This window comes from Crinia signifera, chromosome 4 (genome assembly GCF_055691185.1).
Source record: "Crinia signifera chromosome 4, ASM5569118v1, whole genome shotgun sequence".
Lineage (NCBI taxonomy): Eukaryota > Metazoa > Chordata > Amphibia > Anura > Myobatrachidae > Crinia > Crinia signifera.
This window is the reverse complement of record NC_139220.1, coordinates 10,272,899-10,417,077: the sequence shown is the minus strand read 5'-3', so window position 1 is coordinate 10,417,077 and position 144,179 is coordinate 10,272,899. Positions and strand designations below refer to the sequence as shown.

At 47.2% G+C, this 144,179-nt stretch overlaps 6 protein-coding genes and 1 long non-coding RNA gene across 13 annotated transcripts in view; 5 read left to right on the top strand and 2 right to left on the bottom strand.

The window, feature by feature from the left end:
• The window catches only part of LOC146073674 (E3 ubiquitin-protein ligase TRIM39-like), a 19,167-nt gene extending 11,008 nt beyond the window's left edge, over nucleotides 1-8,159 (top strand). For both annotated transcript variants that reach the window (XM_083181043.1, XM_083181044.1), the window contains one exon: nucleotides 6,326-8,159. In XM_083181043.1, coding sequence (XP_083037169.1) covers nucleotides 6,328-7,980 — 1,653 coding nt within the window. In that variant the 5' untranslated portion in view covers nucleotides 6,326-6,327 and the 3' untranslated portion in view covers nucleotides 7,981-8,159. The remainder of the gene's footprint in view (nucleotides 1-6,325) is intronic.
• A 23,997-nt stretch (nucleotides 8,160-32,156) lies between these two features.
• On the top strand, nucleotides 32,157-53,064 carry LOC146073672 (E3 ubiquitin/ISG15 ligase TRIM25-like). 2 transcript variants are annotated; one of them, XM_083181040.1, is made up of 2 exons: nucleotides 32,157-32,339; nucleotides 49,361-53,063. In XM_083181040.1, exon 2 carries the CDS (start codon nucleotides 49,363-49,365, stop codon nucleotides 51,241-51,243), a length of 1,881 nt encoding a protein of 626 aa, XP_083037166.1. In that variant the 5' UTR covers nucleotides 32,157-32,339; nucleotides 49,361-49,362; the 3' UTR covers nucleotides 51,244-53,063. The 2 variants fall into 2 exon arrangements, with proteins under 2 accessions (XP_083037166.1, XP_083037168.1); XM_083181042.1 differs by lacking the exon at nucleotides 32,157-32,339 and adding an exon at nucleotides 38,016-38,119 and having other exon boundaries at nucleotides 49,361-53,064.
• Nucleotides 52,620-87,999, bottom strand: LOC146073673 (uncharacterized). Of its 2 annotated transcripts, none has more exons than XR_014473296.1 (3): nucleotides 87,654-87,999; nucleotides 85,573-86,022; nucleotides 52,620-52,868 (listed from the first exon to the last, which is right to left on the bottom strand). It is a non-coding gene; the product is annotated as an uncharacterized LOC146073673 (long non-coding RNA). The 2 variants fall into 2 exon arrangements; XR_014473295.1 differs by lacking the exon at nucleotides 52,620-52,868 and adding an exon at nucleotides 57,458-57,644.
• On the top strand, nucleotides 62,588-74,475 carry LOC146072224 (tripartite motif-containing protein 14-like). Of its 2 annotated transcripts, none has more exons than XM_083179556.1 (2): nucleotides 62,588-62,724; nucleotides 72,758-74,475. In XM_083179556.1, the coding sequence occupies exon 2, from the start codon at nucleotides 72,760-72,762 to the stop codon at nucleotides 73,729-73,731; it is 972 nt and encodes a 323-aa protein (XP_083035682.1). In that variant the 5' UTR covers nucleotides 62,588-62,724; nucleotides 72,758-72,759; the 3' UTR covers nucleotides 73,732-74,475. The 2 variants fall into 2 exon arrangements, with proteins under 2 accessions (XP_083035682.1, XP_083035683.1); XM_083179557.1 differs by lacking the exon at nucleotides 62,588-62,724 and adding an exon at nucleotides 64,034-64,143.
• A 5,609-nt stretch (nucleotides 88,000-93,608) lies between the features above and the next one.
• LOC146073669 (tubby-related protein 3-like) lies at nucleotides 93,609-108,215 on the top strand. 3 transcript variants are annotated; one of them, XM_083181037.1, is made up of 11 exons: nucleotides 93,609-93,718; nucleotides 95,756-95,807; nucleotides 96,728-96,896; nucleotides 99,910-100,290; nucleotides 101,198-101,295; nucleotides 101,369-101,566; nucleotides 101,644-101,756; nucleotides 101,992-102,106; nucleotides 102,213-102,311; nucleotides 105,158-105,329; nucleotides 105,451-108,215. In XM_083181037.1, the coding sequence occupies exons 1-11, from the start codon at nucleotides 93,699-93,701 to the stop codon at nucleotides 105,582-105,584; spliced, it is 1,551 nt and encodes a 516-aa protein (XP_083037163.1). In that variant the 5' UTR covers nucleotides 93,609-93,698; the 3' UTR covers nucleotides 105,585-108,215. The 3 variants fall into 3 exon arrangements, with proteins under 3 accessions (XP_083037163.1, XP_083037162.1, XP_083037164.1); XM_083181036.1 differs by lacking the exon at nucleotides 93,609-93,718 and adding an exon at nucleotides 94,149-94,226; XM_083181038.1 differs by lacking the exon at nucleotides 93,609-93,718 and having other exon boundaries at nucleotides 96,694-96,896.
• A 2,943-nt stretch (nucleotides 108,216-111,158) lies between these two features.
• Nucleotides 111,159-116,202, top strand: CDKN1B (cyclin dependent kinase inhibitor 1B). The gene is made up of 3 exons (XM_083181039.1): nucleotides 111,159-111,624; nucleotides 113,590-113,716; nucleotides 114,172-116,202. The coding sequence occupies exons 1-2, from the start codon at nucleotides 111,258-111,260 to the stop codon at nucleotides 113,706-113,708; spliced, it is 486 nt and encodes a 161-aa protein (XP_083037165.1). The 5' UTR covers nucleotides 111,159-111,257; the 3' UTR covers nucleotides 113,709-113,716; nucleotides 114,172-116,202.
• A 9,726-nt stretch (nucleotides 116,203-125,928) lies between these two features.
• LOC146073668 (potassium voltage-gated channel subfamily KQT member 1-like) overlaps nucleotides 125,929-144,179 on the bottom strand; it is a 59,030-nt gene continuing 40,779 nt past the window's right edge. Inside the window, exons 16-18 of the mRNA XM_083181035.1 lie at nucleotides 135,982-136,022; nucleotides 131,239-131,300; nucleotides 125,929-127,235 (exon numbers count right to left, since the gene is read on the bottom strand). Coding sequence (XP_083037161.1) covers nucleotides 127,077-127,235; nucleotides 131,239-131,300; nucleotides 135,982-136,022 — 262 coding nt within the window. The 3' untranslated portion in view covers nucleotides 125,929-127,076. The remainder of the gene's footprint in view (nucleotides 127,236-131,238; nucleotides 131,301-135,981; nucleotides 136,023-144,179) is intronic.

Genomic DNA, 144,179 nt, shown 5'->3' with positions numbered 1-144,179 from the left:
GTCACTGGCCAGTGAATATTTAGTTAATAATAAATGTATCTTTATTATTGTTTCCAGCACGTGAAGATCTGGGTTTATCAGAACAATGTCTAAAAGATTAAACATCGCTGATGCTCTACTCCGTTATAAGACATGTTTCAATAATCCTTATTCTGCAGCGATGGCACGTCTCAGAGATCCATTGTCAGAAACCAAGTGTTTTGTAATTCAGATGACACATGGAGTAGATTATTGGAAATGTCTTCTAACTGCATTTGATGCTGCCTTAACTAAAATGACTATGAAAATGGAAGTCAAATGTGGATTGCTGATATCAGTCCTCTTCGGAGCCCTTAATGACCCTGCCCGTGCTATGGCCACTATGGCAAAGAAGCTTGGTATTACTCTGAAGGTAGTTACAATTCCCACACAGAAAGGGAGTCTTCAATATACAGAAGCTCTTCAAGAATATCTCATAGAGGTTATAGGGTCAGATGCAGCAGGAACTTCCGTCAACACTTTCAACCATAGACAATCGGTGCACAACATGATGGGAGCCCCAGAAAAAGCATACATGACTATTATAATGCATATTATAATGATTGCATCTAAAGCGGTTACAGCTCGTCCTGCCTGTGTGGCATCCGCTTGGCATCGCATGAACGCTGCTAAAACTAAATTTCCAGTTGACGAGAAATGGTTTCTAACCAACGAGGCTGCAAATGAAATCATGCTCGCTATACAAGAAAGTATCCCTCTTAGGGGAGCAATTGTTGCCTTGATACAAGCTAGGGAGACAGCTATGACTACACCCCCTAATCTTGCATCAGTCATCGCACATGCAGGACAATATCTGCAAATGGCAGGAATAACAGGTTTCCGGTTAGTACGCCAGTATGTTATAGAAGCAAGAGCACCCATCCTGGCCGAGAGAGCAAACAGGTATGAAGTGATCTACTTTCAAAGACTGATGGAGAAGTACAAAGCGCTAGCTGGTGACGCTCCATATGTTAAATTCTTGGAAAATCCTGCAGGTTTTAGGTTCAACCCAGCTAATTTTGAATCTCTTTATTCTTTTGCTGCTGGTTACGCATCTATCGCTGAGCCATCTATGAACAAATATGTTGTTGCCGATGTTTATCGGTATAACATTAACTTCAGGTTGGGTAAAATGTACGCCCAGAGAGCATCTGGTTCAACAGGCCCGGATCGGTTATGAGCTCAGACTGGACCCAACGATTGTCTCAGATTTCAGTTATCTCCTCCTTTTTTTTTTTTTTTTTACTTTTCTTGGAAGATTTTTTCAGAATTACAATATGGACGACAAAGTAATGATTAGAAAGGAAACATTGTCTGTGGTTATTGCTGAACAAGGCATAACATGGTACTGAACATCTTAATGGGAGAGAATTCAGTTGAGATAGTCTTACAGCATATTGTGGATGAGCTATCTATTTAGCAGCAACGTATATTCAAGTAGCATTATTAATGGTCCTGCAATTCTCAATACAGCAGATTCATAAGCATTGTCAAGTAGAGCATAGACCACAATCTCAACACGCATATGTTAGGGCAATAATATATAGATTATTAATGATATAACAAAAACATACAAATATATCCAGTGAGAGAGAATTATTTAGGAGGGAGGGAGGGGAGACAAGACATTGACAGCTAGTCCAGGGGGGTTCAAATAACTGAAGTAATCGGACACCAATCACAGAGCCAAATCAAATTGTTATGTTTAGGTCAGTGGGGCAGATAGAAATTAATATTCAGGCCTATGTGAGGCGTGGCGCAAACCAGGGTGGATTGGGAGGGAGAGCAATTTGGCGCAGTAAGTACCAAGTTGTGTTTTCGAATATCTTCTGTATAGCGGCTTGTACCGTGGTGTTCTAGGGTCTGAATGTTAATGTCCCATTTGGCATAAAAGTGTGCCACCCCCTTTTCAATGTCTCATAGGGCTGCCTGGCATTCAAAGAACAGTATATTAAGAACAGAGCTTTTCAATTCCGTCTAGGGGGGGGGGGGGGGGGGGGGCGTCTTGAGGATCCAGTGGGTTAGGATCAGTTTCTTAGCTAGTACTAAAATCAACATAAGTAATGGAATAATCTGTATTTTATTATTGCCCAAATCCCAATCATTAAAATAGAGAAATAGGAAAGGGAGAGGGTTATAGGTCAATCGTAGGGAAAATAAGGTGTTCAGGAAACCCAGCAACTTTCTCCAAAAATTATGGTAGAAGGTGTCCCCTCTAATCTTGCATTTTGGGCAGAGGCTTAGATCACCAGGGATAAAGTGGCTTATCTGTTGTTGGGACACATAGGCCCTATTGAGAATTTTGAGGCGGGTCTCCTGAAGTGAGGCAGATTGCAAATGTTAAGAGAGTTTCCTCGGAACGGTGTGGATCAGGGGAGGGGGGGGGAATATCTGCTCCCCATGTTCGCCTAAGGCGCTGTAGCAATTTATCCCTAGGGAGCACTACGAGTTGCTGGAAGAGATTCTGGTACTTGTTTCCTAGCAGGGTGCCCAATTTCAGTACGTACGGGTCCGTACTGAAATCGCATAGCATGACGTTATAGTGGCGTGCAATGCGATTTCAGTACCGCTCCCGCTCGCTGTCATTCCCGCCCAATGTTAGATCCTCTCAGAAATCATTCTGAGGTGATTTTCTGACAGGACTGGAAGCATCCCTCAGAGCTGCTGGTTAACTAATGCAGAACTATAGTAAGTTTCGCAAATGGCTGCATCGATGAACATCTTCAGCTTGCCTCAGACGGAGGAGGAGGCTATACACTTTTTCCAACAGCATGAACTCCTGCTGAAGCAGAATTGTGCGAATGGGCACGCAATACACCTCTCTGTGAAGGAGTCTGTGTGGTGGTGCCATGTGAAAGTGTGCCGGCTGAAGGTGAGCCTCAGAGCGGCCCATTGGTTTCCAGGGTCCCGCTTATAGTTTTTCACCTTGGTGCACTTAATTTACTCCTGGGCCCAGGAGCTCACCTTCATTGAATATTGTGGGCAACAGCTTGACATCTAAGAAAACTGCCGTCCTGTACAACCACTGGATGCGGGAGGCTTGCGCCCTGGACATTATGGCGCAGCCACAGCGGCGGATCGGTGAACCTGGCCACATTGTAAAGGTAGACGAAACGTTTGTCAAGCGCAAAAGTAATGTTGGCCGGACTTTACCACAGCAGTGGATTTTTGGTGTAATATGTAGAGAAACCGGACATGGATTCCTTAAAATGTTGCCCAGACGTGATGCCACCACTTTGATGGACTGTATAATTGTCAATATAGAGCCGAGCACCGCTGTCTATATGGACTGCTGGAGGGCATACAGCACTCAACAGCTGGAACTGGCAGGATACCAACATTTTCTAGTGAACCATAGGTTCAATTTCATTGACCCGGCAACAAGGGTTCATACCCAGAATGTGGAGAGACTGTGGGGCGCATGTAAATGGCGCAATAAGCACCAAAGAGGCACAGCACGACACGAGCTGCAATCCTATCTGCAGGAATTCGTGTGGAGACATTAGGAGCTGATGACCCATTCCACCACATACTCCAAGCACTTAAGCTCCTCCCTAAAGATGATTGAGTGTGATTTGCTTTCTTGATTTTGAATCATTTGTCGTTTTTAAAGTTCATATATTGCTGTTATTATCATTATTTATTGTAATCAATATTAATTATGCTTTTTCAATAAAATTATTTAAGTAAATTACAGTTACTCGTTAACACATGTCGTCATTGTGTCAGCTGTATGATATTGCAGGTGTGAATGTGTTCCTAAAACACCACCACTATCCCTGCCACCCTGAGGCGTGGCGAGCAGCGGCGGAACGCATCCTCCGAGCTTTTCATACCCCCACTATTCACGTTGGCGTGGAGTTGATTTTATAAAGTGTGGTGAGCGCAGCGAGCCACCGAACCCGAAGTGTGGCTAGTGGACGCGGAATACATGCTTCGGGCTCAGAGGCTCGCTGCGCTCACCACACTTTATAAGATCATCTCCATGCCGACGTGGATAGTGGGGGTATTAAAAGGTCGGAGGACGTGTTCCGCCACCCCGAAGTGCGGCGAGCGGAGTTGATAGTGGGAGTGACGCAAAACAATGCCATAGGTGCTTTCAATAGCAAGCACCCATCACATCTCATCCAATCACATCTCATAGTAAGCACACATCTCATCGCATGGGTGCTTGTACAATGAAATATCGCATCGGATCGCACCCTGTCTATGGTGCCCTCTGATCCCATGCGATATTTCATTGTAAAGGCACTTCTGTGCACTTAATATGGACATCGCATTGCACGGCACTATATACGCTGTGCGATCAGATGCGATTTCACTACAGAGAATAGGCCAGTATGCTAAATGCGTACTGGGCACCCTGCTAGGGAACAAGTACCGAGATTCCTAATTCGATATCCTAGGATATTATGTTGCACCATTAAAGACAGAATCAGGTCAGGGGTGACTGGGGTGTCAAATGGGTTGGGATTGGGCATAGTGCCGCTAAAGGTACATGAAAAATTGGGATTTATGGAGGTGGTACTTAACTGCAAGGTCAGAGAAAAATGTGTCGCCAGGGTCGAAAATATTGCGTATGGCTGATAGGCCTTTTGTCACCATTCTAAGTAAAGGATGTTTTCTAAACCAGGGGGAAAACATGGGTTGCCCCAGAAAATGTGAAAAGGTGTGCTGGCATAGTTCCTACCAAACCTCCTTGTTAACAGTTATCCACATTTTATAGACATCACGGAAAAGTATCTTTTTTCGGGTCAGGGATTTTCCCATGTGGAGCGTGTAACATTTTATCAACTTTGGCATGAACTATGAACTATATATTTGAGATTACATTTAAAAAAATACTTTTAACTAATTTTTGTACCCGTATAAAAACAGACATCTTTTAAAACACAAATTGTACAATTTACTAAAACAATGATTCCACATGAAATGTAGGTGGGGTATAGCGTGCTGACAGTCATTGGTCCGACGTCAGAATCCTGACTGCTGGGACTTGGACAGTGGGGGGAGCGCAACAAAGCCCCCTTGCATGCTTGCTGCATTCGCCACCTATTCTTCCTCTATGGGAGTCATGGACCCCCATGAGGGAGAATAGCCTTTGTCAGTCGGGGGTCCCGACTGTCAGGGTATTAACAGTTGGGATTCTGATGACCGTGAAATGACTGTCATCTGGCAGAAGAGGTCCTCCACATCTGAGTAAAACACATTCACCCTTGAGTTAAGGACACGATATTCCTGCTATGAGTTCTCAGAGTGGGGCCTTAAATCTGCACCGTGTGCGTTTTTTCTCCACAAGACTTCTTCAGGTGTTTCTTAAATGCAACATACATAGAAATTACATTAATAGGTCGTCTCAAAAAGACACAATTCTATGCATATTGCAAGGCCATTTTTCACAATACATACTCACTGATAACATATCTTTGTATTTAATTTGATACCTCAAATGTATCTAGAATACAAAAAAAATACATTTAATATGCGTATAATAATATATTTTTGAAATACCCTTTTCATGTATTTTGCATTTAAGATAAACCCCTGAAGTTTTGTTGAGATGAAATGCGTCGGGTTAAGGTTGTATGACCTTCTCTGAGAACTCACAGCTGGAAATTGATGTCCGTAACGCAAGAGTGAAGTGTTTTACTCCGATGTGGAGGACCTCTTGTTAAACTGCAAATATGTGTTTTGAATGAACTATATTTTGGTACTATGCAGAATCTTTTATTTTTATTGAATTGTACATTTTTGTGTCATAATGTTTTTTTTTTTTTTTTATAAGGGTGTAAAATTGTCTCAAATTTTGTAGGGCATTTAGATCAGTTTAATAGAACAGTTATCAAGCATTATATTTAATGAGAAAGGTAACCTCTATAAAAAATATTCTCAAGCATCTTCTCATAGATGGTAGTAATAAAATCCTTGCCCTGGAGAAAACCTTTCCCCCCCCCCCTCCCCCCCTGTTATTTAGACCTTCAGCAATCTTCTTTTATTCACAAAAGTTTATTTAAAAAAAAAAACTAAATAAAAAAGCAAATCACTATTCTTCTTAAATGACCACTATTGTTTCTCAAATTCATCTGCATGAAATTCCTTGATATCATGCGTCCCTATGTGTAACTGGTCTCTCCTGGTAAGCTTATTTTGTATCTTGTGCTTTTTTTTTTTTTTTAAATGCAAATATAATTTGAGTCCTATACTATATAAATAACATTATTATATTCATGTCTAGCTCAGCCTAGCCCAGAATGCCTAACATGCATTGAATGCTGACTCTCTTTTTTTTTTTCCCTCCTGCTTCCAGCGATGGCATCTGCTGCTGATCTGAGACAGGAGCTGGACTGTTCCATCTGCCTGAGCATGTATACAGATCCTGTAACCCTGAGATGTGGCCACAACTTCTGCCGAGCCTGTATTGATCGTTTTTTGGATACACAGGAGGGGGCTGGAGTTTATATTTGTCCTGACTGCAGAGCAGAGTGTTATGAGAGACCTGTACTGCAGAGGAACATAACGCTGTGTAACATAGTGCAGAGTTTCCGATCTATTCGGCCAGATTATGAGATCTTCTGCACTTACTGTTTTCACTCTCCTGTACCCGCTGCTAAGTCCTGTCTGCATTGTGAAGCTTCTCTGTGTGATAATCACCTGAGAGTACACAGCAAGTCAGCAGAACACGTCTTATGTGATCCCATCGCTGCCCTGGGGAACAGGAAATGCTCCGTCCATAAGAAGGTCCTGGACTATTACTGCACTGAGGATGCTGCCTGTATCTGTGTGTCCTGCTGTCAGATCGGGGAGCACAGAGGACATCATGTGGAGTTGCTGGATAAAGCCTCAGAAAAGAAGAAGGAGAAGCTGAGGAATGTTCTGCAAAAACTGGCCTCAAAGAGAGCGGAGACTGAGAAAAGAGTCCAGAGACTGCATGTGTGCAGGAGAGATCAGGGAAAAGCAGCAGGTTTAGCAGAAAGAGTGACTGCTTTGTTTAGAGACATCAGGAGACAACTCGAAGACCTGGAGAATAGAGTCCAGAATGAAATCTTTAGGCAGGAACACCTCTTTTCACTCTCCGTCTCTGACCTGATCCAGCACCTGGAAATCAAGAAGGACGAGCTGTCCGGGAAGATTCGTCACATTGAGGAGCTGTGTAACATGTCTGATCCAGTGACAGTCTTACAGGAACCAGACCCAGGGGACTTGTGTGACACAGAGAGACATGATAACCAGGTCCGTGGTACAGGAGACCTGGATGTGGATCTCATCTCAGGGACATTACACACATTATCTAATATAATAACAGATATAAATACAGGGATCTATGTTCAGGAAGCTAGAAACTTTTTACAGGATATAGCCGCAGCTAGTAATACAGATTCTGATATGACAGGTATAAATACAGGGATCTATGTGCAGGAAGCTACAGACCTATTACTGGATGTAACCACAGCTGGTAATAATATACAGATATCAGGTGACAGGAAAACTGCGTTCAGGTCACCAAACATCAGACCTCCATTATCACCATGGAGATTTCGGTGTCGTCAAGTAATGAGCACCATGGGAATCTCCTCAGGGCAACATTACTGGGAGATGGATGTTAGTAAATCAGTAATATGGAGGGTGGGAATGTGTTATCCCAGCATAGACAGGAGAGGGCGTTTTTCACCAATTGGAAGTAATACAAAGTCCTGGGGTCTGTGTAGAAGGGGGTATAATCAGTACACAGTGAGATATGACAGGATAGACAGCCAGTTAGCTGGCAATGTTCTCTGTGACAGTGTGAGGATATACGTGGATTATGAGGCAGGACAGATGTCCTTCTATTCTCTCTCTGACCGGATCAGACACTTACACACCGTCACTGCTTTCTTCACTGAACCCCTTTATGCTATATTATGGGTTGCGGATGGTTTTATAACTATAACTGGGGGAATAAACCGTTGGGAGAAACTGCCATAGGGAAGTGACATCACAAGGAGGGGTATTTGATTGGTAGACCTTTAGCTAATAGAAACAAGAGGTGGAGTTTACAGCTGAGCCCCACCTCGTAAGAAACCAGGTGATCTGTGTGCATATCTAGTTCCCATGTTATTGGTGTGTATGAAACTCATTTTAAATAAAAATTTCTTTGGGATTTCTCTGCCTTTGTCTGAAAGCTCTGATTGGCTGCAATCCACTGTATACCCTAATCCAGGCATGTCCAAACTGTGGCCCTCCAGCTGTTCTGAAACTACACATCCCAGCATGCCTTGCCATAGTTTTAGCATTCTCTATTAGCAAAACTGGGGCATGGCATGATGGGATTTGTAGTTTCACAACAACTGGAGGGCAATAGTTTGGACATGCCTGCTCTAATCAGTCCTAACCTTATTCTTGTTGACTGATGTATGGCAGAACCAGGTATCTGAAATACTCCCAGCATTTCTTATGTTTATCCTTTCTCCATCGTCCATCCTGGTGACACAGCTAACCATGGGATGTAGTGGGTCTGGAGGCACCTATAAATAACTTTAAGAGGCAGGCTCCTCCCCTGCTGCATCCCAGAAGACCTCCGTTTCCTTTAGGCTCCCACAGGAGTGGGTGCATGTGCTATGGGGCTGCATTAAGCAGCCAGATTAGAGTTGGTTAGGATGTTTTATTTTATTAATTGCTTTTAGCTAGCTGCAGGCTCAGTGTGGGGTTTCTTGAGAAACCTCAATACACTGTTTTCTGCAGGGGCTGACAGAGGCACTTTCCTGTCAGTCTGGTGAGCTGGGGAGAAAGCATTCCTTTCCTCCAGCTCAGCACTAAGATTGCTCTGCTTTTTGCATGGAGAGGTTTCCTGGGCCCTGGGAGGAGACTTCACCAGCTCCCTGCTAGAAGGAGGTCTCAGGTGACAGACCCACCATTATGGTGCCGCCATTTCACAGGGCTTGCTGACTCACTCCACTGGAGGACATGTCCGTTACTGTTATGGGAGGACCAGTGGCCATGCTCCCTGACTCTGTTGTCCTGGCCTAGCGTCCACGGGTGCGTGCAGGGCTAGGCTTCGCCTGTACCCGTCCTGGCTGTAAGGGCGAATTAGGTCCGCCCAGACTCCGTTACAGGCAGGTCTTAAGTTGGGACAACGCACCCGTGGAGACGGACCAGGGGCAAGAGGACAGACTAACTAAGGTAACCTGCAGGCCACTGACCCTCCCAAAGGCTAAGGAGCCTGATGTGACCTCAGGGGCAATGCGGGAGTAACAATACTCAGGGATGGAAAAATACAAAACTAGTGTAACCTGACAGATGTAACAATACACAATAGATGGAGTAACATCAGCGGAATATAACAAGACACTGAATCCCTGACAGGTGTAACAATACACAAGAGATGGAATAATATCAATGAAATATAATGGAATGCTGAATCCCTGACAGGTGTAACAATACACAACAGATGGAATGATATCAACAAGGTATAACAGGATACTGAATCCCTGACAGGTGTAACGATACACAACAGATGGAATAATATCAATGAAATATAATGGAATACTGAATCCCTGACAGGTGTAACAATACACAACAGATGGAATGATATCAACAAAGGATAACAGGATACTGAATCCCTGACAGGTGTAACAATACACAACAGATGGAGTAATCAATATATAAGTACAAGAAAGAGTGGTGGGGAGACCCCCAACTTATCTGTGAGATGGGATGCAGCAGACAAGCGAAAACACCACAGCTACTCTGAGTAGAAACACCAGGATAATAGTACTGGAACACCGGGAATCCTGAGACTGCAAACCGAAAGACAGGAACAGGCACAGGAGCAACCAGGAACCAGGCACACTCTGGACAGAAGTCAGAACTATCACCGGCGTCTGACCTGCCCGCCCAGGAAGTTTAAATACAGCAGCCGTCCAATGAGGGCTGCTGCTGCTGCTTAATTGTGCGTCTGTGCCGCCGAGTGTTGAGCCTCCTCCTCCCCGCAGCTGCCTGGCGTCCTCCGTCGCCTAGGCATCCGCTGCGCAAGGGAGGAGGCGGCTGTACGTCACATCCCGGGCGCTGAGTGACGCCGGCCGGATGTCTGGGGGTGATGATGCGGCGGCGTCCCGGCTGCGTAGCAACCACCGGGACCCGCTGTTTAGAGGACGCCGCGTGAGTACCGGAATTACTCGTGCGGCGTCTAACAGTACCCCCCCCTTGAGGAGTGGTCACGAACCCTTGGAGCCAGGCTTCCATGGGAATCATTTAAAGAACTCTGCCTTTAATCTAGAGCATGTAAAGATTTTTCAGGGACTCAAGATCTCTCTTCATCCCCAAAGCCTTTCCAATGGACAAGGAATTTAAGCTGGCCCCGGACAAACTTGGAATCCAGAATACTCTCAACCAAGAACTCTTTATGGCCCTGAACAATGACTGGTTTAATGGGCTGACCGGGCAAAGACTGTGAAAAATTTGAGACTGGTTTGAAAAGAGAACAATGAAAGACATTATTGATCCTCAATGACCTGGGCAGCCGTAACCTGAACGCTACCGGGTTGACTTGTTCAATAATAAGAAATGGTCCAATGAATTTGGGACCCAGTTTAGGACATCTCTGGCGAAGCCTAATATGACGAGTAGACAACCAAACCTTTTGACCAACCCTAAAAAGACATGGGGTGAAATGTAATAGGATGAGAGATTCAGAAAGTGAGAGATTTGGTAAGAAATCTCCAGTTTTTTTAAAGTGGCAATCATTGACACAGCAAAACCAGTGTGATTTTGCTGTGTCAATGATTGCCACTTTAAAAAAACTGGAGATTTCTTACCAAATCTCTCACTTTCTGAATCTCTCATCCTATTACATTTCACCCATGGTCTTCTGTGTCTGTCAAAGAAAATTTTGGAACGTGCCGAGGCCTGTCTAAGAGCTTGATGACCCTTCTTCCATGACATCCTGAGACGTGACACGACTGAAGAAGAGGACCAGGTGGAATCCATGGGGACGTCAAAAGAATTACACTTGGGATGGAAACCAAAATTGCAAAGAAAAGGAGACTTCTTGGATGCCACATGATAGGAGTTATTATAAGAAAAGTGGTAGAGCTCTGCCCACTTACTTTGACATTTGGAAACAAAACAACGCAAATATTGTTCTAAGGCCTGATTGACCCTTTCGGTTTGTCCATTGGACTGTGGGTGGTACCAGAGGAAAGACTGACCTGTATACCGAAATTAGAGTAAAAGCGTCTCCAAAAATTGGCCACAAACTGAGATCCCCTGTCTGACACGATATCCACGGGGAGACCATGAAGCCTAAAGACGTGTGTAATGAACAATTGGGCTAATTCTCTGGCTGTAGGAAGCTTGCGCAATGGTATGAAATGCGCCATCTTGCTAAATCGATCAACCGTGACCCAAATGGTGGTAAAATGGGCAGACTGAGGAAGATCGACAATAAAGTCCATGGAAATATGGAACCACGGTCTCTCCGGAATGCACAAGGGAAGAAGCTGCCCCGCTGGCGATAGCCTGGAAGATTTATGTCAGGCACAAATGAGACAAGAAGAAACGAAGCGAGAAACGTCTTGCTTCATGGCAGGCCACCAGACCGCTCTGGATAAATGTTCAAAGGTCTTGGAAATTCCCGGGTGCCCAGCAGTTTTAGTGGAATGAAAGTCCTTAAGGACCAAATCTCGCAATTTCTTAGGGACAAACAGACGATCTTGCGGAGTCTCCTGAGGAGCTAAAGACTGAGAGGCAAGAATACGAGAGGCCAAGTCCTGGGTCCAACCTGCGAAGATAACAGAAGATGGCACTATGGGCACTTCGTCCATTCTGGCACTTTGAATGGGTTGAAAACTACGGGAGAGTGCGTCAGCCTTGGTATTTTTAGGACCTGGTCTGAAAGTAATGATAAAATGAAACCTGGTAAAGAACAAGGCCCACCGTGCTTGTCGAGGGTTTAGCCATCTAGCTGACTCAATGTAGGCCAAATTCTTATGATCGGTAATCACCGTGATGATATGCTTAGCTCCCTCCAGCCAATGACGCCACTCTTTAAAGGCCCATTTTATTGGCAACAACTCCCGATTGCCGACATCATAATTCCTCTCTGCCGAGGAAAATTTACGGGAGAAATAGGCACAAGGGTGGACCTTCAGATCATGACTATTCTTCTGAGAAAGGACTGCCCAGGCCCCGACATCTGAGGCGTCAACTTCGACAAGAAACGGAAGTCTAGGATCAGGATGATGTAAAATGGGAGCTGAACAAAAAGCTTTTTTCAGTCTATCAAAGAACTCGATGGCCTGTGGAGACCAAATCTGAGGATCTGCTCCTTTGCGAGTCAATTCAACAATGGGGGCAACAATATCCGAAAAGGACCGAATGAATTTGCGGTAGTAATTTGAAAATCCCAAGAATCTTTGAACTGCTTTAAGACTGGTGGGTCGAGCCCAAGATAGGATGGCCTGAACTTTGCACGGATCCATGGAAAAACCCTTGGGAGAGATGATATACCCAAGGAATGAGACTTGAGTAACTTCGAACTCACATTTTTCCAATTTAGCATACAGCTGGTTCTCACGCAGCTTCTAGAGTACCATACAGACGTGCTGTCGATGTTCAGAAAGACTCTTGGAAAAAATTTAAATATCGTCCAGGTATACTACTGCGAATATCCCCAGAAAAGGCCGGAGCACCTCGTTAATGAGATCCTGAAAGACAGCGGGAGCATTGGCCCAACCCAAACGGCATTACCAGATACTCGTAGTGGCCAGTGTGTGTATTAAATGCTGTCTTCCACTCATCACCTTGACGAATTCTAATGAGATTGTATGCCCCTCTTAAATCAATCTTGGAAAAAATGACAGCCTCCCGGATTTGATCAAACAAAACTGAAATGCATGGTAACGGATAAGAATTCTTAACAGTAATCTTGTTCAAAGCCCGATAGTCAATACAGGGGCGCAGCGTCCCGTCCTTCTTCTCCACGAAGAAAAACCCTGCGCCCACTGGAGACTTTGAGGGACGAATAAACCCCTTCGGGAGGTTTTCTTTGATATAAAGATAGGGCGTACAACCTCCCCTTGGGCAGCCTAGCGTTTGGGACTAGGTCAATGGCACAATCAAATGGGCGATGAGGGGGCAAAATATCTGCTTCTTTCTTGGAAAATACATCCAAGATTTCCCTGTAGGGAGGAGGTAATGCTGAGAAGACAGGGTGAGAGGCCCGGAGCGGCAATGAAAGACAGTGGTCGGAACAGGAGGACCCCCACCGTGTGATCTCCCCCGAAGCCCAATTGATGCAGGGTTATGTTTCCTTAACCAAGGCAATCCCAGGACCAATGGATCCAAAGGACATTGAAAAAGAAAGAAAGAAATTTCTTCAGAGGAAATACTGCCGTTGCAGAGCGGGAGGCCATCCAACCCATAGACCGACATGGTATTCCCAAGGGGTATTGCCGTCCGCGCCACAGTCCACAAAGGCAGTAACCTCAGAAACCTTATTCCCACAAGAGATGGTTACCTGAATTAAAACGGAGTCTAGGGGAGAAAAGCTTGATAGGCCCAAGTGGATTCCCCCGAAACCACTCAGGCCCTGTCTTTTCCCGACTTCAAAGGGCAGACCAAAGCACGATGGCCCTGACCTCCACAATAAAGACACAAGCCTTTCAGCTTTCTGCGATTCTTTTCGGAGGCATGTGGCCCCTAACTGCATGGGTTCCTCACCCGTATCCTCCGTGGTACCCCCAGAAGGATGACAAGGTAACACCCCAAAATCTCTTTGGCGTTCCCGAAACCGCCGATCCACCTTAATGGCTAATTGCATGAGGTCATCTAAGGATGTCGGGGTAGGGTACTGGATCAGGGTGTCCTTAAGGCGTTCAGACAACCCAATTCTAAACTGACTACGTAGTGCCGGGTCATTCCAACCCGAATCTATAGCCCATCTCCTAAATTCGGTACAGTAGATCTCTGCAGCACCTCGGCCTTGTCGCAAAGCCCGGAGATTAGACTCGGCAGAGGCGGCCCGATCCGGATCATCATACAACAAGCCCATGGCTGCAAAAAAATGATTTACTGAGGAGAGGGCCTCGGCCCCTGCTGAGAGCCCGAACGCCCAGGTCTGAGGATCCCCCTGAAGAAGGGAGATTATGATACCCACTCGTTGGGTCTCAGAGCCAGACGAAGCGGGCCGGAGTTTGAAAAATAGCTTACAGGCCTCCCGGAAGTTAAAAAAAACTGAGAACGATCTCCAGAAAACCGATCCGGGAGATTGATCTTAGGTTCCGGGATTCTAGATGAAGAAAAGGCCCCATGGACCCGTTCTTCCTGTGTATTGACCCGGAGAGTAAGCTCCTGGAGCTTTTGTTTCAAGGTGTGCATCTGCCCGACTAAAGCATGACCCGCGGCCTGCTGAGCAGTATCCATGCTGATTATCAAGGAGGCCCCTGGGTATGTCGGTTATGGCCGGTGATAATGTTATGGGAGGACCAGTGGCCACGCTCCCTAACTCTGTTGTCCTGGCCTAGCGTCCACGGGTGCGTGCAGGGCTAGGCTTCGTCTGTACCCGTCCCGGCTGTAAGGGCGAATTAGGTCCGCCCAGACTCCGTTACAGGCAGGTCTTAAGTTGGGACAACGCACCCATGGAGACAGACCAGGGACAAGAGGACAGACTAACTAAGGTAACCTGCGGGCCACTGACCCTACCAAAGGCTAAGGAGCCTGATGTGACTCCAGGGGCAATGCGGGAGTAACAATACTCAGGGATGGAAAAATACAAAACTAGTGTAACCTGACAGATGTAACAATACACAATAGATGGAGTAACTTCAGCGGAATATAACAAAACACTGAATCCCTGACAGGTGTAACAATACACAAGAGATGGAATAATATCAATGAAATATAATGGAATGCTGAATCCCTGACAAGTGTAACAATACACAACAGATGGAATGATATCAACAAGGTATAACAGGATACTGAATCCCTGACAGGTGTAACAATATACAACAGATGGAATGATATCAACAAAGGATAACAGGATACTGAATCCCTGACAGGTGTAACAATGCACAACAGATGGAGTAATCAATATATAAGTACAAGAAAGAGTGGTGGGGAGACCCCCAACTTATCTGCGAGATGGGATGCAGCAGACAAGCGAAAACACCACAGCTACTCTGAGTAGAAACACCAGGATAATAGTACTGGAACACCGGGAATCCTGAGACTGAAAACCGAAAGACAAGAACAGGCGCAGGAGCAACCAGGAACCAGGCACACTCTGGACAGAAGTCAGAACTATCACTGGCGTCTGACCTGCCCGCCCAGGAAGTTTAAATACAGCAGCCGTCCAATGAGAGCTGCCGCTGCTGCTGCTTAATTGTGCATCTGTGCCGCCGAGTGTTGAGCCTCCTCCTCCCCGCAGCCACCTGGCGTCCTCCATCGCCTAGGCAACCGCTGCGGCAAGGGAGGAGGCGGCTGTACGTCACATCCCGGGCGCTGAGTGATGCCGGCCGGATGTCTGGGGGTGATGATGCGGCGGCGGCGTAGCAACCACCGGAACCCGCTGTTTAGAGGACGCCGCGTGAGTACCGGAATTACTCGTGCGGCGTCTAACAGTTACAGGAGCCTTCACAGCGTGGCGCTCCAAAGTGATCCCTTTCCACGGGGAGTCACTAGGAGCAAGAAGAATCAGCTAATGGGAGCAGCTGAAGGGAGAGGGCGCCAAAATACAGAACCTCCCCGCTGAAGCAGGGACTTGGTCTCTTTCTCGCTGCAGTCTGCCGCTATTTTTCCCCTGCACAGTGGAGCTGAGAGAGAGTTCCACTTGTTGCAGTCTGCAGCCGGTGATTCTTCTGAGCAGTACCTTACCTGGGACCACTGCGGGTCAGCGACATCAGCAGCTAACAGATAAGTACACTGGTTCCTTACTCTGTATAGCGCCTGTCTATTGCACTATGTGTTAATTACAATGACAGAAATGTGTGATTCTGCTGTTGCTGAGGAGGCACCTGCCATGGTGATTTACTGCAAATTTTGTGGTGTTAAATTAACCAGTGAACAGTTGATCGGGAAGATTTGTGCCCTGCCTGCGAAGCTGTTCCCAGTGGGGCTCAAGTGCAGAGAGCGGAGCAGCCTGAGCCTGCGTGGGCAGCAGATCTGTGGCAGGTGCAGGTTCTGAACAGGCAGAACGATGACCTTCGTAGTTCCCCTAGGCTGTTTCCTTCATCTCAGCCTACCCTGAGCTCACCTCCACCTACTCAGTCGGACCCTGCAATACTGCAGGTAATGCAGCACACTGCTAAGGTGTGCATACAATGAGACTGTGGATTGCAGCAATCAATCACAGGAAAATAGCCCAAATTGCAGGTGACTGGCAGTGGGACCAATGCAATCTGTGCGCATCGCACTGGACCCTCCGAGTCGTCCCGGCTGGAGAAGAAATCTCCTGGATGGTTTTTGTGCCGGGCAGGCTCGGTTGGGATTGCATGCGATATAAAGGACTTTCCCGTGCGGCCCAAGGAGCATTGCATGTGACTTCTCCGAGGGGAGAATGACGTCAGCCGTCTGCCCCATATCCGCAAATAAAAGTCGGTTCAGAGTGACTTATTTGTGAAGGCTGGGAAAAATCAATCGATGTTCGGTGACCATCGATGCCAGTGGAAGTGTTCTCGTACACATTCCCTCGCATGTTACCGAATGGATTTGGTGGCGGGGGGATGGTCGGCATGTGGAGTTAAGCAGTGAGCGACCGCTGCTTGCCGAGGAGTGTTGAATTAGGCTCTATATGTGTAAGTTGATGAAACATCTATGGATTTAGAGGTAATGGATGCGTATTTGTAACAACATGTTTGTTCTGATCTCTATACAAGCTAACAAAAAAAAACAATTGTCCTCACATAAATACTCAATGGTAAAGGCCCCCCCCCCCCCCCCCCCCCGGCACACATGGGGCGACGGAGCCTTCGCACTGAGCGAGGTGCTAAAGCACAGATCTCTCAGCACACAAGCGGCGCACCCGGGATGTGTGCTGAGCAGGTTGTTGCAACTCCGTATAATGGCCTGGTAATCATGCGGAATTGGATGATAATAGGAAGAGTCAAGCAAGACCGTACAATTTTAACACCACTGAGAAACACTTCCTGGCGTCTCCCAATCCATAGTAGGGTAGCGTGTACGAAGTGGATGATCATGAATGAGGCCAATAGCATTGAAAGAATTGTCAACTGAAGATGAAGCTGATTTCAAACCAAACTTCCGTGTTTGTTGTTCATCATCAACAATGAGATGACAATATACACTCACGTTACTTCTGTGCCTAAAGAATTAATGTCAGAGACAAAAATACAGCCCACAGCTCTCCTTACACTTCCCAGCTGCTGTCTCCAGAATATGAATGTGGGAGATTTATCCTGAGCTCAGAATGACCACTATCAGTGTGTGACCGGTCAGAAGTAGCTTGTTCCTGAATGATAGTCAATGTATGAACGTCATTGGTTCGGTGATTTCACATTAAACCCAGATCGCCCATTATGCAGAGGGAGACATGGCACACCTCCTACCTGGGTCCATCTGTCACCACCACCTCAATAACCCGGGTCCGAGGTGCGGTGTGAAAGGGGTATGAGTAGTCCGGGATCAAGATCACAGACACATTTAATATGGTCACTAGGTCGACATGGGGGTTGGTCAACAGGATCATTATGTTGACATGGAGAAGGTCGACATGGAGTTTTTCACTCTTTTTTTTTTTTTGAGCCGACGTGTCGACAGGCGGTATTTCATGCCCTACCATCCAGTAGGGTGTTTTTTTCTGCCATCCGTGTAAAAAAAAAGTGACTGTCAACCTTTTGACTGTCGACCTTCCCCATGCCAACCCTTTCTCCTCCTCCACCGCTCCTTACCTCTCTTCACTGATCTCTATCCACACTCCCTCCCGTCCTCTTCGCTCCATCGCTGACCGCCGACTGACCTCTCACCTAATCACCTCCTCCCACTCCCGTGTCCAAGATTTCTCTCGCGCTGCCCCCCTGCACTGGAACAACCTCCCGCCACCCATCAGGCTTTCTGATTCCCTAACCTCCTTCAAGCGCTCCCTCAAAACCCACTTCCGACTAGCCTATCCCTCCTCCTCCTAACCTCTTTCGCTCCTCCTATCCTGCCTACCCTACCCCTCCATCCGTTCCCATCCCTTCCTACTTATCCTATTGTTTTTCGTTCGTCCACCCACCTCCTTCTAGTCTGTTAACTCTTATGAGTAGGGCCCTCCTGCCTCACGTACTCACCCTACCTCTTTACCTCACCAGCCCTCCTGCCCTGTTCTTCCCTTCCTCTACTTCATCTTCAGTCTCCTCCACAATTTTGACACCTACTTCAGAACTGATGCTGATTTTAGTTCTTTAGTTATACCCCAATTTATGCTGTATTTTATCACCACGCCCTGTACGTTACCTTGTCATTTGTTTTTTGTTTACTATGTACGGCGCTGCGGACACCTTGTGGCGCCTTATAAATAAACGTACTACTACTACTTCATGCATGTCAACCTAAAGCTTCTCAACCTAATCTTGTCTCTCCAATGATCCATGCCCATTTAATACTGTGAAAAGGTTTTAGGCAGGTGTTGGAAAGTGCCGCAAAGTAAGGGGAGTATTCAATTGTGTTTTTTCTCCATGTGCAGCGAATCATGTTTTGGATTCGCTGCACATTCGCAGGGTTCCAGAGGGCTGCAGCAATCGCTGACAGCCCTCCCTGTCACCCTATTCAATGCCCCCCGGGCTCGCTGGCCTTGACTGCGAATTTTATCCCCTGTGGCGAATGCCGTAGGGAGCCGGGGGACAGAGGCAGGCACGGAAATGTAAGCCTCCGTGCCTGCCCCGCCCCCCCTCCCACTCGTAATAAGTCGGGACCAGTGTGAAGTGAATATATGAATATCTAATGAGCTGCTCCCGGCCCCCTGCTGGCGAATGTGTAAAAAAAAGCTAATTAAATATATATATATATATATATTTTAATGTGCTTCAAGCACATGAATAAAAATAGCACGCCCCTTAACAGAAAAAAAATTCAGATTTTATATATCACTATTTTAAAAGATCACTTTCCAATTCACCTTAAAAAGATGCATTGAATACAATCTCGGCGAATCCCAGTGAAAACCCCATTGAAATACAACAGCGAATTGCAGCGAGCATGGAACGGAGAACTGGCCGGCATTCACTGCTAGCTTTTGGTGAACATTGAATAGGGTGAATCAGATTTTCAGTGAAAAAGATTCACTGCAAGGAGTGAAAACAGCCCGATTCGCCGAAAATAAAAAACCCCAGTGAATCGGGAGCATTGAATACTGGCCTTTGAATGCTTTCAAAAATAGATGCGTTCATAGTTTATTTTTTATCAATTAACCATATGCAAAGTGGACAAAAGAGAAATCTCCAATCAAATCAATACCGGGCTTGACCACTATGCTTTCAAACTAGTATCAATTATTCTAGATACACTGACACTAACTCAGGGATTTTGTAGGATTATAGTCGGGTTTAGGATTAACCCTTTGCAGTACAAATTTTTTGTTGCAATTCAGTCTTTTTTAAATGTTTAAATTCTTTTTTTTTTAAATTCAAAAATGGTCTACATTGAATGTTGAAAGATGTTAATGTTCTTATTTTAATGTGTCTCGCCATTGGATCTGCTACTAGCGCTTGGGCTGTTGAGCCTGACTAGACGTGGGACCTGAAAGGGTTAACCAACCATACCAAACAGGCTTATAATGATCATTATTTCCATATGTAGGTTGAAACACAGTCATTAACAGAAACAGCTCTTTAAGAGGCTTAAAACTGGTTGAGGAACAGCCAAACCCTGCTGCAAAGGTGAGGTTTATGAAGACCGTTTTATGTCAGAGATCACCAAGGGGGATGCCGTCGCTAAGTCTACAATCATTCGGTCGACCAATATAGGTTGACACAGGAAATCGGTCATACTTTACTATCCAAGTGGGCATAAAGTGAGAATATAAAAGTACTCACGCATGTATGCTGTGGTCTGTACGATTGCACAGTTGATAGATAATCTACAGGATTGTGAATTTGCATGACCGCAATCAACTCTGAATCGGGCCTTGTATGCACACAGATACTGATATACACTGGGGCTTGTTAGCTCACAATCAAAGTTCTGTATCTGTTTAGCAAATGTAAACGAGCTATTGTCCAGTTATACTGCAGGCCAGAGACAACAGAAGACCAATAGAACTACTAGAAACAGGTCACAATGGATGACACCAACACCCCAGACAAACAAGTATATTTACACTTCAAACAATCAAAGGAAAATATGCAATCAATGAATAAATACCAAATGTTATCACCACATCAGTACACTTCCTGCTGGTCACCCGGGGAAGGGTGTTTTATGACACAGTTATAATGGGAACAATGGGAGTGGACCAGTTGGGATAGGTTAGGTCTTTGATAAGAAGGCAGAGCTGGGGGAAGGTCAGTAGTCAGTACAGGGGGACAGAGAGACGGAAGGATCCTAAAGGCCCCCATACACTATGCGATTTGGTCCCGATTTCACCCGATTCAGATGGATCAGGCAGTGAAATCGGGCCAAATCGCAGGTATAGACACCCGGTCCAACCCAATGCGCGGTCCCGTGCGCATCGGGTCAGAGTCGGGAGGTCGGACCGGCTGCACATAATATTTGCTAAATCTTATGTGCAGCCGGATAGGGGACACAGGTGGCGGATGCTGGCGAGTGAGATGGGCAGGGGGAGCCGGAGCAGGGAGCTGTCAATGCTCCGTCCGGTGGAGGGAGCAGGGGGGGCGGGGGACGCTTCTAGTAGCGCAGAGGCAGTGGACGCTGTGGGGGACACAGGCGGCAGTAACGTAGAGGCAAGCAGGGGGAGCCGGGAGCTGTCAGCGCTGGAGAAAAAAAAAGCCCATACAATGAATGGTCAGAGAGAGCGCTCTCTCAGCCAGTCAGCAATTGGCTGAGAGAGCGCCCAGCCAATCACAGGCCGCCCATTCATTGTATGGGCTTTTTTTTTCTCCAGCGCTGAGAGCTCCCGGCTCCCCCTGCCTGCCTCTACGTTACTGCCGCCTGTGTCCCCCGCAGCGTCCGCTGCCTCTGGGCTACTAGCAGCGCCCCCCCAAGCCACCTCGCAGCGTCCTCCACCAGCCACCTGGATGTCCCTTGCCCCCCTGCTCCCTCCACCTTGGGAGTTGCAAATGATACATCGCATGCGATGTATCATTTGCAAAACTTGACACATCAGTGCCTAATCGTGTGTCCCTCTCCCGGGGAGCTGCAGGGGGAAATCAGGTCCGACTTGTCCTTAGGACAAGTCGGACTAATGTATGGGGGCCTTAAGACATCACAGGAAGGTAAGTAAAGGTGCCCACACACTAGAAAGATCTGCGATCGGAAGATGTGCGCATAAATTAGCCTTAAAATCTTTTTTCCGTCCTGGACAAAAGATTTCAGGCAAGCGCACATCTTTACCAAAGATTTTTCGGTACTTGTGAATTATCCGGGCGCCAGATATTTTGATCGGGTCCGAAAAATCGCGTCGCATCGCGTGTAAACCAAATGGGATGCGATGCGATGCGACGAGAGAAGGACCCGGTTTTAGCAGTGGACCCTATTTTAACATTGGAATCAATGTAAAATGGTCCCTGAGACCCGATTTTACATTTATTTCAATGTAAAAATTGCCCAAAACCCCCCAAAAAGTGAAATCCCACCCCCATTGTTAACGCCACCCCACTAATGACGCCAACCCGAAGCGTGGCGTGCGGCGGCGGTACGCGTCCTCTGACCTTTTCATACCCCCACTATCCATGTCGGTGTGGAGTTGAGAATATAAAGTGTGGCGAGCCACCGAGCCCGAAGCGTGGCGAGCGGACGCCGACACCTTCACAGCTATCCGCGTCCCCTTGCGGGCTTCACAGGTGTCCGCGTCCCCACGCGGGGCTCGCGGCGCTCGCCACGCTTCGGGCTCGCTGCGCTCGCCACACTTTATATTCTCGACTCCACGCCGACGTGGATAGTGGGGGTATGAAAAGGTCGGAGGACGCGTACCGCTGCGCTCGCCACGCTTCGGGTTCGCGTTGATAGTGGCCTGGTTGTGAACATCCAATATCATTCATCAATATCATTCATATCTGACACATTAAGGACAACAGAATTTAAGGAATAACTGTAATTAATGCAAACAACAAAATTAACATATATCAGCAATAAATTAGAACAACAAGAACACATATCATACAATCTTTAATAGGCATAATTACTTCACTAACAAACTTAGTGCATGTAGAATTCGTGTAAATGGGCTGTCACCCGCCAGGCACTTTCGCCACACAAATTCTTGCATGTAAGAGTCCAGGTGATGGCGGGCTGTGCCCCGCTGGCGTTTGTTCCGTCACTTTGCACACCCCCATAGTCTTTCAATGTTTTGTGTATGTGCTCCAGTGTCCGGGTCAACAAAGTTATATTCATGATTCACCCTCAAATGATTGTATCCAGCACGCTCAAGTTCTGCGGTATTGAAGGCATGCCAGCAATCACTTACAATTGTACTTCCAGCCTCGATATGCTCTGCAATTGCGGTCATCAGGGTTGTCGCATCTCTCTTTTCCACAGGCAACATGAAACATTCCCCTGTTTCGCGACACACTCCTCCAAAAACCCACTGCTGTGGGAGAACTCTGCCGACATTCGCTTGTCTCTTTGCAAACAGCGACTCATCTATCTCCACAATTTTGCCTGCTCCACCAATACGGCGTTGAGGCTGGGACATGAGGTCGCATTGACACGCCTCCCGCATCAAGGCGTTGTAGAAGATAGCCGTCTTATTGCAGATATTCAGATGTTTGTCACAGAACTCTATGGATGTCAGTTCGTCACTCCAGCAGAAAATAAACTCTGAGGATTGTCATGAATGGAAGTCTGCATCCAGTGTAAAACAGTGAGGCCCGCAGACTTTGCCTTTTGCCACAGCGTTTTATATAGCAGCGCCATTTCCGCATTGGGTGTCCATTTGGACAGGTAGCTGTCGCTGGAAGAAGCCCATTGTCCTGCATGAACTTCACAGTATCCTCTTCCGTCTTGGGGAGGCTGAAGATACTGGCCGGCAAAGCCATACCGTCAAATAGGATGAAAGGGGCAAAATGGGCCAATATCCAAAGAAATTGAATGAAAAATCCAGAAAAATCACCTCAGGAAAAGTCTCATACACAGCACCACAGCAAACCAGTTGTTATCTCATGACAAAACTCCCTCAGAGTGAAATTCTGCCAGATGTGGGCGGGATTACAATTGGGCGGGATGGGTTAAAATCGCGTTGCGGCGCATTGTATACCATACAATAGCATACAATGCAACGCGATTTTGTCTTCAAGAAAATTTCAAGGGAAATCGCGTCGCATCGTATTCTTAATGTACTGTAATACAATTTCAACATCGGGCGCCCGGATAATTCACAAGTACCGATTTTTCTTAAGATCCCGTGTGCGTTCCTATGGATCTTTTGTTAAATCTTATGATCTTTTGTGCAGCACGTAAGATCAGAAGATTCAGCTAAAGATCCACGGGAGCGCGCATTGGACCAAAATCGGCCGATTTTTGACCGATTATCAGTAAACATCGGACGATATATCGGCCCAAAAATCGTTCTAGTGTGTGGGCACCTTTAGCTATCCATTTTGCCCTCACATGTTCTTGCAAGTATGTGTAATATATGGTTGCGCTGTTATGTATGCACTAGGGATGTGCGCCGGCCTCTGTCATTGGTTTTGCTTTTGAAACTGTATCTCCTTTTGTGTTTTGGATCTGTATTTAGTTTTGCCAAAACCACCCTTGCAGGTTTTAGTTTTGGATCTGTATTTTTCTTTTTGCAAAAATCATAAATGATCATTTTTGGCCTGCTTTTGTTTCTACTGTATTGTTAACCTCAATAACATTCATTCCCACTAAATTTTGACCACCTCAAATCTCACACATTTTTAAAAATGTTTCACCAATATTGGTCATAGACCATGTAAGTTGGTGGGTGACACTAGGGCCCTTATTCTAGTTGAATCGGACTGATGCGCTTTTCGGACAGGAACCGAGCGTTCTTAGACCCGCCTACCGCTTGGATCGCTCACTCCGTCCGAATGCGGTAAGATGCCGACCGAACGGAGGTTTCATGAGAACACCTCCCCCATCTGTGGGATCCTCCCCCATCCTCCGATGGTCGAATGATGGACCGAGCGGTCAGGCAGCACCGAGTGCTCCAGACCACATGGACATTTTTCCGAATGAAAACAGGGATATGGGCGGGCAGCTGGCATCCGGATATGTCATATGTCTGCCCCCCACAAGTGCGTCACGGCCGCATTACCATACGTATGCCCAGTGTTTTCATGGGAACGTCCATGAAACGCGGGGCATACGCCTATGTTAATGAGCCTAAACAGCCCTTCACACCCCTCTCCACCCCCTGATCGGATGGTTCCGTACGATCATTTTCTGTACGGAACTCGCGCCGTGTTCGTACGTGTGAGGCGTTCGCACATGCGCAAACACCAACCATCGGCCGGCCGCATTCGGAGCCATCCGACTCAGTCAGAATAAGGGCCTAAGTGACAGAGCAGAGGCACAAATACATAGCACATTACTCTTTATGCTACGCAGTATTGTCTACTAGTCGCAGTACACCACACAGTAGTACCCTTATACATGATACACCACACAGTAGTATCCGTATATATGTTACACCACACAGTAGTATCCGTATATATGTTACACCACACAGTAGTACCCTTGTACATAGTACACCACACACTAGTACCCTTATACATGTAACACCACACAGTAGTACCCTTATACACGTTACACCACACAGTAATACCCTTATAAATGTTAGACCACATAGAGCCACTTATACATATTATACCATGGTGCTATTCCTCATGACCATTCCTCCTAACCTTCCCCCCAGCAGCACACAACAGGGTTACACTGCACTGCAGCAGCACACCAACAAGGTTACACCACACTGTGCCAGTACACATGCAGAGTTACATTACGCCTTGGATTCAGTGTGGGTTACAGTACAGGCTGAATGCAATGCAGGATATAGTGTGGGTTGGATATAGAGTAGGTTGCAGTGCATGTTATATATTTTGAGGGCTAGATACAGTGCAGATTAGATATAGTTCGGGTTACAGGTTGGGTTGGATACTGTGCGGGTCAAATACAATGCAGATTATATAGTGTGGAATACAGTGCAGGATATAGTGTGTCTTGGATACAATGCAGGAATACAATGTGGGGTTCTGTGCAGGTTGGTTACAGTATGGGTTGGGTACAGTGTGGGATATGCAACTCCCCCACACACACTCACACACCACAATGGGACACTTCTGAATGGGGTGAATGGAGCTGCAGCTATCATAATAGGCCCGCAGGATTCATGTGACAGGAAATTGTATGTTCGTGTCTGCAGCAGTGGCCGCCCGAATATAGGGATGGTAATCGGTACAGTCGCCATCGATGGTTGGCATCGATGGCGATTCTGCAACCAGCCATCAATAGTCATAAACTATGTGATGGATAACTGTTGAGTTTTAGCTATCGATGGTTATCCATTTGACTGAATGTCCCAAGCAGAATTTGGGCAGCGGGGGCTTCTGGTGTCAGAGGGCGGAGCTATGCTCCGTGTCCCATCAATGGCAAAAGTATTCAACGATCATTCAAATCATCAATGGCCATCCCTACCCAAGTACAGTATTATTAGACAATGCAGGGGGTCTGGCGGAGGCAGAGATGTGCCTGATGTGCACAGCTGAGAAGTCCTTTTCCTGACTGGAGCCAGCGCACAATATCAGGTTGGTAACTAATTTTTATTGGCGGAAATATAATTAATTCTGTTTTTGAGATATTAAGTTTGAGGTGGCGAGATGACATCCAGGATGAAACAGCAGAAAGGCATTCAGAGACACGGCTCAATACAGATGGGGACAGTTCCGGGGAGGATAGGTAGAGCTGAGTATCATCCGCATACAGATGGGTTTAGGTCCGGGGAGGATAGGTAGAGCTGAGTATCATCCGCATACACATGTTACTGAAATCCAAAGGATTTTAATCAAAGATATATAAATAACTGGTAATATTCTCTGTACAGTGCTGCGGAATATGTGTTCAATATATAAATAACTGGTAATAATAGTCTCTGTACAGCGCTGCGGAATATGTGTGCGCTATATAATAACTGGTAATAATATTCTCTGTACCGCACTGTGGAATATGTGTGCGCTATATAAATAACTGGTAATAATAGTCTCTGTACAGCGCTGCGGAATATGTATGCGCTATATAATAACTGGTAATAATGTTCTCTGTACAGCGCTGCGGAATATGTGTTCAATATATAAATAACTGGCAATAATATTCTCTGTACAGCGCTGCGGAATATGTGTTCAATATATAAATAACTGGTAATAATATTCTCTGTACAGCGCTGCGGAATATGTATGCGCTATATAAATAACTGGTAATAATAGTCTCTGTACAGCGCTGCGGAATATGTATGCGCTATATAATAACTGGTAATAATGTTCTCTGTACAGCGCTGCGGAATATGTGTGCGCTATATAATAACTGGTAATAATATTCTCTGTACAGCGCTGCGGAATATGTATGCGCTATATAAATAACTGGTAATAATAGTCTCTGTACAGCGCTGCGGAATATGTGTGCGCTATATAAATAACTGGTAATAATATTCTCTGTACAGCGCTGCGGAATATGTATGCGCTATATAAATAACTGGTAATAATAGTCTCTGTACAACGCTGCGGAATATGTGTGCACTATATAATAACTGGTAATAATAGTCTCTGTACAGCGCTGCGGAATATGTGTGCACTACATAATAACTGGTAATAATGTTCTCTGTACAGCGCTGTGGAATATGTGTGCGCTATATAAATAACTGGTAATAATATTCTCTGTACCGTGCTGTGGAATATGTATGCGCTATATAATAACTGGTAATAATAATCTCTGTACAGCGCTGCAGAATACGTGTGCGCTATATAAGGGCGGGACTGCACCTCCTATTGGTACCACTTAATGAGAAGCGCCTATTTAAACCCTCTGGTGACGTTGATACAGGTCGCCCTGAGGAAGAAACTGCGAAGCGTACGCCGGCCTCCACAAGCCGTGCGGTCGCTCCCTTAAACTCTTTTTTTATTTTCCTGCCTGACTGTTACCATTTCCAGTCCTTTTAAGGACTCTAATGCTTAGTTAAGAAATTGTCTTTACCTTATGTACATTACCGTCTGCAGCAGCACTAGGAGATCGTGAGCTGATAGTCATTTCCGCCTACCAGCCCTGGGTGATACTTACCTGTGACCCCACGACCTGGCAGGGACGGGACATAACAGCCAGACCCTATGTGATATTGTCTGTATTTTCGCGGATATCTATTGCACGTTGTAAAATCTGTCCAAATCTATTTTGGTCACAGACACTGGTGATTAATATGCGCCTGTAGGAGTAGTGATCTAGAGGGTGATTTGTGCAGTACACACCAGGCGATTGCGCCAACTGCTCATAACCCCACCTCGACACTGTGTTGATCCACCTGTAGGATCTCTACGTTACACAGTGCTTATACGTATCGAGGTAACCACTACTTAGTTATACAGTAGCGCATTCCAGTCAAACGATTGAAGATTGTACAACTGTCAGCACCTCACCATACAGCACTAGGAAGTCGTGAGCTAGCTGCTAGTCATTTTTCTGCCTGCCAGTCCTGGGGGATACTCACCTGTGACCCCACAACCTGACAGGGACGGGACACAGCAGCCAGACATATGTGATACTGTATATGACATCACCGTTATCCGCCGTACGCTGACAACTCTGTCCGAATATATTTTGGTAAAAATACTGGTTATTTTAATGCACCTATAAGAAGAGTGACCCAGAGGGTGTTTAGAGCAGTATACATCAGGCGTTTGCGCCAACTGCTCACAACCCCACCTCGACACTGTGTAGACTCACCTGTAGAATCTCACATTATACAGTATTCATCCGTATCGAGGTACTCACCACGACTGGAGTACAGATTAGGGCATTCCAGTTGAATTAATCAGAGATCGTCCAATTGTCAGCTGTTTATCACGCACATGATAGAAATTTTCTTCTATATATTTACGAGTAATGTACATATAAATAAAGACACAGGCAGACGACCGATTGTTTATTTATTTATTAAAAAGCTTTCCAAGTCCCCCTTAGTGCACTATAGGCAACATAGCCAGCACTGAGGGTGAGACCTACTGATATAAGCTACACTATCTAACAATATCAAGGGACGCTGCATGAGCCCAAGTTTTTAAATTCACATAAGCACTGTCCATGTTACATGTTGCATGTTGTTTCGTCATATTTCGCAGCCTATTTCTTTTTAATTGATCCAATAAAAATTATGTTTTAAGTCTCGCAATTTACTTAAGGTGCACCACTACCGCGACAAACCTTTCTTCTTCTTTCACTTGAATCCATAATTTTTTGTCCTGTGGTAGCACACCCCCAGGTAGTTCACTTCAATTGTTGACGACATATCCTGATGGGGGGTCACCTATCTATATGAATACAAAATTGTGTGTCCTGTGCGTATGACCACCCCAAATTGTACTTACTATATAATAACTGGTAATAATAGTCTCTGTACAGCGCTGCGGAATATGTGTTCGCTATATAATAACTGGTAATAATAGTCTCTGTACAGCGCTGCGGAATATGTGTACGCTATATAATAACTGGTAATAATAGCCTCTGTACAGCGCTGTGGAATATGTGTGCGCTATATAATAACTGGTAATAGTCTCTGTACAGCGCTGTGGAATATGTGTGCGCTATATAAATAACTGGTAATAATATTCTCTGTACAGTGCTGCGGAATATGTGTGCGCTATATAATAACTGGTAATAATATTCTCTGTACAGCGCTGTGGAATATGTGTGCGCTATATAATAACTGATAATAATAGTCTCTGTACAGCGCTGCGGAATATGTGTGCGCTATATAATAACTGGTAATAATAGTCTCTGTACAGCGCTGCGGAATATGTGTGCGCTATATAATAACTGGTAATAATAGTCTCTGTACAGCGCTGTGGAATATGTGTGCGCTATATAATAACTGGTAATAGTCTCTGTACAGCGCTGTGGAATATGTGTGCGCTATATAAATAACTGGTAATAATATTCTCTGTACAGTGCTGCGGAATATGTGTGCGCTATATAATAACTGGTAATAATATTCTCTGTACAGCGCTGTGGAATATGTGTACGCTATATAATAACTGGTAATAATAATCTCTGTACCGCGCTGCGGAATATGTATGCGCTATATAATAACTGGTAATAATAGTCTCTGTACAGCGCTGTGGAATATGTGTGCGCTATATAATAACTGGTAATAGTCTCTGTACAGAGCTGTGGAATATGAGTGCGCTATATAAATAACTGGTAATAATATTCTCTGTACAGTGCTGCGGAATATGTGTGCGCTATATAATAACTGGTAATAATATTCTCTGTACAGCGCTGTGGAATATGTGTGCGCTATATAATAACTGATAATAATAGTCTCTGTACAGCGCTGCGGAATATGTGTGCGCTATATAATAACTGGTAATAATAGTCTCTGTACAGCGCTGCGGAATATGTGTGCGCTATATAATAACTGGTAATAATAGTCTCTGTACAGCGCTGTGGAATATGTGTGCGCTATATAATAACTGGTAATAGTCTCTGTACAGCGCTGTGGAATATGTGTGCGCTATATAAATAACTGGTAATAATATTCTCTGTACAGTGCTGCGGAATATGTGTGCGCTATATAATAACTGGTAATAATATTCTCTGTACAGCGCTGTGGAATATGTGTGCGCTATATAATAACTGATAATAATAGTCTCTGTACAGCGCTGCGGAATATGTTTGCGCTATATAAATAACTGGTAATAATATTCTCTGTACAGCGCTGTGGAATATGTGTGCGCTATATAATAACTGGTAATTATAGTCTCTGTACAGCACTGTGGAATATGTGTGCGCTATATAATAACTGGTAATAATAGTCTCTGTACAGCGCTGCGGAATATGTGTGCGCTATATAATAACTGGTAATAATAGTCTCTGTACAGCGCTGCGGAATATGTGTGCGCTATATAATAACTGGTAATAATAGTCTCTGTACAGTGCTGTGGAATATGTGTGCGCTATATAATAACTGGTAATAGTCTCTGTACAGCGCTGTGGAATATGTGTGCGCTATATAAATAACTGGTAATAATATTCTCTGTACAGTGCTGCGGAATATGTGTGCGCTATATAATAACTGGTAATAATATTCTCTGTACAGCGCTGTGGAATATGTGTGCGCTATATAATAACTGATAATAATAGTCTCTGTACAGCGCTGCGGAATATGTTTGCGCTATATAAATAACTGGTAATAATATTCTCTGTACAGCGCTGTGGAATATGTGTGCGCTATATAATAACTGGTAATTATAGTCTCTGTACAGCACTGTGGAATATGTGTGCGCTATATAATAACTGGTAATAATAGTCTCTGTACAGCGCTGCGGAATATGTGTGCGCTATATAAATAACTGGTAATAATAGTCTCTGTACAGCGCTGTGGAATATGTGTGCGCTATATAATAACTGGTAATAATAGTCTCTGTACAGCGCTGCGGAATATGTTTGCGCTATATAAATAACTGGTAATAATATTCTCTGTACAGCGCTGTGGAATATGTGTGCACTATATAATAACTGGTAATAATAGTCTCTGTACAGTGCTGTGGAATATGTGTGCGCTATATAATAACTGGTAATAATAGTCTCTGTACAGCGCTGCGGAATATGTGCGCGTTATATAATAACTGGTAATAATATTCTCTGTACCGCGCTGCGGAATATGTATGCGCTATATAATAACTGGTAATAATAATCTCTGTACAGTGCTGCGGAATATGTGTGCGCTATATAATAACTGGTAATAATATTCTCTGTACAGCGCTGCGGAATATGTGTGCGCTATATAATAACTGGTAATAATAGTCTCTGTACAGCGCTGCGGAATATGTGTGCGCTATATAAATAACTGGTAATAATATTCTCTGTACAGAGCTGTGGAATATGTGTGCACTATATAAATAACTGGTAATAATATTCTCTGTACAGTGTTGCGGAATATGTGTGCGTTATATAATAACTGGTAATAATATTCTCTGTACCGTGCTGCGGAATATGTATGCGCTATATAATAACTGGTAATAATAATCTCTGTACCGCGCTGCGGAATATGTATGCGCTATATAATAACTGGTAATAATAGTCTCTGTACAGCGCTGCGGAATATGTATGCGTTATATAATAACTGGTAATAATATTCTCTGTACAGCGCTGTGGAATATGTGTACGCTATATAATAACTGGTAATAATAATCTCTGTACCGCGCTGCGGAATATGTATGCGCTATATAATAACTGGTAATAATAGTCTCTGTACAGCGCTGCGGAATATGTGCGCGCTATATAATAACTGGTAATAATATTCTCTGTACAGCGCTGTGGAATATGTGTGCGCTATATAATAACTGGTAATAATATTCTCTGTACAGCGCTGCGGAATATGTGTGCTATATAATAACTGGTAATAATAGTCTCTGTACAGCGCTGCGGAATATGTGTGCGCTATATAAATAACTGGTAAAAATATTCTCTGTACAGCGCTGTGGAATATGTGTGCGCTATATAAATAACTGGTAATAATATTCTCTGTACAGCGCTGCGGAATATGTGCGCGCTATATAATAACTGGTAATAATATTCTCTGTACAGCGCTGCGGAATATGTGCGCGCTATATAATAACTGGTAATAATATTCTCTGTACAGCGCTGTGGATTATGGGGGGGGGTGGGGGAGTACAAAACAAATGGTCTATCCCGCAAAATCAGGACAGTTGAGAGGTATGTAGTCAGGTGGTGGCAGGGGTGTATTTACTGAGGGTGCAGGGGATGCAGCTGCTATGGGGCCAGAGCTGTCTCCAGGGCCCCCAGCTCCCCCAGTCATGCTGCACTCTGCACTGCCTTGGACCGATTACATAACAAAGTAAGTGAGATATCTGCCGGGCACTAGGACCCAGCAACTTATCCGAGGCAGGATGGAGGGAGGGAGCCCCTACAGACAGTAACATATACACTTTGTATAGGAAGTGGAAGTTAACCAGAAAGTGACTTCTGCTGGTGCTGGCAACGGAACGGAGGTGAGAGATGCAGAGACAGTCTGGAGAGGCACACAGACAGAGAGAGACAGTCAGAGACAGCTGGGGAGTGATTGAGGGAGAGAGATGGGGAAATGATGGGACATAGAGACAGTCAGAGACAGCTGGGGAAGTGATTGAGAGAGAGATGGGGAAATGATGGGACAGAGAGACAGTCAGAGACAGCTGGGAAAGTGATTGAGAGAGAGATGGGGAAATGATGGGACAGAGAGACAGTCAGAGACAGCTGGGAAAGTGATTGAGAGAGAGATGGGGAAATGATGGGACAGAGAGACAGTCAGACAGCTGGGGAGTGATTAAAAGAGACAGTTGGGGGAGTGATTGAAGGAGAGAGATGGGGAAATGATGGGCTAGAGAGACAGTCAGAGATAGTTGAGGGAGTGATTCAGAGAAACAGTCAGACAACTGGGGAAGTGATTAAGAGACAGACAGTTGGGAAAGTAATTGAGAGAGATAGGAGAGTGATGGACCATAGACTGAAGTTAACTTCTTAATCTGGGTGTACACACGTATATGTATCTGTCCCATCTGTCTGGTGAGAACAAAAATCGAAATCTGTAAATGTATGGGATAAATGACAACCCATCAATTGCTCCCAAACACTGGAAAATGGATAAAAATGATTGTTAGGTTTAATTATATTTTTGCACCTGGGCCCACAACCCATAAATTAAGCCACTGGAGCCCCGATGATGTCACTGAACAACATCGTTTACCAATATCGTTCAGTCAGTACACTGCCGATATTGTTAATTATATCGGCTGCAGACCCTATCTGTAATGCTGGGTACACACGGTACAATTTGACATTCGATTTTGAGTATATAAATGAACAAAGGCCGAGGTTGTTGTGGATTAGATGTGCAATTAATTTAGACCAGCGGTCCTCACACTATTTTGCTCTGGGACCCCATCAGACAATAAAAATAATGACGGGACCCCAGCAAGTTACTGCAGAAGGTCATCACATCACATGTGTAGTCAGCAGACAGCACATACATGGCAGCATTGTGGGGGCACAGAGTGATGGGAGGAGTCTGATATACCATAACCATCACATCACACGTGTAGTCAGCAGACAGCACATACATGGCAGCATTGTGGGGGCACAGAGTGATGGGAGGAGTCTGATATACCATAACCCATCACATCACACGTGTGGTCACCAGACAGCACATACATGGCAGCATTGTGGAGGCACAGAGTGATGGGAGGAGTCTGATATACCATAACCCATCACATGTGTAGTCAGCAGACAGCACATACATGGCAGCATTGTAGGGGCACAGAGTGATGGGAGGAGTCTGATGTCTGATATACCATAACCCATCACATCACACGTGTAGTCAGCAGACAGCACATACATGGCAGCATTGTGGAGGCACAGAGTGATGAGAGGAGTCTGATATACCATAACCCATCACATGTGTAGTCAGCAGACAGCACATACATGGCAGCATTGTAGGGGCACAGAGTGATGGGAGGAGTCTGATATACCACATAACCCATCACATCACACGTGTAGTCAGCAGACAGCACATACATGGCGGCATTGTGGAGGCACAGAGTGATGGGAGGAGTCTGATATACCATAACCCATCACATGTGTAGTCAGCAGACAGCACATACATGGCAGCATTGTAGGGGCACAGAGTGATGGGAGGAGTCTGATATACCACATAACCCATCACACGTGTAGTCAGCAGACAGCACATACATGGCGGCATTGTGGAGGCACAGAGTGATGGGAGGAGTTTGATATACCATAACCCATCACATGTGTAGTCAGCAGACGGCACATACATGGCAGCATTGTGGAGGCACAGAGTGATGGGAGGAGTCTAATATACCATAACCCATCACATCACACGTGTAGTCAGCAGACGGCACATACATGGCAGCATTGTGGGGGCACAGAGTGATGGGAGGAGTCTGATATACCATAACCCATCACATCACACGTGTAGTCAGCAGACAGCACATACATGGCGGCATTGTGGAGGCACAGAGTGATGGGAGGAGTCTGATATACCATAACCCCTCACATGTGTAGTCAGCAGACGGTACATACATGGCAGCATTGTGGAGGGTGATGGGAGGAGTCTAGTATACCATAACCCCTCACATGTGTAGTCAGCAGACGGTACATACATGGCAGCATTGTGGAGGCACAGAGTGATGGGAGGAGTCTGATATACCATAACCCATCACATCACACGTGTAGTCAGCAGGCAGCACATACATGGCAGCATTGTGGAGGCTCAGAGTGATGGGAGGAGTCTGATATACCATAACCCATCACATCACACCACACCACACGTGTAGTCAGCAGGCAGCACATACATGGCAGCATTGTGGAGGCACAGAGTGATGGGAGGAGTCTGATATACCATAACCCATCACATCACACGTGTAGTCAGCAGGCAGCACATACATGGCAGCATTGTGGAGGCACAGAGTGATGGGAGGAGTCTAATATACCATAACCCATCACATCACATGTGTAGTCAGCAGACAGCACATACATGGCAGAATTGTGGAGTCACAGAGTGATGGGAGGAGTCTAATATACCATAACCCATCACATCACATGTGTAGTCAGCAGACAGCACATACATGGCAGCATTGTGGGGGCACAGAGTGATGGGAGGAGTCTAAAATAACAGACAATTAAAAAAGATTATTCAGACTCTATGGGCGAAATGTAATAGGGTGCGATTTTTAGACATGTGCGATTTTTGGTCAAAAACGGCCGAAATCGCACATTTTCCGAAAATCGCACATTTAATAGGTTGAAAATCGCGGTAAAAAATCACACTTTTTACCGCGAAATTGCACTTTTGAAAGTGGCGATTTTTAGTCACATTTCAAATCGCATCCAGATGTTTTCCCATTATAAAGTATACAACTCGCAAATGTAATAGGGTGCGATTTTTGGTAAATGTTACCAAAAATCGCAAAAAAAATAGACCAGGTTCTGACAGGCGAATTTGGCAGAACCATGCACAGATCACTGAGATCTGTGCATGGTCCTGTTAATAAAAATGTGTAAAAGTGTTTTTATAAAAAAAAAACGGCGTGGGGTCCCCCCTCCTAAGCATAACCAGCCCCGGGCTCATTGAGCCGGACCTGGTTCCAAAAATACGGGGGGACAAAAAGCATAGGGGTCCCCCGTATTTCTGAAACCAGCCCCGGACTTTTGGACCGGTCCTGGTTCCAAAAATACGGGGGACAAAAAGCATGGGGGTCCCCCGTATTTCTGAAACCAGCCCCGGACTCTTGGACCTGTCCTGGTTCCAAAAATACGGGGGACAAAAAATCTGGGGTCCCCCGTATTTTGAAACCAGCATCGGGCTCCAACAGCCCGCAGTGTCATGCCACAGCCGGGGGACACTTTTTATACAAGGTCCCCCGGCCAAAACATGAGCACCGTGGCTGGTCAGCCTTGGACGGGGTACCTGGAGGAGTGGGGACCCCCCCAATAAAGGGGCCCCCCCCCCCAGGCTTCACCCGTCCAGGGCTGAAGCCCGGGGCTGTCACCGGCGTCCGTGGCCAGTGGACGCCGGCCTGATAGGGTTAAATTGATCATAGTTACATTGCTTTATACCGGAGAACTACAAGTGCCAGCAGACCTCCCCCGCAAGCTGGGACTTGGAGAACCACAAGTCCCAGCATGCGGGGCATTAATGGGCCCGCTGGGACTTGTAGTCCACCTGTAAAAAGAATGTTTATAAAAAACACACACACAGAGAAGTAAAAGTTTATTACACACACACACCTCCCTTTTACACCAGCGTTACTTACCATTCCTGGATCCAGCGCTGGTCTGGCTGCTTCACAGCCGGCTCCCCCCGCACTGACAGGCAGCGGGGAGAACCGGCTTTCTCCGTTGCCTCTAACAGCTTCAGAGGCTGAGAGCGCGATTGGCCGATACGTCTCCATGGAGACGCATAGCTCAGTCCTGATTGGCTGAGCTATGCGTCTCCATGGAGACGCATAGCTCAGCCCATCGCGCTCTCAGCCTCTGTAGCACTGAGTCCCCCAGACCGGGACTTAGCCCCGCCTACCAGCCAATGATGGTCCAGCATGGGGATTTTCCCGGACCATCATTGGCTGGTAGGCGGGGCTAAGTCCCGGTCTGGGGGCGGAGCCCCAGATGTAAACAGAACACTGGAGGACGGTGATCGTGGGAAGAATGCTGCTGGGCACCTGGGGAAGCACTGAAGACATCTGTGGTGAGTATGATTTCTCTCCACAGCCTCCCCTCTGGATTCTACTGGACAAGGGGACCGAAGCTTCGTGTCAACATAGGTGAGTATGGATGAATGGGCTTGGTGTGTATTAAAGTTGTACTGTCTGTGTGTGTGTGTTTTTATTTAACTATTTTTAGTACTGTGGGACTACTAGTCCCAGCGGGCCCTTTATTGCCCCACATGCTGGGACTTGTGGTTCTCCAAGTCCCTGCATGTGGTGCAGGCTTGCTGGGACTCATAGTTCCACAGCAATACACAATAGGATTTTATCTATTTTTTTACACCATTAATCAGCTCGATGCCCACAGCCCAGGGGCATAGAGGACAGCCCCGGGCTTCAGCATGGGCTGGTGAGTTCTGGAGGGGGGGGACCCCTTCTTTGGGGGGGTCCCCACTCCCCCAGGGCCCCTGCCCATGCTGACCAGTCAGAGGGCTGAATGCTTTGGCCGGGGGGACTTGTATAAAAAGTCTCCCCCCGGCTGTGGCATTACCCTGCTGGCTGGTTGGTCCCGGTGCTGGTTCTTGAAATACGGGGGACCCCCAGTCATTTTGTCCCCCATATTTTGGGAACCAGGACCGGCCCTTGAGCCTGGTGCTGGTTTTATAAAATCCAGGGAACCCCAACTTGATTGTTCCTTTGATTTTATGAAACCAGGACCGGCTCTTTGAGCCCGGGGCTGGTTATGCTCAGGAGGGGGGACCCCACACGTTTTTTTTTATTTAATTTTTTACCCAAAATCGCATATATGAAAATGCGCACATTTTCATGACTGAAAATCGCTCCCGAAATCGCGGCAAATCGCATTTTTTGCCGCTAATTCGCATCTCATTACATATGCGAATTCGCGGCAAAAAACGCGATTTTTAAAGGTGCGATTTCTGGCGAGTTTGGGACTCGTCCAAAAATCGCACCCTATTACATTTCGCCCTTTGTATCACTGACTGAGCTTAGAAAAATCATCAGCCTGATGGTCAGCAACATGGACTCGCGACCCCATACTGAGAAGGTAGGGACCCACAGTTTGAGAACCGCTGATTTAGACGGTTCCGATACTAACGAATAAAGGGGGTACACCATCTCCTATGCAGAAAACATATACAACAAAAATGTTTAGTTGGGCGCAACCTTCTTAAATGATGTTCAAGGCAATGATAAAAAAATACATGAATTTATTTAAAACATTCAAGAAAACATTAAAAAAATGTATACATGTTTTTCTATATGAGAACATATAAATAACTCATCCAGTCCTCTGTGTTTCATCTGTTTTTCATCTGTTCTTCCAGTTTCTACCCCTCCCCTTCTCTCCCCCTTTCTTTCCCTCCCCATCCCCCCCTCCTTTTCTCCTCCCCCCCCCCCCCCTCCTTCCCATGATGCACAATTTTTCCTTCCCTTAACGTTGGTTGTTTACATTACAAAGTTTTGTTTAAAAAGCTCCTCTGACCCTCTACTTTCTACCACATCTCCCTATCCTTCTTGGAAGGCACCGGTGTTGTTTAACCCATTGGGTGAGTGCCAGACCGCAAATCGAAACTTTATTTTTATATATATATATATATATATATATATATATATATATATATATATATATAGGACAAAGGTGTACCGGCACTCTTCCTTAAGGATGCAGATACTTGAGGTGCCTTTCCGTTTCTCAAGGAAAAATGTAACCACAAATAGGTAGATGGCACTCACAAGATTTGTATAATTTCTGCGCGGCGGCAGCAATGAAGAAATAAATGAATCAACACAGGCCTGTGTTGATTCATTTATTTCTTCATTGCTGCCGCCGCGCAGAAATTATACAAATCTTGTGAGTGCCATCTACCTATTTGTGGATATATATATATATATATATATATATATATATATATATTGTAACACTGTAGGGGAATTTGGATGCATTTTCCTGGGGTAGAAGGCAGCCAACAGCAGCTGAGTAATCACACCAGTCCAGTCTTTGTGGTACAACTGGCCGCAACCAGTTTTATTTCAGCAGAAAACAAAATAAACATAAAAAGAAAATACCTTGCCTGTCCGGCACTAACAGGATGCTCCTAACTGTCACTAAAGAAAAATACAAAGTTTCACAGTCAACACTGGGGACTCACTTGTAAAAGACAGGTTTGCTTCTCACACAGAGACTCTGCAATCTCCCAGGCAATCCTCTCACACTGTTCACTCTAGCAGCCTTTTTACAGCTTGCTTGCTGATTAGCCCTCTGTGAGGCAAAACACCTGTTTCTAAAAGGTGTAAGTCAAGAACCTGGGACAAATATACCTGCCCTCAAACACTACTATAGTGTTCTTGTCACATATCCCCCTCTCCTGTTTCGACCTAGGGGCCGGAACACTTGTAGCCCCCAAACAGAAGGTGCGGGACAATGCATCTGCATTGGCCAACTGTGAACCTGGTCTATGTTCAACCTTAAACTTGAAATCCTGTTATGCTAGAAACCATCTGGTTACCCGAGCATTCTGCCCTCTGTTTACATGCATCCATTTTAAAGGGGCGTGATCTGTCACTAGCCTGAACTGTCTTCCCAAGAGGTAATCCCTCAAGGTATCTAATGCCCATTTAATGGCCAAAGCCTCCTTTTCCACAATGGCATACCTTTTTTCATGCTCATTGAGTTTCCTACTCAAAAAGATGATAGGGTGTTCATCCCCATCTCTGGTTTGGGACAACACAGCCCCTATCCCTACCTCTGAGGCAAAATTCTTTTGAAAAATCTGGCGTTATCAGTACAGGTTGTGAACACAAAGCCACTTTTAACGCTTGGAACGCTTTTTCTGCATCAGGGTTCCATTTCACCGTATTTGACTGCTTCCCCTTGGTAAGGTCTGACAACGGCACTGCTGTGGCTGCAAAATTAGGAATAAATCGTCTGTAATACCCAGTTATTCCCAAAAAAAGCCCTTACTTGTTTTTTATTCACTGGCCTAGGCCAGTTTTGAATAACATCAATTTTATTTAATTGGGGCTTAATCAGACCTCTACCAATGGTGAAGCCCAAGTACTTAACCTCCTCCATTGCAAGGCAGCACTTCTTTGGGTTAGCAGTAAACCCTGCTTCTCTGATTGAGTCCAGTACTGCTTGTACTTTAACCAAATGGAACCCCCAGTCCATACTGTGAATTACCACATCATCCAAATATGCAGCTGCATATTTTCTATGGGGCCTCAAAATTTTATCCATCGTCCGTTGAAAGGTTGCTGGAGCCCCATGCAACCCAAAAGGTAACATCTTATACTGAAACAGCCCCTCTGGAACCGAAAAGGCCGTTTTTTCTTTTGCGCTATCCGTTAGGGGTATCTGCCAGTAACCTTTAGTCAGGTCCAATGTGGTAAGAAACCTGGCTGTTCCCAGCCTTTCTATAAGCTCATCCACACGGGGCATGGGGTATGCGTCAAATTTTGACACCTCATTTAATTTACGAAAATCATTACAAAAGTGTATGCTACCATCTGGCTTCGGGATGAAAACTATAGGACTGGATCACTCACTGTTGGATTCCTCTATGACTCCTAGTTCTAACATGTTTTTCACTTCTTTAGAGACAGCTTCTCTCTGAGCTTCAGGAATCCTATATGGCTTTAAATGAACCCTGACCCCTGGTTCAGTGACAATGTCATGTTTTATTATGGTCGTTTGGCCAGGCAGCTCTGAAAATATCTCCCTATTTCGGTTGAGAAATTCTTTAACCTGATTGTTCTGATCAGCTGACAATGTCTCTGACACCTTCACCGCGGGAAGCAACTGAAGTGAAGACGCCAAAGAGCAAGGCTCCGCTGACAGAGACAACCTATCTTTCCAGGTTTTGATTAAGTTAACATGGTAGATTTGTTCAGGTTTTCTCTTACCTGGTTGGTATACTTTATAATTGACCTCACTCACTTTTTCCCAAATCTCAAATGGTCCCTGCCATTTAGCTAGGAACTTGCTTTCCACAGTGGGCACCAACACAAGAACTCTATCCCCCGGAGCAAATTCCCGTATCTTGGCACTCCGGTTATATACCCTCTGTTGAGCACTTTGGGCTTGTTCCATGTGCTCTCTGACAATAGGTACCACGGTTGCAATCCTATCCTGCATTTGTGATACATGTTCAACAACGCTTTTGCATTAAAAGCGTTTTTTTAATAATGGTGTATAAAACAACCCAGGTACATCACAATAAAGCCTTGTACCGAGTGTATTACCGCTGTGGGCTGGATACCACAAGATTTGTATAAACAAGCCAACAGGCAAAGCTGCTCACAGTACTTGGTCAGGACCTGCCCGTTCTCCCTCTGACTCTCCACCAAGCTGGATCGCCGTGCAGGTTGCTGAGGGGCCCGGGACACACAGACTGCTAGAAGGTGAGCAAGCTACAGGACACACCGGTGGAGGACGTAGGCCACGCGCTGACGCGTTTCATCACTGGGCCCTCTGACGAAGTCCCAGTGATGAAACGCGTCAGGGCGTGGCCTATGTCCTCCACCAGTGTGTTTATACAAATCTTGTGGTATCCAGCCCACAGCGGTAATACACTTGGTACGAGGCTTTATTGTGATGTACCTGGGCTGTTTTATACACCATTATTAAAAAACGTGGTACTTGTTTCCTAGAACGGCGCCCACTAAGCAATTTGCTTAGTGGGCTATTCTGCATAGGGAAATCTCATTGCATCGGCCATTTTAGTGCCATGCGATTTATTCACTGCTATGTGTGCCCCAGGGCATTTTATAGGGTGTGTGATGCCATTACATTAGGTATACAATAATATGATGGTATGTGTGACTTTTTCATACCGCCACTATCCACGTCGGCGTGGAGTTGATTTCATATAGTCTGGCCAGCGCAGTGAGCCACCGAGCCCGAAGGGTGGCGAGCGCAGCGAGCCCTGTGAGAGGACGCGGAATACATGTAAAGTAATACGTGGCCCCTCGCGGGGCTTGCTGCGCTCGCCACGCTTCGGGCTCGGTGGCTCGCTGCGCTCGCCACACTATATAACGTCAACTCCATGCAGACGTGGATAGTGGGGGTATGAAAAAGTCGGAGGACGTGTTCCGCCGCCGCTCGCCACACTTCGGGGTGACGTGGATAGTGGGGGTGCGTCAAACCTATTTTTAGGACATTCAATCATATCATTGTATAGCTAATGTAACGGCATCGCACACCCTATAAAATCGCATGCGATATTGTGGGAGGTACGATGCAATGCGATGCGATATATTGGGGGCACAAAGATCAATGAAAAAATTACATTAAACAATTGCATCACACTAAAATGGCCCATGCGATGCGATTTCCCTACGGTGCCCTACGTAGAAAATCTGGGCGCCATTCTAGGAAACAAGTAACCAAATCTTAAATATATTGAGAGTTGAATTCAGCTGGGAATCCCAGTCAATTATGTGGCACTTGGTTTTACTTGTTTCTATCTCTCTCTCTCTCTATCTATCTATCTATCTATCTATATATATATATATATATATATATATATATATAGATATATCTATATCTATATAGGAGGAAAAAATCAGCGGCACTCGGAGACTGAAGAAACTGGTGAATGAATCTGGAATATTTATTCCATGTGCAATAGAAAACGTTTCGGAGCTCGAGGGCTCCGTCGTCAGTTCAAAGTGCTTACTTTGAACTGACGACGGAGCCCTCGAGCTCCGAAACGTTTTCTATTGCACATGGAATAAATATTCCAGATTCATTCACCAGTTTCTTCAGTCTCCGAGTGCCGCTGATTTTTTCCTCCTATACATATCCTGAGGATCCTTCCCCTCTGGCTAAGAGGGCACCGGAGCAAGTACCCACGGGCATCCACCTCTAAGTCCTGAGTGCCGGCCTCTCTTGGGACTATATATATATATATATATATATATATATATATATACTAGGTGATTCATCACGCCCTACGGGCGCTCTTCACACCGGCGTAAGGGGCTGCACCCCCTTACTTTGTGAACGTTTGTATTGTGTGAAATATGGTTAGAATTGTATGTAAGATGCCTGTATTGCAACTTGAGTTATAGGTGAAATGTGTTAAATAGAGAGCATATGATTTGGAAGGGGGTGTGTATTGTTTTGTTTAATTAAAAAGCTCAACCATGGGATGGAGGAGGGTCCGCAGGAGCCAGGCACCTATGCTAAAGCTTTGAGACAGACAGGCTCCTCCCTTCTGCATCCCAGCATTCCTCAGTTCATTTTAGGTGCCCACCGGAGTGGGTGCTATGCTGAAGGGCTGCTGAAGCAGCCATGTTTTAGGGTAGCTAGGGTTTTTTTTTTAATCAATATTTCACCTAGTTAGTGCAGGAATGCAGTGTGAGACTTCTAGGGAAAGTTTCCTCACACTGACAGCGCAGCAGAGGCTGACAGAAGCGCGTCCTGTCAGCTCCCTGTGTGCTGAGAGACGCTGTCTGGTCTCTCAGCACAGCGCTTGGACCTCATCACAGAGAGGTTCCCTGGGTCAACTCCCTACTTAGGGGGATCATGGGCAACAGACACCCTGCAATGGCGGCCGCCATCTTGAAAAGGGTTTACAGGCTGAACTCCTTTGGTGTTGAAGCCTGTTACAGGAGCTCAGCGCAGCTGGGCACTTCCAAGTGATCCTGATTGGAGGGGAGACACTGAAAGGCAGAAGTAACACATGGTAGGAGTGGCTTGCAGGGGGAGGGCCCCAAAAACAGCTTCCCTCCCCGCTGAAGCAGGGTCTTGCCTCTTCCTTCACTCTGCCCTGGCGCCCTTTCTTCCCACACTGTGCGGAGCTGGAAGGAGATTTCTATCTGCAGAGAGAGTGACCGTTTCTTCTGAGGCAGCGCTTTCCTCGGTGACGACTGAGGGTCTTATACAGCATCAGACAGATAAGTACAATGGTCTATTGCTTTGTACAAACGCCTGACTTATGAGTTTTTATCATGACAGAAAGGTGTGATGCTACTGTGCTTGGGTAGGGAGCGTCTGCCATGTTAATTTACTGCAAGTTTTGTGGGGTTGATTTAACTGCTGAACAGATGGACCACGGGGATTTGTGCCCTGCATGCGAATCTGTGCCCAGTGGGGCGCAAGCCCAAAGGTCTGAGCAACCTGAGCCTGCGCGGGCAGCTGCTCTGAGAAGGTCTATGTCTGTCTTGGTACAGGCTCTAAATAGACAGAGGGATGAGTTGGTTAGATCTCCCAGGCCATTGTCATCCCCACAACCTTCTGTTGGCTCTATTCCGCTCTCTCAGGGGGACCCTGCATTGTTACAGGCTATGCAGGACACTGCTCAGAGTGTACACAAAATGAATACCTTTATGGAACAGTTTGCCAAGGATCCTTAGGTTTCACCCAGGCACCCTTTATCCACACCACCTCTTCTTAATGTAGACTCTGTTGAAGAAATGTTTTTGCGTGCTGCCTTCAAAGACCTTGTGGATAAAAAGTTGGAGGGTTGTTTGAAAGCAGTTTTTGAAGGAGCTGGTTTTACTTTGAGGCCCATTATTGCATCAGCCTGAGTATCTAAGGCCATGATGGTTTGGGCGAATACCTTGTGTTCACTGCTTCAGCCTGATTCAGAAGCGTTTGCCTTGGTGGAAAAGTTAAAAGCTGGGGCTGAATACACTCATGAGGCTGGAGAAGAGGGAGTTAAGATGGCGTCAAAAGTGTTGGCCATTTCAGTGATGGCCAGGAGGCTTAAGGCTTGGGAGGCTGATGGCGAGTCCAAGAAGTCTCTTGAAGCACTGGCTTTAAAGGGGAATTGCTTTTTTGGCTTAGAATTAGAATCCCTTATCAAACAGGCCACAGGGGGGAAGAGCAGCTTTCTTCCCACAATGGCTGCAAAACAGGGAGCTTCTAGGTTTGCAGCTTTTTGCTCGTCCTTTCATCCCTCCTTTGGGGGGGGTGTTTCCACCAGAGGGCAGTCTGGTAGAGGACGATTTCCTTCTGGAAAAGGAAAGACTCCCAAGTCCCGTTTTGGGGCCATTGCAAGAAAGCAGGTTGCCATGGGGAAGGAGAATCCCTCCTCATGATGGGATGGAGGCTCCCCATTCTGGGGACAGAGTGGGGGGTCACCTCCTGCTGTCCTGGGAAGTTTGGGCTCTCTCCGGCAGGATCCTTGGGTTCACAATGTAGTTTCTTAAGGATACAGAATCAATCTCAAGGGAATTCCTCCAAAGATAATTTTTCCCACACCCTTACCAAGGGAGGCACGCTTGAGAAAAGCCCTGTCGGGGGTGGCGAACTCTATCCTCGATAAGGGTGTGGTAATTCCGGTACCTCAGGAGGAAAGAAAGAAAAGGGATTTTACTCCATTCTTTTCTTGGTTCCCAAACCAGATAGCTCTTTTAGGCCTATCCTGAACTTGTAATCGCTGAACCTTCACCTGTGAGTGGACCACTTCAGGATGGAATCTCTGAGGACGGTTCTCTTGAGCTTGGAACCAGGAGAATTCCTAGCATCCGTGGACATTCAAGACACCTATTTGACCGTGCCTATTTGCAAAGAACATCACTCTTTGCTGCTTTTCACGATAGGCGACCTTCATCTGCAATTTTGGGCTGGCTACAGCACCGAGAGTGTTCACGAAAATAATGGCGGTCATGGCGGCGGCTCTCAGACTCAAGGGAGTTGTGATTATCCCATATTTGGATGATCTCTTGTTCAAGGTGGAGTCAGCAGAGAAGTTGCAAGAACATCTATCGGCTGCAACTCATTTCTTGCAGAGCCATGGGTGGATATTAAATCTACCAAAGTCCCAGCTGTGTACCACTCAGAGGCTACAGTTTTTGGGAATTATTCTGGATACACAGCTTCATCGTGTTTTCCCCCCAGAAAATGAAGGCCAGAGACATTCGTCTGTTAGTGTTGGCCATTCTTCAGTCGCCCGGTCTTTCAGTATGGCAGTGTTTTAAACTACTGGGCAAGATGGTAGTGACTTTTGAGAGCCTCCAGTACACAAGGTTGCACTCAAGACCTTTCCAATGGAACATACTTTCCAGTTGGTCAGGAAATCCGAAGACCATGAAACAAGAAACAGTTTTTCTGGCTCAGGAGACTTGGGACTCGTTACTGTGGTGACGGATCTGGAATCCCTCCAGTTGGGACTCTCCCTTCGGTTATGGGACTGGTTGGTTGTCACAACCAATGCCAGCCTCAGGGGCTGGGGAGCAGTAACTCTGAATCTGAGGTTGCAGGGTCTATGGTCCAGTGTGGAGTCTCCCATTTGAATTCAGTCGGACAATGCCACAGCTGTGGCTTATCTGAACCACCAGGGGGGCACTCGCAGCAGGATGGTGATGCAGGAAGTCTCTCGGATTTTCTGGTGGGCAGAAGCAAATATTCCGGCTCTATCGGCTGTATTTATTCCCGGGATTCGGAATGTGGAAGCAGATTTTCTCAGCAAAGCGGAGCTGCTGGAAGGAGAATGGGCGTTACATCCGGAGGTGTTCCAGGAAATTGTTTCTCTTTGGGGGCTCCCAGAGGTGGACTTGATGGCATCCAGACACAATCGTCAGGTGTCTAAATTCTGTTCGAGAACCAGGGATCCAATGGTGTGGGCAGTGGATGTCATGACAGTTCCGTTGTGCTTCAACATCGCCACTGTTTCCCATGTTGGCTCGAGTCTTCAAGAGAGTGAGGACACAAGGGGCAAAGGTCATTCTAACAGCTCCGGATTGGCCAAGGAGGTCTTGGTATTGCAACATTCTGAGCTTGTCGACAGCGTCATGGCATCTTCCACTTCAACCAAACCTTCTCAAGCAAGGTCCTTTTCTTCATCAGGACCTAGCTCGTCTCAATTTGACGGCCTGGCTTTTGAAACCTCCCTCTTAAAGAAGAAAGGTTTCTCAGAAGCCGTTATCCGTACCATGGAAACCGGTTTCAGCAGCAAATTATTATAGAGTCTGGATTACGTACATTAGGTGGTGTGAGAGACAAAAAGTTCACACCTCCAGATTTAAGGTTTCTAGACTTCTGGAATTTCTCCAGGATGGATTTTCCACTGGGTTAAACCTACAATCCTTGAAGGTGCAGTTGTCGGCTTTGTCCATTTTCTTTCAAAAGAAAGTGGCTTTGTTGCTGGAGGTGCAGACATTCCTCCAAGGGGTTACCCATCTTAAATCTCTGTATAGACAACCAGTGACGCCTTGGGATATGTCACTGGTGTTGGCAGTACTGCAGAAACCACCCATTGAACCGTTAAGGTCGGCTGACCTTAAGTTTCTGACCTGGAAACTGAGGTTTCTATTGGCTATTGCTTCGGATTGACGTGTGTCTGAATTTGGGGCCTTGTCTTGCAGGTCCCCTTTTCTGGTGTTTTATGAAGATAGGGCTGTTTTGAGAACAGTTCCAAAATTTTGGCCTAAAGTGGTGTCCACTTTTCATTTTAAACAGGAGATTGTGCTTCCAGTGTTTTGTCCTCCGGAGGAGGTTGGAAATAGGGACAAACTACAGAAATTGGATGTTGTTCACTCGTTGCACGTTTATGTGGACAGAGTGAAGGGGTTTAGGAAAACTGAATTGTTACTGTTACTGTATGAGACATAAGAGAGGGTGGCCAGCTTCTAAGCAGACAATTGCTAGGTGGTTAAGCTCGGTTATTGCCTTTGCCTACACAAAGGTTGGCAGACAAGTGCCCTCCAGAATTAATGCTCATACTACCAGGTCGGTTGCTTCCTCTTGGGCTGTGGGTCATGGGACAACTGCAGAGCAAGTATGCAGGGCTGCCACCTTGTCCTCTGTTCACACTTTCACCAAATTCTTCAGGTTCCATGAGTTTGGGTTGGAGGACGCTTCATTTGGGTGAGCAGAGATGAGAACTGAAAGCCTGAGCGTACCCTCCAAAGGATCGGCTCTTGAACGTCCCATGGTTGAGCTGTGTCACCAGGATGGATAAAAGAGAAAAGGGGATTTTTGTAAGAACTTACTGTTCAAATCCCTTTCTCTGAGTCCATCCTGGTGACACAGCGATCCCTCCCTTACGGAGTTATACCATTTCATGTGTTGTCATGTTATATGGTTGTTATTATTTGATTGTGCATATTAATATGTTCAGGCGTTGTAGTAGTAGTAGTAGTAGTACGTTTATTTATAAGGCGCCACAAAGTGTCCGCAGCGCCGTACATAGCAAAAAAAAAATACAAATTACAAGGTAACGTACAGGGTGTGTAGAAAGATACAGTATAAATAGGGGTATAGCTGGTAGTACTAAAATCAGCATCAGTTCAGAAGTAGGTGTCAAAATAGTCAAGGAGACCGAAGATGAAGTAGAGGAAGGGAAGAACAGGACAGGAGCACAGGTGAGGTAATGAGGTAGGGTGAGTACGTGAGGAAGGAGGGCCCTGCTCATAAGAGTTAACATACTAAAAATAGGTGGGTGGACGAACGAAATACAATAGGATAAGTAGGAACGGAGGGGAACGGAGGCAGGATAGGAGGATCAAAAGAGGTTAGGAGGAGGGATAGGCTAGTCGAAAAAAGTGGGTTTTGAGGGAGCGCTTGAAGGAGGTAAGGGAATCAGATAGCCTGATGGGTGGCGGGAGGTTGTTCCAGTGCAGGGGGGCAGCGCGAGAGAAATCTTGGACACGGGAGTGGGAGGAGGTGATTAGGTGAGAGGTCAGTCGGCGGTCAGCGATGGAGCGAAGAGGACGGGAGGGAGTGTGGATAGAGATCAGTGAAGAGAGGTAGGGAGCTGTGGAGGAGGAGAGAGCCTTGTAGGTGGTGGTGAGGAGTTTAAAGAGAACTCGGAAAGGAATGGGGAGCCAGTGAAGAGATAAACAGAGGGGGGAGGCGGAGGTAGAGCGGCGGGAGAGGAAGATGAGCCTAGCAGCAGCGTTAAGAATGGATTGGAGAGGTGCGAGGCGGGTGAGAGGTAGCCCAGAGAGAAGGATGTTGCAGTAGTTAAGGCGGGAGATGACAAGAGAGTGAATGAGAATTTTGGTCGCGTCAGTGGAGAGGAATGGTCTGATGCGTGAGATGTTGCGTAGGTGAAAGCGGCAAGACTGTGAGAGAGCACGAATGTGGGGGGTGAAAGAGAGGGAGGAGTCAATGATGACACCGAGGCAGCGCGTTTGGTCGGTGGACGTGATCTCGGTTTCACCAATGCTGATGGAGATAGTGGGAGAAGAGGGGATGTTCGGGGGATGGAAGATTAGAAGTTCAGTTTTAGCCATGTTTAGTTTCAGGAAGCGTTGGGTCATCCAGGCTGAGATGGCCGTGAGGCATTCGGAGACCTTGGACAGAAGTGATGGGGATAAGTCGGGGGAGGAGAGATAGATTAGGGTATCATCAGCATAAAGGTGGTAATGAAAACCATAGTTTGTACTGAGTTAATGTATCCTAGTGTGCTCTGGAAGTTGAACTGAGGAATGCTGGGATGCAGAAGGGAGTAGCCTGCCTCTATCAAAGCTTTAGCATAGGTGCCTGGCTCCTGCGGACCCTCCTACATCCCATGGTTGAGCTGTGTCACCAGGATGGATCCAGAGAAAGGGATTCGAACGTTAAGTTCTCACAAAAATACCATTTTAATTCAAGTAATTCTTTTTTTAATGTTATAAATACACATTATCAAACAATTAGAGGGGGGGGGTGTTATTTATTTATTTCTTAGTTCTGATATTGGATTTAGAGCAGCAATTGTTTTTTAAAGCCAAACCATGGCATGTATTTTATCTAAAAATAAAGCCTTTTAAACCATCAGCAAAACTGTTTAGTAAATAACCACCCACCTTATGAATATTCCCTCTATAGACTCTATTTTTTTTTTATTTACCAGTGATGGCATCTTCTGCTGATCTGAGAACGGATCTGGACTGTTCCATCTGCCTGAGCATTTATACAGATCCTGTAACCCTGAGATGTGGCCACAACTTCTGCCGGGTCTGTATTGATCGTGTGCTGGATACACAGGACGGGGCTGAAGTTTATAGCTGTCCTGAGTGCAGAGCAGAGTGTCAGGATCGTCCTGCACTGATACGGAACATAACACTGTGTAACATAGTGGGGAGGTTCCTGTCTGCTCGGCCAGATCAGGAGGAGACTGGGATCTGCTGCACTTACTGTATTGACTCTCCTGTACCTGCTGCTAAGTCCTGTCTGATGTGTGAGGCTTCTCTGTGTAATAATCACCTGAGAGTACACAGCAAGTCAGCAGAACACGTCTTATGTGACCCCACCACTGCCCTGGGGAACAGGAAATGCTTCGTCCATAAGAAGGTCTTGGAGTATTACTGCACTGAGGATGCTGCCTGTATCTGTGTGTCCTGCTGTCTGATCGGGAAGCACAAAGGACATCAGGTGGAGTCGCTGGATGAGGCCTCTGAGAAGATGAAGGAGAACCTGAGGAATGTTCTGCAGAAACTGACCACAAAGAGATCGGAGACTGAGAAAAGAGTCCAGAGTCTGCAGGAGCGCAGGAGAGAAGATCAGAGAAAAGCAGCGGGTTTAACAGAGAGAGTCACTGTCCTGTTTTTAAACTTCAGGAGACAGCTGGAAGACCTGGAGAAGAGAGTCCTGAGTGAGATCTACAGGTGGGAAGAACGCGTTTCACTCTCAGTCTCTGATCTGATCCAGCAGCTGGAAATAAAGAAGGACGAGCTGTCTGGGAAGATGCGTCACATTGAGGAGCTGTGTAACATGTCTGACCCAGTGACTGTCTTACAGGAACTGGACACAGGGGACTTGCACTATACTGCGGACAGAAAGAGACATTATATACAAGTCCATAATGAGGAAGAACTGAATGTGGGTCTGATTTCAAAAACATTGCACACTGGACTAACTGATATACTAGCAGCTATAAATATAGAGAGCTACATGCAGGAACCTACAGACCTATTACTGGATGTAACCACAACTGGTAATACAGAGTCTGATATAATAAAAGATACAAATACAAAAATCTATAAGCAAGAATCTACAGACACAGGGTACTTGTGTGATACTGAGGACACAGAGAGACATGATAACCAGGTCCGTGGTGCAGTAGATCCGGATGTGGGACTCATCTCAGGGACATTACACACATTATCTGATATAATAACAGGGATAAATACAGGGATCTATTTGCAGGAACCTACAGACCTATTACTGGATGTAGCCACAGCTGCCAATAATATCCATATATCCAGTGACCTGAAAACGGCATCCTGGTCAGATATAAACCAGAATCGTCCCATAACACCAGAGAGATTCCTGATTTCCCAAGTAATAAGCACCATGACAGTTTCCTCAGGGCGTTATTACTGGGAGGGGGAGATCAGTAGTGAATCAATGTGCTGGAGAGTAGGGATGTGTTACCCCAGTACCGACAGGAGAAAACTCATTGGGAAAGATAACAAGTCTTGGTCTTTGTGTATGAAGACAGGTTCTGATAATGGGAATAAACAGTACTCACTGATACATGACAGTAGAGAGATCCGGTTACCTGACAATATCCCCTATGGCAGAGTGAGGATATACCTGGATTATGAGGCAGGACAGATGTCCTTTTATTCTCTGTGTTACCCCATCATACACTTACACACATTCACCACCACCTTCGCTGAGCCCCTCCATGCCGCAGTAGGTGTAGGAATTGGTTATATCAAGATATCTGGGGGAGTAACAAGAAATGCTAATAATTGCCCCCAGAGGGTGGTGAAATCAGAGGAAAGCTAATTTAATTGATGGAACATATAGCCATGAGAAGGTCGTGATTGGTACTTCAGCTGATCGCCTACGGAGATCTACTGTACGTTCTAGAAACGAGGACGCCTTGCTAAGCCGCCTATTTATGGATCATTTTCATCTATTGGGTAACGTTTACCTCCAGCTGGGGAATATACAGGACACATATAGATCTATAAATATTTATGCACTTTGAACGGATTGATAGGTCAATTAGACCACGACATTAATTAAGGATTACCACTATTTGCTTCAAAAGTGATTCCTATGGACCGTGTCAGTGGCGCACGCAGGGGGGGTTTCTGAGTACCCAGAAACCCCCCAGGAGTCTAAGGGCCCCCAGGCTGAAAGCTGAGGGTCCCCTATTTCTATGGGTACAAGAATTTAAAAAAATTGGCCATTGGGAACCGGAGATATCTGACTTCAAAGCAGTGGTCCCCATACAAGCCTGTTGATTGCTCTTCCCAAGTCAGATATTTCAGGTTCTGTCTGACTTAGAGTTTTTCTGAGGATATATTCCTAAAGCTGGGACTCTTCCCCTTTGATGGACACTAGTAGCTTGTCTCTACTGTTCCCAGAACCAGAGATATCAGCCTTCCAGCAGCTGGTTACTGCTCCAGCTCCACACACCTGGTATGTAGTTTTATATTCTCGTCGGCAGATTGCTCTGCCTCCTGAACTCTGATCCCATAGTCTCTAGTTTCTAATTCCATTAAAATCTAAGAAATCTATTTCCGGGAACTGGAGATATCTGCAGTCAAGCAAGCTGTCCTCCCACCAGAAAATGATGAATAATAAGCCCACTCCACTATACACCCCTTCTCTGCATATTAAACATCCTCTACCACCCTGGTGGTTATGTATCAGGGCCCCTTCATTCAGCCCAATGCCCCCTTCTCCCACCTCATCTCCCACCATCTGTGCAGTAAAGGGGTAATTAGTGGAAATTACTGATCCAGGCCCTACATGCTGAACGGTTGATATAATACCCCCTACCACCCCCGGGACATCACAGCTTCCCCCACCCCTACCGCTGGAGGATCGTAGGGGCCCCAATACATTGCTATGCCCAGGGGCCTACACTGCTGTTGATGCCCCTGTATGTGTGTATATATATATATATATATATATATACATAATGCTGTGGGATCAGGCACTCCACTCAATGTAGCTTTATGCTGCGGTGCCTTCCAAGACCCATAAGGTCTAAATAATCCAGTGTGTGGGCGGCACACAAACAAGCTCAACTCCAACGTGTAGATAAAACAGCCTTTAATATCCAACAGCGTTTCTGGGTAACACCCCCTCCCTTTTCAAGGACAGACATGACGATACAATGAACATTTAAATACCATATACTACCCACCCCCACACCCCCAGAGTCGGCGTGGACACACCTCACTCACCTGCCACGCTGATTGCCGCCCGCCATCATCACCGCTGTCCCACTCTGCCAAGTGGTGTAACACTTCACAGCTTCCCCACAGAACTATAGCTAAATGCTACAGTTCCGGGTGCCGCTCCGTGTACTACCCACTTCCGGGATTACAGTCATGTGACCCGCTACGTCACTGGGCTTCATCAGCTGGCCGGGAAGGATGTTGTTGCCAAACAACCTGAAACACATACACAAATATATAATCAAAAAGATAAATTATATAAAAACACATGTGTAAATACATACATACATATTACACAATACTAGGGGTCCCAATACATTGCTATGCCCAGGAGTCTACACTGCTGTTGACGCCCCTGTATGTATACATATGTATGTGTGTATATATATATATATATATATATATATATATATGTGTGTGTGTGTATATGTATACATATATATATATATATATATATATATATATATATATATATATTTTTTTTTTATTATTATTATTTATATACATTTGGTCTATCTATAATACTTTAACTGACCCGCCATATACTGGGTCACCTAAGTGTCCATCTCTGTGCTTTGCTCCGCCCCTCTGGAAACCCCCTTCTGAAAATCCTGCGTTTGCCCCTGCGTGTCTTTGTCATCTAATCATCGAAGGAGCTAAGGATCAACTCATATGAAAAAGATCTATATATGAGATACTAGAATACTCGCTATAGTTTTATCCTCTGCCATTCTGTTTCTTACTGTAGGTGACACAAATGATCACCTTTATTTGTTCTTTCGATAAAGGTTCTTCATTTTACCAAGCCGCAATGTTATATTCTTTTGTAATAATCTTTGTTATTGAAATGTGTAAGTTACACATCGCATACAACAAAGAAACGTTGTATATATACATGTCATCATATAGTAGTAAGCGTTACACATGTAGTATTTGCAAGTCAAAGGTCTAATAATACAATATACAGTATCCATGCCTTAGAGATGTTGAAATGAGTAACAATGACAATCAATTATAACAATAAATTGTGTATATTCTGTATATTCTGATGTGTATTGAACTTTTTTACTACAGTTTCTACTTCTGCTAATTTCATTATGCATATTGTATATTATAAAATAAAAGTAATTGTGCCAAATATATCTTTGGTCATACATATAAACATTAAAGTTGGTAACTCTAAACCAAAAAGTTTTTCTGAGTTTTTATTTTATAGGGGTATTGTAAATGTCAAACATGATATAAAGTGTATATTGGAATTGGGGGGTTAGGGTGGGGAGGATACGGACAAAGGGCCTTATTCTGATTGAGTCGGACGGTTGCGTATTTCGGACGGGCAGCGAGTGTTCTTAGCCCCGCCTATCGTACGGATCGCTCACGCCGTCCGAATGCAGTAGGATGCGAAGCGAATGGACCGCGAGTGGATGTTTCATGTGCTGGCCTGTGGGAACCTCCCCCATCTTCTGATGGTCGCCCATGAAACACAGGGCATACGCATATGGTAATGAGCCCAAACAGCCCTTCCACCAGGGTCGTGCAGTCAGGTGAGGCAGGGGAGGCAGAGCCTCACCTGTCATAAATTATAAAAAAAAAATACAAATAGGATATTTATATCACATATATTGTGTTATAAATATATTATTTGTATTTTTTATAATTTATGGTGTGCTCCCCCGTACCCCCCTCCCCCCTGCCCTGGTACCTTGCTCCCCCGTACCCCCCTGCCCTGGTACCTTGCTCCCCCCGTACCCCCCTCCCCCCCTGCCCTGGTACCTTGCTCCCCCCGTACCCCCCTCCCCCCCTGCCCTGGTACCTTGCTCCCCCATACCCCCCTCCCCCCCTGCCCTGGTACCTTGCTCCCCCGTACCCCCCTCCCCCCCTGCCCTGGTACCTTGCTCCGGGGCAGTGCAGTAGGCAGCGAGTCGGTAGGACCCCCACTGATGCAGACAGCAGGGGCACTGGGGATCCAGGCAGGTCCATGCTCAGGAGGAGGAAGGTCCCTGCCATGAATGGGAAATAACGGAGCAGCTCATTTAATACGTGCATATTTAATTAGTGACTCATTAGATATGCGCATATTTAATGAGCGGCTCTGCTTTTTCCCATTTGCGGCAGGGACCCCCTTCCTCTGCTTCCTCCTCCCACACTACTTCCCCCTCCTCCAGGACAGGTACCAGGGGAGGGGGAAGTAGTGTGGGATGTTAAATACCGTTTAAGAGGCATTCCCACTGCCTCAAAAACTGTATTTTACCGTGTAGGACTCTGCTTTTGAAATGGGTTGAAATACCGGTTAACTTTAACCGGTATTTCAACTCTGGCGCTTTCCCACTGCAGCCTTAAACGGTAAATTGCGCTGAAAAATCGTCAATTTACCGTTTTAGACCTGCAGTGTGAAAGGGGCAAAAGATTGCTAGTCAAAAGCATGCATAATTTGGTATAGTAGGGCCGTTAGCCTGGTGGTCCAATAGGAGGGTTGGCCGATTTTTCCCTGGGTTACCGGTAACCTTTAGGCCTGAATTATATATATTGTGGGGATATCTATTTTGAATGCATATTTGTGTCATAGAGTATAAGTTACATTGGTAAAGTGTTTGTTGTGGTACTAGTGGTAGCGCTCATGTCCTGTTATACCATTTGTATTTGAATTGCTGTCTATCCACCTGTCTGGTGGCGAATTATTGTCCATGTTACACGTTTACTATACTTGAAGCCTATATTTTGCCTACCCTCATGGAAAAATAAAGCAGGCCTTCTATTTCTTCTGGTGGTCCGTTTTCAATACGAAACACCTCTCTTTCCCCGAGACAAAGAATCCGGGCGATCCCAGTCGGGATACTACACATGTACTCTTTTTCAATCCTAAAGTTTTACTGGTGTTTTAGTAACATAGCAATAAAAATACAATATGAAAAAAATCAGAACAAGTAAAAAGAGGTTCAAGTAAAAAAATTATTCTATTGGCCGCCTAGTGGCCAATCAGAAGCCGAGAAAATCGGCTTCTGATTGGCCGCTAGGCGGCCAATAGAATCATTTGAAGGAGAGACGCTGAAGATGAAACATCAGCGTCTCTAAGTCCGATCGGGTACCGGCGGCTGATGCGGTGGACTACGGAGGAGAGAAGATGATGGGATCTTCGCCAGAGGACCTGGTGAGTAGGATTTCCTTCCACAGGTTCCCCCTATGGATTTCTTTGGATCCTGAAGCCCTGGAGCCCCGGACCCCGGACTCTGGAGCCCCGGACCCAGGGACCTACCTACGGGCTCAAAATAGGTAAGTATCAGTGTGTTTGTGTATTGTATGTATTCAACTTTTATTTTTCTGGGTTGTCAGTGTGTTTATTTAACTATTTCTTTTACTGTAGAACTGCAATTGCCAGCAGGCCCTTTATTGCCCCACATGCTGGGACTTGTGGTGGCGAGCGCACCGAGCCCGAAGCGTGGCGAGCGCAGCGTGCCCTGCGGGGGGGACACAGTGGGTCGCTGCGCTCGCCACACTATATAAAATCAACTCCACGCCGACGTGGATAGTGGCGGTATGAAAAGGTCAGAGGACGCGTACCGCCGCCCCTCGTGTACCGCTGCCCCTCGTGGGCTCGCTAAGCTCGCCACGCTTTGAGTTGGTGTTGATCGTGGCGTGGCGTTAACAATGGCGGGGCATTTGACATAGTAATTACCCATCAGGGTGGGTATACAATTAAAAATCGGGTCTGGGGAGGAATTTAACATTTTTAATCAGCCATCAGGGTGGCTGTACAATTAAAGATAGGGTTGAATCCGTCGCATCGCATGCGATCCGACCGATTTTTCCGACCCGATGCCATACAATTTACATCAGTGGCGCCGTGCTAGGAAACAAGTACCATATATTTTAATAGTTTAGCTCCCAGAAAGTAGATGTTTATGTGAAGTACATCTCTGTGATTGGACTAGTGATTATATTGCCCCTTTAGTTATGAGTCAACCTATCTTGTAAGCCTATTGTAATATAAATACAGATATTAAATACATAAAGTGTTATATCAATATATGATATAATCTATATCTTATCATATGATATAATATATATAGATATACATCAGAGAGACCCCAAACTCTACATGCTGCCTACTGCATGGTATATTACTGGTTAGATCCTGTGTACCTTTCACAACGGGTGCAATGTGAAAGGTACAAAAACGGTAATTAACCAGTAATATACAGTTTACAACATACAGTGTGAATGGGGTTAAACTTGCTCTGACCCAGTTAAAGAAACATTTAGAAAAACCGGGTCAGAGCAGGTTTGGCAGTGTAAAAGCAGCATAACATAGGTGGGGAGGGTCCTGTCTTCTCAGCCAAATCAAGAGGAGACCGGGATCTGCTGCACTTACTGTGTGAACTCTCCTGTACCTGCTGCTAAGTCCTGTCTGCATTGTGAGGCTTCTCTGTGTGATACACACCTGAGAGTACACAGCAAGTCAGCAAAACACGTCTTATGTGACCCCACCACCTCCCCAGGGAACAGGAAGTGCTCCGTCCATAAGAAGGTCCTGGAGTATTACTGCACTGAGGATGCTGTCTGTATCTGTGTGTCCTGCAGTTTGGCTGGAGAACATCGGGGACACCTGGTGGAGATGCTGGGTGAGGCCTCTGAGAAGAAGAAGGAGAAGCTGAGGAATGTTCTGCAGAAACTGACCACAAAGAGAGCGGAGACTGAGAATAGAGTCCAGAGACTGCAGAAGAGAAGATCAGGGAAAAGCAGCAGGTGTAACAGAGACAGTCACTGCCCTGTTTAGAGACCTCAGGAGACAGCTGGAAGACCTGGAGAAGAGAGTCCTGAGTGAGATCTCCAGGCAGGAACAGCGCGTTTCACTCTCAGTCTCTGATCTGATTCAGCAGCTGGAAATAAAGAAGGACGAGCTGTCCAGGAAGATGCGTCACATTGAGGAGCTGTGTAACATGTCTGACCCAGTGATTGTCTTACAGGAACCGGACACAGGGGACTTGTGTGACACTGAGGACAGAAAGAGACATTAGTGTATATACATCATGTGGGAGAACTGAATGTGGGTCTGGTTTCAAAAACATTTCACACTGAATTAACTGATATACTAGCAGCTATAAATATAGAGATCTACATGCAGGAACCTACAGACCTATTACTGGATGTAGCCACAGCTGCCAATAATTGCCATATATCCAGTGACCTGAAAACATCATCTTGGTCACTTGTGAATGAGAATCGTACAGAAGCAACAGAAAGATTTCCGTATCCTCAAGTAATAAGCACTAGGGATGGCCATCGACCATCGATGATTTGAAATCATCGATGATTCATGGCCGATGTCGAATACTTTTGCCATCAATGGGGAGAACCAGACGGTTTCCCTCCATCGATGAAACAGCAAAATTATGTTTTCCTTTTTTTTTTTTTTTAAAGTGCCAGGACACAGAGCATAGCTAAGCCCCCCCGACACCCGCAAAGCCCCGCCCCCATGTTTTGATTGACCCACAGGCCAATCAATCAAACACAATGGCTGACCATCGATATGTAAAAATATCGATGGTCAGCCATTGCATAGTTTAGCACTATCGATGGCCCATTGCAGAATTGCCATCGATGGCAACCATCAATGGCAATTGCAGCGATGGCCATCCCTAATAAGCACTAGAGGATTCTCCTCAGGGGGTCATTACTGGGAAGTGGAGATCAGTGAATCAGGCTGCTGTAGAGTAGGGATGTGTTACCCCAGTATTGAAAGAAGAGAATGACAGTCACTAATTGGGTTAAATAACAAGTCTTGGTGTTTGTGTATACTAGCAAGTGTAGGGAGCATACTTGCCTACTTTTAACTAGTTGGTAGTAAAATTTTGCACAGCGCCCCCATTGAGAGGGGGTGTCATGCTCCACCCAAAGGGCGTGTCTAGTTCCATATATGGTGAGATTGTGAAAAGAGATTGCGAACGTGGCACCTAGAAGCGTGGGTGTGTACTGCTACATCTGAGGGGATTTTTTTTTTAAATGAGCTACTATACTGTACCTACTATACCTATATCAGGGAGTCTCCTGCAGAATGCAGTGGGTAGGTAACTATGATGTAACAGTTTAATGTAGGCTAGGTGACATGAGGGAGATTGCTAGACTAATGAGGGAGAGAGGGAGATTGCTGCTATGTCAGGGAGTCTCCTGCAGAATGCAGGAGGGGAGGTAACTATGATGTAACAGTGTAATGTAGGCTAGGTGACATGAGGGAGATTGTTAGACTAATGAGGGAGAGAGGGAGATTGCTGTTATGTCAGGTAGTCTCCTGCAGAATGCAGGGGGGGAGGTAACTATGATGTAACAGTGTAATGTAGGCTAGGTGAAATGAGGGAGATTGCTAGACTAATGAGGGAGAGAGGGAGATTGCTGCTATATCAGGGAGTCTCACTTTTTAGGTGAAAGTAATGAAACTTATGAAGATGCTCCGATCTAGTTAAAATTATGTCAGGATGTCTTAGAGTGGTTCATTAATATACATTAGCATAGTAACAGAGAGTACAAGCTTGTCCTAGTGCAAAGTGACTGACTTTGGCAAGAGAAAAAAATCACTGATAAATTACCCATTTTCATGGTCACAATTGTGAATATTGTGTTTTCTCCTGAACGTTTTTTTTTTTTTTTTTTTGGAGAGGATGCTCTGTAATTGAAGTGACCAAAGGAAAAAAACTTGGGGCAAAAAATCAGGGTAAATACCTTTTGTTTACCCTAAATAGAATAATGCACACCTGTGTCTTCTAATGTCCAACAAACTCTTTACTGAATGCTACAGTAAGGCCAGTAAACAATGCATTATGCTCTATTCTTTAGGTGCAGTATTTAAAACAGTTCTATTTATTGTCTTTACTTGTGGCAGTTTATTTTAAACATGAATTGGTCTGAAAAACAGTTTTGCATCCCCCATGCTGGGAACATGAATGGGCTGCATTACAGCATATAGGCCCTTATTCAGATCTGATCACAGTACAAATTTGTTCTCAAATGGGCAAAACCATGTGCACTGCAGGTGGGGCAGATGTAACATGTACAGAGAGAGTTAAATTTGGGTGGAGTGTGTTGAAACTGAAATCTAAATTGCAGTTTAAAAATAATGCAGCCAGTATTTACCCTGCACAGAAACAAAATATGTCACACAAATCTAACTCTCTCTATACATGTTACATCTGCCCCACCTGCAGTGCACATGGTTTTGCCCATTTTGAGAACAAATGTGTACTGCGATCAGATCTGAATAAGGGCCATAATTAGGCCAAAGATAAGCCAATATATTAACAGTTAAATACGTTGAAGTGTATTATGATGTAATAAACAAATACATCTAATGTTTAGTAAAATAAAATCAAGAACATTGATTCAAAAATAACAGGTTAATCATTCTATGAGTGGTGTCCAGCAGTACATACAGTATATGCCAATCACTGTGTTAATTACTAGACAGGATTGATCAGCAATACTTTATTTCCTTTTTATGGGCTTTAAATTAATAGATTTCAAAAACAGTGCATGGTATTTTTTATACTTGATTGGCATTACTATCATAAAACATTCCTAAATTCATATACGGTTGCGAAAAATATAATCAGCTTTACTCCATATGTGCTAATGTCCTGTTATATAGAAGGTTGGTCGGACATTACTAGCGAAAAGGTAATGAGGCTTTTCTGTGAACTGTTGTATCACTGCGTTATGGGCATTATTCAAACCTGATCACAGTACAAATTTGGGTACTTGTGTATTATCACGGCGCCCAGATTCCCTACGTACGGCACCGTAGGGAAATCGCATCGCATCGCATGGGAAATTATAGGCCGATGCGATGCGATTTTTTTTGTTAATTTATTCATTGCTCATGCCCCCAGGCCATCTCATCGCATGGCATCGCTCCTCCCGCAAAATCGCATGCAACTTTTTCTTTCCGCCACTATCCACGTCGGCGTGGAGTTGATTTTATATAGTGTGGCGAGCGCATCGAGCCACCGAGCCCGAAGCATGACGAGCGCAGCGAGCCCCGTGAGGGGACGCGGATTTGTTTACATGGATTCCGCGTCCCCTCGTGGGGCTCGCCACGCTTCGGGCTCGCCACACTATATAAAATCAACTCCGCCCCGACGTGTATAGTGGTGGAATGAAAAGGTCGGGGGGACGCGTTCCACCGCCCCTTGCGGGGCTCGCTGCGCTCACCACGCTTCTGGTGGCGTGGATAGTGGGGGGTCATTCAAACCTAATTGCATGCGACCATTAAAAAGATAGGATGCGATAAAAAATCGCATCTCATACCATACAATAATGGCATGCGATGCGTTGGGATGAGATTTTTTATCGCATTCTATCTTTTTCATCTATTCACTGACTTTGACCATTAAAAAGATAGGATGAGATAAAATATCGCATCCCATTGCATCGTATGTCAGTAATGGCATGCGATGCGACCAGTAATGGCATGCGATGCGATTTTTTATCGCATCCAATCTTTTTCATGTATTCACTGACTTAGCCCATTAAAAAGATAGGATGCCAAAAAAAAAAAAAATCGCATCACATCGCATGCCATACAATAATGGCATGCGATGCGATGCAATTTCACTACCCTGATTAGCCCACTACGTAAATGACGTAGTGGGCGCCGTGAAAATACACAATTACCCAAGTTTGTTCTCAAAATGGGCAAAGAAATGCTGCACTGCAGGTGGGGCAGATGTAACATGTGCAGAGAGAGTTAAATTGAAATCAAAATTGCAGTGTAAAAATAATGCAGCCACTATTTAACCTGTGTGTGTGTCTCTATCAAGAGCTAACACTCACTGGTAATAGCAAATAGTTTGCCGGGTGCCCTCCACTGGTGCCCGAGGCAGAGCATTGCACAGAGATACAAATAGCCACAGACAGCACTGCGTCGAGATAAAGCAAAAGACAACCTCCGAACGGGTTAGCAACATTTCCGCGTCTTTATTGCGCTGTTTTGTATCCGCGCCTTTATTGCGCTGTTTTGTATCTGGTTTGAAAAAAGTGCCCTGAAGATGCTGAAATGTTGCGTGAGATTGATGGTAGTGCCGCCTGTGGCTATATATCGGTATATTTATCACCGGTTATTTATATAGCGCACACATATATCTTCAGTAAAGCGCTGCAGAATACGTCCATTCACATGAGGCCGCGCCCCAGTGGAGTCTACAGTCTATAGCTGGCCAGACACTTATGCGATTTTGCCAGATTCCTCGGCGCGATGCGTCAGAATCAGGTGAAAAGTGGCAAATTGCGTGTGTTTTAGATCCGATCCAATGTGCAGTCACATGTGCATCAAAGGCACCGTGCCCGAAGCATGGCGAGCCATGCGAGGGGACGCGATACACTAAGACGGTGTCCATGTTGACTGTCAACATTCAGGACAAAAAACCGTGAAAAATTCACGTTGACGTTCCCATTGTCGACCCAATGCTTGCGACGACCCTAAGCTCAGGTGTCGACCTAAGCTCTGGGATGAATGCACTATTGCGTATGTCTGTTGCCGCATACGGATGACGGTTCTGCAGTGGGCTCTGTAGAATTATTGCCTGCAGGCCACCATGATTTAGCAATAAAGCCGTCACCATAGTAACGACGCGGGAAACTGCATTGGACAAACCCTACGGCGGCGGCAGCACGCGATAGGCCCTTAATACAGTTCACCTCCAGGCCTATGCAGACAGTATTCAGGCCCTGTGCCCGTGGGTGGGACAGTACAAAACAAATGGTCTATCCCGCAAAAATCAGGACAGTTGAGAGGTATGTAGTCAGGTGGTGGCAGGGGTGTATTTACTGAGGGTGCAGGGGATGCAGCTGCTATGGGGCCAGAGCTGTCTCCAGGGCCCCCAGCTCCCCCAGTCATGCTGCACTCTGCACTGCCTCGGACTGATTACATAACAAAGTAAGTGAGACATCTGCCGGGCACTAGGACCCAGCAACTTATCCGAGGCAGGATGGAGGGAGGGAGCCCCTACAGACAGACAGTAACATACACTTTGTATAGGAAGTTAACCAGAAAGTGACTTCTGCTGGTGCTGGCAACGGAACGGAGGTGAGAGATGCAGAGACAGCCTGGAGAGGCACACAGACAGAGAGAGACAGTCAGAGACAGCTGGGGAGTGATTGAGGGAGAGAGATGGGGAAATGATGGGACAGAGAGACAGTCAGAGACAGCTGGAGAGTGATTCAGAGACACAGTCAGAGATAGCTGAGGGAGTGATTCAGAGAGACAGTCATGCTGTGTACACACGGGGGCGATAGGGGCTACAATTGCTGGGAATATGGTCGCAGGCAACCATATTGCCAGTGATGGAAGTGTGCCCCGGCGATAAATCGCCGGGTGTGCGCTCCCGTTTTCTGCCCCATTGTAATCGCTCTGCGGCTCCCCCAGCAGAGGTTCCTTTTCATCAGCGACCATATCTGGTCGCTGATGAAAAGGAGACACTGAGCAATATATTGCTCAGCAATATATTGCAAGCAATATATTGCTAGCAATATATCTCCCCCCGTGTGTATGCACCTTCAGACAACTGGGGAAGTGATTAAAAGAGACAAAGACAGTTGGGAAAGTGATTGAGAGAGATCGGAGAGTGATGGACCATAGACTGAAGTTAACTTCTTAATCTGGGTGTACACACGTATATGTATCTGTCCCATCTGTCTGGTGAGAACAAAAATCGAAATCTGTAAATGTGTGTGATAAATGACAACCGATCAGTTGCTCCCAAACACTGGAAAATGGATAAAAATGATTGTTAGGTTTAATTATAGTTTTGCACCTGGGCCCACAACCCATAAGTTAAGCCACTGGAGCCCCGATGATGTCACTGAACAACATCGTTTACCAATATCGTTCAGTCAGTACACTGCTGATATTGTTAATTATATCGGCTGCAGACCCTATCTGTAATGCTGGGTACACACGGTACAATTTGACATTCGATTTTAACTATATAAATAAACAAAGGCCGAGGTTGTTGTGGATTAGAAGCGCAATTAATTTAGATGTTCCGCTTACTAACGAATAAAGGGGGTACACCATCTCCTATGCAGAAAACATATACAACAAAAATGTTTAGTTGGGCGCAACCTTCTTAAATGATGTTCAAGGCAATGATAAAAAAATACATGAATTTATTTAAAACATTCAAGAAAACATAAAAAAAATGTATACATGTTTTTCTATAGGAGAACATAGTTTCCTAAATAACTCATCCAGTCCTCTGTGTTTCATCTGTTCTTCCAGTTTCCACCCCTCCCCTTCTCTCCCCCTTTCTTTCCCTCCCTATCCCCCCTCCTTTTCCCTTCCTATTCCCCTCCCCCACCCCCCTTCTCCTTCCCATGATGCACAATTTTCCTTCCCTCAACGTTGGTTGTTCACAATACAAAGTTTTGTTTAAAAAGCTCCTCTGACTTTCTACCACATCTACCTATCCTTCTTGGAAGGCACCGGGGTCGTTTCATCCATTGGGTGAGTGTCGGACCGCAAATCAAAATTATATATACACACATATATATATATATAATTTTGGTTTGTGGTGCGCTCCATAGTGCATTAAAAGTGTTTTTGGTACTTGTTTCCTAGAACGGCGCCCAGATTAAATTTTCATTGCTCTTTGTGCCCCACTATATCGCATCACATTGCATCGCACCTCCCGCAAAATCGCATATGATCGCATGCGACTTTATAGGGTGTGCGATGCCATTACATTAGGTATACAATAATATGATTGTATGTCCTAAAAAAGTTTTACGCACCCCCCCACTATCCACGCCACCCCGAAGTGTGGCTAGCGCAGCGAGCCCCGCGAAGGGTGTAGATTTGACTTTATACAGTATGGGGAGGGCAGCGAGCCACCGAGTCCGAAGCATATTACTTTACATTACTTTACATGTATTCCGCGTCCCCTCGCGGGGCTCGCCACACTATAGTAGACGTGGATAGTGGGGGTATGAAAAAGTCAGAGGACCACAAGATTTGTATAAACAAGCCAACAGGCAAAGCTGCTCACAGTACTTTGTCAGGATCTGCCCGTTCTCCCTCTGACTCTCCACCAAGCTGGATCGCCGTGCAGGGGGCCCGAGACACACAGACTGCTAGAAGGTGAGCAAGCTACAGGACACACCGGTGGAGGATGTAGGCCACGCGCTGACGCGTTTCATCACTGGGCTCTGGCGAAGTCCCAGTGATGAAACGCGTCATTGCGTGGCCTACGTCCTCCACCGGTGTGTTTATACAAATCTTGTGGTATCCAGCCCACAGCGGTAATACACTCGGTACGAGCGCAGCGAGCCACCGAGCCCGAAGCGTGGCGAGCGCAGCCGACGTGGATAGTGGGGGTATGAAAAAGTCGGAGGACCCGTTCTGCCGCCGCTCACCACGCTTCGGGGTGGCGTGGATAGTGGGGGTGTGTCAAACCTATTTTTAGGACATTCAATCAAATCATTGTATAGCTAATGTAACGGCATCGCACACCCTATAAAATCGCATGCGATTTTGTGGGAGGTACGATGCAATGCGATGCGATATATTGGGGCACAAAGAGCAATGAAAAAATTACATTAAACAATTGCATCGCATGGCACTAAAATGGCCCATGCGATGCGATTTCCCTACGGTGCCATACGTAGAAAATATGGGTGCCATTCTAGGAAACAAGTACCCAAATCTTAAATATATTGAGAGTTAAATTCAGCTGGGAACCCCAGTCATTTATGTGGCGCTTGGGTTTACTTGTTTCTATATATATACAGGGCCGGCGCCACCACTAGGCAAATCTAGGCATTTGCCTAGGGCACCGGCCACTGGAGGGCGGTATTTCGCCTCTCTTGCCGCCCGGGTACCTGTCCTGCGGCGCTGTGCATGCAGTCAATAAGAATTTAATAACGAGCGCTATCCGCCGGGCTATGCGGAAGCGCTTCTGTTTTGGAAACACTGGCCGCATGCTGATTGGCTGAGATTCAGCCAATCAGCGTGCGCCGTGCGGCCAGTGTTTCCAAAACAGATGCGCTTCCGCATAGCCCGGCGAATAGCGCTCGTTATTTCTTATTGACTGCAGGGACCCCCCGCTGCCAGCTTTACAGCGCCGCAGGACAGGTACCCTGGCGGCAAACACCGGGGCGCCCCCACCCCGACTTGCCTGGGGCGCTCCGGTGCTTGCACCGGCCCTGTGTATATATATATATATATATATATATAATATATACACACACACACACACACACTAGGTGATTCATCGCGCCCTACGGGCGCTCTTCACACCGGCGTAAGGTGCTGCACCCCCTTAATTTGTGAACTTTTGTATTGTGTGAAATATGGTTAGATTTGTATGAAAGATGCCTGTATTGTGTAACTTCAGTTATAGGTGAAATGTGTTAAATAGAGAGCATATGATTTGGAAGGGGGTGTGTATTGTTTTGTTTAATTAAAAAGCGGTTACATAGTAAGATGTACAGTGACATTTGTGGGTGTGTGTGTGTGCGTGCGTGTTGTTTAGGTGTGTGTGTGTGTGTGTGTGTGCAATAGTATAGTAGGGTGTTTTTGAGTCAGCGACTCCCCACTGGCAGAGGTCACGACACAGGAAAACAGGAGGCTGGGTAGTGATAGGGGTGTGTGGGCATAAGGGGGACTAAAGAGGAGGGTGGGGGACACTGTGCAGCTTCTGCCAGTGGGTGAGGGTCCAGCGTGGCAGCACAGGAGTACAGGACGGTGGCCCTGAGTCAGTGTCTCCTCCTACTGGGTGGGAGTTAGGGTGCATGAGAGCAGGAGGCTGGGCTATGAGGCATGATAGGGGTATGTGGGCAACACCGCGTCAGCGACTCCCCATGAGAGCAGGAAGCTGGGTAGTGATAGGTTTTTGGCTGTTGCAGAGTAGGTATGGCCATTGGTGCAGACGCCATTGATGGTTGGCATTGATGGCGATTTTGCACCCTGCCATCGATAGTAGTAAAATATTACTTGGATAACCATTGATAGTTGTAGCTATCGATGGTCATCCATAGCACCTTAAAAAAATGTGAAACTTGATCGGTTCTCCTTTGCCATCGATGTAGGGAAACCTGGTCCTCCCACATCGATGGCAAAAGGATTCAACATCGGCCATAAACCATCGATGATTTGAAATCATTGATGGTTGATGGGCATCCCTAGAACTGGAGGAGGGGGGGGGGGACAGTATGCAGCTCCCGGCAGTGGGTGAGCGTCTCCTCCCACTGGGAGGGAGTACGGGCTGTATGAGAGCAGGAGGCTGTATAATAGTGGTATGTGGGCAAGACATTGATAAAAGTTGTGGCGCTGGTGCAGAGGACCGTGGGGACACTTCTGGCAGTGGGGGAACCTGCAGCGGATTTCCCACCTAGGGGCGGCACCTGCTTGTGACTCTCCTCCAGTCTCCAGACCTATAAGCGTTCCCTGAGTACTCACCTCTTCAGGCAAGCTTATCAGATTCCAGAACCCACAGAACCTTCATATACCTTTCCTCTCCAATCACATCCAGCACTGTACAGTCCACACATCCTCTCTCTCACTTTCTTTTTCACACTTTTTATCCTCCTGACCCCAGGCCAACATTGCAGGGTCATCGTATCATACAGCACACCAAGAGACTCTGCAAACTGGTAGACTTTATACAAGAGATAACAGCTACCTATCCTGCGTATCAATGCCTATTTACCTATAGATTGTAAGCTAGCGAGCAGGGCCCTCATACCTTTGTGTCTGTAAATTCACAGTTTGTTAAATCACAGTTTCCATTGGTAAATCGGAACAGAATTTGCTGCGCTATATAAGAAACTGTTAATAAATAAATACTATTTCTCTTATGTCCATCCTGGTGACACAGCTCAACCATGGAATGGAGGAGGGTCCGCAGGAGCCAGGCACCTATGCTAAAGCTTTGAGACAGACAGGCTCCTCCCTTCTGCATCCCAGCATTCCTCAGTTCATTTTAGGTGCCCACCGGACTGGGTGCTATGCCGAAGGGCTGCTGAAGCAGCCCTGTTTTAGGGCAGCTAGGGGTTTGTTTTTGTATTAATATTTCACCTAGTTAGTGCAGGAATGAAGTGTGAGGCTTCCAGGGGAAGTTTCCTCACACTGACAGCGCAGCAGAGGCTGACAGAAGCGCGTCCTGTCATCTCCCTGTGTGCTGAGAGACACTGTCTGGTCACCCTTTATCCACACGTCTTCTTAATGTAGACTCTGTTGAAGAAATGTTTTGGGGTGCTGCCTTCAAAGACCCTGTGGATAAAAAGTTGGAGGGTTGTTTGAAAGCAGTTTTTGAAGGAGTTGGTTTTACTTTGAGGACCATTATTGCATCAGCCTGAGTCTCTAATTCCATGATGGTTTGGGCGAATACCTTGTGTTCACTGCTTCACCCTGATTCAGAAGCGTTTGCCTTGGCAGAAAAGTTAAAGGCTGCCGCTGAATACACTTGTGAGGCTGGAGAAGAGGAAGTTAAGATGGGGTCAAAAGTGTTGGCCATTTCAGTGACGGCCAGGAGGACCTTATTGGCTTAAGGCTTGGGAGGCTGATGGCGAGTCCAAGAAGTCTCTTGAAGCACTGGCTTTTAAAGGGGAATTGCTTTTTGGCTCAGAATTAGAATCCCTTATCAAACAGGCCACAGGGGGGAAGAGCAGCTTTCTTCCCACAATGGCTGCAAAAATGGGGGCTTCTAGGTTTGCAGCTTGTTGCTCGTCCTTTCATCCCTCCTTTAGGGGGGGTGTTTCCACTAGAGGGTAGTCTGGTAGAGAGAAGATTTCCTTCTGGAAAAGGAAAGGCTCCCAAGTCCCATTTTGGGGCCATCGCAATAAATCAGGTTGCCAAGGGGCGGGGGGGGGGGGGCGGGGGCGGGGGGGAGAAGCCCTCTTCATGAGTCCTGGGAAGTTTGGGCTCTCTCCAGCCAGGATCCTTGGGTTCACAATGTAGTTTCTCAAGGATACAGAATCAGTCTCAAAGGAGTTCCTCCAAAGAGAATTTTTCCCACACCCTTACCAAGGGAGGCGCGCTTGAGAAAAGGCCTGTAGGGGGTGGCGAACTCTCACCTAGATAAGGGTGTGGTAATTCCGGTACCTCAGGAGGAAAGAAAGAAAAGGGATTTTACTCCATTCTTTTCTTGGTTCCCAAACCAGACAGCTCTTTCAGGCCTATCCTGAACTTGTAATCGCTGAACCTTCACCTGTGAGTGGACCACTTCAGGATGGAATCTCTGAGGACGGTTCTCTTGAGCTTGGAACCAGGAGAAGTCCTAGCATCCGTGGACATTCAAGACACCTATTTGCACGTGCCTATTTGCAAAGAACATCAGTCTTTGCTGCTTTTCATGATAGGCGACCTTCAGCTGCAATTTTGGGCTGGCTACAGCACCGAGGGTGTTCACGAAAATAATGGCGGTAATGGCGGCGGGTCTCAGACTCAAGGGAGACATGATTATCCCATATTTGGATGATCTCTTGTTCAAGGCGGAGTCAGCAGAGAAGTTGCAAGAACATCTATCGGCTGCTATTCATTTCTTGCAGAGCCATGGGTGGATATTAAATCTACCAAAGTCCCAGCTGTGTACCACTCAGAGGCTACAGTTTTTGGGAATTATTCTGGATACACACCTTCATTGTGTTTTCCTCCAGGAAATGAAGGCCAGAGACATTCGTCTTTTAGTGTTGGCCATTCTTCAGTCGCCCGGTCTTTCAGTATGGCAGTGTTTAAAACTACTGGTCAAAATGGTAGTGACTTTCGAGAGCCTCTAGTACACAAGGTTCCACTCAAGACCTTTCCAATGGAACATACTTTCCAGTTGGTCGGGAAATCTGAAGTCCATGAAAAAAGAAACAGTTTTTCTGGCTCATGAGACTTGGGACTCGTTACTGTGATGGACGGATCTGTAGTGTTCACTCTAGGGCCCTTATTCAGATCTGATCGCAGTACAAATTTGTTCTCAAAATGGGAAAAACCATGTGCACTGCAGGTGGGGCAGATGTAACATGTGCAGAGAGAGGTAAAATTGGGTGGGGTGTGTTGAAAGTGAAATCTAAATTACAGTGTAAAAAAAATGAAACCAGTATTAACCCTGCACAGAAACAAAATAACTCACACAAATCTAACTCTCTCTGCACATTTTACATCTGCCCCACCTGCAGTGCACATGGTTTAGTCCATTTTGAGAACAAATTTGTACTGCGAGCAGATCTGAATATAGGCTTAGGAGTGACACCGGGCAGGGCGCTGGGGGGCGGACCGGGCACACCGACGTCACAGCTGGGGGCGTGCCCGGGCCGCCAACGTCATGAAGGGGGCGTGCCCGGGCCGCCGCCGTAATGAAAGAGGCGTGCTTGGGCCGCCGATGTCATCAAAGGGGGCGGGCCCGGCCGCCACAGTCATCAAAGGGGGCGGGCCCGGCCCCTCCGAATCCACTGTGCTGCCTGGGAAGCGCCAGGCATCGCCGTCAACGGCGACGCTGGGCTTCCCCGTGAGGCTGTTTTAGCGGTCGCTGCGAGACGGGCAGGGCGCATTTTGCCCTTTAAAAATCGGGCAGGGCGCAGCGCCCCGCTAAAACAGCCTAGCGGGAACACTAGATCTGGAATCCCTCCAGTTGGGACACTCCCTTCGGTCATGGGACTGGTTGGTTGTCACAACCAATGCCAGCCTCAGGGGCTGGGGAGCAGTAACCCTGAATCTGAGGTTGCAGGGTCTATGGTCCAGTGTAGATCATCCTTGCCGATCAATATACATGAGCTGCGTGTGGTCTGGAAGACGCTTCTGCAGATGGAGGAGTTTCTGAAGGGATCTCCCATATGAATTCAGTCAGACAATGCCACAGCTGTATCTGAACCACCAGGGGGGCACTTGCAGCAGGATGGTGATGCAGGAAGTCTCTCAGATTTTCTGGTTGGCAGAAGCAAATATTCCGACTCTATCGGCTGTATTTATTCCCGGGATTCGGAATGTGGAAGCAGATTTTCTCAGCAGAGCAGAGCTGCTGGAAGGAGAATGGGCGTTACATCCGGAGGTGTTTCAGGAAATTGTTTCTCTTTGGGGGCTCCCAGAGGTGGACTTGATAGCGTCCAGACACAATCGTCAGGTGTCCAAATTCTGTTCGAGAACCAGGGATCCGATGGTGTGGGAAGTGGATGCCATGACAGTTCCGTTGTGCTTCAACATGTCTTCCCACTATTTCCCATGTTGGCTCAAGTCTTCAAGAGAGTGAGGACACAAGGGGCAAAGGTCATTCTAACAGCTCCGGATTGGCCATGGAGGTCTTGGTATTCCGACATTCTGAGCTTGTCGACAGCGTCATGGCTTCTTCCACTTCCACCGGACCTTCTCAAGCAAGGTCCTTTTCTTCATCAGGACCTAGCTCGTCTCAATTTGGCGGCCTGGCTTTTGAAACCTCCCTCTTAAAGAAGAAAGGTTTCTCGGAAGCAGTTATCCATACCATGATTAGTGCATGGAAACCGGTTTCAGCAGCAAATTATTATAGAGTCTGGATGACGTACATTAGGTGGTGTGAGAGACAAAAAATTCACACCTCCAGATTTAAGGTTTCTAGATTTCTGGAATTTCTCCAGGATGGATTTTCCACTGGGTTAAACCTACAATCCTTGAAGGTGCAGTTGTCGGCTTTGTCCATTTTCTTTCAAAAGAAAGTGGCTTTGTTGCCGGAGGTGCAGACATTCCTCCAAGGGGTTAACCATCTTAAACCTCTGTATAGACAACCAGTGACACCTTGGGATCTGTCACTGGTGTTGGCAGTACTGCAGAAACCACCGTTTGAACCATTAAGGTCGGCTTACCTTTAGTTTCTGACCTGGAAACTGAGGTTTCTATTGGCTATTGCTTCGGCTAGACATGTGTCTGAATTAGGGGCCTTGTCTTGCAGGTCCCCTTTTCTGGTGTTTCATGAAGATAGGGCTGTTTTTAGAACAGTTCCAATTTTTTTTGCCTAAAGTGGTGTCCACTTTTCATTTAAACCAGGATATTGTGATTCCAGTGTTTTGTCCTCCAGAGGAGGTTGGAAATAGAGACAAACTACAGAAATTGGATGTTGTTCGCTCGGTGCACGTTTATGTGGACAGAGTCAAGGAGTTTTGGAAAACTGAATTGTTACTGGTACTGCATGACATACATAAGAGAGGGTGGCCAGCTTCTAAGCAGACCATTGCTAGGTGGTTAAGGTCAGTTATTGCTTTTGCCTACACAAAGGTTGGCAGACTAGTGCCCTCCAGAATTAATGCTCATATTACCAGGGCGGTTGCTTCCTCTTGGGCTGTGCGTCATGGGACTACTGCAGAGCAGGTATGCAGGGCTGCCACCTGGTCCTCTATTCACACTTTCACCAAATTCTACAGGTTCCATGAGTTTGGGTTGGAGGACGCTTCATTTGGGTGAGCAGAGATGAGAACTGCAAGCCTGAGCATACCCTCCCAAAGGACCGGCTCTTGAACGTCCCATGGTTAGCTGTGTCACCAGGATGGATGAAACAGAAAAGGGGATTTTTGTAAAAACTTACCGTTCAAATCCCTTTCTCTGAATCAATCCTGGTGACACAGCGATCCCTCCCCCTTACGCTCAGTAAGTTATACCATTTCATGAGTTGTCATGTTATATGGTTGTTATTATTTGATTGTGCATATTAATATGTTCAGGCGTTGTACTGAGTTAATGTATCCTAGTGTGCTCTGGAAGTTGAACTGAGGAATGCTGGGATGCAGAAGGGAGGAGCCTGCCTCTCTCAAAGCTTTAGCATAGGTGCATGGCTCCTGCGGTCCCTCCTACATCCCATGGTTCAGCTGTGTCACCAGGATGGATTCAGAGAAAGGAATTTGAACGGTAAGTTCTTACAAAAATACCATTTGAATTCAAGTAATAATTTTTTTAATACTATAAATACACATGATCAGACAATTAGAGGTGGGGGGGGGGGGTTGTTATTTCTTGAACAATGGTTCTGATATTGGATTTAGAGCAGCAATTGTTTTTAAAGCCAAAACATGGCATGTATTTTATCTAAAAATAAAGCCTTTTAAGCCATCAACAAAACTGTTTAGTAAATAACCTTCCCTCTATAGACTCAATTTGTTTTTGTTTTTACCAGTGATGGCATCTTCTGCTGATCTGATAACGGATCGGGACTGTTCCATCTGCCTGAGCATTTATACAGATCCTGTAACCCTGAGATGTGGCCACAACTTCTGCCGGGTCTGTATTGAAACACAGGAGGAGGCTGGAGTTTATACCTGCCCTGAGTGCGGAGAAGCGTGTCAAGTGCGTCCTGCGCTGCAGAGGAACATACCGCTGTGTAACATAGTGGAGAGTTTCCTGTCTGCTCGGCCAGATCAGGAGGAGACTGGGATCTGCTGCACTTACTGTGTGGACTCTCCTGTACCTGCTGCTAAGTCCTGTCCGTATTGTGAGGCAGAGTCTGATATAATAAAAGATACAAATACAGAAATCTATAAGCAAGAATCTACAGACACAGGGGACTTGTGTGACACTGAGGACACAGAGAGACATGATAATACATGGATCTATGTGCAGGAAGCTACAGACCTATTACTGGATGTAGCTACAGCTGCCAATAATATCCATATATCCAGTGACCTGAAAACGGCATCCTGGTCAGATATAAACCTGAATCGTCCCATAACACCAGAGAGATTCCTGATTTCCCAAGTAATAAGCATCATGACATTCTCCTCAGGGCGTCATTACTGGGAGGTGGAGATCAGTAGTGAATCAATGTGCTGGAGAGTAGGGATGTGTTATCCCAGTATCGACAGGAGAAAACTCATGGGGGCAGATAACAAGTCTTGGTCTTTGTGTATGAAGACAGGTTCTGAGAATGGGAATAAACAGTACTCACTGATACATGACAGTAGAGAGATCCGGTTACCTGACAATATCCCCTGTGACAGAGTGAGGATATACCTGGATTATGAGGCAGGACAGATGTCCTTTTATTCTCTGTGTGACCCCATCAGACACTTACACACATTCACCACCATCTTCGCTGAGCCCCTCCATGCCGCAGTAGGTGTAGGAATTGGTTGTATCAAGATATCTGGGTGAGTAACGAGAAATGCTAATATTTGCCCCCAGAGGGTGGTGACATCAGAGGAAAGCTAATTTCATTGATGGAACATATAGCCATGAGAAGGTCGTGATTGGAGCTTCAGCTGAGCTCCTACGGAGATCTACTGTACGTTCTAGAAACGAGGACGCCTTGCTAAGCCCCCTATTTATGGATCATTTTCATCTTTTGGGTAACGTTTACCTCCAGCTGGGGAATATACCGGACACATATAGATCTATAAATATTTAGGCACTTTAAACGGATTGATAGGTCAATTAGACCACGACACTAATTAAGGATTACCACCGGTTGCTTCAAAAGTGATTCCTATGGGCCGTGTCTTTGTCATCTAATCATCGAAGGAGCTAAGGATCAACTCATATGAAAAGATCTATCGATGAGATACTAGAATACTCGCTATAGTTTTATCCTCTGCGATTCTGTTTCTTACTGTAGGTGACACAAATAATCACCTTTATTTGTTCTTTCGATAAAGGTTCTTCATTTTACCAAGCCGCAATGTTATATTCTTTTGTAATAATCTTTGTTATTGAAATGTATAAGTTACACATCGCATACAACAAAGAAACGTTGTATATATGCACGTCATCATATAGTAGTAAGCGTTACACATTCAAGTCAAAGGTCTAATAATACAATATACAGTATCCATGCCTTAGAGATGTTGAAATGAGTAACATTGACAATCAATTATAACAATAAATTGTGTATATTCTGTATATTCTGATGTGTATTGAACTTTTTTACTACAGTTTCTACTTCTGCTAATTTCATTATGCATATTGTATATTATAAAATAAAAGTAATTGTGCCAAATATATCTTGGTCATACAAATAAACATTAAAGTTGGTAACTCTAAACCAAAAAGTTTTTCTGAGTTTTTCTTTTATTTCATAGGGGTATTGTAAATGTCAAACATGATATAAAGTGTATATTGGAATTGGGGGGTTAGGGTGGTGAGGATACGGACAAAGGGCCTTATTCTGATTGAGTCGGACGGTTGCGTATTTCGGACGGGCAGTGAGTGTTCTTAGCCCCGCCTATCGTACGGATCGCTCACGCCGTCCGAATGCAGTTGGATGCTAAGCGAGTGGACCGTGAGTGGATGTTTCATGTGAAAACCCACTCACTGGCCTGTTGGAACCTCTACCATCCTCCGATGGTCGCCGACCATCGGATAATGGACCGAGCGGTCAGGCAGCCATGAGTGCTCCAGCTCCAGTTGTCCGTGCGAAGGCAGGGTTATGGGCGCAGAAGCACCTCTGCACATGCGCACATGCAAAACATCGGCCGGCCCTTATTCTGATTGAATCAGGCTGCTGGAGAGTAGGGATGTGTTACCCCAGTATTGAGAGAAGAGAATGACAGTCACTCATTGGGGTAAATAACAAGTCCTGGTGTTTCTGTATGAGGAGGTATACTAGCAAGTGTATACTAGCAACCAGTACTCAGCGATGCATGTGTCACGAACCTGGGTGTTTGTTCTTCCATTCTCCAGTTTCTACAAGGTATTTCAGTGTATTCTGCCTGGATTTATTCAGTCTGCACATAGGCTGCAATCACTGTGTGTGGAACTACGGTCAGCTCTCCTTAATTACACACCTGTGAGACTTCTCTAGCCCAGGTTCTGACAGCTGTAACCCCTTAGCTCCCTGCTAGCAGTAGTTCTGCATTTCTCCATCTGAACTCTCATGGAATTCCTCTCTAAGTAATTATTACAGCCTTGGTGCAGCCCTTGATAAACCTCTGCAAGTCAGCACTTAGTATCCGGATCTGAAACCCAGCATTCCTAGTGTATGTTAGGAGTTAGGCTTCCGTGTTTTTCGGCCTACTAGGCCTCTCTCCAATTCAAGCCTGACATAACAGGGTCTGAACATCTGACCATGAATCATCCAATCATGGGTGACATTCTATGGGATGTGCTAAATGCGCATTTTTTTTATCGCACCACTTCGCCCTTTTTAAAATCGCAAGATTGGCCCGTTTTTCGCATATTTAATGAGATGCGAAAAACGGGCCAAATAGTGCGAATAGGTGCGAGGCGGTGCGATGTCTTTAGTCCTGAAAATGTGCCATTTTCATGTCTGAAAATCGCATGTTTGCAGTAGAGCGCAAATAAAAAAAAAAAAACGAGCGCGGGGTCCCCCGCCCGAGCATAACCAGCCCCGGGCTCATTGAGCCGGTGCTGGTGACATAAAATCAGGGTCCCCGACAAATAGGGGTCCCCTTGATTTAATGAAACCAGCACCAGGCTCAAGGTCCGGCGCTGGTTCCCAAAATACGGGGGACAAAATGACTAGGGGTCCCCCGTATTTTAAGAACCAGCACCAGACCCAACCAGCCAGCAGGGTAATGCCACAGCCGGGGGACACTTATTATATAAGGTCCCGCGGCCAAAGCATTATCCCCCTGGCTGGTCAGCATGGGCAGGGGTCCTGGGGAAGTGGGGACCCCCCCAAAGAAGGGGTCCCCCCCTCCAGGACTTACCAGCCCATGCTGAAAGTCCGGGGCTGTCCCCGATGCCCCTGGGCGGTGGGCATCGGGCTGATGTAAAGTGTAAAAAATAGAAGTAAAACTATTGTTTTCTACTGTCGAATTATGAGTCCCAGCAAGCCTACCCCGCATGCTGGGACTTGGAGAACCACAAGTCCCAGCATGCGGGGCATTAAAGGGCCCGCTGGAACTTGTAGTTCTACAGTACAAAAAATAGTTAAATAAAACACACTGACACCCTGAAAAATAAAAGTTTAATACACACATAACACACACACACACTGATACTTACCTACCTTGAGCCCGTAGGTCGGTCCCTGGGTCCGGGCTCCGGGGCTCCAGGGCTGAAGAGTCCGGTTCCGGAGTCCGGAAGACGCGCTGCTCCCGGCTGCTGTGGTACCCGCTCTCAGACTGAAGAGGGGCTCCAGGGCCTGATTTTATGTCACCAGCACCGGCTCAATGAGCCTGGGGCTGGTTATGCTCGGGCGGGGGACCCCGCGCTCGTTTTTTTTTTTTATTTTAACTGTTTAATTTTTTTTTTTACACCAGAACCCTGCACAGAACATTGCGATCTGTGCAGGGTTCAGGCTAATTCGCCCATCAGAACCTGGTCTGATTTTTGGGCGAATTATAGACACACTTTATACAAATCGCATACCATTAAATATGCGATTTGTATACTTTTTCATGTGAAAACATCTGGATGTGATGTGCTGCGAAAAGCAGCCATCGCATTTCCAGTGTGTCCAACTTGTTGGCCAAAATCGCACTTTTTTTTACATTTTCGCAGCTCATTAAATATGCGAAAATGCAAAAAAATGCGATTTCGGACGTTTTTGCTAAAAAACTCACAAAAGTCTAAACTTCTCATCCCATAGAATGTCACCCTATGTGTCTGCCTGGGTCTCTCAGAATCACCTGTCTCCAGTCATCAATCACCCAGGTATAAATGGAGAGACCTGGGACTCCAAGGTTGTCAGTTCCTCAAGTCACGCAGCTCAGTGTGAGCTTGGTATCTGAGCCTCCAGTGTGGAATTACTGACCTCCCTGATTCATAGTTGCCAGTTACCGGCATCCAGTGGCAGTTACCTGTTCCCTGCATCCGGCACCTGTGCACCACCTGATTCTAGCACCAGTGAACCTCCTGATGTCCGGTCAAGTATTCCTGGTCAATCGTTCCGGCCTCCAGTCTTATCCTGTATCCAGCCAGTCCAGTGGTTTCCAGTATCCCATCCGGTACAGTTCTATCTATATCTTGTCTCACCCATAGAACGCTAATAACCTGTATAATTCAGTCATACAACAATACATTCATCATTCTGCTTCCAATACCAACTCCCTGGTGATCCAGTGGTCAGGATACGGCTCTCTGCTGAAGCCGGAGTTCGATTCCCGGTCAGGGATTGATCTCTGTCTCTTTCCCTGTTTCCACCCTCTCGCACAGACTTCACACACACGCCGGGTTCACAAAACTCATAGCCATGACAGCATGACTGTAAAGAAATTACCTGACAATATCCCCTGTGACAGAGTGAGGATATACCTGGATTATGAGGCAGGACAGATCTCCTTTTATTCTCTGTGTGACCCCATCAGACACTTACACACAGTCACCACCACCTTCACTGAGCCCCTCCATGCCGCATTAGGTGTAGGAATTGGTTGTATCAAGATATCTGGGGGAGTAACGAGAAATGCTAATAATTGCCCCAGAGGGTGGTGAAATCAGAGGAATGTCACTGATGGAATATATAGCCATGTGATGGTCCTGGGTAGAGCTACTGCTGATCGCCTACTGTATTCTAGAACCAAGGATGCCTTGCTAAAGACATTGGTGACCAATTTCCCTTGAGCTTCCCCAATGTCCTGGACGATGGATATTGTGCATACACACTGAATGAATTGACGAACGATCTTATTTCATTCTATGGCTGTTTGTGAAAGTCTTCTGAAGTAGACCTGCCTGCACAGTCAACGAACAACCTCGATGAACGAGTGGCGGGACTGCGCATCTTCAATTGTCATTTGTAGTATACACACTTGCCGATATCTCTTATATATTTGGCTACATCTGTCACTCAAAGTGTGTCTGACCCTCTAACGCTGGGTGGAGCCTCTGACTCACATGACAGAGACCCAGCCCAGTGAGCCCACAGTCATAGGAGGGACACATTGCTCTGCTCCTGCACTTTCCTTTTAATGTATGATTGCCATCACCTGTGTTGAAGCACCTTTCCTATCAATTAACCTGTTCAACACAGATGGAGGTAATCATACATTAGTAAGAAAGTCCAGCGGCAGAGCATTGTGTCCCTCCTGGCATGGGTCATGTTGGGAGGTATGCACAGTGCCAGACACCCTCTGCCTCCCCATGTTACCCAGCAAAGACACAGCTACTCACCAGACACACCAGGTGAGCGCCCCCCGCCGCCCCCCCTCCCGCGTTTCGCAGGGCCCCTCCCACGATTCGCACACTCCCCCGCCCCCGCGAACCCCTCCTACCACAATTCGCAGCAAAACCCCCCCCCGCGCGATTTGCGGCAACCCCAGCCCCCACGACCCCCCCTCCGGCGATTCGCTGCAACCACCCGCGCCCATCCCCCCCTGCACCCCCCACGACCCTCCCGTGATTCGCGGCACCCCCCACCCTCGCCCCCCTTCCCGTGATTCGCGGCAAACCCCCCGGCCCCGCGACCCCCCCCTCCCACGATTCGCTGCAACCCCCGCGCCCACCCCTCCCGCAATTCGCAGCACCCACCCCCGTGACCCCCCCTCCCCCAATTCATGGCACACACCCCCCCGCCACCCCCCCTCCCGTGGATACCCCCCACCACCCCCCCCCCCAGCCGCCACGATTCACAGCAACCCCAGGATCAAATGGCACATGCAAAACACTGACACGGCTATGTTCGACGATGAAAAAGGTTGACATGAGTTTTTGAAGATTTATTTTTCATTTTAAGAATGTTTTCATATTCATTCTCCTGTGTCGACATGGTCACCAATGAAGTGCCACACTTATGTCAACATAAGCGATTCGCGGCCCCACCCCGTGACATACCCCCCCCTCCTGCAATTCGCGGCACCCCGCGACCCCCCCTCCCACGATTCGCACCAACCCCCCGGGCCCCCCCTCCCGCGGTTCACGGTGCCCCCCACGACCCCCCCTACCGCGATTCCCCACCCCTGACCCCCCCTCCTGTCATTGCGGCAACCCCCCGCCCCCGCGACCCACCCTCCCGCGATTCACTGCAACCCCCCGCGCCCCCCCATCCCACGATTCGCGGCACCCACACCCCCCCCCTCCCGCAATTCACGGCATCCACCCACGACCCCTCCTCCCGTGATTCGCGGACACCCCTCACCTCCTCCCTCCACCCCCACCCCCGCGCGTGATTCACGGCAACCCCAGGATTAAATGGCACATGCAAAACACTGGCACGGCTATGGTCGACAATGAAAAAGGTTGACATGAGTTTTTGAAGATTTATTTTTCTTTTTTTGAATGTTTTCATATTCATTCTCATGTGTCGACATGGACACCGATGAAGTGCCACACTTATGTCAACATTTACATGTGTTGAACTTTCTGTGTTGATTTTTTCTTGTAGCAATTTTTTTCCAGTTACAACTATGTGCACGTCAACCTAGACATCATCAACCAATTCTTTGTATAATATATAACACCTGTTCTGTTTTACTGTAGGTGTTTTAAGTCAGACCTTTTACTGCTACTATTACTGTTTATGTAAATGCATTCTGAATGACAGCAACATCCTACCATCCTTCTTCAAGAATATATAACCAACTAGGTGATTAATCGCGCCCCGTGCCCCCCCCCCTCCCGCAATTCACGGACCCCCCCCCCGCGCACCCCCCTCCCGCGCTTTGCGGACCCCCGCCCTCTCCCGCGATTTGTGGACACCTGCGCCCCCTCCCTCCCTTGATTCACGGCACCCCCTTGCCCCTCCCGCAATTCACGGCACCCCTAAGCCCCTCTTTAGTCCCCCGTATACTCACACACCCCTATCACTACCCAGCTTCCTGCTCTCCTGAACCGTAACTTCCATCACTGGGGAATCGCTGATGCTGTTTTGCCCACATGCCCCTATCATGCCTCATAGCCCAGCCTCCTGCTCTCATGCACCCAAACTCCCACCCAGTAGGAGGAGACACTGACTCAGGGCCACCATCCTGTACTGCCACGCTGGACTCTCACCCACTGGCAGAAGCTGCACAGTATCTCCCACCCTCCTCTTTAGTCCCCCTTATTCCCACACACCCCTATCACTACCCAGCCTCCTGTTTTCCTGTGTCGTGACCTCCGCTGACTCAAACACCCTACTATACTATTGCACACACACACCCCTAAACAACATGCGCACACAAAGCCCCCCCCCACACCCACAAATGTCACTGTACCATCCACCCATCCACACTATCAATGTACATCTTTCTCTGTAACCGCTTTTTAATTAAACAAAACAATACAACCCCCCTTCCACATCATATGCTCTCTATTTAACACATTTCACCTATAACTCAAGTTGCAATACAGGCATCTTTCATACAATTCTAACCATATTTCTCACAATACAACAGGGTTGCCGACCCTCTTATTCTCCTCTCCGGGAGAGGAGAGTTTAAGTAGCCGATCGGGGGGGGGCTTAAGTGTGACATCACTAAGCCCCGCCCCATGCTGTTAAACCAGCAAATTCAGTGATCTCCGTGGAGGGGGCGGGGCTAAAGTGACGCGATTGTGTCATTTTAGCTCCGCCCCCTCCCTTGAGACCCGAGGATTGCAGCATTTTAATGCCGCGATCCGGGGGACAGCAGGGGCCCCCCCTGAATCCGGGAGGGTTGCCCACCCTTCCGGGGGGCCGGGAGGGGGACCCGATTTTCGGGAGACTCCCGGAAATTCTGGGTGGGTCAGCAACCCTGCAATACAAACGTTAACAAATTAAGGGGGCGTAGCCCCTTACGACGGTGTGAAGAGCGCCCGTAGGGCGCGATGAATCACCTAGTCTATAAATATTTATGTACTGTAAACGGATTGATAGGTCAATTAGACAAAGACACTAATTAAGGATTACCACTGGATGCTTTTCCAGTGATTCCTATGTACCGTGTTTTTGTCATCCATCACCCTGTCATCTGATCATTGAAGGTGCTAAGAATCCTCTCATCAATAGACTGATTTAGGAAATACTAGAATACTCGCTATATTTACCGAAAAAAAGGATTGTGAATATAAAGGCGCAATGGATACTTGTTGTCAGAAGATCCTTTTTTTGATGGAATCTAGTCTTTCTCAAAATACTTCAACTCCGGCCGTGATGTGCAGAAAAATAAAAAATAAAATAAACAACAATAAGTTTCTCGTATTTATGTGTGTCTTATTCAATAAACAAAATGTGTTTATTTTATGTGGAGGTAGACAGTTTCCATGGAGCGTTCCGAAACTCACGTTAGGTAAGATGGTATCAAGTTTATAACGGTTTCTTTGATACGGTCCCGGGAACCTCCGCCTACGGATAAGGGTGAGAGTGGTCTACTTCTCCCGTCAATCTTTCAAGATTGTGCGAAAGTATCTCCGCAGGTATTCCAAAACAGAAAACCACTCATGTGTAGTACATAGGTGCAATATATGTGATTGAGTGAGGAGCTGAAAAAATAATTTTTTTTGACAGCGTACCTCACTTACCCTTTAACAAGTGAAAAAAACATATAAAGGTTTCTTTATTGTGTAGGGCGTACCCTCACTCACAGTGTTATCTGTGGTTTTCAAACCTATAAAGGTTTCTTTATATATTTGAAAGGGACTTCCGTCTACTTCTCCCATCTCTTGTTTAAGATTTTGCGGGAATATTTCAACAAGTGCTCAGAAGAAGGAAAATAACCACTCGTGAAGTATATAGGTGCAAAAAAGAATTGTGTAATTGGTGAGTGAGGAGCTGAGAAAATAATTTTTTTAACAGCGTACCTCACCCTTTTGAAAGTGAATTTTTTTTTATAAAGGTTTCTTTATCGTGTAGGGCGTACCCTCACTCACTGTGTTATCTGTGGTTTTCAAACCTATATAGGTTTCTTTATGTGCCAGGAGATAACTTCGTATAATGATGGTCAATTGGATCTCCAGATATCCTATAATCTGGTATGCTCCAGTGGTTTGAAGGGCATAGAAAATAGAAACAATTCAATATATTATTGAATATGTTCAGATGAAAAAGAGTTCCACCAATGGCAGCCCACCATTATATGGCATACCTTACTCACACCTTAAAATTGGGGGACACTGCCCATAGCGGTTTCTTTTATCCTCCTAGGGATTACTGTAGGTTAAAGGTTTCCCGAACAGAATTTATGAGACCAAATTGAATAAAAAAATCACACTGGTTTTAATCTATAAAAATATTGCAAATGTGCCGCACACACTATTTGGAACAATAGCAATTACAGGGTCCAAGGTCTAAAATACAGAAAACAAAAATACAAAAACTTCTTTAAAAATCCAATACATACACCCAGGAGAAGGGGGCTGTTCACGCTCCTCTGGCAGAATCTACACGTTTCGGTCTGGTAGACCTTTATCAAGATTGTAATTTTTTTTCTATGAAGAATAAGCTGTCATTGACATGTGAAGGGCAGGCAAATTTAAAAAGAGCATTGAAGTTGGTCCTGCTGTGAACATGTTACAAACTACACACAAACATATCACATGACTTCAAATAACTGCACTTTGGCTTCTTAGCTGGATGTACTGTATGCTGCATAATTTGTTGGAGATTTTTATTTGGGTTCAACAGCTCAAACCTCTGGACATTAGGTATGCAGACCATTACAGAGTAGATGCTTTACCAATTTTCACTTCTCAAACTGATGGACAGTGCTGTCAAACTCATGGTCCTCCAGCTGTTGTGGAAATGCATGGCCCAGTATGGGCTGCAACATTATTTAAAAAAAAACAATATTTCAATGTATTTGTCCGGTCATGCTGGGAACTGTAGTTCCACAACAGCTGCAGGCTCATGAGTTTGAGACCACTGATCTAGGATCTTGCAATGGATGTAAGGTCTGTCAATCGCTGAAGGGGTGAGGCATGGCCACACTTCCAACCTACACCAACGGACCCATTGTTCCAGGAGGAGGACAACCCACAGGTCATGTTGGGACTGGAATGATGTGGAGGAACTAAAGGCCCCCATACATTATGCGATTTTCGGCCGATTTCACCCGATTTCGGCACTTTGGGCCGATAAATCGGGTGAAATCGGCCCAAAATCGCATGTTTGTGACATCTGATCCAATCTGATGCACGTTCCCGTGCTCATCAGATTGGATCAGGTGGTCGTACCTGCAGAACATAAGATATATCGGAATCTGAGCCATCGTGGGTGCATTTTAGCACCCACGATGTTTCAGATGCGATATATCTATATGTAGAAGTCTGGGTACCTCCTTCAGGTGCGCGGCCATCCTCCAACCCCCAGTCAGTGACAGTAGCAGCAGCCGGCGTCACAGGAAGGGGCAGGCGCGATGGGAGGGACGAGGGTAGAGGGCGGCAGTGACACACTCTTCCCTGCTTCAATCTGGAATGACAGAGCCCAGACTCTCTCTCTCCCCTGCTGCTGAATATAACAACGGGCTGTAGAGCACCCCCCCCCCCCCCCCCCCCCCCCCCCCCCCCGCTCCTGAATGTCTGCACTCTGCACGGGCTTTAGAGCCCGGACCTCTCCCTGCTGCTGGATGAATGACACCACGGGCAGCAGAGCAGAGCCCGGACCCCCCTCCCCCTTGCTTGTATAAAAGTAAATACACGTTGGCTTGTGAGAAGTGTCAGACAGTGGTGTCTGTTCTGTTCTAATACTGGAGGTGCAGTCTTCAGTTGCACACCTTTGTTTCATATAAGACGACCCTAAAAGGACATATAGAACATTTCATGGAGCAGATGATACCAGCGTACAGATGGTGCAGGATGTTGCTCTATGCTCTTTTTGTACGAGTGACGACACCCCCCCGAACTACAAATAAATATACCGCCATTCTCGTTTCATCAGAACAGTAATACCTGCAAGGTATAGCACTGTTCAGGCCACTCCCTAGGGCCACCCCATCAGATAAATCTCATGGCACATCCAATTTGTGTCAAGGCCCCCATACACTAGGGGCGACTTGTCCTTAGGACAAGTCGCCCCCGACTTCCCCCTGAGCTTCCCCGGCTGCTCCCCGGGGGAGCTTGATTAGATTGGCACTTGATGTGCCATTTTTTACATGTGATAAATCGTCTCGATTTATCACATGTAAATAACCCGGGGAGCAGGGGGGGGGGGGGGGGGGGGCTACAGAGGTGGGAGCTGGTGGGAGCAGGGGGGCTGGGGACGCTGCGGGGAACACGTCTGTGTCCCCCGCTGCTGGGGACGCTGCGGGGGACAGCGTCTGTGTCCCCCGCTGCGGGGGACACATGCTGCTGGGGACACAGGCGGCATAGAGCCGGGCAGGGGGAGCCGGCGGGAGCTGTCAGTGCTAGAAAAAAAAAGCCTATACAATGAATGGGCAGCCTGTGATTGGCTGAGCGCACTCTCAGCCAATTGCTGACTGGCTGAGAGAGCGCTCAGCCAATCACAGGCCGCCCATTCATTGTATGGGCTTTTTTTTTATTCAGTGCTGACAGCTCCCGGCTCCCCCTGCCCGGCTCTATGCCGCCTGTGTCACCCCAGCGTCCCGCTGTGTCACCCCAGCGTCCCGGCTCTATGCCGCCTGTGTCACCCACGCTCTATGCCGCCTGTGTCACCCCAGCGTCCCGCAGCGTCCCCAGCCGCTGCGTACCCAGCGTCCCGCAGCGTCCCCCGCTCCCTCCACCGCCGCCCCACTAGGTCCCAAGTCGGGTGGTCGGACGTGCAGCAGGTCCGACCACCCGACGCAGATCCGATGCGCACGGGACCGCGCATCGGATCTGAGGGGACATCAAAACTAGCCGATTTTGGTCCGATTTTGCCCAGATCCGACTGATCTGGACGAAATCTGACCAAAATCGGCTAGTGTATGGGGGCCTTCAGGTAAATCACGTGATTGATCACGTGATAAATCATATGTGATTTATCTGACACAAATTTGATGTAAAAAATGGCACATCAAGTGTCAAATTGTATGTAGGCCTCCTGGGAAGCTGCCAGGGAAGTGCAAGGGAAATCAGATGCAATTTTACAGGTCAGATAAATCTCATAGTGTATGGGGGCCTTAAGAATGTATTGTAGTTCACATACTGTATGTGGGTGTAGTGAATACACATGTGTATGTAACAATAGCCATATTGTTTACTTACGTCGGCCGTAGACATTCTTCATTTGAGGTGCTGTAGGTGGCCTGGTGGGGTGTGTTGGGGAATGGTAGGGGTTGGGGGTAGGTGGTGGGGAGTAGTAGGGGGGTTGGAAAGGGGGTGGGTGTGTAGTGGGTGGGGGTAGGGGATGGGGTGGGGGTAGTGGATGGGGTGGGGGTAGGGGATGGGATGGGGGGAGTGGATGGGGCGGGGGTAGGGGATGGGGGTAGGGTAGTGGGTGGGCTCAGGGGATGGAGTGGAGTAGGGGAGGGAGAGTAGGGGAGGGTGAGATGGGGTGGGCAGCAGCAGGTTTAAGCTGCTCACTTTAGGCCTCCTCCCCCTGTTGGGCCTCTTCAATTTCCTCCTCCTCCTCCTGCTGGGCCACTTGAGGCTCCTCTTGCTCCTCCTCCTCTGCTTCATGAGCCGCTTGGGCTCTCTGCCGTGCCCTTGTGCGTGCTGCAATAACAATGTTGAGGCATACAATTTGTTAAATGATGAGTGAACAACTAAATCAAGGCTATTATAGTCCATAGTGTCCATTTTTCATCATCCATTAATACACACCATACCTTACCCTCACCTTATACCCATACTTAACACACCTATACCCATACACTATACCCATACACCTATACCCATACACCTTACCCATACACATTACCCATACACCTATACCCATACACCTATACCCATACTACCACACCTATACCCATACACCTATACCCATACACTTATACCCATACACCTATACCCATACACCTATACCCATACACCTATACCCATACACTTATACCCATACACTTATCAACCTACCCATACACCTATACCCATACACCTATACCCATACACTTATACCCATACACCTATACCCATACACATTTACCCATACACCTATACCCATACACCTATACCCATACACCTATACCCATACACCTATACCCATACACCTATACCCATACACTTATACCCATACACCTATACCCATACACTTATACCCATACACCTATACCCATACACCTATACCCATACACCTATACCCATACACCTATACCCATACACCTATACCATACACTTATACCCATACACCTATACCCATACACCTATACCCATACACATTTACCCATACACCTATACCCATACACCTATACCCATACACCTATACCCATACACTTATACCCATACACCTATACCCATACACCTATACCCATACACTTATACCCATACACCTATACCCATACACCTATACCCATACACCTATACCCATACACCTATACCCATACCCATACACCTATACCCATACACCTATACCCATACACCTATACCCATACACCTATACCCATACACTTATACCCATACACCTATACTCATACACCTATACTCATACACCTATACCCATACACTTATACCCATACACTTATACCCATACACTTATACCCATACACCTATACCCATACACCTATACCCATACACCTATACCCATACACTTATACCCATACACTTATACCCATACACCTATACCCATACACCTATACCCATGCACCTATACCCATGCACTTATACCCATACACCTATACCCATACACCTATACCCATACACCTATACCCATACACCTATACCCATACACCTATACTCATACACCTATACCCATACACCTATACCCATACACTTATACCCATACACCTATACCCATGCACCTATACCCATACACCTATACCCATACACCTATACCCATACACCTATACCCATACACCTATACCCATACACCTATACTCATACACCTATACCCATACACCTATACCCATACACTTATACCCATACACCTATACCCATACACCTATACCCATACACCTATACCCATACACCTATACCCATACACCTATACCCATACACCTATACCCATACACCTATACCCATACACTTATACCCATACACCCATACACCTATACCCATACACCTATACCCATACACCTATACCCATACACCTATACCCATACACTTATACCCATACACCTATACCCATACACCTATACCCATACACATTTGAAAATAAACGGTGAAAATTGTCGGAAGATTAGCACAATACTTACATCTGTGCACATAACGGTGGATCCTCGTCAGTAACTCCGGCTGTCTCCTCCGGAGTTCGGACCACCGTCTTTCTAGCTATCCTACCGTTCGCTGGACCCCGGTCGTTTCTCGGATTAGGCGCCGGGCAGCATTATACGCCCGGCGCTTATCCAAGTTACAAATGTAAGGGGCCCATGGGCCCCAGACGCTGGTCCATGACCCTGACCAGCGCCACCAGCTCCCTCATGGAAAATGGCGCTGCCCTCGCGGAAGTCATATTGTCAATGGCGCAGCTATTAATTGCAGCTCCATATATAACTTATGGTGTTCTCTGATTGGTTTAAAAAACTCTAACTTGGTATAAACTTTATTAATCCATTCTGTATTAACAGTGTGCATGCGTTGTAATGTTAGCAACCGTGTATAATCTACATGTACATACACATGCTTACACATGTAGGGGTAAATTTACTAAGAATACGAATACAAAAAATCGTATTCGTATTCTTAATACGAATGACTACGACTGCATACGGCTGTTTCAGCTGTATGCAAATTCGTGTTCCGGAGGGGAATTTACAAAGCAGTCAGATACGACTGCTTTGTAACCCTCCGATGGTGTAACCATTCGTATTAGCGGCCGTATATACGCCGCTAATATGAATTTGTATAGCCAGTGTGCACGGATCAGTCAGATCCGTGCAGGCTGCAATGTGTAAAAAAAATGTTCAAATAAATAAATACATTTTAAAAAACGGTGTGGGGTCCCCCCCACAGCCGTAACCAGCACTAGGCTGAAAGAGCTGGGGCTGGCATTAAAAAAATCAGGAAACCCGGCAAATAGGAGTTCCCCGATTCCAGGTCCGGGGGCTGGTTCCCAAAATACGGGGGACAAAATGAATGTAAAACTAATAACAAAAGCTGCATGGGGTACTCACCCCATGAGTATAACTAGCCCCAGGCTCTTTGAGCTGATGCTGGTTCCAGAAATACAGGGGAACTCTGTGCGGACACCTTCAGCGAGTATCACATTTGCCAAGGCATTCGGAAGCGGTGGGAGGGGAGCGGCATCAGCCCAGAGTTTTATGGGCTTCTCTATAAAATATTTGGGCCTTCCCTTGGGAACGCAGGTGGACCGATGCATGTCGGGAGCGGGCAGCTGATGTCACATGACGTCAGCACCGCCCCCTCTTCGGCAGACACTGACGGAAATAAAAGTCCATCGATGGTCAGCGATCATCAACTGACCTCTCCCCTTCGGCTCATATGGTACCGAGGGGATTGGTGGAACGCCAGGCGGTGTTTCAGCACTCGGTAAGCAGATAATTTCACTGCACACTCAGCCAACCTGAATTAGGCCCATGGTAACAGGCACCCGGAGCAATCCACATGGGCCCTTATTCAGATCGCTCTGCTCGGATGCGAATTCGGGCAGCGTACCGATGTTGTGCGTATACAGAACCATTTCTGTGCATGTCTGTACGCAGGGAGCGAGCGAACTAGGCGAGAAGTCTGGTCGTCGCGTGCTCGCTCCTTCCGAGCAGGGGGTGGAGAGAGGCGTCGCGGCCTGATCAGGGTCATTACCGTATGAGCACGCCCTGAGTTTCGTGGGCGATCATGGGCATGCATATGGAAATGTGGTCATGATGTGTGTGCAGGGGGCAGACAGCTGACTTATCCGGATGTCAGCTGCCCGACCATATCCCTGCTTTTCTCTGCTCGTATGTAAGAGTGGTCTAGTCCACATGGGCGATCCATTCACTAGGCGGGGTTTGGTACATTCTCTTTGGCCCGCGCACGCGTCCGAGCGAAGCCACCTGAATAAGGGCCATGATGCATTACATGTACAGACAATCGGAGTAACACACATGATGTATCACATGTACAGACACTCTGGGTAACACACATGATGTATCACATGTACAGTCACACTGAGTAACACAGATCATGTATCACATGTACAAACCCCCTGAGTAACACACATGATGTATCACATGTACAGACACTCTGGGTAACACACATGATGTATCACATGTACAGTCACACTGAGTAACACAGATCATGTATCACATGTACAAACCCCCTGAGTAACACACATGATGTATCACATGTACAGACACCCTGAGTAACACACATGATGTATCACATGTACAGACACCCTGAGTAACACACATGATGTATCACATGTACAGACACTCTGGGTAACACACATGATGTATCACATGTACAGACACTCTGGGTAACACACATGATGTATCACATGTACAGACACTCTAGGTAATACACATCATGTATCACATGTACAGACAATCTGGGTAACACACATGATGTATCACATGTACAGACACTCTGAGTAACACACATGATGTATGACATGTACAGACGCTCTGGGTAACACACATGATGTATGACATGTACAGACACTCTGGGTAACACACATGATGTATCACATGTACGGACACTCTGAGTAACACACATGATGGTATTACATGTACAGACACTCTCTGGGTAACACACATGATGTATTACATGTACAGACACTCTGAGTAACACACATGATGTATCACATGTACAGACACTCTGGGTAACACACATCAGGTATCACATGTACAGACACTCTGGGTAACACACATGATGTATCACATGTACAGACACTCTGGGTAACACACATGATGTATCACATGTACAGTCACACTGAGTAACACAGATCATGTATCACATGTACAAACCCCCTGAGTAACACACATGATGTATCACATGTACAGACACCCTGAGTAACACACATGATGTATCACATGTACAGACACCCTGAGTAACACACATGATGTATCACATGTACAGACACTCTGGGTAACACATGTGATGTATCACATGTACAGACACTCTAGGTAACACACATGATGTATCACATGTACAGACACTCTAGGTAATACACATCATGTATCACATGTACAGACAATCTGGGTAACACACATGATGTATCACATGTACAGACACTCTGGGTAACACACATGATGTATGACATGTACAGACGCTCTGGGTAACACACATGATGTATGACATGTACAGACACTCTGGGTAACACACATGATGTATCACATGTACGGACACTCTGAGTAACACACATGATGGTATTACATGTACAGACACTCTCTGGGTAACACACATGATGTATTACATGTACAGACACTCTGAGTAACACACATGATGTATCACATGTACAGACACTCTGGGTAACACACATCAGGTATCACATGTACAGACACTCTGGGTAACACACATGATGTATCACATGTACAGACACTCTGGGTAACACACATGATGTATCACATGTACAGACACTCTGGGTAACACACATGATGTATAACATGTACAGACACTCTGGGTAACACACATGATGTATCACATGTACAGACACTCTAGGTAATACACATGATGTATCACATGTACAGTCACCCTGGGTAATACACATGATGTATCACATGTACAGTCACTCTGGGTAACACACATGATGTATGACATGTACAGACACTCTGGGTAACACACATGATGTATAACATGTACAGACACTCTGGGTAACACACATGATGTATCACATGTACAGACAATCTGAGTAACACACATGATGTATCACATGTACAGACACTCTGGGTAACACACATGATGTATAACATGTACAGACACTCTGGGTAACACACATGATGTATCACATGTACAGACACTCTGGGTAACACACATGATGTATCACATGTACGGACAATCTGGGTAACACACGTGATGTATCACATGTACAGACAATGTGGGTAACACACACGTGATATATCACATGTACAGACAATCTGGGTAATACACGTGATGCATTACATGTACAGACAATAGGAGTAACACACGTGATGATATCACATGTACAGACACTCTGGGTAACACACATGATGTATGACATGTACAGACACTCTGGGTAACACACATGATGTATCACATGTACAGACCCCCTGAGTAACACACATGATGTATCACATGTACAGACACTTTGAGTAACACACATGATGTATCACATGTACCGACACTCTGAGTAACACATATGATGTATAACATGTACAGACACTCTGGGTAACACACATGATGTATCACATGTACAGTCACACTGAGTAACACACATGATGTATCACATGTACAGACCCCCTGAGTAACACACATGATGTATGACATGTGCAGACACCCTGTGTAACACACGTGATGTATCACATGTACAGACAATCTGGGTAACACATGTGATGTATCACATGTACAGACAATCTGAGCAACACACGTGATGTATCACATGTACAGACGCTCTGAGTAACACACATGATGTATAACATGTACAGACGCTCTATGTAACACACATGATGGTATCACATGTACAGACACTCTGGGTAACACACATGATGGTATCACATGTACGGACACTCTGGGTAACACACATGATGTTTCACATGTACGGACGCTTTGAGTAACACACATGATGTATAACATGTACAGACACTGTGTAACACACATGATGGTATCACATGTACAGACACTCTGGGTAATACACATGATGGTATCACATGTACAGACGCTCTGAGTAACACACATGATATATAACATGTAGTCGCTCTGGGTAACACACATGATGTATCACATGTACAGTCACTCTGGTTAACACACAGGATGCATCACATGTGCAGTCACTCTGGGTAACACACATGATGTATGACATGTACAGACACCCTGAGTAACACACATGATGTATCACATGTACAGACACTCTGGGTAACACACATGGTGTATTACATGTACAGACACTCTCTGGGTAACACACATGATGTATCACATGTACGGACACTTTAAGTAACACACATGATGTATAACATGTACAGACACTGTGTAACACACATGATGGTATCACATGTACAGACACTCTGGGTAACACACATGATATATAACATGTAGTCGCTCTGGGTAACACACATGATGTATCACATGCGCACTCACTCTGGGTAACACACATGATGTATGACATGTACAGACACCCTGAGTAACACACATGATGTATCACATGTACAGACAATCTGGGTAACACACATGGTGTATTACATGTACAGACACTCTCTGGGTAACACACATGATGTATCACATGTACGGACGCTTTGAGTAACACACATGATGTATAACATGTACAGACACTGTGTAACACACATGATGGTATCACATGTACAGACACTCTGGGTAACACACATGATGGTATCACATGTACAGACGCTCTGAGTAACACACATGATGTATAACATGTAGTCGCTCTGGGTAACACACATGATGTATCACATGTACAGTCACTCTGGTTAACACACGTGATGTATCACATGTGCAGTCACTCTGGGTAACACACATGATGTATGACATGTACAGACACCCTGAGTAACACACATGATGTATCACATGTATAGACACCCTGGGTAACACACATGTATCACATGTACAGACACTCTTGGTAACACACATCATGTATCACATGTACAGACACTCTTGGTAACACACATCATGTATCACATGTACAGACACTCTGGGTAACACACATGATGTATCACATGTACAGTCACTCTGGGGTAACACACATGATGGATGACATGTACAGACACTCTGGGGTAACACACATGATGTATCACATGTACAGACACTCTGGGTAACACACATGATGTATCACATGTACAGTCACTCTGGGGTAACACACATGATGGATGACATGTACAGACACTCTGGGGTAACACACATGATGTATCACATGTACAGACACGAAGCAGGAACACACATCATGTATCACATGTAGAGACACGAAGCAGGAACACGTCCCTCCCCTGTATATGACTTGTATGCACTGTACCCGCCCCACAACGCTCAGGGAATCTTCAACCAATCACCTGAGACCTCTATCTAGTACTGACCAATAGGAAGTCGGGACACTGCTGAGTGCGGTTGTCAGGAGCCGGCTGGTTGCTAAGGGACTGGGTTCTGTGTTCCTAACGGGAACGGAGAGGCTGCAGGAGATGGAATCCGGCGGGGCCAGGTACTACCGGAGGGGTCCTCACCCCACATTACACCTGGGGGCCTCACATTACACCGGGGGCATTCACCGCACATTACACCGGGGGGTCTCACCCACATTACACCCGGGGGCCTCACCCCACATCGGGGGGTCTCACCCAACATTACACCGGGGGTCCTCACCACACATTACACCGGGGCCGCACATTACACCGGGGGGTCTCACCCACATTACACCGGGGGGTCTCACCCACATTACACCCGGGGGCCTCACCCCACATTACACCCAGGGGCCTCACCCCACATTACACCGGGGGCATTCACCCCAGATTACACCGGGGGGGTCTCGCCCCAGATTACACCGGGGGGTCTCGCCCCAGATTACACCTGGGGGTCTCACCCCAGATTACACGGGGGGGGGGGTCTCACCCCAGATTACAACCGGGGTCCTCACCCCACATTACAACCGTGGGTTCTGTGTTCCTAACGGGAACGGAGAGGCTGCAGGAGATGGAATCCGGCGGGGCCAGGTACTACCGGAGGGGACCTCACCCCACATTACACCTGGGGGTCCTCACCCCACATTACACCGGGGCATTCACCGCACATTACACCGGGGGGTCTCACCCACATTACACCGGGGCCGCACATTACACCTGGGGCATTCACCGCACATTACACCGGGGGGGTCTCACCCACACTACACCCGGGGGCCTCAGCCCACATCGGGGGGGTCTCACCCAACATTACACCGGGGGCATTCACCGCACATTACACCGGGGGCATTCACCGCACATTACATCGGGTGCATTCACCGCACATTACATCGGGGGCATTCACCGCACATTACACAGGGGGGCCTCACCCCACATTACACCCGAGGGCCTCACCCCACATTACACCGAGGGCCTCACCCCACATTACACCGAGGGCATTCACCCCACATTACACTGGGGGCATTCACCGCACATTACACCAGGGGGGGGTCTCGCCCCAGATTACACCGGGGGGGTCTCGCCCCAGATTACACCGGGGGGTCTCACCCTAGATTACACGGGGGGGGGGGTCCTCACCCCACATTACAACCGGGGTCCTCACCCCACATTACAACCGGGGTCCTCACCCCACATTACAACCGGGGTCCTCACCCCACATTACAACCGGGGTCCTCACCCCACATTACACCCGGTGTCATTAGCCCCGCAATTATCGTGGGGCCCTCACCCTATATTAAAGGGGTGGGGGGGGGGGGGTGATAATTAATCTTAACCTTGCTCATTAATTATGATGGTCCCCACACTCTGTATTACAATGGATGGGCACTCACCTTATATTACATGGGATCTACACACCTATATTAAATCAGGGTGCCCTCACCTTATATAACACAGGGTCTACACACCCTATATTACACCTGGGGGGCCCTCACCTTATATAACATGGGATCTCCACACCCCACATTATATCGGGGAGCCCTCACCTTATATTACATGAGGTCTCCACACCCCCATATTACATCAGGGGACCCTCACCTTATATTACACTGTTTTTCCACACCCCATTTTACACCTGGGGGGCTCACATTATATTGCATGGATTTTCCACACCCCCATGACCCTCACCTTGTATTACACAGGGTCTCCACACCCCATATTACACTGGGGAATCTCCATCCTGTATAACACAAGGGGTCCTTCCCTCCCATTATGCCTGGGCCCCAGACTGTTCTGCAGGGGCTCCACACACTGTATTCTAATACATAGGCATGCCATCTACCCTTTCATACTTTAATATATAGATATCCCATTTCTATCACCCTACTCTAATACACAGACACCCCATCTCCCTCACCCCCAGTAAAACACAGGACCCTCTATCTTCCTGCTCCACACTGTTTCCCGTACAAGAGGTGCCCTGCTCCTCTCTTTGAGCTGACATTTCCCTGACACACAGGCGCTGCGCTAGCAGGATGACCAGCAGGCCTATATGGACGAGTCGGAGGATCCTGTTCCCATTCCCAAGTATTCCCCTGTGACCGTTGTGTCTGTTTCTCTTACAGTATCTTAGACGATGAAAATGCCAAACTGCGCCAGCTCAAACTGCACAATCAGGTATGATAACTAGGGGGATGGACACAGTGCGACACCTCATGTTACCACAATATGTGTCCTCACTAATACACAATGATTGTGTCTAAACTACTTCCAGGTGGGGATTGTTATCCCCCTCTCATTGCGCCACATAACTATACACAAGTGTTATTGGTCATTCGCGGACTGTGTTGCTTGTGGCTTAGAGAATCTGCAGTTTCCAAGCGAATTACCACGTGAGGCTGACTGGTGTGCACGACTCTTCTAGGGACACATAGGGGGTGATTCAGGTTCACTCGCAACGCAGAGAGTTACATTTGAGTGAGTTATTTTGTTTCTGTGCAGGGTAAATACTGGCTGCTTTATTTTTACACTGCAATATAGATATCAGTTTGAAGTACAAACCCCTCCCAAATCTAAAGGGTCGATCCTATTAACCCCGAAAGGTGCGGATGATTTGAGAGTTGCGAATCATCATGACACCGGGAGCACTTTACGGAGGGCTGAATTCGCTGCGAGCACTGTTCTGCGAATTCGGCCCTGCGAAGGGTGCGTGATAGACTTAATTCGGGTGCTGTTTTCAGCGTTAAAACTGCACCCGAACGGCAACTTGCACCTTTTGGGGTTCATAGGCTCGACCTCTAACTCTCTCTTCACATGTTACATCTGCCCCACCTGCAGTGCTTTTGTGAATGTGCTTTGCGAGTTAACCTGAATCACCCCATAATGGGGGAAAGCTTCTAAGATAGGTTATATATCAGGTGGGATGTTGCTATGGGCAACCAGATACTATCTATGACCTTCTAGAAGGTACTAAATAATAAGAAGTAGAGTCTGGTTGCTATAGACCTCCCAGGTTAGTGCCTGGGTTTCCCTGCCTGGTTCCTTCCATTAATAACCCATACAGTTGGGGTTCTTGCTTCCTTCCCTCTCTATGGTAGCGCGCTCTCCTGGAGCAGAAGCAGAGAAGGAAGAGACAGGAGCCGCAGATGGTGCAGCCGAACCATGAATCCCGGCACCGACGTGCTAAACCCAAGAAGAGCGAAGAGCAAGCTCCTCTGGTGCAGAGCCCAACCCCGAGATCCGTGTCTTCAGACGTCATCCTGGATGGTCAGTGACACACTACGGGGTGCATCTACACACACCGCAACCTATGACATTCCATTTCTCTACTGCATCCTAGAAAATGATAGGATCTTCTTGGTTGCTATGGGAAACATCACCTCTTTTACGTTTTAGTAAATTCTTTAGAATGGTCAGGGTTTCTACACCAGTTACTGGGCAATAGTCTGTTGTAAGAAACCTCTGGGTGAATAGGCCATTGATTGGTAATGTCTCCACACTGTATATTACATGGGGTCTCCACGCCCTATATTACACCTGGGGGGCCCTCACCCTATATTACATGAGGTCTCGTCACCCCATATTACACCAGTTACTGGGCAATAGTCTGTTGTAAGAAACCTCTGGGTGAATAGGCCATTGATTGGTAATGTCTCCCCACTGTATATTACATGGTGTCTCCACACCCTATATTATACCTGGGGGGCCCTCACCCTATATTACATGAGGTCTCGTCACCCCATATAGTCTGTTGTAAGAAACCTCTGGGTGAATAGGCCATTGATTGGTAATGTCTCCCCAGATGTTGGGTTACCCTGTAAATGACAATACACTCTAAGTTACTCCCTTTTGTGCTGCTCGGGACAATTTATCTTTGGTCTAAATCCATTTCAGCCATGTAATAGAATCTATCCTACAGCCAGTGCAAATGTAATATAAGGCTAACCCTGCTCCACACCCCTATGGGGGGAATCAAGTGTTGTGCGCGCTGTCAGCCATTGATGGATGAACATCGGGGGGGGGGGGTCCGTTAACAATGCACGTGAACGCGCATCGTTAAAAAACTGTTTAGTAAATATACTCAATATTGTTAAGGGCCAATATGAGCAATATATTTTAAAAACATCTAGTGTGTATGGGGCTTGGGTCACCCAGCTGACTCCTGGCCCTTGTATGGGGCTTGGGTCACCCAGCTGGCTCCTGGCCCTTGTATGGGGCTTGGGTCACCCAGCTGGCTCCTGGCCCTTGTATGGGGCTTGGGTCACCCAGCTGGCTCCTGGCCCTTGTATGGGGCTTGGGTCACCCGGCTGGTTCCTGGCCCTTGTATGGGGCTTGGGTCACCCAGCTGGCTCCTGGCCCTTGTATGGGGCTTGGGTCACCCAGCTGGCTCCTGGCCCTTGTATGGGGCTTGGGTCACCCGGCTGGCTCCTGGCCCTTGTATGGGGCTTGGGTCACCCGGCTGGCTCCTGGCCCTTGTATGGGGCTTGGGTCACCCGGCTGGCTCCTGGCCCTTGTATGGGGCTTGGGTCACCCGGCTGGCTCCTGGCCCTTGTATGGGGCTTGGGTCATCCGGCTGGCTCCTGGCCCTTTAACGCATATGAGATTTGTTTGTAACCATCATGCAATGTTCATTGACTGCCCTTCTGCAACCAGTATTCCATATATTGCCCTATACTCCTCTGTGTGTAAGGGAGGGGACGGAAGAATTAAACAGAATCCTCTTGTCCCTTCCAGCCCCTGTTTCTGCCCTACATAGCAGCGGATTGCCTTTCATCTGTTTTACAATCTGTAACCCAAGCCGCAGGATCTCTCTTAGGCCCTTATTCAGATCTGATCGCAGTACAAATTTGTTTGGATTGGGCAAAACCATGTGCGCTGCAGGTGGGGCAGATGTAACATGTATAGAGAGAGTTAGATTTGTGTGAGTTATTTTGTTTCTGTGCAGGGTAAATACTGGCTGCTTTATTTTTACACTGTAATTAAGATTTCAGTTTCAACACAATCCCTCCCAAATCTAACTCTCTCTGCACATGTTACATCTGCCCCACCTGCAGTGCAGCATGGTTTTGCCCATTTTCTGAACAAATTACTGCGATCAGATCTGAATAAGGGCGCTAGTGCTGCCCCAACTACAACGTCTTAAAGTTGCACCTTTGGCCTGTATTTAATCTAAGCCCCATTTTGGAAGTGGAATCAGCAGTAATAAGAATCGAAGCGATCAGTTGCTAAAGGAAACAACTTCTCCCACTGTGAGCAGGAGACAGCTGTAGCGTGTAATGAGTGACACCTATAAGGTGTGGGTTGTACGACCTTAGTATCTGACTCTTAGCAGATGGGTGCACAGCCAAAGTATCCCATGTTCCGTAACACTGGCCTCAGCTGCTGACGTCACCTGCAGTATCCACCACGTAGGCCAACAGTGGGGAACCTCCGGCTCACGGGCCGTATATGGCCCCCGCAGCCGTTCTCTCCGGCCCGCCCACCCTCCTGACGGCTGCGGAGGGAGTCAAGTACAGGGGAAATTTTGCGAGAACTACCGACCTCTCGCGAGATTTCCCCTATACTTGACTCCCTGCACAGCCGTCGGAGCACACAGACCGGCAATTCTTAAACTGCGGCAGCCGCGGAGTGTGAATTTGAAAGTGTATTTTTTTTTTTTATATATATCTGGCCCGCGATGCATTTTACGCCAATGCAAACGGCCCTTGACCACAAAAAGGTTCCCCACACCTGACGTAGGCCGATATTGTGGCCCCAAATTCAGCATCACATCCGCAAATGGAGCCTGATTCAGGTTCATACGCTATTTAGTGTGTGCGGCTCTACGCATGCGTAATGGCGAATATACGCATGTGCAGAGCCAACGCAGAGGCGTTCACACAGAGGGGGGCGGACATGGGACTGGCGCATGGGGATGGCCAACATTTCCTGGGCATGCCCACAAGAACGGTGGGTGCACCCAGAAAAATGCTGGGCGTCCCTATGCAACCGAAGGCGTGGCGAAACCTGTATGGGGCGGGCGGTTGATGTCACACCCGTCTTTGGCCAGGTCTTCATAAAGCCTAGACTGAGTGACTCTTTTTTGCGAATGGGGGAAATCATTTTCTTGCTGAATAAGGCCCATGGTCCTAAATAAATCCAGCCAGTAGTGACTGGCCATGTCCGGCTGATGACTGCTGTCACTGGGCACATGGCTAATTTGTATGTTGTGCCTCAGACCCCCGTCTTTGTTGGCAATGCTGAAGTCTCTCCTCTTGTCCCCTTCTGCTCACTGCTGCAGGAATAGACGGGCCGGCTGCCTTTCTTAACTCCGAGAGTCAGGACCGGGAATACAAAGTTCACATTCTCACCGTGGGAGAAACCTGCCCTGACGATATCGATTCAGAAGGCTCCAGGCCGAACTCAACTCAAGCAAATGACCGGTCCAGGTCTAGCGAGGTCAAGACTCACTCTGGTTCAAGGGGAGGGAAAGGCAAGTCCCCGACACCTGAGACCAAAGTCTTAGCTGCTTCCAATGAGGCAAAAGCCCGCCGGGCCTTAAAGAAGGTGAAGGCCCATTCTGCTGTCAGCGAAACTCCAGCCAGGCCGGACTCTGAGGAAGAGACCGAGGCCAGACCAGATGTGTCCAAACGTGACCTCCAGGAAATGCTGCAGGAACGGGGTGAGTCACCTTCCGTCATTGGGCGTAAGATCCACCGACACATAAATCTGCTCTCCGTACTGGTGGCTTCCAGGGACTGTGGCAGCCTCTGTACCTGGTCCACATTGACAAAAAGTGGACACATGGAAAGGTGACGTGTGGCGAGCCCGAAGCGTGGCGAGTGCACACGGATTAGTTTACATGTTTTCTGCGTCCCCTCGCTGCGCTCGCCTCACTATATAAAATCAGCTCCATGCGTAGTTGGATAGTGGGGGTATGAAATCACCCATGGGTGACTATACAATTAAAAATCGGGTCTTTACAATGAAAAATCGCATCGCATGAACTATATGCCACTATATTGCATGCGATGCAATACAATGAAAAAAATCGGGCGCCCAGATATTACACAAGTACCGTTTCTCCTAGTTACCATGTTTTAAAAAAATACCCTGTGTTTTTTTTTTTTTTTTTTTTAATATTATTTTTTTTTTCTAATCCAACCTTTACCAGTACAGCAATGGTTTAGAGATGTGAATTTAACCACAGCACAATACTAACAGAGGCCATCCTGATAGGAATATAACCCGCATCACTGGTGTATTATTTTAATCCTATCATACACTGAGCGCTTATAACACACCTGTAAACAATACAGTTTGCTGATAGTAAATATTTCATAGTGTGCAGGGATAAGGACTCCTAATAGGGGTCACTGAGTACAGGAATTTCCCCCGGGAAGTTCACTGAGTACACCACAGAAGATCACGTAGCTGCAGTCTTGATGTATGACCTCTTTATTCATAACGGATTACATTACATTGTCTTATTCATTATTGGTTTGTTTCGTGGGGGATGATTTGTTGCCCCCTAGAGGACATTAGCAGTTGGATGTTCATATTGTAAAATCAGTTTGTGTTCCCAACAGGTATATCTGACAGCCTGAACTTTGATGAAGAGTCTACGGATGAGGCAGAGTCTGGAAGCCCCCGGCCTGGATCCTCCTCCAGCAAGAAATCCCTCACAGTAAGTCGCCATCTTGTCCTGAGCATTTGTCAGCTTTTTGACTTGGCACTAACCGGCGCTGTGTCCTTCCCAGGACTCGGCCTCTGCAGAGACCTTGCCCGCGGCGCCTTGTGGGGACGTCGGGGATGTGGGAGACCTGAAGGAGTTCGCTCTGCATCCTGCCCCTCGCGGCACTACCATAAGATGCCGAATCAGCCGTGACAAAAAGGGGATGGACCGTGGTCTGTACCCAACCTACTATATGCACATGGAAAGGGATGACAGCCGAAAGGTGAGATGGGAGGCGGGAGGACTAGACGGGAAGAGCAGTTGTTCGGCCGTTTGCCTCATCTTCTCCCTCTCTTTCAGGTTTTCCTTCTTGCCGGGAGAAAGAGGAAAAAAAGCAAAACGTCCAATTACCTGATTTCTGTTGACCCCACTGACATGTCGCGGGAAGGGGGCAGTTTTGTAGGCAAACTCCGGTGTGTATGGGAACTGTTGTTGTTGTTGTTGTTGTTATTATTATTGGTTATTTATATGGTGCCACAAGGGTTCTGCAGCGCCTATGTGTTATACATCATTGGATAAGAAGATTGGGGTCCTGATGACCACCCAGGCTGTCCTATCCTTTCCCACCTGTGTCACCTCCTCCGCTCAGACATTTATGTTTTACGTGACTGTTTATATTGTTTCCCTTTGTTGCCACCAATCTGCCAGATCCAACCTGATGGGGACTAAGTTTACAGTGTACGACAGTGGTGAGAACCCGTCCAAAGCTCTGGGACTGACGGAGAACAGCCCGGCGCGGCAGGAGCTGGCCGCTGTTTGTTATGTAAGAGACGGATTCTTCATCTTCCTCATCTTCACGTCAGTCCTCTGGTTGCAGACTCGATATTTAATCTACTTTCTATCTCTCTCTCCCCTCTGGCACCCACCAGGAGACCAACGTCTTGGGGTTCAAGGGACCTAGGAAGATGTCCGTGTTAATCCCCGGAATGAACATCAATCATGAACGCATCCCATTCCAGCCTCTAAATGTGAGTTAGATTGCACATAGATTGGACCCACACAATTCTAACACGTGGAGAGTATCAATGATCGCTGTCATCAATACCCTCATAGAATAGACAGAAGGGTGAGCTGCGCTTGGTTTCACTGATCGTGATAACATACACAATAGTATTAAATCAATATATTTAATTAAAAAAAAAACACATGTAAATAAAAAAGAAACAACATACAAGGACATGAATACGAGCTTGAATTGGCTGCAATCATTCAAATATTTATATTTATTATTTCCAGGATATTAAAATGACAGAACTAGCTCTTTTTGTTGGATTAAGATGGTGGTATGAAGATGCTCCTTTGTTGGTAAGGGAGCAGGGCATATGAATATTGCCTGTATTGGTAAAAGTTCCAGTGAAATACCCAGCTTGGGGTGAGATAATTACCCTGTTTGGTTGGCTGAATTCCGTCCATGTATATCTGTGAAGTTTAGTAGGTCTTGCCCGCAGAGCTGTTCTACGGGGAGGGCAAATCTCACGGCCTTTGAGTGTTGTAGCTGGTCCGGAACCGTGACAAAGTGGCTCGATGCGTTTCGGTGTACAGAACAGACACTTTCCTCGTGGCTTGATGCGTTTCGGTGTACAGAACAGACACCTTCCTCGTGGCTTGATGCGTTTCTGTGTACAGAACAGACACCTTCCTCGTGGCTTGATGCGTTTCTGTGTACAGAACAGACACCTTCCTCGTGGTTTGATGCGTTTTGGTGTACAGAACAGACCCCTTCCTCGTGGCTCGACGCGTTTCTGTGTACAGAACAGACACCTTCCTCGTGGCTCGAGGCGTTTCGGTGAACAGACACCTTCCTCGTGGCTTGACACGTTTCAGTGTACAGAACAGACACCACTTTTTATTTTTATTTTTTATATACTGCGCATTTATAATGGGTGCAGTGAGCGTGGTGCACACTGGCCCCTGATTCCCAGGGGGGACCACACCGCACACACTGCACCCATTTATATTTTTATTTTTTAATACTTACCATCTGATACCAGCTTTAGCGCTGCCGCGCTATATTTAAGGTGATCTGCGCATGCAATCTAGGGGCTGAGCTCTCTAGTGATCAGACTCCTACAGCGCGGCGCTGCTCCCGGCAGAGAGGAGGGGGGACTGGCAGGACTCTTTATGTAACTGGATAGGGGACTTCTTGACTGATAGGCCCCAAGTGGTAAGAGCAGGTAAACTGTGCTCAGATCTAGTTATGCTGAGTACGGGGGTCCCGCAGGGGTGTGTGCTAAGTCCGTTTCTTTATTCAATCTTTACATCTGATTGTAAACCAGCGTATGACTCGAATGCCATAATTAAATTCGCTGATGACACAACACTGATAGACCTCATAGACAATGATAATGAAGCAGCATACAGGAGTGAGATTCAGTTACTAACCGAGTGGTGTAACGCCAATAATCTTTTCTTAAATGCCAGTAAAACAAAAGAAATTGTTGTCGATTTTAGAAAAAGGAAATCTAAACCGATCCAGCCAGTAGAAATCAATGGGACAGTTGTGGATCAGGTTCCTAATTTTAAATTCCTGGGCACTTACATTTCAGAAGACCTGACATGGTCAACTAATGTTAACTGTCTAGTGTGGAAGGCCCATCAACGCCTTTTTTTTCTTTGGATGCTTAAGAAACAACAATTATCGCCACCAATTCTATTAAATTTCTATAGATGTGCGGTAGAAAGCATCCTAACAAACTGCATTACTGTGTGGTACGGGAATTGCACTGTAGTAGAGCAGAAGCAAATCCAAAGGGTAATAAAACTGGCTCAGCGAGTAGTGGGGGTTCCTCTTCCATCAGCTAATGATATTCAGAGGAAACGCTGCTTGCGTAGGGCACACAGTATTGCTAAGGATAAAACCCACCCAGCAAATGTGCTGTTTACTTTGTTACCTTCTGGCAGACGGTTCAGGTGCTTGAAAAGTAAAACAAGTAGGATGAGGGATAGTTTTTTCCCGTGGGCGATTTTAGAAATTAATGTTGAAATGGGTTAGGAGTTGGTGGTTGGGTTTGCCTATGGACTATCTTGTATTTTATTTGTTGATGGTTTGTATTGGATGGATGCTAAACTGAATTTTGTCACCCTATTTGGGGTGATGACAATAAAGAGGTATCTAATCTAATCTAAATGGACCTTTTCCTTTCTTAAAATGACTCTGCCCTCAGCTCCACAGAATGTCACGGTGGTCTGTCCTTGAAGTCCTGCTCATGAAGGACCCCATAAAATCTCTCCTATAGACCATTGTGATGTCGCCTCTAATGAGGGGATTTTGTTTACATTTGAAATACATTACACATTTTACGTTTTACTCCCACACGTCTCAGCCCAGCGCATCCTGGTTTAAATCCCTCCCGTCTCCATGGTTGCGACTCCGCTGGTGATTTTCACTCACATATGTCAAACTGATTTAGAGAAGACTACAGGCACGTAAAGTCTTTTTGTCTTTTCAAGGCTGCAGCTTTGATTACTGTGAAACGATCAGCTCTTAACAAACACGTTAACATGTTCGTTCGTTGTTACACGGTGACCAGAAGTCGTATCGCCTTCAAATAACGACGGCTTTCTAAACGCTGGAAATCGGTAGTAATTCTGGCGCCTTGGGAAATGCACGGCTAATTCTGAATGTAGATGGTCTCCTTACAATCCGGCAACGAGCATCCTGTTTTGGGCCCAAAGAAAAGCTTATTTACCTTTCTTGCTTTGCTACAATTGTAGCATTGCCGGGGTGAATGCAGAATTGACTGTGTTTGTTTTAGCTGTTTGACGAATTCATGTTTGTTTACATCCATAAAATGAACGTAATACTTTGTGGCAGGAATCCGAGGGCCTTCTGACCAGGTGGCAGAACAAGCGTATGGAGAACATCATTGAGCTGCACAACAAGGCTCCGGTGTGGAACGACGACACACAATCCTACGTTCTGAACTTTCACGGCCGCGTCACCCACGCATCGGTGAAGAACTTTCAGATCGTGCATGACAATGACCGTGAGTTTCGCTGCGTGTACTGGTTTCTCTCTCTCTCTTATTGGTTGCTTTCTGCAGTCTGTGTGTTGCCACCTCCGTCGCACGTTTGTCTGATTGTGGCCCTTTTCCTCTCTGTTCCCAGCGGAGTACATCGTCATGCAGTTCGGCAGAGTCGCTGAGGACCTCTTCACGTTGGACTACAGTTACCCATTGTGCGCTTTGCAGGCTTTCTCCGTGGCCCTCTCTAGCTTTGACAGCAAGCTGGCGTGTGAGTGAGAGAGAGAGAAGCCCTGTATGTACTATAAATGTAAGACTAGCACCCCTGCTTGCTTCTTCCTCCTTCTGCCAGCCGCACGTAGGGCTGTGCCGGACCCCAGGAGCAATGTGTGTATCAGACTGCATCTAGGACATAATGCTCATCGTCTGCGAAGAAACCACTGTGCCTTTATTCACACCAAATATACTGCCGTGTGGGAGGCCGACCGGAGTCCGCAGTCCCTGCTCTGCATGTACTGATGGCTGCTCTCTCTACAGTGACCTCAGTCCCCGCTCTGCATGTACCGACCGCTGCTCTCTCTACAGTGTCCTCAGTCCCTGCTCTGCATGTACAGACCGGCTGCTCTCTCTACAGTGTCCTCAGTCCCTGCTCTGCATGTACAGACCGGCTGCTCTCTCTACAGTGTCCTCAGTCCCTGCTCTGTATGTACCGACCGGCTGCTCTCTCTACAGTGACCTCAGTCCCTGCTATGCATGTACAGACCGGCTGCTCTCTCTACAGTGTCCTCAGTCCCTGCTCTGTATGTACCGACCGGCTGCTCTCTCTACAGTGACCTCAGTCCCTGCTCTGCATGTACCGACCGGCTGCTCTCTCTACAGTGTCCTCAGTCCCTGCTATGCATGTACCGACCGGCTGCAATCTCTACAGTGTCCTCAGTCCCTGCTATGCATGTACCGACTGGCTGCAATCTTTACAGTGTCCCCAGTCCCTGCTCTGCATGTACCGACCGGCTGCTCTCTCTACAGTGTCCTCAGTCCCTGCTCTGCATGTACCGACCGGCTGCTCTCTCTACAGTGTCCTCAGTCCCTGCTCTGCATGTACCGACTGGCTGCTCTCTCTACAGTGTCTTCAGTCCCTGCTCTGTATGTACCGACCGGCTGCTCTCTCTACAGTGTCCTCAGTCCCTGCTCTGCATGTACCGACCGGCTGCTCTCTCTACAGTGTCCTCAGTCCCTGCTCTGCATGTACTGACCGACTGCTCTCTCTACAGCGTCCTCAGTCCCTGCTCTGTATGTACCGACCGGCTGCTCTCTCTACAGTGTCCTCAGTCCCTGCTCTGCATGTACCGACCGGCTGCCCTTTCTACGGTGTCTTCAGTCCCTGCTCTGCATGTACCGACCGGCTGCCCTTTCTACGGTGTCTTCAGTCCCTGCTCTGTATGTACTGACCGGCTGCTCTCTCTACAGCGTCCTCCGTCCCTGCTCTGTATGTACCGACTGGCTGCTCTCTCTACAGTGTCTTCAGTCCCTGCTCTGTATGTACTGACCGGCTGCTCTCTCTACAGTGTCCTCAGTCCCTGCTCTGTATGTACTGACCGGCTGCTCTCTCTACAGCGTCCTCAGTCCCTGCTCTGCATGTACCGACTGGCTGCTCTCTCTAAAGCGTCCTCAGTCCCTGCTCTGCATGTACCGACCGGCTCTCTCTACACCAACAGTGCAGGTTTTGTAGATATCCAGGCTTGAGCACAGGTGAGTTAATTAGTATCTGATGGATTCTGATTAAACCACCTGTGCTGAAGCCTGGATATCACTAAAACCTGCACTGTTGGTGTGCCTTGGGGACCGTGGTTGAGACTGCCTGCTCTACAGTGTCCTCAGTCCCTGCTCTGCCTGTACCGACCGGCTGCTCTCTCTAAAGCATCCTTGATCCCTGCTTACTGCCTTATTATATTGCATATAGTGCTGTGTACAGGAACCCTCTGCCTGCTGCTGTCTTGTAATACAGCGTACAGTGTACTATCCCTCTGCCTGATGCTGCCTTATAATACAGTGTAGGGGCCCTCTGCCTGCTGCTGCCTCATAATACAGTATACGGTGTAGGGGCCCTCTGCCTGCTGCTGCCTTATAATACAGCATATGGTGTAGGGGCCCTCTGCCTGCTGCTGCCTTATAATACAGTATACAGTGTAGGGGCCCTCTGCCTGCTGCTGCCTTATAATACAGCATACGGTGTAGGGGCCCTCTGCCTGCTGCTGCCTTATAATACAGTATACATTATAGGGGCCCTCTGCCTGCTGCTGCCTTATAATACAGCATACGGTGTAGGGGCCCTCTGCCTGCTGCTAACTTATATTTGGCCGTATAGAAGCGCCAGGGTGGTCGCCCTGTTGCATATTCCGCCTACTATATATACACACTGTGCTGTATATAAGCACTGTTCAGCTTGGCGGGTAGGTGCTCCCTATGTGATAACTGTACTGTCTCTGCTTAATGTTACCTACCTGGCTGTTTCAGCAACCAGTGGCGCCGCTGATGGCTGTCTAGGCGCTGTGCAGCTCGGCGGGTATGTGTTCCCCACATGTAATGTCTTATTGTAATGTATGTAATGCCTTCACTCCCCCTTCATCCCTGCTTGATGCTGCACTGTAAATCCACAAAAAATTCCTAGTGTGTGCAAGCATACATGGCCAATAAAGTTGATTCTATTCTATAAGGGGTATTGTGTATGATAACGGTACATGCTGTGCTGTATATAAGGGGTATTGTGTATGATAACGGTACATGCTGTGCTGTATATAAGGGGTATTGTGTATGATAACGGTACATGCTGTGCTGTATATAAGGGGTATTGTGTATGATAACGGTACATGCTGTGCTGTGTCTGCTCTGTATCCTCCTGTCCCTGCTAGTCTCTCCTGTCCCTGCTAGTCTCCTCATCCGTATCTGTCCTGCACTGCTAAAGATGCACCAGGGGTTATACCATTATCCCCGCGTCCTTATCGCCTGGTACCGGCTCTTATTGGGTATTCTGTCCGATAAGCAGCATCCCGGAGCCACAATCACACATGAGAGCGGGAACTTTGCCCAGATACGTTTTTTGGCCTCCGTTCTTCTGGGAATCAGGCCCTTAATGTTATTACAAAGAAACGTATATCGAATACAGGTACAACATCGATTATCCGGAACCTCTGACGACTATGTCGATATTCGGGACAAAAAAACATGAAAAACTCATGTCAACCTTTTAACTGTCGACCTAATGCTTGTGTTGACTGTCCAGCGCTGTCTACCTTATTTCACGTGTCAACCCATACCCCATTCAGTAACAGCGGTCTACAGTGAGGAGTAGTACGGCTAGCAGCAAGGGACAATCGGAGTTTGTTGATTTCATACATTTGTATATTGGATTAAATGCCGGATTATCTTCTAACTGGAATCTGCTTACTAATAAATGTACACGTGAGGTTATTGCAGGGATGTGGCCACTGATGACGTGTGCAAGGTCTGACTAACCTCAAAGGGACATGGTACTGTACCTACTAAGATTGGCCGAGTGGGAGATCAGGAGAGAAACAGCCCAATCCCCCGATCCCGTCAGGCTCGCAACCATTTTTTTATTTATAACCCGATCCTCTTCCAGTGACTGTTTTGAGGATCGCTTACAGTGCGGTTGAGACTCGGAGGGTTAAGCGTAGGGGTCCGTATTCTGTCTACAACTCAATGTCGGCTGATCATGTATTTTTCTATAAGGATGAAATGAATGTTCTTGTTGTTATGAGGTCTCGCCTTAATGGAAACCGCGATATGCTCCGGTCATTAAAAAGGGAAAAAAAATCTATAGCGGTGGTTCTCAAACTCGGTCCCCATACGGTTCACATTTTCCAGGTCACTCGACATTCATGACTCACTGAGACATTTTAAAAGATCCACAGGTGGAGCTAATTATCTCACTTGTGATTCTGTGAGGAGACCTGCACCGTGTGGGGTCCTGCGGACCGAGTTTGAGAACCTGTGCTCTATAGTAATCGGAAGATCTGATCAGGCACTTTAATAGCAGACTCTCTGTGTATCATTGTTCTACATTGAAAATCACATTTTTATATTGTGTACTTTGTATTTTGGCAATAAAATTATAATTTTTTTGCTCCCCAACAAAATGTGTCTGTTTCATTACACATTATATTTACTGCGTGTATTATGCAATGCCTGATTCAGAGGTGCGCACAGTTGAGAGAATGCAAGTTAGGAGCTTTAATTATAAATTGCGCGTCTGAAACTTACATAGGAGACTTTGCAGCAGACCGGCTGCTGGAGGAGTCGCTGTGGTCACCGATGGTGCATTCATTGGATCTCTCGGTGCACTTGTGCAAAGAGGGCGTCCTAGGATTTGCTTAGTCCATTGCACAGCGGGGCACGAGAGAATCGCACACACTGACATTTGCACACTTTCGCACTAGAGTGTCCGTGAGAAATCGCAGCCGTGCCTGGTCTGCAAGCACCTCTGATTCATGTCCTCAGGGACCCGGTGCATGTTTGAAAAATAAGCTAGGAGCCAGCTGGCTGCGGTGTTATCACCTTCCACTTTATCGCTTCATCTCCACTTTATCACTTCACCATTTTATCACTTCTTCATGTTTAATACACCTGCCCCATTGATCTGTAAACAAATCAGTATCTAAAACTACATGTAAACATATTGGTTTATTTTTGCGTTACCTCCGTACTGCGGTGTTGTCCTCTGCGCTTGCGTCTCGCATAAATAAAGCTCTGGGATTGTATTGATATTTTGTACCAAGTAAAGAGAAGCCTCGCTGACAGTTATACTGTTATTTTGTGCCTACTTATTGCACTGATGCAACTGTTCCTCCCGTTATAGCATCCGCCCCTGACTACGGGATCAGATGCTGGTGTTAGCCCACTGAGCTCCTTCCTACTGGATGACTGGGAGCATGAGAGAGGGATCTATTCTGATCCCTCTGTCTCCTAGGGATTTCGCTCTGCGCCTAGGTGTGCCACACATGCTCGGTAACGCTGTCAGGCAGCTGCCAAGTAGGAGTGGCCTGGCTGGCAGGGCAGATGCTCAGCATGGCTCCAGCGACACTGAATTGTGCCAGTGTGTTAATGTACAGAATGCTATGTACTAAACCTCTGAAAGAGATAAAGTAATGCCCAATCTGCACCTAACTGTCATTTTTCAATCAGCCAGTAATGTGGCAGTTAGGAACTGATTAGTTGGTACTTTCTCTCTCTCTCTCTCTGAGGCTTGTCGATAATGTACAGCTGCACATATAGGAACCATCGATGGTCCCCCTTGCTTTTCCTATACACTTTGTGGTAGCGCCAGGGGCGGAGCTAAGCTGCTCTGTGCCCCGTTCCTTAAAAGGGGGGGAATATTCAGTTGAGGCTTTATTATTTATTATTATTATTTACCATTGATTGCGGTGGGAAAGCCTTGTGGTTTTCACCCATCAAAGGCAAAATTATTCTACATCGGTCATAGACCATCGATGATATTGATCATTGATAGTTGATGGCCAGCTCTACCTAATACATGTTCTGGCACTGCCCAGGGAGGTTCCTTATCCTTGCAGGGTGCCCTGCTGGGACTTGTAGTTCTACAACCGCTGCAGTGCCACAGGGTGCCTGGGACTTGTAGTTCTACAACAACTGTCAATGCTGTAGACCTCATACTACATAATATGACAGCCAGATTGTCAGCTCTGCGGCCCAGGGGATGACCATCCAGGTGTACACCCTAGGACAAGCCACAGATGCCGGGTGTTTGGGGGTCACCTCGCATCTCCCCCGTTCCACCTTAACCGGGAGGGTCCCGCCGGCAGCCAATCACCGGTAGGGGGCGTTTAAATCCACCCGACGGGCGCTGGCTGCCCCACCGCCATATTGGGCAGCGCAGAGAGCCGGTGACCCGCTGAGCCCGAGCTGCTGAGCCCCATGTCGGGCGTGCGCCTGTCCCCGGGCTCCCCGGGCGTGGAGCGGGTGTCCCGGGCGCCCGGCTCCCCGCGCCCCCCCGCCCGCCGCTGCCTGTTCGGCCCGGTGGATCACGAGCGGCTGTCCCGGGAGCTGGCCCGGTGCCGGGGGAAGCTGGAGGACGAGCAGCGGGAGCGCTGGAACTTCGACTTCTCCGCCGAGCGCCCGCTGGAGGGGCCCCTGAGCTGGGAGCTGGCGGGGCCCGACACACCCGAATTCTACCGCCGGGGGCCTCACCGCAGGCTCCGCGGGGCCCGGAGCGGACGGGAGGAGGAGAGCCCGGAGCCGGCCCGGGAGAGGAGGAGGAGCGGCCCGGGGGAGCCAGCAGCGGGTGAGGAGGAGAAAGAGGGGCCGCGGGACGCCCGGCGGGGGGCGGGGACTGTGTGGGGGGGTCACCAGTGTTACTTTGTGTCATCACCATAGTGTGTGTCACATTGTATTATTGTCTGTGTGTGTGTGTGTTTGTATGTATGTATGTCACATTGTATTGTCACATTGTATCATTGTTTGTGTGTGTTTGTATGTATTTATGTCACATTGTACCATCAGTGTGTGTGTGTGTGTGTGTGTGTGCGTCACTTTGTATCATTATCAGTGTATGTGTGTTTGTCACATTGTATTATAGTGTCACATTGTGTCATTGTAGTATCACATTGTATCATCATAGTATGTGTATGTCACATTGTATCATTATCAGTGTGTGTGCGTCACAATGTATCATTGTCACATTGTATCATTATCAGTGTGTGTGCGCACGCGTCACATTGTATTATTATAGTGTCACAGTGTGTGTTTGTCACATTGTATTATAGTGTCACATTGTCATTTGTAGTATCACATTGTATCATAGTATGTGTATGTCACATTTTATCATTAAAGTGTCACCGTCACATTGTATCATAGTGTGTGCATTATATTGTCATCTTAGTGTGTCACGTTCTATCATCATAGTGTGTTTGTGTGTCACATTGCATATTTATAATGTGTGTGTGTGTGTCGCATTGCATCATTATAGTGTCACATTGTATCATCCTAGTGCCTGATCATGTGTCATATATCAGTGTGTTCTATCTTAGCTTAGTGTCTGAGGTCACATTGTATCATTGTGTGTGTGTGCATAAGGTGTCTAGCAGTATGGCACACTGTGTGCTGCCAGTAATGGGGTCTTAGATTGTACATTTATGTCAGTGTGATGAGGGTTGCATTGTGTATGTGTGTGTGTGTCACATTGTGTCTTTCATCCAGCATTGTTACTGGCTGGAAATCGTGTTACACAGTGTATCTGTGTCACTTTGTCGTTGAGTGCTTGTGGCACACATTAGTCCACATAACAATTACAGGTATCTGTCATTTATTATCGTGTGATTGTGTTACATTGTATCTTGTATTTCAGAGTATGTGATCGTATATCTCCGACTGTCTGTTGTGTTACACAACATCTGACTGCATTGCGAGTTACATTGTACGTGTCCTATATATTAGTGTGCTTGTGTTACATTTGTATTTGATCAATGTGTATTCACATGGTAGTGTAATTTCAGTGTTTTGTGTTGCATGTCATCTACACTGTACCTGTTGTGTGTAGTACATTTTATCTGTTGTGTACTTCAGCGTTGTCACATTCTACCTAAATTTTGACAGATTGTGTGTTGTAATTGTTAATTTATATGAGATTTGACTGTGTGTTACATGTCACTTTCCTTGTCTCAGTGTGTTTGTGCTACATTGTGTCTGATTACTGTGTGTGTGTGTGTGTGGCGGAGTCTAATTTCATCTGTTACAAAACATTAATTATTGTTGTTACGTTGTATCCAGCAGGCAGACGTTTTACATCGCATCACATCTTGTGAGAGCCTGGTTTGTGTTACACTGTAACTGATTTTGTATGTTGTGCTGAATGTATCATGTGTGTTTGTATGTGACTTGCATGTGTTACTAGGGAAACAGGTGCATTCTGGGTAATGCTGTACTATATATGCAAATCACCTGACTGCACTTACCCCCAGCAACGTTTTCTACAGAACCACATTCCCCAGCCACCGTTTGCAAAATGACGGGCACCGCAAGGGGGAACTACAAGTCCCAGCTTGCTGTGGCACATTGTTACCATTTTGCAGACAGAGGGGGATTGTATCAAGTCTTGTAGAGAGTGCTTGCTTTGAGCAACTTCTCCACTGTATCTCTCTCCACGACTTGGTGTATCTCCCCAATAATGACAAAGTTTCTGTCCTCTCTGCTCTCTCTCAGGTTCATGTCCCCCCTGTATGTAACCTGTGTGTTGACCTTTCCCCCCCAGCTGATGCTCCCCCGTCCAACATGAAGAGACCCCACAGGAGGGATGTCGGCGAATCGTCAGAGAGCGGCTTGACGCCTCCACCGGAGCAGACGCCCAAGAAGAGCCGCCCCAGCACGTAGAGGAACGGGTATGTGCAGTAGGTGGGGACCTGTCGCTCTATGTAGGTAGAGACCCCTCATTCTGATCCGCTCTGTCTATTGCTTCCAAGCAGTTCCCACACTGCTCCCCTCATGTACATCCCTTGATCTCTGGGGGGGTCAGGTCCGATGGGGGGGGCAGGTCCGATGTGAGTATCTCAGTCTCCACGTTCCTGAGGTTCCAGCGAGGGAAATTCATCGTATTGTAGCCATAAGCTCATTATACAAACATAGTGGGACTCTCGTCTGTAAACAACACATAGCGGAAGTCGGGGTGGGGGCTGGGGTCAGGATGTGGTCTGCTGGGAGACCGTGCGTGTGACGTGGGCAGGTGTTCGAAAACAGATGCAAATACATGACGATCCAATGTGTCCAGCCGTGTGTGTGTGTGTGTAAATATATTATACCTCCTGAACCCTCTGTCTCTCTCTCTCTCCCCCCACAGGATCTGGCCTGGCCTCCCCCCCCAGTGTTGGCTGACTCCTGCCCACTCAGCCCGTGGACTCTGTCACTGGTGGGAGACTTCTGCAAGCACTGATACAGAGTAACACTACACAGCCCTGGGCAGAACATGTAGCAATGTGCATCTAGCACCTTCCGCTTCTCTCACTACCCGTCTGCTCCCCGTTGCCCCTTGTGTAGCACATAAAATGTTTTAGAGAGGGGCGGGGGGGCGTGAGACGAAGGGTCACACTGATTGGAGTGAAGAGAACTATCGGGGCTTGAATGGAAGATCGCCTGACGGATCTTTTTTAAATTCTTCAGCACAGGGCGGCCTGTAATGCATCAGGAACGGCGTGCGAGCTATCGCAGAAAGGTGGCATTTCCCGTAGCAACCAACATTTTACTATGTTTATTTTTTTTAATTCTTAATGCGGTTTATAGAGTAAAATCAGATACCTTGGGGGTTTTAAAACCTGCGGTTCAGACTGTATTTATGACCGAAATGTAGTGAAACGCGTTAAAGGATTGGCATTGGCGCTTTAAATTTCAGGTGTAAACATGATCCGAATCGCTGGGTTTTAGAACCCTATGGTTGGTAGGTGAACCCCCTGGTATCAATGTGTAATGCCACCTCTTTCGTTCTCGCCAGCTTGTCCCTTTGTCTGACTGACGCATTTCACGCTTCATCCAAACTGTCAGTTTTAAGCATTTTCTTTGCTCTTGCTGAACTACAACTGACAGAATCTCCCCCCCCCCCCCCCCCCCAAATAATTTAACAACTACAAGGGGTCCTGTTGCTGGTCTCTTAGGCAACACCCGCTCCCTCCTGTGTTTTTCTATGTGACGCGTTTCACCAATTTCTGCGGGCAAAGGCACATTTTGGCAGGTCCTCATATTAAGAACGGCCAGAAAGTATTGTTAAAACTCTCTCTTGCAGGTTGTAGTAGTACATGGCCTCATTTTGACTTTAGTTGCTCAGTTGATGCAAATGCACAGCGCCGCCTACAGGCTGTGCCAGGTACTGCACCCGATTTCTAAAACATGATTTCTTCCACAACAGTCTGGAATACCCGTCCCTTCCTATCGGTGCATTCAGGCCGTACCTGTGCTGAAAGATGGCTCCACAGTATTTTTTTTTATTTTTAAACAATTTTTTTATTACAGTTTTTTTTCTTTTTTTTATGTGTGTACATATAAATATATCTATTTTTTAATTTGTGATAGGGTTTGAAAACAAAATTAATCTGATCTTGTGAACACTGGCTACAGCTGTTTGACAACAAAATTCTGTTTGTACGCTCTCTGTCCATCCAACCAACCAACGCATTTCCGTTATTAAATTGGGGAAACCAGTATCTTGGAACAGTACTACCCCCCCCTCTCACCAGAGACGGGGGTTAATCATGTTATATCATATTCACACTCGGCTTAGGGTAATTTCCGGATGCACAGCCCACCCTACGATCACAGGAAGACGGGGGGGCGAATATTTCACCAGTACTGCACTTCCTGGGCGCTGGATCCAGCAGCGCCCAGCCTTAGTACTCTCTCATCACCCGCCCGCGTGCATTGTGTCTGTATGTAGCATACTCTATGATGACCAATTTGAAATGTGTGAATTGCTGTGTGAAGACACTGAAACATTGTACTAACTTATTTATGTTTTAAAAGAGAAAAAAAAAAAAAGAAATTTTGTTTAATCTAAAAAAAAATTTAATTTTAAAATTTCTGATGTTTTTCAAGAAGCCACAGCGGCAAATGTTGTGCATCTGTAAATGGTGTTTATATATACATATATATTTTTTTTCTCTTGTTTTGCTGAAGTGTAGCAGGGTTTTGTCTTTGTTTTTTTTAAAGCATTTTTGGTATAATTTGGCCGTAGAAGAGGTTGCAGACTGAGCCAGATGACTTATAAGAAAAAAAATATATATAGTTTTTGTTTTTTTTTGTAAAAGTTTGAAGAAAAAAAAAAGTTTGATTTGCTGTACCAACGTCATGCAATCATAAAATAAAACTGAAAAAATAATCTTAATTTCCTGCACAAAAGCAATGAATGTGTTCTTTACCGCTAGCAACATCTTAGGCCTTGGTTTCCCCAAGAAGGGATGTAGTAAGGATCCGGCGGACGATGGCGAAAATGCTGACAAATCCCATTGGTTAGGTTTAGGGTTTGACACTAGGGGAGGGTCGGAGTAAGGAAGTGGGTGGGTGGGACTTAGGGTTAGGCTGCAGTAGGGGAGGCTTAGGGTTAGGCTGCAGTGGTGGGGGGGGTTAGGTTTAGGCTGCAGGAGGGGGTGGTTACAGTTAGGCTGCGGGAGTGGTTAGGGTTGGGGAGTGGTTAAGGCCGGGCTGCAGGAGGGGGTGGTTAGGGATAGACTGCGGGAGAGAGTGGTTAGGGTCAGGCTGCGGTAAGGGAGGGTTATGGTCATTATTATTATTATTTTATTTATAAGTGTTTTGCAGCGCCGTACAAAGGAACAGTACAGGGAGACAAAACTTGGCATTACATTGAATAATTAACAGAAATCGATTACAGGTAATGAGCGCCACAGTTCTATACACATTACAGCTTAAATATAAATAGTGAGGACTCGATCAACGTGCTACTGGAAGCTTGTGGCCAATGATGGAGAGGAGTATGAGGACAAAGGGGTGCCGGACGGCTCCCCGACAGTCGGGAATCCGACTGCTCCCTCGTGGGGGTCCATGACCCCCATAGAGGGAGAATAAAATAGGTGGCGAGCTCAGCTGGTCACTGAGTGTTTGAGTATGGGAGAGCTGTGAGTGACATGTGAAGAGAAGAGAGCTTTGACAACAGGAGGGAAGAGGCTGCGGGAGGGAGTGGTTAGGGTTGGGGAGCGGTTAAGGCCAGGCTGCAGGAGTGGATGGTTAGGGATATGCTGCGAGGGTGGGCGGTTAGGGTCAGGCTGCGGGAGGGAGTGGTTAGGGTTGGGGAGTGGTTAAGGTCAGGCTGCAGGAGGAGATGGTTAGGGATAGGCTGTGAGGGTGAGCGGTTAGGGTCAGGCTGCAGGAGGAGATGGTTAGGGATAGGCTGTGAGGGTGGGCGGTTAGGGTCAGGCTGCAGGAGGGAGTGGTTAGGGTTGGGGAGTGGTTAAGGTCAGGCTGCAGGAGGAGATGGTTAGGGATAGGCTGTGAGTGTGAGCGGTTAGGGTCAGGCTGCGGGAGGGAGTGGTTAGGGTTGGGGAGTGGTTAAGGTCAGGCTGCAGGAGGAGATGGTTAGGGATAGGCTGTGAGGGTGGGCGGTTAGGGTCAGGCTGCCGGAGGGGGTGGTTAGGGATAGGGTGGGCGGTTAGGGTCAGGCTGCCGGAGGGGGTGGTTAGGGATAGGGTGGGCGGTTAGGGTCAGGCTGCGGGAGGGAGTTGTTAGTGTTACATTTTGCTATTGGGAATGGGACCATTTGGATATTGTATCCAGCCCTGAAGAACAGTTTTATAACGGCTTAGGGCTTGCAACAGCTTAGGTGACTGTGCACTTAATCTGCAGAACTGAGGACCAAGGAGTAGGTGGGTTCCATACCATGCATTGGGAGGGCTACATGGGCAGCACCCACCATGGCATTTAGCATAGTGCCATTAACAAATGATCCACGCTGCATCGCTCAAGAGATTTTTGTTCTGATGTGTGTTTTGCCTCCACTTTTGTATTACATCTATAAATCAAAAGAGGGAAAAAAAGAGGAAATTGGCTTAATTCAAATCTATAGTCCTTCTGCAGAGATTTACGCGGCACAACATGGTTCCGCTACGCGCCTATCTCATTCTTACAGTGCCTGTAGGAAAAGGTGTCGCCAGGTCCCAGTAAACTTACCCACAGTGATGCGCTAATGCTGCTGCAGATGCGATTATGGACTCAGAGTATGTGGAAAAATATAATGTAACAGCAGCCGCGATCTGTAGAGACCGCCACGGAGCCATCGTAGCTGGAACTGCTCACACAGGAGACTATTTAGTTCGACATTGACAAAAGGTTGACATGAAGCGGTCGGCATGAGGTTTTCCTACATCAAAACATGCCGACATGCACACCATATAAGTGTACAGCGTCCCCTCGTATGGCTCACTTGGATCGTGAACAAGTCAGTTTTAAAAAATATATATGAAAAACATATGTTGACATTTTCCCGTGTCGACCATTTTTATGCCGACCTTTTGTGTTGACATATGCATGTGTTGACCTATTCACCATTGACCAATCGCGGGTGACCTAAATGTGTCCACAAATCTCCCAGGTCCCCCACGTACTATGTGCGAGAGAGACGGCACCTCGGCATATGCCGGACCCGAAACACAGCGCACACACACGTGTGTTACCTATGTGCAGTCATTGGATAAGTGGTCACAGTGTGTACAACAGTGATTTGGTCTGAATTACCCCCGTAGTGCACACACTAGATGATATGCAATATCATTGACAATGGTCGTTACCGTACATATTGTTTAAAATGAGGTCTATGGGATAATTAGTCGCCCGATTTTTGATCGCATCGCATGCCATACACCCGATGGCATGCGATGTGATTTTGCCCCATATACGATGTTAAATGCACCCCCACGCCACCCCCCAAGTATAAACGTGAAAAGGGGACGCGTATACCTGTGAAGTTCTGCGTATCCCCTCTGCGGGGCTCGCCACGCTTTGTAAAATCAACTCCACGCCGACGTGGATAGTGGGGGTATGAAAAGGTCGTAGGACGCGTACGGCCGCCAAAGCTTCGGGTTCACGTTTATACTTGGGGGGTGGCGTGGGGGTGCATTTAACATTGTAAGCACCCATTAGGGTGCTTATACAAGTTCTAATCGCATCCCATCGCATTGTATGGCATTTTATACCATATACAATGCCATACAATTTTAAAATTGTATGACATTGTGGAACATCGCGCGATATTGCATCGCATACCATCGTATGCGATATGGTCTGCGATGCGATGGGCGCCGTGATAGTATACAAGTACCGTCTAATGTGTGCGCACCTTGTGTGGCACCGGTGCAAGAACCAGGTGACATCAGCAAATATTCAATCTGAATCTGATCGGGGCTATCTGATCACTGGGCAATGTAATTTCTCAGTGACAATCTGGTCTGAATAAGGCCCGATGTTGTTAATGATGCGCGCTCCCACGGGTATATCGTTTGTTCAAGGGAAATCGTCGATGACATTGTATAGTTTGCAGTGTTGTCTAGTGTGTGCCCAGCTTAACCGAGCAGACAGAGCGAGTGACGGCTTTGCAGTCTTGCTGCTCAGAGATGCCCCCTGCGGATTGGTTATTTCCTATGCATAGTACAGGGCCGGTCATATACACACGGCTGGAATTACTGCCTTTTCCCAGATATCCCCGTGGCCTTGTTTTTCTCGCACATATATTACTCTGTAAGACACCTGGCATTGCGGTACCAGACAGAGGGGAACCACTGGGCACTGCCACCAGTCTGACGGCCTGTGTTGTGTGTTACACACTGTGTGCTTTCCCTCCCTATGGGAACTGGTTGTTTTTCAATATTTTTTTTTCCCCTTCATTCTAGCTGGCTGGATTGACATGAGCAGGAGCCAATCAGAATGATGATTGGGGGAGTGGCTTGAAGGCATAGGTGAAGTGTAGCGAAGGAGGGACAACCAGTTAAGGTGGAAACGTTACATTTTGCCATGTTTTTATGATGGATCATGCAGATTGTTCTGTGTATCTGTGTTACTCTTCTACGTTATCGCTGACAGATATTTCTGGGCAAAGAGTTGTCAGGTTTTGGGGGGTTTTAATAGAAAAAAAATAAAAAGTTTTTTTTGTCGCTGTATTATGTTGCATTATATTGTGTAATATTGTGTTGTGTGTAGGTTTTGTCTGCTGTATGTGTGATTCATTGTACAGTGCTGCTGCTTTGGCTCTTTTGCCTGTGCTATTATTCTGAATACAAGACATGAGACTGGTATGTATGGTAATAGAAGTATCCGGATGGAATCGGGAATGAATTGCGGCACCAAGGATTTTTTTTTTGGCACTTAAATGTAACAGGAAACCGATAAGGGCCCGTCTCCGCAAAACAGAAAGTGATGGCATCCGTGATCTTCTCCAGCAGGCAGGGCACACTAGTCTTAAAGATCTATCAACAGTCCATGTTTTCCAGGACACCTGTGGATCTGTAGAATGTGTTGGTTAGAAATGAATGCAGCACGTTTCACAATGTGACAGTCATAACTGCACCTGTGCACCAGCTAGGGGGTCTGGGAAATGTGACAGCAATGACTGCACCTGTGCACCAGCTAGGGGGTCTGGGAAATGTGACAGTTATAACTGCACCTACCTGTGCACCAGCTAGGGGGTCTGGAAAATGTGACAGTAATGACTGCACCTGTGCACCAGCTAGGGGGTCTGGAAAATGTGACAGTAATGACTGCACCTGTGCACCACCTAGGGGGTCTGGGAAATGTGACAGTAATGACTACACCTGTGCACCAGCTAGGAGGTCTGGGAAATGTGACGGTTAGTAATGACTGCACCTGTGCTCAAGCTAGGTGGTCTGGGAAATGTGACAGTTAGTAATGACTACACCTGTGCTCCAGCTAGGTGGTCTGGGAAATGTGACAGTAATGACTACAGCTGTGCACCAGCTAGGTGGTCTGGGAAATGTGACAGTAATGACTACACCTGTGCACCAGCTAGGGGGTCTGGGAAATGTGACAGTAATGACTGCACCTGTGCACCAGCTAGGGGGTCTGGGAAATGTGACAGTAATGACTGCACCTGTGCACCAGCTAGGGGGTCTGGGAAATGTGACAGTAATGACTGCACCTGTGCACCAGCTAGGGGTCTGGGAAATGTGACAGTAATGACTACACCTGTGCACCAGTAAGGGGGTCTGGGAGATGTGACGGTTAGTAATGACTGCACCTGTGCTCCAGCTAGGTGGTCTGGGAAATGTGACAGTTAGTAATGACTACACCTGTGCTCCAGCTAGGTGGTCTGGGAAATGTGACGGTTAGTAATGACTGCACCTGTGCTCCAGCTAGGTGGTCTGGGAAATGTGACGGTTAGTAATGACTACACCTGTGCACCAGCTAGGGGGTATGGGAAATGTGACGGTTAGTAATGACTGCACCTGTGCTCCAGCTAGGTGGTCTGGGAAATGTGACAGTTAGTAATGACTACACCTGTGCTCCAGCTAGGTGGTCTGGGAAATGTGACAGTAATGACTGCACCTGTGCACCAATCCTCTTCTGCGCTGCAGTGTTTTGCCTCTTCTATGTACAACGACAGGTTGCTCTGTACCTTTTGCGGTATTTTTGACAAAGGCCACAACACATCAGTCATACGATGGATAACCAGCAGCCGTTACTGGCAATGTGCTCTACCTCCAGCCTGGGCATTTACGGTGTGCGTTCCTTGTCCCGGGTATATAGAGTTTACCATAATGATGCTGTAGTACCGCAATCTGTCTGTATAAAGTACCCATTTGCCATGTATATAAAATATACAGAAAATAAATGGCTTCTATGTGGAAATTTCACGTTTTCGACTTTACACAAGGACACGGACGTGACTCTTTTAAAGGCGCAGGCATTCATTTTTGCTTTTTAAACGTAAGCCCCTGTGCTTTGTCCAAGCCGGACTTAAAGGGTTAACTTCTTCCTCCACTTCCAACAAGAAGCGCACTGTTCCCGACCGGCAGGCCAAATTCTATTTCCATCTTGTGGCCGATAGCACCTGTTTCCCTGGAAGCACAAAGTTCTCCCCTCTATCCCCCCAACACAGGCACGCGGACACAAGGCCCCTTAGTACAGAAATGTGATACAAAACCTTACACTCCCCCCACCCCACCTCCCAACTCTACCCCCCGAGACCACACCACACAGCCGCCTCATCCAAACCCCTAACCAGCATTTTTGCTCATTTATTTTTGTATATAAACCCCTTAGTGGTGCAGTGTTATATTGTGCAGAATCTAGAAGGACAACAGTTGGGTTTGGGGGGTTGATTCAGATTTGGGTGGAATTCGGACCCTTTCCCAATGTTTGGGGCCTGCGCAAGCATGTTTATGGGCCATAATAGGATAGAAGGAATCGGGCGCAAGTTCTATGTAACCTGTGTGCAGGGCCGCCAAGAGAAATCCTGGGCCCCGTTACAACAACTTCCTGGGGCCCAGGATTTCACGGTAATGCCTATTACACATGTCACACACGCATTACATATTATACCACATGCCATAATGCTCATTACACGTTATGCCACACGGCATAGTGGGCAGTGCACATTATGCCATACACCGTAATACCTACTACATATTTTACCACATGACTTAATGTCCATTACACATTATTCCACACCCCATAATGCTCATTGCATATTAGGGGGTTAACATGCTCGTTGCCATGGGATTAACCTGCTTTGCTAGGGGATAACCGTCTCTGCCAGGGGTTAACAAGCTTGTCATGGAGTTACAGTACATGCTCTGCCAGGGGTTACATGCTTTGCCAGGGGTTAACATGCTCGTTGCCATGGATTTACATACTCTGCCATGGGTTACATGCTTTGCCAGGGGTTAACAAGCTTGTCATGGAGTTACGGTACATGCTCTGCCAGGGGTTACATGCTTTGCCAGGGGTTAACATGCTCGTTGCCATGGATTTACATACTCTGCCATGGGTTACATGCTTTGCCAGGGGTTAACAAGCTTGTCATGGAGTTACGGTACATGCTCTGCCAGGGGTTACATGCTTTGCCAGGGGTTAACATGCTCGTTGTCATGGAGTTACATGCTCTGCCAGGGGTTAACATGCTCGTTGCCATGGATTTACGTGCTCTGCCATGGGTTACATGCTTTGCCAGGGGTTAACATGCTCGTTGCCATGGAGTTATGGTACATGCTCTGCCAGGGGTTACATGCTTTGCCAAGGGTTAACATGCTCGTTGTCATGGAGTTACATGCTCTGCCAGGGGTTAACATGCTCGTTGCCATGGATTTACGTGCTCTGCCATGGGTTACTTGCTTTGCCAGGGGTTAACATGCTCGTTGCCATGGAGTTACGGTACATGCTCTGCCAGGGGTTACATGCTTTGCCAAGGGTTAACACGCTCGTTGCCATGGAGTTACATGCTCTGCCAGGGGTTAACATGCTCGTTGCCATGGATTTACGTGCTCTGCCATGGGTTACATGCTTTGCCAGGGGTTAACATGCTCGTTGCCATGGAGTTACGGTACATGCTCTGCCAGGGGTTACATGCTTTGCCAGGGGTTAACATGCTCGTTGCCATGGAGTTACATGCTCTGCCAGGGGTTAACATGCTCATTGCCATGGATTTACGTGCTCTGCCATGGGTTACTTGCTTTGCCAGGGGTTAACATGCTCGTTGCCATGGAGTTACGGTACATGCTCTGCCAGGGGTTACATGCTTTGCCAAGGGTTAACACGCTCGTTGCCATGGAGTTACATGCTCTGCCAGGGGTTAACATGCTCGTTGCCATGGATTTACGTGCTCTGCCATGGGTTACATGCTTTGCCAGGGGTTAACATGCTTGTTGCCATGGAGTTACGGTACATGCTCTGCCAGGGGTTACATGCTTTGCCAAGGGTTAACACGCTCGTTGCCATGGAGTTACATGCTCTGCCAGGGGTTAACATGCTCGTTGCCATGGATTTACGTGCTCTGCCATGGGTTACATGCTTTGCCAGGGGTTAACATGCTCGTTGCCATGGAGTTACAGTAAATGCTCTGCCAGGGGATACATGCTGACTTCCAGAGTTGGATCTCAGCCCCAGCAGCATGCAGGGAGGCAGCAGACACAGAGCAACCAGCCACCCACCTTCCACCTTGGAACACAGTGACCTGGACATGGCTGGGGAACCAGGTCTGGGACTGCTGGACTGGAGACATGGCACTGGCACCTGCTGCTGCAGGCGGTTGGGATGGGAATGTGGGGAGTGGGGCGGGGAAGACTGGATTCCGCGGAGTGGGTGGCACTCCCGCGGGAGGTGGCCTCTCTCTGACCCAGCTCCTCCCAGCACCCAGGAACTACCTACCCTAATTATCCTCCTGTCGCCGAGCCACGGTAAACTCCCAAGTCACGTGGCTGGCTCTCAGCAGGCCCTGGAGTCAGAGAGCGGAATGACGTTCAGAAGGGCCTCTGTGATGCTGCTGCCCACACGCTTAACAGCTGACTCCGGGACACTCAGACCGGCGCACTCGCCACCAAATGAAAAAAAGCTGTGTGTCCAGACCAGGGCACCCCTGACAGGCCCGGGTTAACTGTACCTGCTCTCCCCCCCCCCCCCCCCCCCCCTCTCGGCACCCCTGTCTGTGTGCACAATATATACCAGATCGTTAGTTAATTGGAAGTCGCTGACTACCCATCTGCCGCAGGGACCTTGCCGCTGACTTCCCATCTGCCACAGGGACCCCCTGCCTGCCCCATGCTGCCTGACCCCGCTGCCTGACACCCACCCGCCACCGCTGCAGCAGTGCCGGTGTGGGGGCCCAGGATGTGTGGGTGCCCCGGGGCGACCGCCCCTGTCGCCCTGTAGATAATCCGGCACTGGCTTTACTAGTTTAGCCTATGGGCCACCACGCATGCATGGTCAGTGGACAAGTCTTGGCACTGGAGTGAATAAATTGCAGGAACGTGCTCTGAAAATGTAATTATTGTAAGGGCTGTAAGGGACAGGTCTTCTCGCATGTGCAATCACATAGAACTACAGCCGCAATGTGGAGACCGCAGGCCGCTATCTACAGCTTTTGTGGGCAAATCTTCACAATGCATCGCAGTCCGGATATTGTTATAGAAGGCCACATCGCCTGATTTAATGTCTTCCCATAATGTTTGAATTTATTTTCCCATTAATTATTTACAGGTTGCTCAGTGATAGGCAACTACCATGACAACCACAGTCACACACACATGCAGCAGCGTTGAGGGGGCGGGGAAGGAGCAGGGGGAGTGATGCGTTCCTGTAAATGTCCTTGATTTCTTTGAGGGGACTGTTTTACCTCCTGGTCTCGCAGCCCCCTGTGTTCATTGGCCGGGTTCAGAAGCTGAAGCTTACTTAGCTGGCTGACTGTTTGGAACATGGCCACCGTTGGATTCCAACTTGCAACATCGGTCGCAAAACTGGGATCGCAGTTACATGCAGGAGGCGTCACTTGAGACAATCTTTTTTTTTTTAAAGATTTGTCCTAGAACCTTCTGAATTTCTGTATTCAGAGATCAGTCAGCAAGTGAGGTTCCTGCCCAGATAATTTACAGTTTGGGGGCATTCATTAGGCAATAACCTTGATTTAATTCTCTATATAGAAATATTTTATGGAGGACAATCTAAAAACCACCTAGTGCTGAATAACAAGTGTGACCAAGAGGTGGGCCTCCCATTCCATGGTTTCCTGAAGCCCATAAGAAATTATATGGAGGTGCTGCACTGTAGAACTCAGATGATTCTGTTCTGCTAAATGCAAGTCTTACCACAACCACCACCTCACCCCCATATACTGATCACAATCGGAGTACTGCGTTCCTCTGAATAGTCTTTAATTTAATTATTTTTTTACCTTCAGACACATTTGCATACACGAGTTCCCATAAGAGTTTAATCGGTATTGAAGGTTTCTTAGGGTAACACGCAGACCTCTGTCACACCTGTCTCTTCACCGCGCGGAGATAGAGAACCATAACCTCTGTCATCCATATGTGCTTTCCGTGTCCTGGTGGGGTAACTGTGCCATATATGTATATGTGAGGGGGGGGGGGGGGGGGGGGGGGGGGACACCTGAGGTGGATGTAAGGCATATGGGCTTAATATCCGGATAAAGAGGACCGAGGTGTTGTGACATTATATTTCATCTGCAGGATACATATGTATTACATGTTACATGACAGTGATGTGGAGTTCACACGTTTTGCTGGTGGTAAGGGACATAAGATATGCAGGTTTCTGGACTTGCCAACCTTGACTTGGGGTCAGCCTGAGTGAGGATGCTCCAAAAGAAGCTGGTGGAGTTGAACACCTCTTACAGGGTATCTCCTATGGTTCAGTGGATAAGTCTCTGGTGGTCTTGTGGACCAATGTGACATCACTCATAGTTCTGGAGGTAGGTCTCTCATTCGATGTCTCATGGTTGGGCTCTTTCAATGGCGACTTGTGAATCACTGTAACATCTCATAGATCTGTTGGTGGGTCTCAAATTACACCACTCATGAATCTGTGGGTGGGTCTTTCATAGGACATCACTCATGGATCTCTTGGTGGGCCTCTCAAAGGACGTCACTCATGGATCTCTTGGTGGGCCTCTCAAAGGACGTCACTCATGTATCTCTTGGTGGTTCTTTTACAGGACATGGCTCATGAATCTTTGGGTTGGTCTCTCACAGGACGTTGCTCATGGATCTGTGGGTGGATCTATTACAGGACGTTGCTCGTGGATCTATGGGTGAGTCTCCCACAGGATGTTGCTTATGGATCTGTGGGTGGATCTATCAAAGGATGTTGCTCATGGATCTGTGGGTGGGTCTCCCACAGGAAGTCGCTCATGGATCTGTGGATGGGTTTTACAGGATGTGACCCATGGATCTGTGGGTGGGTCTCTCACAAGATGTGACCCATAGACCTGTTGGTGGGTCTCTCACAGGATGTTGCTCATGAAGCCGTGGGTAGGTCTCTCATAGGACGTTGCTCATGGATCTGTGGGTGGGTCTCTAACAGGACATTCTCCATGGATCTGTGGGAGGGCCTCTCTATGGACACCTCTCATGGCGCAGCATTGTGACATCTCTCACAGAATGTCTGTCGCTGACCTGTGTAGTGTAATTCGTGTAGCTCTGGGGCAGCTCCTGGTTGCTGCTTATGTGGCGCCAGCTTCAGTCTCTTTAATCTTTAGAGAAGATGGGCAGCGTTGATCGTTGGCTGTCAGAATCGGCGGCTAGGCGTCGGAGAGCTGTGAGAGGGGTGCAGCCGGTGGGGTAATGGGGACCCTGGCTCAGGGGGCAGCAGCTGATCCTCTTCTGGCACCAAATGAGCTCGGAAGATGCGTAGAATTTCATCCAGCTTGTGATCCATCTGAGTGACCTGTTGAAGGCAAACACATCATTTGTCAGGATTCACACTGACCAACCCCGTACAGCACCAGTTACCCCTGTGTCTGCTGCAAAAGAAAAGCGATGGGGGTTCCTAGGTGGAGGTGGCATGTAGTGAATGCAGACATACCCCCCACCCTGACATTTCAGTAATCCTGCCTTGCACAAATACAGGGTGAGGCATATTAAACCTCCCAGATATTAAAGATGAACAAAAAACAGCATTGTAAATACTATTAAACATTTTAGAACATAATCTAAAAATGCCTGGGATCCAATTTATTTTCAACTGGTTTCACTCTCCACCTTTTGTGTCTTTAATCATAAGGTCTCTCCCCCTTGTGTCTCCAGCCATTATCCCCCTTGTGTTTCCCTAGCCACCAAGTCTATCTAAATCTCTTCCCATTGTGTTAACAGCCATGAATGTGTGTCTCCAACCATCATGTCTCTGCTCCTTGTGTTTCCAGCCACCAAGTCTATCCCCTTGTGTCTCCAGCCATCATGCCCCCCCTTGTGTTGCCCCAGCCATTAAATCTCTCTCTCCCCCTTGTGTCTTCAGCCATCATGCCCCCCTTGTTTTGCCCCAGCCATTTAATCTCTCTCTCCCTTGTGTTTCCAGTCGTGAAGTATCCCTCACTGTGTGTCTCCAGCCACCATGTCTCTGCTCCTTGTGTTACCAGCCATCAAGTCTATCCCCTTGTGTCTCCAGCCATCATGCCCCCCCATTGTGTTGCCCAAGCCATTAAATCTCTCTCTCTCTCCCTTTTGTTTCCATCCATGAATCATCCCTCATTGTGAGTCTCCTCTCCTGCAAACATGTCTCTCCCCTTGTGACTCCAGCCATCAAATCTCTCCCACTTGTGTGTCCCATCACCATGACTCTCCCCCTTCTGTGTCCAGCCATCATACCCACCTTGTGTTTCCCCGGCCATTAAATCTCTCCCTGTTGTGTTAACAGCCATGAAGCATCCCTCATTGTGTGTCTCCAGCCAACATGTCTCTGTTCCTTGTGTTTCCAGCCACCAAGTTTATCCCCTTGTGTATCCAGCCATCATGCCCCCCCCTTGTGTTGCCCCAGCCATTAAATCTCTCTCTCCCTTGTGTTTCCAGCCATGAAGCATCCCTTATTGTGAGTCTCCTTCAATCATGTCTCCCTTGTGACTCCAGCCATCAAATCTATCCCCCTTCTGTGTCCAGCCATCATCCCCCCTTGTGTTTCCATGGCCATTAAATCTCTCCCCCTTGTGTCTCCAGTCATCATTCTCCCTTTGTGTTTCCCCAGCTATTAAATCTCTCCTCCTTGTGTCTCCAGCCATCATGCCCCCCCTTGTGTTGCCCCAGCCATTAAATCTCTCTCTCCCTTGTGTTTCCAGCCATGAAGCATCCCTTATTGTGAGTCTCCTGCAATCATGTCTCCCTTGTGACTCCAGCCTTCAAATCTATCCCCCTTCTGTGTCCAGCCATAGTCCCCACCTTGTGTTTCCATGGCTATTAAATCTCTCCCCCTTGTGTCTCCAGTCATCATTCTCCCTTTGTGTTTCCCAGCTATTAAATCTCTCCTCCTTGTGTCTCCAGCCATCATGCCACCCCTTGTGTTTCTCCAGCCATTAAATCTCTCATCCTTGTGATTCCAGCCATGAAGCATCCCTCATTGTGTGACTCCAGCCGTTGTGTCTCTGTTCCTTGTGTTTCCAGCCACAAAATCTCTCCCCCTTGTGTCTCCAGGCTTTATGACCCCCCCTCCTTGAGTTTCCACAGCCATCAAATCTCTCCCCCTTGTGTGTCTCCTGCAATAATGTATCTCCCCTTGTGACTCTAGCCATCAAATCTCTCCCCCTTGTGTGTCCACTCATCATGTCTCTCCCCCTTGTGTATCTAGCCATCATCCTTACCTTGTGTTTCCCTGGCCATTAAATCTCTCCCCCTTGTATCTCCAGCCATCATGTCCCCCCTTTTGTTTCCCCAGCCATTAAATCTCTCTGTTGTGTTTCCAGCCATGAAGCATCCCCCCATTGTGTGTCTCCAGCCATCATGTCTCTGCTCCTTGTGTCTCCAGCCATGAAAATCTCTCCCCTCTGTGTTTCCAGAACCATTAAATCTCTCCCCCTTGTGTGTCTCCAGTTATCATGTGTCTCTCCTCCTTGTGTGTCTCAATTCACAGAATTTCTCCCCCTCATGTGTCATCAAACTCTAACCGTGTGTGTCTCGTCATCAAACCTCTCCCCCTTGTGTGTCTCCAGTCATCAAACCTCTCTCTTGTGTTTCTTCTGCAATCATCTCTCTCCCCTTGTGACTCCAGCCATCAAATCTCTCCCCCTTGTAGGTCTCTAGCCACCACATTTCTCCCCTTTGTGAGTCTCCAGCCACCACATTTCTCCCCCTTGTGTGTCTCCAGCCACCACACTTCTCCCCCTTGTGAGTCTCCAGCCACCACATTTCTCCCCCTTGTGTGTCTCCAGCCACCAAAATGTGTTTCCAGCCATCATGTCTCCCTCCCTTGTGCATCTCCAGACATTATAGATGGCCTTTGGTATATTAATCTTCGATGGTCACCATTGATCGTATAAAACATATCAAAGGGAATCATTGATGGTTTTCACCCACCAATGGTCATCCCTGCTTTACTGTTTACTGGGCTACGGTAAAATTAGAGCATGGGTTGGGGTTTCATGGATGTCAGGGGCGGAGCTATGCTCCGTGTACTTCCACCACTTAGAGAAGAAAAGAAAACTGCAGAAAGAAACATTGGGTGGTTCTGTACCATCGATGGTAACAGTATTCAACATCAGTCATAGATCATCAATGATTTTGACTCATTGATGTTCTCCTGCCTGGGTCCAACACTCCTATAAGCGCCCCACTGCCATGTGTGGCTCTCTGGGCACAGGGGCCCGCATGCTTACCTGCACAGCCCATTACACACACATAGGCCAGAGGGTGAATCGGGGACAGGCTGCCGAGTGATAGAGGAATAATTAGAGGAACTCATTATTGTGGAATAAACGAGGGGCCGCATTTCGCTGGATGTCTGACTGATTCCAAGACACTCAGACAATACCCGCACTCAGCCCATCCAGCCGCCCAGCCATGCCAGACCTGTGGCACTGCCAAGTGAGCAGACTATGTTCCAGCTCAGTAGGCCAGCGAGAGCCACAATTAAACACCCAGCCGGGTCTCTGTGCTAATGGGAACAAGAGGCGAGGGATGGGAGGGGTCTGTATGCACTGACCCCGTGTCCACTCTCCGTGTGCCAGGCTGGAGCCTGATTTGCATTAACCAGTCCTGGGAAAATGTCAGTCTGCCAGGGGGTGCATTACAGACAACAAAAGTGTAGGGGTCAATGGCAGGAACGAGACTAACAGGCGTATTATAACGGGGGGGGCTATACGGAGGAAACTGTCAGCTGGTTGAGCCCCCTTCCACCTGATACTAGGGTCTGACGGGAGCCTTGTCCCGGTTTTCTTTCTAGGACCGGGCATTTAAGGTTATCTGTACGGTGCAGGGCAGGGAAATCCTGAAAGAAAACATGGTCCTGTCCCCTCCAGACTGGCTGGGTCTAATGTGTGTAAGAATTGCAGAAATCTGTCACAATACATAACGTCTGCTTGTTAAATCTGCGCAAATGACTCAGTGGTATACAGGTGGGCGCTATAGATTGTGCCCCTACCACTAAGTCAGCGCCCGCTCCTGTTTTATACATGCGGAAGGGGGGGGGGGTGTTCGTGCAGGTGGCGTTCAAATGACTCACAAAGCTGCGAAGTATACACAACCCCAGTGTGTATATTGTGTATACTGTGTATCTCATACATGTCGTGTTATTAGGGTCTATTTACTTATATGGAGATAAAGTGGACAGGAGATAAAGGGCCAGCCACTGAGCACCCAACTGCTGTTATAGGCTTTGGAAAATGACAGTTGGGGGCTGGTTGGTTGCACCTTTTCTCTGTTCGCTTAGTACATAGACTCCTTGTGTACAATGTAGGATCAGAAAGTACCTTCTCTTCCAGACGCATGAGTCTTGCACCAACTGTGTGATATCCTTTATCCACTCCCTTCTCTGTGGGGAAATACAACATTGTTACATGTGTCATAGGTGTCACACGTCTCCCAGTACCTGGGTCATACAGGTCCCAGTACCAGGGTCATACATGTCATGTCCCAGTACCAGGGTCATACATGTCCCACTGCTCCCAGTACCAGTGTCATACATGTCACACTTCTCCCAGTACCAGGATCATACATGGCCCACTGCTCCCAGTACCAGGGTCATACATGTCCCACTGCTCCCGGTACCAGGGTCATACATGTCCCACTGCTCCCAGTACCAGGGTCCTACATGTCCCACTGCTCCCAGTACCAGGGTCAGACATGTCACACTGCTCCCAGTACCAGGGTCATACATGTCACACATCTCCCAGTACCAGTGTTATACATGTCACACTTCTCCCAGTACCAGGATCATACATGCCACACTGCTCCCAGTACCAGTGTCATACATGTCACACTGCTCCCAGTACCAGGATCATACATGTCCCACTGCTCCCAGTACCAGGGTCATACATGTCCCACTGCTCCCAGTACCAGGGTCATACATGTCCCACTGCTCCCAGTACCAGGGTCATACATGTCCCACTGCTCCCAGTACCAGTGTCATACATGTCACACATCTCCCAGTACCAGGGTCATACATGTCACACTGCTCCCAGTACCAGTGTCATACATGTCACACTGCTCCCAGTACCAGGATCATACATGTCCCACTGCTCCCAGTACCAGGGTCATACATGTCCCACTGCTCCCAGTACCAGGATCATACATGGCCCTCTGCTCCCAGTACCAGGGTCATACATGTCCCACTGCTCCCAGTACCAGGGTCATACATGTCCCACTGCTCCCAGTACCAGGGTCATACATGTCCCACTGCTCCCAGTACCAGGGTCATACATGTCCCACTGCTCCCAGTACCAGGGTCATACATGTCACACTGCTCCCAGTACCAGTGTCATACATGTCACACATCTCCCAGTACCAGGATCATACATGTCCCACTGCTCCCAGTACCAGGGTCATACATGTCCCACTGCTCCCAGTACAAGGATCATACATGTTCCACTGCTCCCAGTACCAGGGTCATACATGTCCCACTACTCCCAGTTCCAGGATCATACATGTTCCACTGCTCCCAGTACCAGGGTCATAAATGTCCCACAGCTCCCAGTACTGGTATCCTCTCCGCCCTGTGTCAGTAAGAGTCTCCTTTCTGCCCTGTGTCAGCACCAGTCTCCTCCCTGCTATGTGTCAGTAACAGTCTCCTCTCTGCCCTGTGTCAGTAACAGTCTCCTCCCTGCTATGTGTCAGTAACAGTCTCCTCTCTGCCCTGTGTCAGTAACAGTCTCCTCCCTGCTCTGTGTCAGTAACAGTCTCCTCCCTGCCCTGTGTCAGTAACAGTTTCCTCACTGCCCTGTGTCAGTACCAGTCTCCTCCCTGCCCTGTGTCAGTACCAGTCTCCTCCCTGCTATGTGTCAGTACCAGTCTCCTCCCTGCCCTGTGTCAGTAACAGTCTCCTCCCTGCTCTGTGTCAGTAACAGTCTCCTCCCTGCCCTGTGTCAGTAACAGTCTCCTCCCTGCCCTGTGTCAGTAACAGTCTCCTCCCTGCTATATGTCAGTAACAGTCTCCTCCCTGCCCTGTGTCAGTAACAGTCTCCTCCCTGCTCTGTGTCAGTAACAGTCTCCTCCCTGCCCTGTGTCAGTAACAGTCTCCTCCCTGCTATGTGTCAGTAACAGTCTCCTCCCTGCCCTCTGTCAGTACCAGTCTCCTCCCTGCCCTGTGTCAGTACCAGTCTCCTCCCTGCTATGTGTCAGTACCAGTCTCCTCCCTGCCCTGTGTCAGTAACAGTCTCCTCCCTGCTCTGTGTCAGTAACAGTCTTCTCCCTGCCCTGTGTCAGTAACAGTCTCCTCCCTGCCCTGTGTCAGTAACAGTCTCCTCCCTGCTATATGTCAGTAACAGTCTCCTCCCTGCCCTCTGTCAGTACCAGTCTCCTTCCTGCCATGTGTCAGTACCAGTCTCCTCCCTGTCATGTGCCAGTAACAGTCTCCTCCCTGCTATGTGTCAGTACCAGTCTCCTCCCTGCTATGTGTCAGTAACAGTCTCCTCCCAGCTATGTGTCAGTACCAGTCTCCTCCCTGCCATGTGTCAGTACCAGTCTCCTCTCTGCCCTCTGTAAGTACCAGTCTCCTCCCTGCTATGTGTCAGTACCAGTTTCCTCGCTGCCCTGTGTCAGTACCAGTCTCCTCCCTGCCCTGTGTCAGTACCAGTCTCCTCCCTGCCATGTGTCAGTACCAGTCTCCTCTCTGCCCTCTGTCAGTAACAGTCTCCTCCCTGCCATGTCAGTACCAGTCTCCTCTCTGCCCTCTGTCAGTAACAGTCTCCTCCCTGCCATGTGTCAGTACCAGTCTCCTCCCTGCCATGTGTCAGTACCAGTCTCCTCCCTGCTATGTGTCAGTACCAGTCTCCTCCCTGCAGGGCCGGAGCTACCACTAGGCAGCCTTAGGCAGCTGCCTAGGGCGCTGGCCACTAGAGGGCGCCCCTATACTGTCATCATAAAAATTAAGTATTTTAGTGGACTTATCGGGTCCTAGGAGAGCCTAGCACTTCCCCCAGCATATTCAAATGCTGTTACCCCGGCCAGGCAGGGTGCAGGTACTGCAGGAAATTGCTGGGCTCAACTTCCAGCAGCAGCCAGCAGTCGTTATGCTTGTGTCTGTGTCCCTGCTCTTCAATCTGATCTGAAGTTCTGCTTCAGTGCTTCCTGCTGCTGCTCTTCACACAGGGATCGTCTTGTAGCTCCGCCCCCCTCCAGCACAATCTCCTAGAGACCATGCCAGACATACACAAAAGGTAACTGTATGCATATGAGGGAGGTGGCTGGGTGCAGGGCTGGTTTGACATGTGTGTTGGGGAGAGTAGTGGGCTGGGGGACATGTGTGTTGGGGAGAGTAGTGGGCTGGGGGACATGTGTGTTGGGGAGAGTAGTGGGCTGGGGGACGTGTGTTGGGGAGAGTAGTGGGCTGGGGGACATGTGTGTTGGGGAGAGTAGTGGGCTGGGGGACATGTGTGTTGGGGAGAGTAGTGGGCTGGGGGACGTGTGTTGGGGAGAGTAGTGGGCTGGGGGACATGTGTGTTGGGGAAAGTGCAGGGCTGGGGGACATGCTGGGGAAAGCGCAGGGCTGGGGGACATGTGTGTTGGGGAAAGTGCAGGGCTGGGGGACATGCTGGGGAAAGTACAGGGCTGGGGGACATGTGTGTTGGGGAAAGCGCAGGGCTGGGGGGACATGTGTGTTGGGGAAAGTGCAGGGCTGGGGGACATGTGTGTTGGGGAAAGTGCAGGGCTGGGTGGACATGTGTGTTGGGGAAAGTGCAGGGCTGGGGGACATGTGTGTTGGGGAAGGTGCAGGGCTGGGGGACATGTGTGTTGGGGAAAGTGCAGGGCTGGGGGACATGTGTGTTGGGGAAAGTGCAGGGCTGGGGGACATGCTGGGGAAAGCGCAGGGCTGGGGGGACATGTGTGTTGGGGAAAGCGCAGGGCTGGGGGGACATGTGTGTTGGGGAAAATGCAGGGCTGGGGGACATGTGTGTTGGGGAAAGTGCAGGGCTGGGGGGACTTGTGTGTTGGGGAAAGCGCAGGGCTGGGGGGCATGTGTGTTGGGGAAGGTGCAGGGCTGGGGGACATGTGTCTTGGGGAAAGCGCAGGGCTGGGGGGACGTGTGTTGGGGAAAGCGCAGGGCTGGGGGACATGTGTGTTGGGGAAAGGGCAGGGCTGGGGGACATATGTGTTGGGGAAAGTGCAGGGCTGGGGGACATGTGTGTTGGGGAAAGCGCAGGGCTGGGGACAATGTGTGTTGGGGAAAGCGCAGGGCTGGGGGACATGTGTGTTGGGGAAGGTGCAGGGCTGGGGACATGTGTGTTGGGGAAAGCGCAGGGCTGGGGGGACGTGTGTTGGGGAAAGCGCAGGGCTGGGGGGACGTGTGTTGGGGAAAGCGCAGGGCTGGGGGACATGTGTGTTGGGGAAAGGGCAGGGCTGGGGGACATGTGTGTTGGGGAAAGTGCAGGGCTGGGGGACATGTGTGTTGGGGAAAGTGCAGGGCTGGGGGGACATGTGTGTTGGGGAAAGCGCAGGGCTGGGGGACATGTGTGTTGGGGAAGGTGCAGGGCTGGGGGACATGTGTGTTGGGGAAAGCGCAGGGCTGGGGGGACGTGTGTTGGGGAAAGCGCAGGGCTGGGGGACATGTGTGTTGGGGAAAGGGCAGGGCTGGGGGACATGTGTGTTGGGGAAAGTAAGGGGGGGGGCGCAGTATTAGATGTTTTGCCTAGGGTGCCAAACCTCCTTGCACCGGCCCTGCCTCCCTGCCATGTGTCAGTACCAGTCTCCTCCCTGCTCTGTGTCAGTACCAGTCTCCTCCCTGCCATGTGTCAGTACCAGTCTCCTCTCTGCCCTCTGTCAGTACCAGTCTCCTCCCTGCCATGTCAGTACCAGTCTCCTCCCTGCTATGTGTCAGTACCAGTCTCCTCCCTGCTATGTGTCAGTACCAGTCTCCTCCCTGCCCTGTGTCAGTACCAGTCTCCTCCCTGCCATGTGTCAGTACCAGTCTCCTCCCTGCCCTCTGTCAGTACCAGTCTCCTCCCTGCCATGTCAGTACCAGTCTGCGGACAGATCACAGGTGTAACACATTATAGTACCTGGCAGGAAGACTCCGGGCTTGCCAAGAGAATGATCCAGTCTGCAAAAGAGAAGCACCATAAAAAGGACATCCGTGTTCTCACTGTACATGTGTGTGCGCGTGTTACAGGTATCATATCTGCTGTAACCGTACAATCTATGTGTGTGTCTGTGTGTTACAGGTCTCACATCTGCTGTAACCTTACAACCTGTGTGTCTGTGTGTTACAGATGTTACCTCAGCTGTAATGTCACATCCTGTGTGTGTCTGTGTGTTACATTGTTACATCCACTGTAATGTCACATCCTGTGTGTGTCTGTGTGTTACATTGTTACCTCCACTGTAATGTCACATCCTGTGTGTGTCTGTGTGTTACACTTGTTACCTCCACTGTAACCGTACAACCTGTGTGTGTGTGTGTGTCACAGTTGTTACCTCCGCTGTAACCATACAACCTGTGTGTGTGTGTATGTGTGTTACAGTTGTTACCTCAGCTGTAATGTCACATCCTGTGTGTGTCTGTGTGTTACACTTGTTACCTCCACTGTAACCGTACAACCTGTGTGTGTGTCTGTGTGTCACAGTTGTTACCTCCGCTGTAACCATACAACCTGTGTGTGTGTGTCTGTGTGTTACAGTTGTTACCTCCGCTGTAACCGTACAACCTGTGTGTGTGTCTGTGTGTTACAGTTGTTACCTCCGCTGTAACCGTACAACCTGTGTGTGTGTGTCTGTGTGTTACAGTTGTTACCTCCGCTGTAACCGTACAACCTGTGTGTGTGTGTGTCTGTGTGTTACAGTTGTTACCTCCGCTGTAACCGTACAACCTGTGTGTCTCATTGTTACCTCCACTTTATTGTCACATCCTGTGTGTCTCTGTGTTACATTGTTACCTCCGCTGTATTGTCACATCCTGTGTGTGTCTGTGTGTTACACTTGTTACCTCCACTGTAACCGTACAACCTGTGTGTGTGTGTCTGTGTGTTACAGTTGTTACCTCCGCTGTAACCGTACAACCTGTGTGTGTGTGTCTGTGTGTTACAGTTGTTACCTCCGCTGTAACCGTACAACCTGTGTGTGTGTGTGTCTGTGTGTTACAGTTGTTACCTCCGCTGTAACCGTACAACCTGTGTGTGTGTCTGTGTGTTACAGTTGTTACCTCCGCTGTAACCGTACAACCTGTGTGTGTGTCTGTGTGTTACAGTTGTTACCTCCGCTGTAACCGTACAACCTGTGTGTGTGTCTCTGTGTTACAGTTGTTACCTCCGCTGTAACCGTACAACCTGTGTGTGTGTGTCTGTGTGTTACAGTTGTTACCTCCGCTGTAACCGTACAACCTGTGTGTGTGTCTGTGTGTTACAGTTGTTACCTCCGCTGTAACCGTACAACCTGTGTGTGTGTCTGTGTGTTACAGTTGTTACCTCCGCTGTAACCGTACAACCTGTGTGTGTGTCTGTGTGTTACAGTTGTTACCTCCGCTGTAACCGTACAACCTGTGTGTCTCATTGTTACCTCCACTGTATTGTCACATCCTGTGTGTCTCTGTATTACATTGTTACCTCCGCTGTATTGTCACAACCTGTGTGTTACATTGTTACCTCCGCTGTATTATCTCATCCTGTGTGTTACATTGGAGGTTATTCTGATCGTAGCGGCCAAACGTGCGTACGTTCGCAATTAACGTACGCTCTCCGTACGCGGCCGTTGGGGTTAGGTCCACCCACAACTCAGCCGCATTCGTACGGCCAGAAACATCGGCAAAGGGGAGTGGCGTACAATTGAGCGTACGCCAACGTACACGGACGGGCCAGCCCTTACACTCCGACAACTGGCGTACAATTGAGCGTACGCCACCGTTTACGGACGTCTCTCGTCCGTCTTCCCACCGACTTCTTGCGGCTATCTGAGCGTACGCCAGCTTGCACGGACGGGTCCCTATTGTTTTCAATAGAAAAGTCAGCTTATGTCACCGCTCGTGAGAGTGAGCGTACGTCCGTGTACGCTGACATACCCTTCATATATATGGACCTGCAAATCTTGCCTTTCAACTATAATTATGAAAATTAATTAATTGATTGAATTAATTAATGTGCAAAATAGTGGGCATGGGCTTAAAACATTGCTGAAACATCCTTTGGAGGTGTTAGATGTGGTTTATGTTATTGTATCATAAATACAAAACCTATGTTTGTATTAGAGTGAACACGTTGACACATGTCGACTTGTGTAGATTGAGTGTGCTACTGTGTAAAGTCTATGAAAGCACGTAGTGAATGTGTCGAACTGTTTAACAAATACCTACCTTAGCATATATAAGCAGGTCTTACAAAGATTCTTACCTTAAATTAAACAAACCTTTAACCCCTTCCTGACAGAGCTAGTTTTTGCGTTCCTGACAGAGCCATTTTTTTCAAATCTGACATGTCTCACTTAAGTGGGGATAACTTTTTTTTGCTTTTACTTATCCCAGTGATTTTGAGATTGTTTTCTCGTGACACATTGTACTTCAAGTTAGTGGTAAATTTTCGTCAATACAGTCTGTGTTTTTTTGTGAAAAATACCAAAATATCGTGAAAAAATGGAAAATTTAGCGATTTGCAAAATGTTAAATTTTCTGCTTGTGAGACAAATAATCTTACCACTCAAAATAGTGAATAACTAACATAGACCATATGTCTACTTTATGTTGACATCATTATTTCAACTTCCTTTTAATTTTTTGGGACACTAGGAGGCTTACAATATGAATAGCAAATTCTCAAATTTTCAAGAAAATTTCAAACACTGATTTTTTTAGGGACCAGTTCAGTTCTGATGTGACTTTGAGGGACTTGTATGTGAGACACCCCCATAAATGATGCCATTTCAAAAAACTGCACCCCTCACAGTATTCAAAACAGCATTTTGGAAGTTTGTTAACCCTTTAGGTGTTTCACAGGAATTAAAACAAAGTGTAGGTGAAATTTCAAAATTTCTTTTTTTTTGCAGATTTGCAATTTTAATACATTTTTCTAAGGAACACAGTACATTTTACTAGAGAAATGTGACTAAAAATTGATTCCCCCAATTCTTTTGTTTTCATAAATATCCTATATGTGGCCCTAGTGTGCACGGTGACCAAACCACAGGCTTCATAATAGAAGGAGCACCTACTTGATTTTGGAGCCTCCTTTTTATGAGATTATTTTTTAGGCACCATGTAGGTTTCTAGGCACCATAAGATGCTAAAAGTTAGGAACCCCCCCACAAGTGACCCCATTTTGCAAACTACACCCCTCAGGGAATTCATCTAGGGGTATAGTGTACATTTCAAACCCCCAGGGGTTTCACCAATTGTGGTACAACTGGGCAGTGAAAATGAAAAATTATTTTTTTTACACAAAAATGCAGTTCTGGCTCCAAATTTGTCATTTTCAGAAGGTATGAAGGAGAAAAAGCACCCCAAAATCTGTGCCCCAATTTCTCCCGAGTACGGCAATGCCTCACATGTGACCAAAAAATACCAGTTGGGTGCATGGCAGGACTCAGAAGGGAAGGAGTGATTTTTGGATTTTGCAGCTCAGATTCTGGTGGAATTTTGGTGGGTGCTATGTCGCATTAGCAAGACCCCCCAAGCACCAATACAGTGGAACCCCCCCACAAGTCACCCCATTTTGAAAACTACACCCCTCAGGGAATTCATCTAGGGGTATAGTGTACATTTCAAACCCCCAGGGGTTTCACCAATTTTGATACAAGTGGGCAGTGAAAATGAAAAATTACATTTTTTTACACAAAAATGCAGTTCTGGCTCCAAATTTTTCATTTTCAGAAGGTATGAAGGAGAAAAAGCACCCCAAAATCTGTGCCCCAATTTCTCCCGAGTACGGCAATGCCTCACATGTGACCAAAAAATACCAGTTGGGTGCATGGCAGGACTCAGAAGGGAAGGAGTGATTTTTGGATTTTGCAGCACAGATTCTGGTGGAATGAATGGTGGGTGCTATGTTGCACCAATACAGTGGAACCCCCCCACAAGTCACCCCATTTTGCAAAGTACACCCCTCAGGGAATTCATCTAGGGGTATAGTGTACATTTCAAACCCCCAGGGGTTTCACCAATTTTGATACAAGTGGGCAGTGAAAATGAAAAATTACATTTTTTTACACAAAAATGCAGTTCTGGCTCACAATTTTTCATTTTCAGAAGGTATGAAGGAGAAAAAGCACCCCAAAATATGTGCCCCAATTTCTCCCGAGTACGGCAATGCCTCACATGTGACCAAAAAATACCAGTTGGGTGCATGGCAGGACTCAGAACGGAAGGAGTGATTTTTGGATTTTGCGGCTCAGATTCTGGTGGAATTTCGGTGGGTGCTATGTCGCATTAGCAAGACCCCCCAAGCACCAATACAGTGGAACCCCCCCACAAGTCACCCCATTTTGAAAACTACACCCCTCAGGGAATTCATCTAGGGGTATAGTGTACATTTCAAACCCCCAGGGGTTTCACCAATTTTGATACAAGTGGGCAGTGAAAATGAAAAATTACATTTTTTTACACAAAAATGCAGTTCTGGCTCAAAATTTTTCATTTTCAGAAGGTATGAAGGAGAAAAAGCACCCCAAAATCTGTGCCCCAATTTCTCCCGAGTACGGCAATGCCTCACATGTGACCAAAAAATACCAGTTGGGTGCATGGCAGGACTCAGAAGGGAAGGAGTGATTTTTGGATTTTGCAGCACAGATTCTGGTGGAATGAATGGTGGGTGCTATGTTGCACCAATACAGTGGAACCCCCCCACAAGTCACCCCATTTTGCAAAGTACACCCCTCAGGGAATTCATCTAGGGGTATAGTGTACATTTCAAACCCCCAGGGGTTTCACCAATTTTGATACAAGTGGGCAGTGAAAATGAAAAATTACATTTTTTTACACAAAAATGCAGTTCTGGCTCACAATTTTTCATTTTCAGAAGGTATGAAGGAGAAAAAGCACCCCAAAATCTGTGCCCCAATTTCTCCCGAGTACGGCAATGCCTCACATGTGACCAAAAAATACCAGTTGGGTGCATGGCAGGACTCAGAAGGGAAGGAGTGATTTTTGGATTTTGCAGCTCAGATTCTGGTGGAATTTTGGTGGGTGCTATGTCGCATTAGCAAGACCCCCCAAGCACCAATACAGTGGAACCCCCCCACAAGTCACCCCATTTTGAAAACTACACCCCTCAGGGAATTCATCTAGGGGTATAGTGTACATTTCAAACCCCCAGGGGTTTCACCAATTTTGATACAAGTGGGCAGTGAAAATGAAAAATTACATTTTTTACACAAAAATGCAGTTCTGGCTCGAAATTTTTCATTTTCAGAAGGTATGAAGGAGAAAAAGCACCCCAAAATCTGTGCCCCAATTTCTCCCGAGTACGGCAATGCCTCACATGTGACCAAAAAATACCAGTTGGGTGCATGGCAGGACTCCGAAGGGAAGGAGTGATTTTTGGATTTTGCAGCTCAGATTCTGGTGGAATTTTGGTGGGTGCTATGTCGCATTAGCAAGACCCCCCAAGCACCAATACAGTGGAACCCCCCCACAAGTCACCCCATTTTGCAAACTACACCCCTCAGGGAATTCATCTAGGGGTATAGTGTACATTTCAAACCCCCAGGGGTTTCACCAATTTTGATACAAGTGGGCAGTGAAAATGAAAAATTACATTTTTTTACACAAAAATGCAGTTCTGGCTCAAAATTTTTCATTTTCAGAAGGTATGAAGGAGAAAAAGCACCCCAAAATCTGTGCCCCAATTTCTCCCGAGTACGGCAATGCCTCACATGTGACCAAAAAATACCAGTTGGGTGCATGGCAGGACTCAGAACGGAAGGAGTGATTTTTGGATTTTGCAGCACAGATTTTGGTGGAATGAATGGTGGGTGCTATGTTGCACCAATACAGTGGAACCCCCCCACAAGTCACCCCATTTTGCAAAGTACACCCCTCAGGGAATTCATCTAGGGGTATAGTGTACATTTCAAACCCCCAGGGGTTTCACCAATTTTGATACAAGTGGGCAGTGAAAATGAAAAATTACATTTTTTTACACAAAAATGCAGTTCTGGCTCAAAATTTGTCATTTTCAGAAGGTATGAAGGAGACAAAGCACCCCAAAATCTGTGCCCCAATTTCTCCCGAGTACGGCAATGCCTCACATGTGACCAAAAAATACCATTTGGGTGCATGGCAGGACTCAGAAGGGAAGGAGTGATTTTTGGATTTTGCAGCTCAGATTCTGGTGGAATTTTGGTGGGTGCTATGTCGCATTAGCAAGACCCCCCAAGCACCAATACAGTGGAACCCCCCCACAAGTCACCCCATTTTGCAAAGTACACCCCTCAGGGAATTCATCTAGGGGTATAGTGTACATTTCAAACCCCCAGGGGTTTCACCAATTTTGATACAAGTGGGCAGTGAACATGAAAAATTACATTTTTTACACAAAAATGCAGTTCTGGCTCAAAATTTTTCATTTTCAGAAGGTATGAAGGAGAAAAAGCACCCCAAAATCTGTGCCCCAATTTCTCCCGAGTACGGCAATGCCTCACATGTGACCAAAAAATACCAGTTGGGTGCATGGCAGGACTCAGAAGGGAAGGAGTGATTTTTGGATTTTGCAGCACAGATTCTGGTGGAATGAATGGTGGGTGCTATGTTGCACCAATACAGTGGAACCCCCCCACAAGTCACCTCATTTTGCAAACTACACCCCTCAGGGAATTCATCTAGGGGTATAGTGTACATTTCAAACCCCCAGGGGTTTCACCAATTTTGATACAAGTGGGCAGTGAAAATGAAAAATTACATTTTTTTACACAAAAATGCAGTTCTGGCTCAAAATTTTTCATTTTCACAAGGAATGAAGGAGACAAAGCACCCCAAAATCTGTGCCCCAATTTCTCCCGAGTACGGCAATGCCTCATGTGTGACCAAAAAGTGGCAGGACTCAGAAGGGAAGGAGTGATATTTGGATTTTGCAGCACAAATTCTGGTGGAATGATGGTGGGTGCTATGTCGCATTAGCAAGACCCCCCAAGCACCAATACAGTGGAACCCCCCACAAGTGACCCCATTTTGCAAACTACACCCCTCAGGGAATTCATCTAGGGGTATAATGTACATTTCAAACCCCCAGGGGTTTCACCAATTTTGATACAACTGGGCAAAATTACATTTTTTTACACAAAAATGCAGTTCTGGCTCAAAATTTTTCATTTTCACAAGGTTTGAAGGAGAAAAAGCACCCCAAAATATATGCCCCAATTTCTCCCGAGTATGGCAATGCCTCATATGTGACCAAAAAATACCAGTTGGGTGCATGGCAGGACTCAGAAGGGAAGGAGTGATTTTTGGATTTTGCGGCTCAGATTCAGGTGGAATGAATGGTGGGTGCTATGTGGCATTAGCAAGACCCCCGATGCACGGTGAATTGATGGACCTAATAATCCATAGATGTGTGGTATATTTTAAAACACTCCTTTATGCAAAGGCCGGGTTTGTCAGGGCAAGTTTCACAGTGGAAAATAGTTTCCTTTCTTATTCCCCTTTTATAACAAACTTTGCACCTTTTTTGTGTCCTGCCCTTTTTTGCAGTGGAGGGGATTTCGTTGGGAAAATGCTGCCCTGGTACAATACGGGGGCCAGTACTAGAAGTACTGGGGCCCTCTGCCTGCTGGTTCCCAAATATCAGGCCCTTTATGACTTCCTCTTGAAAGTGCATAAATGTCCCCCTCTGGCCGGTAGAACGGAATAGCACGTAAGCGTTATACAGTGCCATCTGGATGATATACACGGCCAGCTTCTTGTACCAGATTTTTGTTTTCCGCAGGGCACTGTACGGCTTCAGTACCTGATCTGAAAGATCCACTCCGCCCATGTACCTATTGTAATCCAGGATACAATTAGGTTTTGAGGTGTGGGTACTGGTACCTCGTACAGGGACGGAGGTGGTACTGTCTCCGTGAATTGTTGTCAGTATAAGGACATCCCTCTTGTCCTTATATTTGACCAACAACATATTTTCAGTGCATATTCCCCTGCTTTCACCCCTTCTCATTACTTGGGCAATGTGCGTTTTTGGGAGGCCTCTTTGGTTCTTGCGCACAGTACCGCAAGCTGCTGTACCTCTTGAACCAAGGGCCTTAAACAGGGGGATGCTAGTGTAAAAGTTATCCACATAGAGGTGAT

Coding starts and splice junctions, on each gene's coding strand:
- LOC146073672 (XM_083181042.1), top strand. CDS start 49,363: ATGGCATCTTCTGCTGATCTGAGAACGGATCTGGACTGTTCCATCTGC.
- LOC146072224 (XM_083179556.1), top strand. CDS start 72,760: ATGGCATCTTCTGCTGATCTGATAACGGATCGGGACTGTTCCATCTGC.
- LOC146073669 (XM_083181037.1), top strand. CDS start 93,699: ATGGAATCCGGCGGGGCCAG. Junction 95,808..96,727: donor AGCTCAAACTGCACAATCAG/GTATGATAACTA, acceptor TCTCTATGGTAG/CGCGCTCTCCTGGAGCAGAA. Junction 105,330..105,450: donor GATCGTGCATGACAATGACC/GTGAGTTTCGCT, acceptor CTCTGTTCCCAG/CGGAGTACATCGTCATGCAG.
- CDKN1B (XM_083181039.1), top strand. CDS start 111,258: ATGTCGGGCGTGCGCCTGTCCCCGGGCTCCCCGGGCGTGGAGCGGGTG. Junction 111,625..113,589: donor CCCGGGGGAGCCAGCAGCGG/GTGAGGAGGAGA, acceptor TTTCCCCCCCAG/CTGATGCTCCCCCGTCCAAC.